We start from the raw sequence: 141,373 nt of genomic DNA on the forward strand, positions 1-141,373 counted from the left end.
TCCGTTACCGTCTGTCCCTCCCCATAAACTACCAACTGAAATCCACTTTCAATTTATTTGTTTGTTTGCTTGCTTCTTGATCATTTGTTTGCTCTCTTGTTATTGTGTTGGTGGCCCGACAGATGTAATTATTGCAAATTCTTTGCATCTTTAATTCGCTTTGTTTGACACGTTTCTTTGTTTATTTGCCATGATTTAAACCTACCGTAGGTCCATCTAAAACATCCAAACTGTCATATTTGCATTTCTTGCTGTGTTCCACGTCAAGAGATTTTATTTCCAGCTCAATAATTCTTGGCGCCTTGACTTGTATCACCCACACACATGTTACGTCAGTGGGATAGTGTCCCGGATAATCAGGTGACGTCACTGTTCCATTTGGACCTATCAGTTTCCTTCCGCAGGCTTTTGAAATAAAAAAATAATAACATAGCAAGAGAAGAGAGTGAACAATGCAATATCAGTTTGGTTTGTATAACAATTTCATAGCAACTGGATAGATGAACAACTAAGAGCTCGTTAGTTGGTTTGGCCGTATTCCAGCCTGTTTGCGGCAGTGTTAAAGTTTCCAAAAGTGCCATCGAGCATTTTTCTCCGTTACCAATTTTGTATTATTTGTCACCAATTTGTGTACAGCTTTGAATTTGTCATTCAGTTTTGTTCGCGATAAAAAATTTGGAATAATTTATTTTGGGAGATCAAAGCTTCCAGTAGCTATTAGGTTTTTTCTCGGATACACTTTGTTCTGACAGTAAAACTATTTCTAGACTGCTGTTTTGTAACGTTTGGCATTTTTAATTTTTTACCCAACTTTAGCAACCATTATCGAGTCCAATTAATTTTAGCCCAATTGAGTTGAATTTTTGGGAATCGATAATTCCAAGATGGCGGATACAGAGCGGCGGCTATAAAAATAATGACGTAACCATAACCATGTCACCTTTCGAGTACAATGCAATGGGCTATCTATTGATGTCAAAATGAGGTTAAATTACTGAACAAAAATAAGGGGGGGGGGGGGTGGCTCTGTCTACTCCCCCACTCCTTCCCCTTCTCCTTCCCCTTCCCCTTCCCCTTCCCATTCCCTCCTCTTCTTGTGGGACTACTGTTGTAGAAGTACGAGCTGACTTGTATGTCCGAGGGTTAAAGGTGTTAATATGTGTACGTCTGTGTGACTGACTGGTAAAATAAATCTTCATTTAAGCTTAAAACATGCCATCACATTTCTTCCATTGGCACATGCGAAGAGTTTGCTAAAGCTCAGTGACAGAGTACTCGAACTGGTTATGAGAAGGTCATATGTTCGACTCCAATTGAAAGAACTCTAATCTGATTTTTTTTCTAGTATGCCTGTGTCATCTTAGCCTGCGAACGCAGACGTATTCCCGGCTGTCGCTTCTCTCCGCCGAAAAATTTTCGGCGGAGAGAAGTGACAGCCGGAAATACGTCTGCGTTCGCAGGCTAGTGTCATCTCTCCTTGCTTGTTTTTGCCAGAATTAATTAACAACGTTCCGTATGCCTTACTATATAAAAGGCAAGTGGTTGCAGTTGAAAACGTTAATACAGCTGTAAACAACAAACGCCTAGGAAAGATTTTTATATAAACACCTGTCCGACCGTAATTACTTTTTATTTAAATCGTTCAAAAACTATAACCTGAAATTGAAACGAAATGTTTAATTTAAAAATTGTACCTGATTGTTTCTGCTTTGGTGCTCTCTGAGCTCTTTTTAGCTCTTCCTGTAGAAAAAAATAAAGACATCAAAAAGAGATTTAGTGAAGAAGTCAATCGTGCTCAAACATTTGTAACACATTTGCCTTTTTTTCCACTGAAAAGTACAGTGTCCTACCTGGCCTGTAAAACTCAGACACCTAAAGACCAGTGCCAAACACGACCAAAGCATATAAACGGCGAATGTAAGTAAGTAAGTAATTTTATTTAACCAGGGTAGCTCATTCAGCTACGAGGCTGGTATCCATGGGGGCCTTGGAAAATAAAGATATGTACAACTGATTAGCATTCGGAGGAGCTTCTTAACCTGGTCGTATAAAGCGAGCAGAGAAAAACGACAGAGATCTATCAATATTCGAAGTAAAGAAATTTGTTGGCAAAAGACGATAAATAAATGGTTACATAGGCTATATAGTCGGTGTATACATCCAAAAATTTTAGTTTATTGCTTTTGTATTGCACATATTCAGTCAACCTGAGGTTGCTCGCTGTCAGTATCCTTTGACGAATTCCACAAAACTGTGATTCAATTTACATGCTCCACGTGCTTCTCAATTTATTACTGCACAAATTATGTTTATCTAGATTGTTTGGATTTTAGAACATGTTGCGAGGATGAGGATCTTGAAAAGAGATCAATTAATTTTTCTTGTACACACTGAACAAAAACACAAAGAAAGCCTTGCTTTGTCGCAAAATATTTAAGCATGCATGGATCAAAACCATATTACTTATTCGAATTGCATGCCATCACTGCTCAGATTGGTTTGTCGAAACTTCGAATTTTCAATCGCAATATCCGAGTTTATTTTCGCACTGGATCTGAATCAGAGTGGAAACAAACAGGAAATTAATAGAAAAAGTTAATATCTTGTGGAAGGTACAATAATTAAGGAGCAAACAGATAATCTCTTGGTATCGGTTAGAGCGTCACGTTTCAAGAAGTGCACACACTGAAAAAGTGAAATGCTATTTGCTTTTTTTCTGGCAACGACGGGCATTCCATCAAAACGTCTGCAGCTGTAAACTCTTTTCTCATCATGATAAATACTTAAATGATGGAGAGTTTATTTAATACGGTGTTCTCAGCGCAGAAACATTATTTTCAACTTTGATACTGATTGATATTGTGGACAGAATTTTCGACTTTGCTTGTTCGTATTTGGTATCCTCAGTGGTGATGATATCTGTTTAGAACAAATTTTTAAAAAACTATACTACATACCTCAGTATCTTCCATAAGCGGTTTACCGTAAACTGTGACAAGGAAACACAAAAGAAATCGAAGCAACATAATCCGAGTTGATCTTCAATAGCGTTTCAGTGACGCGGCGCGCAGTAACTTAATTGCTTTGCTTTTTTAGTCCCTTTAGTTGGTGTCACAGACTATAATAGAATGGTGTAAGAACAACTCGATGAGCTGCAAAGCTTCCGAGGAGCTGTTGTTTCACCTGACCTTGTGAATAAACAAACCATATTGAATATTTCCATAAGTGATTAAAGTTTTTTCAGGCTATGGAAAATCTAAAAAATCGAGGATAGTAAAAGCTTTAGATGTTTTCTTTTTCGGATCGCTTGCATAACTTTTTAATTATATTCTTGTATTACCTATAACTGCGGTAGTTAATGAATGAGTGGCATATAACTTATAACTTGGAATGAGAAGCTTGCCCCAATATATCATGTTCACTGATTTGATTACTTTTCCTTGAAGTCGTTAACTGAAAAGCTTAGGAAGTAAAGTGCAATTCTGCAATACCAATTACTCGGTGGAAATGTTAAAGACAAACAAAATCAGGCAGAATTAGAGAGATTTCGAGTAATTATATTCTAGCGTTAATTTTCTCCAACATTCAGTGTGATTTAAGTGACACCCAACGAGAACGTTACAGAAAAATAGTTAAAATGTTGTTTACTGCATTCCCTCATCATACGCCCTTTTCAAGAATCATTAATAATTCATATGCCCATTGATCATAAAACATCACGTACAGTGGTTTTAAAACCCGAAAAAACCTCCTCCTTAGTATGCGGTGTTTAATGTTTTTCTCGTACGCTAATTTTCAACGTTCACAAAAGCGTATTAAAAGAGATTTGCTCAAGCATACAACAGCAAAAACGAACAAAAAAATCCGACGTTTCGAAGTTATTGTGACTCGATTTTCAAGGGACCTGTTACATAGTTCCCTTTAATGGATTCATGATCACTCCGAAACGTCGAATTTTATCGTTCGTTTTTGCTGTTATATGTTCACAAAAGCATCATTGTTGTGAACTCTCTTGACACACGCTTTTTCCAGGAATGTTTTTGAAGCCGTCCGAAAAACTCGCAGCACGTGTTTTATTAGGTCTAAAACCAATCGGCTGCGCCTCGTGGCTTTAAATCCCAATAAAACACTGCTGCTCGTGTTTTAAACATTACTTAATTATTAAAAAGAAAACTTTGTAAGCTAATTTGACCGAATTATCTGGTTGGACTCTTTAGTGGAAAATTTAAATTGTTGAAAATTTTAGGGAACGAAATCTTATTTCCCAAATTTTCGAGCTGTCCTTTCCGAAAATGCTAGCTGTCCTTGTTTTCGCACTAGTAACGACGTATATACCCTTCCAAAAACAAAAGAGATTCGGTAGCTTTTCAGCGCTACGAAAGTTTGGGTTGACTTTTCGTGAAAAAAAAAACCAAACCCTAATTTAATTTCTGAGGCGGGCAATGTCTTTTCCGAACATGCAGATATTCCACCAAAATGAGCCAGTTACTACACCTGTAATATTGAAATGATCGGGGCAGGACAAACTTCTTTTCTTCTAGTTAATGAGTCATTTGGGGTTCTAGTTACATTGTAATTCTTATGTGCGTAAAAGCTAGTTTCTTCATTTAGGAATTCATGCCCATAGTTGATTAATTAACGTTCGATAACGAACTGGTAAGCCAAACTTTTTGCCACAGCAACTCTGTAACGTTATGCTACTAAAAGTACCATGACGTTGTGTACAGAGTACTGGCTTACCAGTACGTTATCGAACGTTAATCACTCAACTATGATTATGAATTCTGTCCTTTACTAATCGTTTTTACAAACAAACGGAGATTTTTCAAACGGCAAGTTTTTCGTTCTCACGTGTGCGGTTTCCGATTCGTTTCGACATTGTTGTACAGCATTTGTTTTATAACCATGTTGGATGCGCGGCCAAACGCCATTTGATACCACTCTGACATTCATCCAACAAAAAAATATTGATCAAACATTGTGGTACTAAACGTTCCAACATTGCTGAACCAACAGATGTTGAAAATGTTACTTTCAAGAGACTTCTCAGGCCCGTAGTAGGGGGAGGGGCAGAGGAGGTTGAGTCCCCTCCCCCCCCCCCCCCCCCGCAACCCCAGAATATTTGGAAGTCAAAAACAATGTGCTAAAGAATATATAATTAAAACAACTTAATTTGCATCAATCAGTCTTGAATTCTGACGCTGCAACTACCTTTTCACAACCTTTTAAGCTTGTGGTAAAGAAAGCTTTGAGTCAAAACTGAAGGGCAAAAGTGTTTTGCGAAAATCTTTATTGCTTGGAAATTTAAAATCTGGAAACAAAATTCACATGCACTAATAGCCTGGGCCCAGGTGATAAGAAGAGTTAATTTCGTTAACTTTTAACTTTCGCTTTGCCGACATTTAGCGCTCGAAAATAAACGGTATCAAAGTAATGGGTAATACGATATTGGCAGTTTTAACCAGTGTTCAACCATTCCAATGATTGTTTCAATTCTGCATAATACGGGGCGACCTGCAGCGTTTGCAACGTCTTACATTATTGGTCAAGAGAACAAAAGAACAAATAACAGAACAATGTTCCGAGCCCTAAGAAACAATGCAGCTGCAGGTTATAAGGGTCTACTGAAAAATAGATCTTTTGAAAGGTGCAGGTCTCCTGCTATATAAAAGGACGAGAGAGAGTTCCGTCTATGATAGCCCCCTCCCTACCCATGTTCGTCCCATAAAAAAATGCCGTCCTCAACATGAGACGCGAAAGTGTTGCCCAGGGATTTTTCTTTGTAAATCTACAAGGGTAAAGCCCTGAGGACGAGGTTAGCTTAATATGTACAAACAATTTTTAGCTTTTGTTATTCTATTGTGTTGTTTTGTCTCGTATGGAAATTTGATCACTGAAATAGTTATTGATTACAAATTAGAACAAATCTGGCGTCGAGATAAACTTGTGATTGAATTAAAATATGATGCTGCTTAGAGAGGACTAACAATAAATGAAAGCATTGTTATTGAAGTCAGAAATGATAATCATGCGGTATACTTTGAGATCGTTTATCAGGATGTTGAGTTAACACGGTTCCTGGGCCATGAACACTTGTGTCCGCTATTCAAGCTGCGATAGACTGTTTTTGTGATCATAGTCCATGAAATCAGAAATAAATCATCTCCATTTGTCTGTACAGATTGCTGGGTCGGTGATAAAGCCCGTCTTATGAGTTGGAGCCGAGTATAAAAGTTTCCGAACTTTGCTGAACTCGTTGTACCACCTGATATAATTTTACTGTGAATAAATCCACACATCCGAGTCGACATTGTTAAGATCAGAAAAGTTAGGGACTCTATTGATGTCAGCTCCTTTCTCTTTCTGAACCTGCTCGTCTGTTAAATTTGTTTCACTGACTGCAAAGCGTTGTAGGACATCACGAGAAAACGATGAGTTAAAGCTGTTTAAACCGCGAGCTTTTTTCGTGAAAGGTGAAAGGTCTTGGGGATCATTGCTACCAGGATTTGACGTTTTTCTCGTTAATTTTGGTTTGTTAGGAACCTCAGATGCTTCGTCAGTGTCTGTACTCTTGTTGAAGCTTGCGTTTAAGTTGAACTTATCGTCTAAGTAAGAGCTAAAGCCCTGCGCCAAAAATTGCTGACTTGCGCGTAAAACTTCCTCGGACATCGAACCCTGAATTGGATGCCATGACCGACAATTTTCGTCGCTGGACTGCAAGCTATGCAAGCTTGAAGCCGATTCGTCCATGTACCGGAGAAGTAAGTGCTCTTTACCCGCTCTCAAGATAGCTGAAGCCAAAAGGAAAACGATTCCTTCGCCTTTTGCAACATCAATCGCGAGTTTGCCTTCAAGGGACATTGCCGTGACGTCAACGCAAGAATTAATCAAAAAGTTGACAACATCGACGTGCCCTCCGAACGCAGCGTAATGCAAACACGTCCAGCCGCGGTCGTCTCGCAACTCCAACTCGGCTCCGTTATCCACTAACAGTCGCACAATCTCCAGCTGTCCAGAGAAGCAGCTTTGATGCAAAATTGTTACTCCTTGTTCATCCTGCCCATTGACTTTCGCTCGATGATACTTCAAGGCAAACTTGAGTTGAGCCAAGTCATTTGTTTCGATCGCTTGTTTAAATAAATCCACAGCGCTTTTACGTCTTGTACGTTGAGCCATCTTGGAAGCAAGAGTTATGGATCTATTGGATCACTGCAGCTTTAGCGGGCCAAAGGGGTTATCACTTTCATCTCTTTCCCCCGGAAAGTTTTCGACACTTAAACAAAGATCTTTGTGACGCACAGGATTAATTTCGGCTTGTATCGCTCCAACGAATCTTTTATTATGGAAATCCATGAACGAGCTCGAAAATAATAGCTTTGAACTTATTATGGCATTGTCAAGAAAACACTTTTAAATGAGACGTGTGGTTAATTTGTTAGGACGTTCCACTTAAGAACAAAGCTTTTGTACTCATAATTCTTGTTGTTCATGACTTTTAAAAACTGCTTACTTAGCCACAAAATCGAAAGGGACATTTGAGTAGATTTGGTTAATCACGCTTTGCTAATTAACCAAATGAACTTTGATAGCTCCTTTCCGACTCGGAAGTTTTAAAAGTGTTTAAACTAAAGGATATGCAAATCACTATAACCGCCTTGATTACAGAAGTAATTAACGTTTTAGTAAATAAACGGCGGTTTAACATGACGTTTAACACCAGCATGGGACAAACCACAAATGAAATAATTCGCTTTTTAATGAAGTTACAACTCTGTCAAACAACACGCTAACCAACAGGGCTTATACCATTCCGATTTTGTTTTCTTTTTCTTGGTTGTACCAGTCTGTTACTCGGTGCCTGTTTTTCTCGTGCAGCCAAGTTTTTTTAGCAAATGATATAGGCCAAAGATTGTGTCGGTCTCTCTTGTTAAAATTCTACGAAGGCGCAATGAGGCTAATGAAGTCCGAAGTTACGAGATAATTTGTTTTTTCAAACTACATTGTTTGGTTGGGAAGGTATAGTCATGTTGATTAAAGACCATAAATAAACATCATCTCAAAGATTTACAGATTGGGTTTAACAATAACTAAAGACATCGATCAAACTCACACTTTTAAAAAGGTACTTAACTATTTCCACTGTTTCGTATGGCCTAAACAGTCCAACATCTGCAGCTAGTATTCATCTTTGTATCTCTATTGTGCTGTCAGGGCGCGGCACAGTTGGGGTCTCCATGTCGCCTTTGTTTAAGGTAGGGTCTTTGGCGTGGCTCGTTCCGAGAACCAATATTCTTGTCGTGCAGAAGATTTATTATTTGTTATCAGTTAAGGCTAGCTCAGTGGGAAGGATGCCATTCTGACGAACTAACACTACTGGCTTTCATTAAAAAAAACCGAGGTAGAAGCTGAGCGTTGCCTTTGCTATAAAATCACCGAAAGGTTATACCAGCTTGAAGTAGCTCGGGTGATCACTGCTCAAAGTTCCATTTGTCTCTCCAAATTATGGACGTAAAATAACTGAGCGGACGTAAACTAAGAAAAAAGATTTTGACCAACTCAGTTCAAAGTCAAAAACGTGGTCAGCCTTGTCGCGATGTCTCAAAAGGCTTCTGAGTGACTATAAAGAAGATCTGATCGTGTTCGCAAGTTGTTATTCAATACAGTGCAGCCTGAACCAAAACGTTTCAGTATTGCCAAGTATGTTAAGGCGTGGTTCATTCTTTGGCTAACACCCACTACGAAGTTAAAACTACCTATCTTTAAAAGCAATATTGATTAAAACCACAAGAAATGCTATAAATGTGCAAGGAAGTTATATTCTTAAGCTATCAAAGGCTTACTTATCATGGTCATGTGTTTTATAACGTCACAATCGTGTTCAGAAAGCGAGTTTTCCAATGAGTCGAGAATGGTTCATTCTAACTATGAACTAAACACCTCTGGTTGTACTCTCTATCACCAAATTAATGTGTCTTGAATGGAAAAGGTTTTTATTTTATTGAAAATTTATTAGGAAGTTGAACTAGTCAACCTTTCAAGACAGATTCATAGAAGGTATAAGCTATACAGTGACAGAAAGGTTGTATTTCAGAGATATGCAAATCTTTGTGGCCGTTCTGAATTTCTGCTCGCGCAAAGAAACAATCATAACAGGTCATAACAGGTCACGTGATAACGTGATATAAACTAACCGGAATTTAAGGAAAAAATGATTTCATTTCATCAAGTTTGAATTCTCTCCCATTGCGAAGTTCGGTGGTCTTTAATTTTGATGTCAAATCTTTCACAAATAATGATGACAAGTTCACGTATTGTACTGTGATCTGTGATGAAGCACGATGTTTTTAGCCAATCAGAGCGCGCGCAGTTAACTTGAAACTCAAACATGGAAACCATGGTTACTCGGAACTTAACCAACCACAAACGATCAACACGAAGGAATCCTGGGAAAGTAGCCGTGACCAAGAAGATAGAAGCACGGCAAAATGTATGTTTTCCCGTACATTTAGGAGTACGCCATAATATGAAGAAGTACTGTTCAAACTGCTGCCTTATAAATCGGCATTTTAAGTTGACCATCCAGAAACTGGTGATCATTCATTCACTCAATGTCATTCACTCAATGTCATTAACTCAATGTCACCACCTGCAAGTTCTTAAAGGGTAATGATAATCGGCCCATGAAAAACAAATATTTCAAAGTCGGAATGAGACGATATTAGTAACGTACAAACATAAAACGATAGTCTTCAACACACAATATAAAAGAGAATGTCGAATTAAAAGCAATATTTATTTGTCTAGTTTTTTAACAACCACTGGCAGTTAAAAAGAAAATTAAAGAGCGCCGACAAATTGCGCCTGATCTCAGGTCATGATTTGCATGATCTTTGACGATCAAAACTAGTTAGTGCTTGATTGCTGCAGGGGGCTGGGGTATAGCTTCTTATCAATAACTTTTTCTAGACTGTTTCGGAGATCAAACTTATCTTAGTTGCCAGGTTACGCTGTAAATAAATTATGAACGGCTAAATGATTGAAAAAAAATCGTACATCTCAAGTCTTGAATTATCTTACCCCAATTTTTGCACGACGAATAGGATTTGATTATGTAGCTGCTGTTCATATCCTTGAATGTTCAGTTCGGCAAAAACGGGAGCCGTTTTGGTTGACGTTCGATACAAGAAGCCTGTGTATGATTTTTTTTTTTGAGAATTCAAGAAGAAGCAATGTCCACTAAGGACTGCATCGATTGGTTATTTTCAAAATAATCACCACCTGGAAGATTTTGATCAGCTTTATAAGGCTGTGTTCGATTGACCTTATTCCGGAATAAGAATAAGCGGAATAGCTGTTAAATTTTTCTTTTTAAGTAATTTAAAAAACCATTTCTGCAAACTTTCGCTAACACATGATAATTTAAGCCATCTCGTGCTCCATTAACTCCTAAAACCTCTTTTCATTGTTGTATCTATTCTTATTCCGGGATAGGGTAAATCGAGCGCGCCCTCAGACTAAAAAGAAGGAAAGGACGATATCAGCTTCTTTGCAGCTGTTTCATGGCTTGTCTCGCTTCTCGGCGGGACTCCATGTAAAACACTTCCAGAATTACCAAGTACACCTAGTAAAATTTAATTGAACGGTGTACAAAATTTTGAGATTAAAAATATTGACAATTTGAGCAATTTGGAAATCGAGGACTAGGTAACCATAGCAACTGCGTGGCACTATTTGGCTTAATAATATACCATAATATAAACTATATGCTATAAATAACCAAGAGAGAATACCTGAAACAGTAAAAGTGTAGAATAACAGCTATTAAAACCTACTAACGTCTATTTCTGTCGTAAAAAAAGACTTAAAAAGAAACAAACATTCCGTTTTATAATCGATTTCTTCCGTTTTACCACTGCACTCGTCAGTGTAAAGTAATTTTCGGATTTTAGTACAATCGAACGCGTATGAGAACGCCCCTGGGACAATCCAAAGAATAGTGTTCGCTTATTTATTTATTTTCAGTTTTTTGTTGTTGTTGTTGTTTTTCCTTTTTCTGGATGAGTTAATAATGAATCCCCGGCTCACTGAAAACCTAGGAAGCATTACAGAGGAAAATGTGATATAGTTAGAATATCAGTAAAAATCATAGATCGGTCGACTCCTAAAGATACGCACGTACAAGCATTATTGAAGGAACATCGACATCATTTCAATTTTATAATGTTGATATGTGATGCCGGCTTTTATTTTTGCTTGGATTTTTCTCGAGAATTAATTTACCCAAACAGGAATTATATTACTCACTAACTTGTTGTAACGTAAATATATAAATACACCAAAAACCACAAGAAATAATGCGTATTGCGGTTAATGGAGCACTTGTGTTTTCGAGCCAGTTTAAATAATTATTGACGTTCCATGGATTAACAGTTGTTAACAGTAGAACGAAACCATAACAAACTTTATTTTGAGCTCTGAGAACTAATTAAAACGACCAGACGGAAATATTGAAGGCCCGGAAAAGATTCTATCCAACTCAGCTCAATATATCAAATGAAAGTAATGACACCCTATCCCCATTTAGGCGCCATATACGCCCTTCCCTAAGAAGATAAAAGGAGACTTGCATCGCTATCATAGAGTATAAAAATAGCCAAAATGGCCAGGTGTAATGAAAACAACGCAGGGGAGAGTGGCCCTCTTTTAGCAGTCTTACAAGGGCTCTCAAGCACCGCTTTGTCGGCCGTCCATGCCGCAAGGACGCCTCACCACACAAGGCACACTAAAATCGATCTATTTCCAGCTTTGTTGGTCTCTTAAGGTAGCCAAGACTCTCCAAGATATTATGGTCGCTTTGCAAGGATTTCAACATCATTACGTGAAGCGAATATAGCCGTGTTCACGGAGTGAATTGATTTGAATTATATGTATTTTAGTGTTTGTTGTGTATATTTTTATCGTAGATCCTAATATAATTTTTATTGCTACCTATTTTTCAGTATCTTATTCTAGGGGATTTTTTATGTTGCTTGTTTCAATCTCTATTTTAGAGGACCCCTTAAAAACCACTTTTTAGTGATGGAGGCCTCCTCTTAAAACTGATTTTATTTTATTATCATTTAGCATAATTTTAACTCTTCCTGGGCCCGGTTGTTCAAACCCCGATTAAACTAATCCTGGGCTTACGTGAACTATTTTCTTCAGTTTAATTGCTGACCAATAAAGTTTCTCCCAAAAAAATTTGGCCATTAGGTTTGAATTAGTCTTTTCTTTATTATTAGTTGGAAATTATATTTTAAAAAACATTTATAATGAGCGAGATGAAAATTTCGGTTGATTATTAATCAGGGTCGGATTAGCGTTAATCGGCTTTCGAACAACCTGGCCCTGGCTTAATAGCAATATCTCAGTGAGGCATTATAAAGGCCTGGCGATGCTGAGAATTTTCATAAATTTGTATTTGAAGGGGAAGCATTTGTCCAGTTTTCTCGAAACTTGGCAAGCAGTTCTTTATTGCTATCCTTACCTTATTGATCTGAGAAAAGTAATCCATTATAAGCTTTACTCACGTGACCTGAAAACGATTTATAACGGTTTTAATCTTCAGTCGGAAATGAGGAACGGAAAGCTACATTACATCAATCTTGGATTTTTCCGTGTTCAATGACACTTGGTAAGAGCTTCATTATTTCTCGACATAATGATGTCCACGTGCTAACGGTAACGGTCAATTAACGAAAAGAGGTCACTTGTTCCTCGTTTTAATGATGTCCAAGTGTTCACGGTGACGGTCAATTAAGGAAGAGAGGTCACTTGACAAACTAAATGTCAAAATATCTTAACGATAATTTAAGGGCACAACCCTAAAAGGCGGAACACAACATTGGCACTGTCCTACTTAACATTTTAATGGCGACAGTTTTCAAAATTAGCGAGTGCAAATGTTCACCGTTTTTAAAAAACACTTTCTGAGACGTCATCTTTCAAGGAATGTCACGTGACAGGAAAGTTCAAATCAGAGAATCATGAAAGACATAAAACACAACATCAACAACAGAAGAACTGTTTCTATTTTAAGATTTCAGTTTATTTTTCGTTCAGGATAAAAGCACAAACAGACGGAAATCGATCTGTCTTCACCAGACTCACTGTAATTAAGGAACAACTAACAGATTCTGTGAAAATGACCTTAGATTACGGACAGGTCATAAAGGGGCTGGTAAACACGGAGCAAAACGTATATGTAAAAGGGGGATAGATCATAGAGTACCTTATAATTTAAAACAATGAGCTGATTCACTGGTAGCCAATGAAGATCTTTTAGTATACCGGAGTATAGGGGTCATGTGGTCATTCCGTCACCCGTTTAACTCTGGCGAAGCAGCACCGCTGTGAACTCATTGAAATTTTCAGATCGATTCTTCAGCGTTTCATATTATAACGAGTTCCAATTATCCATTCTGCATGTAATAATATATGGAAAAGGGCTTTTACGTTCTCCACAGGAAGGAATCTTCGAATACCAGCATTATTTCAAATACAAAAGAACGACGATTTATCAACGGATGCTACCTGCATGTTTTCATCATTATCGTCATCATTATCATCATCGTCATTACTTTCATCAGTCATCATCATTATTAGCAGGTATGAAAATGGACGAGTAACCAGGATTATACATATTAAATGCTAAAAAACGTTCTCTGGTTATCAAAAATTATTAAAGAAATGAGCTTTCGGCTACCAGACTACAGCCTTTGACGAATGAAAAAAAGTGTGCGAATACATGAATATATAAACATGAGTAAGTGCCAAAAAAATAGCGGAAAATAAACTAATTACGAGTAGCCATTTTAAAAGAATCAAGTATTGCCAAGGTAAAGGCATGGAATTGCCATCTGCTTTATTAGTCATGGCAGTAGACCATAACTCAAGAGTTCGTCGCACTCGGTGGTCGCCTTTATCAATCACACTTGCGTTTTGAAAGTCAATTGAGTGACTGTTATTCCACGCATAATTAGAAATGTTGGATTTTTTCCGGTAGTTCTTAACATTTCTAATGTGTTCTTTTTGTTTAGGAGCAGTCTTTCAAGGGCGCGAATTAACTCAGGCCACCCAATCACCTTCAAACTTACTAATAGTTTACAAGATATCTTGTAAAGTATGCCGCCATTGGAATTACATCGCGGAAACTGGTAGACGCCTTCAAACTGAAGAAAAAGAACGTATTAAAAATAATAAGAACTGCCACAAAGAATCCAACATTTCTTACCATCCGTGGACAAACAATCACCCAATTGACTTTGAAAACGCAAGTGTGGTTGATAAAGGTGACCACCGACTGCGAAAAACTGTTGGACCATGGCACACTGCCACGACTAATGGAGTAGATAGCAATTCCATGCCGTTACCAAGGCAAAACTTGATTCTTTTAAAATAGCTACTCGTAATTAGTTTATTATCCCGCTATCTTTTGGCACTTACTTGTGCTTATATATTCATACATTCGCACGCTTTTCATCATTCGTCAAAGGCTGCAGTCTGGTAGCCGAAAGCTCATTTCTTTACTGAAAAATTTTTAAGTAGACAATGTCTTTTAGCTTTTAATATCATCATTAGCATTATCATCACTGTCTTCGTCACCGTCATCGCTCCGTCTTCCTCATCGTCATCATCATTACTTCATTGTCGTCGTCACGGGGAATCTTCATAGTCAATCGTTGTGGCTTCATTGTGTCGCCATGTTCGTGCCTTCGCAACCTAGTTGAGCCAAGCTGAAAAGACTAGAATAACTTTCAAAACAGAAAAAAGATGTTGGTATTAAGTTCAATTGTGTTTGAATTCTTACTCTTGAGAGTTAGAGAGGGTGGTTTTTAGGCTTCCTGTGCGTTTCTGTATCCGAGGAGAACAACGATTTTTAATTTCAAAGAAAGAACAACAATTGTTATGTATTGAAAGAAAAGGGGGGGCGGGGGAGCGGCGAATGAGGAGAGCAGCATCCGCGGCTTTACCCTTACAGCCAGTCGCATCCATACACAGCAAAGTTTGCAAAGACTTTCCCTCCAAGATCAGCGGACTGCTCACAGTCAACTGATGAAGAATTGGGCGCAGTCCACTGCCTTCAAAACAGGAAACAACACACACTGTACTCTTGCTGGCTATTCCGGGAAAAAAAATTGGGCTTGTTTTTGTTTTTTTATTGTTTCCCTCAATCCTCAGATAATTTGGTCGACTAAGTTAGTAATTTTTACTTCCCTCTGAACAAGTCATCAATTTTTCCGAGGTGCTTTTGGAAAATATGAAAGTATTCATAGTCATAGTACACCATCAGCGTCTATCAACAGGCGTCAGGTGTTTGCAGAAGACTACATTACGGTTAATTTTCTCTCGGATATCAAGGTGTAACTTACCTCAAATTTTACAACAAAATATCATACATCATTTCAAAGTTTTAATAAGTTACTGATTCGGAAATTTTTGGCTTTAGAAAGTAAGCAAATATATTCGAAAAATGCTACGTAAAATGAATGCTATCCAGATAGTAAGTTTTGTATATTGATTTATTTGAGTCACAGGTTGCAAGATAAACCATAAGATTCTAGAAAAGGAGGATCTTCGAAAAAGCTTTACATGCATACACAACTTGCCAAGATGTGCTACCATCTAAACAAATTTTACAAAGCCATTGCAAAACTGTGCTTCTTAAGTGGCAAATAAAGAATTCCTTATTCAAGGGTGTGTGTATGATTAGTTTCACATGTCTCTGTGTCAGCTGCTAACTTAATTTTCTTGCTGTTAAGGGAAAAAGGAAGGAAGGAAGTTGATAATTAATTATAAGAAGTTTCAATAAGAGGGAAGCGGCACATATGCATAGTTATGTGGAAGAGACCAAGTGTGTCTCACAGTATGGAATCCTTTTAAATCGAGTAAAGTGTTGAAATGTGTCACTCTGATATCTTCTAAAAAATTAATTTCTGCTGAAAATTGCAACAAAACTCTCTGACAATTAATAGCACAGGTTTTGAATCATACCAATAAGGTAAGGTCGTGTTTACAATTCTAATTCTTCTTTCGTCTTTTTTCGTCTTAAAGCTTTTAAATAATTAAAAGCATTCTTGCAATTATATACCAGAAGTTTCAGGTATTAGGACCTCTTAGAGAGGGTTTTTTTTTTTTGATCAATCAAAATAGAAATCTAACCCCCAAGAGTTCTATAGAATTTTTATAAACAATGGTTGTTTACAAGAATGCCATAAACTATTTAAACGTCGCGTGCTATTCAGTTTAAACTATAGAGTCATTAAAAGCTTTCGAATGGACTAACGTCAAGCTTTTTGTAAAATAACATTGAAAAGCCACAAAACATTTGCGTCAACAGAAACTAACTAATAACACTAATAGTCCTGTTTTGTTAAGAGTTACTTTAGAGGACTAAGAAGACGAAGAAGTAATTCACCTAATAAGCGAGCGTCTTGTTCCATTGTTTTAAACAACCATCAAATCTCCATGAATTAGCTCCGTTAATAAATTTAAAGAAGTAAATCCTGCCAGACCGAGTCATATTCATTTTTATTCACACGGGAATATTTGAACTTTACACCCTCGTACCACAAGATTAATTCCCGAAGAATGGCCCTTACCGAGTTTCCATTGTAAATTATAAGCTGGAGTCTCGCCAGTGAATTGCTTTAAGCTCTGGCAATTTTTCTGCATTTCGAGAATGGTGTATTGAAGCCACGGCTGAGACTAAACCCAAATAGGGCAATTGGATGGTGTTAGGCCAAATTTAGTCAGATCAAGGCTAAGTAAACATGCTGAAATCCGTTTTTTATTTGGTGATCCAGTTTTGCTTTAACTGTCTGTTTTACAATTCCCTGAATCTTAAGTTAAAATATTACTTGTACTCTAGATTCTTCCCTCATACCGACTAAGATTATGTTAAGATTTATATTGTGAGGTTTCATAAATCTTCTTGCGACTTGTCTGAAAACTGTTTACTTTTTTTTTTTTTTTTTTTTTTTTTTTGCATACCACTCTCTGGTTCCAGCGACGGATTGAAGTATAAGGCATGGTATTTTTGTTTCAAATTAACCAAACAAGATGTAATTTAAATGGTTTGTGGTTAGAAAATATATTGATGAGTGTTTCTTAGTTCATGGATTCAATACTTATTTCCACGGAGAACTGGATAATAAGTCAGTATCTCTCAATGGCGTCTACAAGTGTGACCGCAACGGATACTCATATTAACCGATTCAGATCGGCATGTTGTGCAAATTAAGGTGTCATTTTTCGAATGACCAAACTTGATATTCCCTTCACGGCAGCAAAGCCCTCTTCCCGTCGTATTTCTCGTTTTGCCCGAGTCATTATGCGTCGGTCAAGTTACTGCGAAGAAACGAATCTATTCTCGATAAAAATCAGTCTAAGCCATTCACCTCTAAACGCAAAGCGTATAACGTTATGTTTATTTGGTTACTGGGTTGATCTATAGTGGTTTACACAGTCTTTTTTTTTTTAGGCTCTAGTTACATTTGATGCGACAAAATGCGACGTGTGATCGTGCTTATCTCAGTATTTCACCAGACTAACCTTTGGAGAATCTCGCCTGTTACATAAGACTTTTGTAATCTAATTAGATCTTGTGAATGCACAGACACTGTCGTTGTTTTAATTTTCTCCATTGCCGAGTTTAATCACAAAACAATCTAGTAGCAAGATCACTTCTTGGATCAATAAACCAAATGAGGCAATTATTTTGAAAAAACAGTAGCACACTCTTATCTTTAAGGGAATATGGGTTTGGAAATGCTTGAAGCACATTCATTGATCCAGTAAAATATGCTCACTTTGGCAACAGACTTAGTATTTAGCAGGAAATATTGATTTTTTTTTTCGTAGCAAAGTCTATTATGAACATAATTAGCTAACAATCAAGTTTTACGTAATATGAATAAAATAGGCAGTGGGTTGTTCAAACTATTACCCCCATGAAAGCACAGTGGAGGCATCTTTTTTCCATTTTTCTATGTGCGAGAATGAAAAACCCTTGAAACTGTTAATCGATATAAAGCATAGATCATACAATACCAAGAATAGTCGACCGCGGTTTAGCCGGAAAGCAAATGCTACTGATATCCTGGGAATCATTCAACTACACTAAGTAACTTCCTTTCCGTGATTTTATCACTGTAATTAGCTGTTAACAAGCACGAAGAAGGTATTCGAACGTAATTGGCTCAGAAAAATCCATTAATTAGTTATGACACAACTCATTAAGTACCATTAAGGAAAATTGCATGTAACTGTTTTGTTCATTCTGAAGAATAGTAATTTTTGTCGGTTTTGAGGTAGCCCTTTCAGATGATCGAACAAAAATACCCATTTTTTTTCTCTTAATGGGCTGCTTCACGAATGATTGGAAATGTTGAAATAGACAAAGAAGGAAATGGTGGATCGTAATCAAAACAACTACAGAAGATTAATGGCACTTATAGGAACGTGGAAAAATATGTCGTTTTCTAAGGGATTAGTTTCCTATTGAGCCAGAACTCATTACACAGGAGGACTACAAACACATAACTTTAAAAATTAATGAAGAAACCTTTAAATAGACAGTTTATTTTTGTTCGTTCAGAATTCTTCGCATTTTAGGAAACATACCGGAAATTTCACTCTACTTAAAGTAGAGTATAAATAAAAGACTTTTATCTTTCCCACCTCGTTTCGCAAAGAACGTCGCCAGGAATTTTTCAAAACTGCTGTCGTCCGCCGCTTTCTGTTTCCCGCCATTTAAGCCGAGTTCCCTTGATGTTCCCGCCAAATTGAGTGAAATATCAAGAGGATGGAAGTTTGATGAAGCGATGAGTCGATATCTTCGCAAAGCTCAGATTATTTTAAGCTATAGCACTTAAATCGCTCTTTGAACATTTCCGAATACCCTACACCGCTTCGAATGCATCGTGAAGACATCTTTTTTCCTGTTCCACTTAGCGGAGTTCTATAAATTATCACGAACTGACCGCGTCCGGAGGTGGAGGCAATTGCTGAATATCTGAACACTTCGGTGGCTTTGTCACTTCCAGATCGTGGCTTCACAAGCTTCAATTTTTCAGTTGGTCACTTAGGATTGTCTCTCGTCCGTGCATCGGCAAGGTCAACAGGAATACGTCTAATATAGCTGAATTTGGTCACTAATAACTTTACACTTTGCCAAACGAAGCGAGTCAGTGAACTTGACCAAATCAAAGAGGTCACGCCGTCATCGGTGATTAGCCCTTTACGCCGAATCAAGTTCCTCAAAGCAACGCAAGCACAACAGAGGTGGATCTACTCTTTAATGAACGCCAACATGTCTAAAAAGCCGGCTATCAAAACAGGTGGCATGCACAATACGCTGTGGTATTAATTGCTCTGAGCTTTTATTAAACGCAGATTCGCGCTCCTAAGGCGGCGCTGCTTCCTTTATATTAAGTCTCAATAATATTAAATAAACAGTCATTTGCGCCTCTTCTATATAAGGTGACTCAGGTCCTCGGACAATATTACTCAAGCGCTTTATTTAAAGAGCACGTAGACTAAGATATCGTTTCTAGCTTACGAAGATTACGAAGATTTTCAGGGAGTCGTTGGACTTTAAATTATCGTTAGCACAAAAGATGAATCTGTTGGCGACTTGCAACGTGCTTTGGTTTTTTGGTGCCGCCTTTACCATCCTGAAAACGACCGCCAGCCCGACGTGCGAGCCGATTAAGATTCCACTCTGCAAACGACACCTACCCTACAATATGACAATGTTCCCAAATGCACTCGAGCAATTGTCACAGAAGCACGCCCGGCAGAAGATCGACCTTTTCCGCGCTATCGTTGCCATAAACTGCTCGCGGGAGGCAGGTTTTTTCCTGTGTTCGTACCACTTGCCTATCTGTGCTCCTGCTTTCAAAAAACGGCCGATCCGGCCGTGCAGGTCGGTTTGTGAGAAAGTCATGGCGGACTGCATGCCCACTATTCGCAAGTACAAAGCAAAGTGGCCCGAAGATGTGGCCTGCGAAGACCTTCCCTCGTACAACAGTGATGTGTGTGTGACACCAGAGTCTTTCGTTAACTCCGGTAAGCTCAAAATATGTGTACATTTCCTTTAATTTCTTAGCTTATTTTATGCGCAATTACCTACCATTTACAAGGATAAGGTATTTATGATATATACGTTTGATCGTGGAGATAAAGTCTCTTGAGATCAGCACGTTTACTTTTGGATTTAAAAACTAAGCTCGAGACGATTTGCATTTTTGTCAAGATAATGCCTTAGAAGGATCAAAACTTTTGAAAACATTCTTAATCACTCGTACTCGCGCTCTGATAATTAAAAAAAGGGCGAATATTTAGTTAAAAAACAAAAACACACACACGAAAGAAACAGAGAAATAGAAGCAAGTCGTGTAATTATTTGTCGTCGTTTGCGTGCCAAGAAGCGCTTGAAGTGCTAATTATGACTGTTAATGCCACTCTTTATTAATTTGGCTATACGTATTTTAAAAAATCAATCCTGACTGACAAGGTTTGCATCTTGATGATTTCATACTAACGACAATTTTCAAAGCTTTTAAGAAGGTTTCAGTGACTTAACTTTGCTAATTTCTCGGCACGTTCCAAAAACTCGAGGGGTAGCTAGTTATTGCTTTAAAAACTAGAGAATGTATTGCAGCGCTTATTTCATTCAATTTAAAGGAATGACCAAAAACCACCTTTAATTAATTCGCATCATACGCGTATAATCCTGTGTAAAGAGATCAAACTTCACAGGAAATTAAAATGAAGCGCACCTTTTCCTTTGGAATAGAGAGATGAATTTTGTGGTTTAGAAAGTGAAGAAATTGAGGTGGCTTTTATAATTATAATACTTACAAAGTCACGTGCTGGACCTTCACACAAAGCATTGATTTGACAATCATATATCGCGAAATTTCTAGATTTATTATTGATAGGAATTAAAACACAAAAAAGAAAACTACTACGTATACAGTCCTACCATTGAAAAGCATCCTTTGAGAGGTTGTTGTTAAAAGCCACACTGAGGCAGAGACCGATTTTGGGCTTAAAATTGGAATTTCATTTCCGTTAATTTAAGTGCTCAGAAGATTAAGGGCTTTTCTTGATCAGCAGTTGAATTCCTTTGCATTGTCTCGCGTAATGAGTTAGTCGCCCTCACACGAAAACCTTTTAGCAAATTTATAATCTTCTTTCGTCTCATAGGCCAAACTATTTTTCAATTCATTATAAATGGCTTGGATGGTATCGAGAAAATAAGCTAGTCCAGCGCTCGCTTGCCAGTTAACTATTAAATTTAAATATTAAATTTTCCGCGCATAAATGGCTAACTTTTCGCCTTACTATTCCCAGCCTACTCAATACAAAAAACCACGCGGCCATTTTGGATCTGGGTTTGTTGCTTTTATCCGTTTGGTATAGAACAAAATTCCGCAGTCAAAATATTACAGTGTGACGGCTTGAGGTGTGATTCTCAGTAATCCATCCGTTGAATACAAACATAACCTCGTGCATTTTGTGGATTTGTTTGTGTTCGAAATCAAACATCACCTTCGAATCATGACGCTGCTGGAAGCAAGCATGCCATTCATTTTAGATTGTTGCGAAGGGGGAGGGGTGGGGACATTAAGGGAAAGAGGGCTTGTGACTGGGGATTATGCCAAGATGGAGCCAAAACGATAAAAAGGCTTTTGTCTGCAGTGCCCGCAATTATGACTAAGTTGCCTGAAATTTATTGGAAACAATTTCATTCAGCCTTTTTTCTATTATTTTATATTCAGCTTTCACTTTGTCATCGCAAGTGTTTTCTGTTTCTATCATCGTGAGTCTTTTTCTGTCCCAGCTCTAGGTGACAGTCGTTTTCCGTTTGGTAAATTCAAACTTGATAGGGTAGAACACATGGTACTGTTTTCTACGCTCTTGGAATAATTCTTTGTTCTTGAAAACGTTTTTATTGTTCCTGACAAGGCCTGTTTCTAGCCACTGACGAAACGAAACAAACGGTTGAAACCGAAAAGCGCGTCAATTTTGCCGCCACTTTCGTCGCAGTTAATTTCCGCTCTCTTCGATTCGTTCTTTGCTATTATATTGAATTTTTTTTTTTTTTTTTTTTTTGCTCAGGTAAGTAAATGGAGCCCACTCGGCTATTAAAATGCAAAATTAAATATATTTTCATTAAAAAAAATAAAAAGCATTCCTAGCATTCCCATGTCGATTTTTGTTTTCATACCTCTCGAGATTGCCTGCATCAGTCGTGCACTTGTTAGCGGAGGGCTTTCAAAATGTTACAGTATAAAATTGCCAATTAATTCAATGTGGGGTGTGGTGTTGCTTTGAGGACGAGTGGGAAAATTGATCTAGTACTCTGACAGGTAGAAAGTCATGTAACCAAGTGAAAATACATCGCAGTGAAAAAATCTTCTACTGATTGCGTTTCTCAGCTTTCTTTAAGGTACTTTGACAACATAAAAGAAAGATTCTTTGAGTAAACAATAAATAACATTAAGATATTAACATACTTTCACACCTCGCGCTGATCCGAGTTTGTCACGCGATTTTTAGTTTCTCTAATATGTTATTGTTTGCTGCATTCTAAACTATAATGTGTTTCAGAGTTTAGGAGACACTTGTCTTAATTATAAGTAGTGGAATATTAGCACAGAGCAACGGTCGATTCACTCTATCACCAAAGCAAGTAGTGATTAAAATCTGGCGTGTTAAACCCTGGTCATAGGGTAGAAGGCAATCAGTCTTCTTGACAATACTTATCAAGCTTTTCTGTCGTAAGGTCTCAAAGTGCAGATTTTCCAGAATTCTTTAGTTTCCAGTTTCAAACAAAACTAATACTGAATAGTATTACAGGAAAGTACTGTTCATTAGCTTTGATTTCATATTATTTTTAATAAGGTTTCATTTGCAGCCTCAAAAGTTGGAACTACCTTGCAAAATAAACAGCAATACACGGAAAGTATCTCTCGATATATAGCTGGCTTTTATTTGAACGATCTCACTCACTGGCTCAAAAGTTGGAACCAAATCTTACAGTATAATAAAGAGCAACACGGCAAAGAAAATCTCAATCATTCAGTAGCATCTGAATGGCCAAACTTTAGGAAATTGTGCACAAAATCGAAAGGTACCCCATTACGTGACACAGCGTTGACTTTCAAAGTGAAGAGTTGATAGTAATCATTCTAATCCGATGGGACAACTACAAATATTTGTCAAGATTATCTTGGGTGGATATTAAGGGACTTACGAAATGAATTGTATTGTTTGTCGCGTGGATCGATCAACTACTTTTCTCGTGAAAACGTAGATTACCAAACATTTCAGAGCTCTTTCGTGAGTTCCGTCGAGTGAAACGTAGGAGCTGGGTAAGAAGGGAGGGTGTGAGCCATTTTTAACTGGATTGTCGTGATGGGAAAGTAATCTTGTAACCTCGAATCAGGATTATGACAGATATCTCATGAGCACTGTGTGTCAAAACTTGTCAAGTCAGACTCAGTATCGTCTGAACAAGATCTAGACACTATCAAACCAAATTTGAATTTATTTTACTTGGCACGTTTAGTTTTTTTTTTTTTTTTTTTTTTGCTTGAAAATCTTCATATTCTCTAGCCAAAGTAAACATTCCTCGATGGAATGAATTTTAAAGAAAACATGCAATCAGTTTGTATAGTTTTATTCACGGCTGAAGGTCAGTTGTACTTGGCTGAAAAACCACAGCATACAATGTACCCTTAGGTTTCAAAATAACTTTAGCTTGGCTTTACAGCTAAACTGACAAACTTTGATCACTTTTAATAATACCCAAACTTTCTTGGAGTTCCAATCCTAGTGCAAGGGTCATTTAGGGGAAACTAACCTAACAAAACAAAAACAGAAAGAAAAGAAAGAAAGGAAGGAAGGAAAATATAAAAAACAGAAAAAAAGGAGTAAAAACAGAACGAAATAACCAGTCCGCGTCATGAAAGTTCAAGTTCTAATTCTAGCTGACTAGGGTTTACGCTCTCTAGCCCAAGGATATGGGGTTTATATCATATCAAAGGGCTTCAGCTGGGATTTAGAACCACACGCAGCACGTCTCGATCTAACACTCCGGGACTTCACCCCTATCCCCCTAGTCACCCCGCTCCCCACATGTCCCCGTACCTCAAACAGGACGCAATCGATGCATAATTAACAATTACCCTGGGAAATCGCGCGGAATATCCCCTGATACTTAGCCGACAAGACCGTAGGAAGAGTTGACTGAAATCAGGTGATGTTCCGCAATATTGCGCAGGATAATTGTTTTATTATTCAACACACTGATAATAAAGCACAGTTTTTTTGCAGAAAAGCTGGATACGATCCTCCGAGGTCGTTACTCGTTTTAAGCGCTTTGCTAGTTTTCTCCTAGACACACGAAATAACGTATATCGCATAATAACTGTTGCATACGGACGCCGAATATTGAGTTCACCACTGAACCATAAATGGGCAGTTACAATAACAACACCTAACAACAAGTTTCAATGCGCAATTAGATTTTTATTGGTAATTGCGCAATAAAAATTAATAAAATTATTATTATTTTATTATTATTATTAAGTTTCATATAAGGATTTTTATTATTTTTAATTTGCAGGGTCATCAGCATCATCGTGTAAATGTACCAAGCCACGCCTGAATTTCCATTTCTATCAAAAGGCCTCTTACAGATTCGGTAAGATAGTACAACAGTAACATAAAGAACTGCTGTTCCTGAAGCTCAAAAGAAAAAAATTGAAGAATTTGTTCGAGAAAGTGAGAGCTCGTGAAAGTTACTAGTAAAGTCTGTGGACAAAATCAAATGGAAACAACTGAATGTTCTGAAGAGCTTCAAGATATGATACCCACAGCTCCAGTTAAAAGGAAGCGATTGTGGTGATCCGCGATGTTTGGTTTTATCAATCGAATCGATAAGGCAATTTGATCACTCTAAAGATCTAGATTCGAGTGCTGACGTTTTGTGCGTTAGCCGTTATCTTTACGGTCTTCAAATTACCTTATCAACTCTATTGATAAAACCAAACATTGGTTTCCACTCTGCCACCAATGCAGCACCTCAGTTTCTTTACAAACTAAGCCCCTTTTCTATTGTGTTAATCAGGCAGTTCATGAATTTGTGAAAGGCTCATAGAAACACAGCAAAGACCCTAGTTACTATGTGTATTGGAATTAGACAACCTATCTTTTCCATTTTTCCATTATAAAACACCCTCCCCCACCCCTCAACAAAAACAAACGGCTGAGAACATTTGTCGTTACAGTTTTTTTCCAAAGGAAATGGGGAGGGAGGGGTTGAGATATGGGAAACAAGAATGGCGCAGCCTTGGAGTAGGCAAGGCAAAACTAGGACAGTCAGACGAGGACCTCTTGGGCTTGCGTCCTCATAAATCACGAATACAGACTTCTCCTCCCTCATCAAAAAACAACAACAACAACAACAACCATTAAATGGCCATTACTATTCCCCCGACAAACGTTTTTGAAGATACAACTCATTCTTCACACAAGCAGCATCGCACTTTAATATTCATACACTCCATACAAATTAAGGCGAAAGCCAACATCAACGTCCTGCTAGACCGAAAGTTATCTTTTTTGACTTTATTTCGCTTTCATTCATGTATTCTCCATTTGTCTACAGTACTTAAAGTGCGCATTCAATCAATTGACAAGAGAGGCAATGAACGCATGCTCAACGGAAGGGTGCAGCGTATTCTAGAAAAGGGCCTAATGGACTTAAAGAAGGGAGACATCATCCGCGTGTACAGCAATACCACGTGCGATTGTCCAGAGGTTACCAAGCTGAACGTAGACTACCTGGTAGCGGGTCACGAGGACATGTGGCAGAGAAAGTTCTTTTTGTACCCTGGGACTGGTGTGGTGGAAACCTGGCAACGAGCTTGGGTTCCCAAGTTTAGAAAGTGGGAACGGCGCCTTGCGGCGAGGCTTCTAGGAAAGAGACCTAGCAGAAAGAACAGGAAAAGGCGAAGAAAAGGTGAATGACATATTACTTTTAGCGATCGATCCGGCACTGTATTGGCAAGCAGCGATTGAGCTGCCATGATTTTTAATAAAATTTAGTATAAGTATCTTCTATCGCACTACCTGAAATCGTAGGCAAAACTCGTCGTCCCTAAATTAACAAACAGACATACAAGCTTTGAATTCCTTTCTGCTTCTGCAAGCCAAATTTTCGACAAAAGTTTGGCAATTCATCAGTGCTTTTTTTTTTGCCGACCATAAATGAACGAAATGGCATAAGAGAGGGGAAGAGGAGAAATACCCTTGAGAATGTAAACGACCGGAAAGATGTGGAGGCTTGGTCGTTTATTCTTTTGGAAGTGTTATTGTGCTCGCGGACAAGAACTCTAGCGATCTTGCTGGTTTTTTTTTTTTTTTTATCCTTTTTCATATTTATTTTTAGAAACGTAGTTGCGATTTACTTCCCTTAGTTTTTCCTTTTTTCAAGTCATAGGGAAACTTAATTGTACTGATTCCCCAGCCATTTTTTCCCTTTTTTTTGTCATTTGTTTTTGTATGCTAGTCAAAACAATAAAATCAAGTAAAACAAAAACAACAAGAAAAACTAAATAAATTGGTATTTAGAGATTCTTCCGACCAAATTTATGATGATGATGATTATTTTATTTTATTTTATTTTATTTTATTTTTTCACCAGTTGCCCTTTCATTCTCCGATCCTGGTCAGTGATTTTTGGTCCATAGCGCCACAGAGGACCTAAACATCGTCTAGACGTTTATGGTCAAAGACTAATATTTCGACGTTTCATTATTTTAATGGATGAGACCACTAGAGAAAGGATTACGTTCAGCAAGCCAACAAACTGAGGAAAAGATAAAACAAGAAAAAAATTAACTGGAGAAAAATAATGGAACGATTATATTTTCAACTTTTATGAGAGAGCTTATATCGCCAATTGTGTGTACGTGTGAACAAAGATTAGAAAAACAACCTCAAGCGAGAGTAATATTGTAGATAGATTTAACTCGCGAGACGAACCATTGCGCAAGTAGTTTAGACCCTTACAGTTTAACAGTGAAATTAAATTATATTAATCATGTAGTATAAATTAAGTGTACTTCATGTAACTTGTACCATACTGACTACTCTAAGAGTTGCTGACAGATTAGTCTGGTAAATAGACGTAAGTTGCTATAAGCAACAGATGTGTCTCAGAGCAGAAACGCACCATCCCGTGTTCACATGTAACTTCAATGATGATTGAATTGTAGTCGAATTAAAAAGGGAAAAATAGGGTTTAAGCGTCTTCAAACGAAATCAAAGTAATTATCCTGGCCAATCATAACAAACGTACGCGTAACAAACCAATTGGAATACATGTAACCGGCGGCAAGCGCTGGAAAACTAGCCTGCTCTTCAGACGGACTATAACCCCCAGTAATAAGACAGTTATTACCGGGGCCTGTTATAGTCCGTCTGCGGCGCGATCCAGGGAAAACGCTCTGCTTTTGCTTCTCCGATTGGTTGAGAAAGTGGCGCCAACCAATCAAAAAGCGCAGTCAACCAAAACCAAAGCAAACGGGAAGTTACTTCCAACACTCAATTGAAAACCGCTCTTAAGACATATATTTTTCTAGTTAGTTAGACATATATCTTTCAATTTCCTTTCCCGCCCTGACTGCTTCTTGATATTTTTCATATCATGTATAGTCTTCCGACTGCTAGGATTATTAAATATCTGTGTATTGGATTGTCTTGTTACACAGTTTAGTTGTATTATATAGTTGTCCATCGGTAAGCTGAAGGGGCTGATAGGTACCGATCTACATCTTGCACGATTATATCATAATATGACGTAGGGGAAACTTAGAATTTTATTTTAACCATCGTTTTCACAAGTAGTTTGCACTTGGTGTATTGATCATACGTTACATTAAGCTGACGGACTCTACAAAACTGTCTAAAACCGCAGCTAAGCTTGCATAATCTGTAATTAAGTGCTAAAAATTAATTCCATTACTGAAAGACACTAGGATTTGTACTTGGAAATGTAAGTAAACAAAGTATGATTTATCTGAACAGTATTGTCTGATGCTCGATTTCCCAGGGTTTTTGTATTGTCAATATCGCGTATCTCTGTACTGATTCCCTTTAAGAACGATACCTACTAGGACAACCTAAGCTGTTTTGTGTAGTTTATGCATGACAGTGGGAACAGCAGATCTTACCAAGGGCTATTGGAATTAATGAAAAACAATAATTGGTGGTAAAAAATGCGTTTTCAGGGACAATAAAGAAACAAAAGTTCCAAAAAGCTTTAAAATGCATAACAATGCATGGGATTCTCTATTCTCAGTACCCAGTATATCTTTTTAATATCCTGTTTCCCGGTAGCATTTGCCCGTACGTGGCGCAATAAAGCCTCAATCCCAACAAACGCACACTAAATGTGCAACCAATTCCAAGCATGGTCGAAGGGAGTGCTTAAATCAAATTAGTGTTGGGTGTAAACGGCAGCGATTTTGAATATTTTCGCTATTGCGAGGTCTGAGAAAGAGAACTGCACGAAATTCCTTAGGGCGTCTGATAACACATCGAGAATAATAACATAAGCAGATCGCAAACCCATTGTGTTGAAAATAGGAAAGCACCTTATCTAATCAGTAAAATCACGATTTTGAATCAGTTTCCGGTGATCCTGTTTCATCGCTTGCTATTTTACATGTGTTCCATATTCTACGGATCGTCCAGATCCCCCTTCCCCCTTCCCCCCATTCAAAATGGCGGTATCCATTCCATACCTTGTCCTTACCAGACAAAATGGAGGGCTTGAAAAACAACGAATCGACAATTATTTCTACGATGAATTTCTTTGTTGGTCGAAGTTAAGGTGAGGGGCCTCTGTCCATGGAAAAATAATTAGCAGTTCGTTTGGGCGGTTAAGCCACCGGCTGGGAGAAATATGCTACTTGAACCTAGTTTAATGACTTACTTCCCACGAGTCTCCTGTAGCAGTCAGTGATGGAGCATCCGAACTAGTAATTGGAAGGTCAAAGGTTCCATCCCTGTTGGAAGAGATGGGATTTTCTTTTTCCGAGTATGTCTGCTTGATTGACTGAAAAACGGGCCGCAGCTGGCATAAAGTTTTGGGCCTATGAACCAAATACTCTGGTCCATAATTCGGACGAGTACTCAATCCCCCCCCGCCCCCTTTTTTTCTTGGGTGGTACATGGTATTTACGCTAGATGGATTAGCGTTAATCGGCTTTCGAGAAACCGCGATTTAAAGTTAAACGAGGTTTTCATCTCGCTCGTTGCAAATGTTTCCAAGAGCTAATTTTAAGCTAAAGTTAATTACAGGAAATTCAACGTCGAAACTAATACATTCTAGACTGAAGGCTTTATCGATTTGTAAGTAATCAGAAATAAAAGTTCACACTAACCCTAAGTTAGCTTAATCGTGCTTTGACCAACTGGGCTCAGGAAAAAGTTAACTCAACTATGAATACCGACGCCTCGCACGGACAAGGTAAAGAGTAAAATTTGTCAAGTTGGCCTTGGGTTCACAAACCTAAACCAGACATGTATACTAATCTTGATAAATTATCTCGATAAATTATCTCGATGTAAAAGACATTAATCTCGTGCAGGATAATGATTAAACACCTCAGATTAAATATAACAAGACCTTTCGTCTCGGTCTACGACTTTGATGGTTTGCCAGACTAAAAAAAGAGAAGTTTATTGACAAAGACAAATAGTTCTTCTTTTTTTTCTAAATATAAACGCGAATTATGTACGGCAGTTAATCATGATGGATAACCCAGTCTGCGGAAATGATTGGAATTTTTAACGTAAGCCAACAAGGAATCTTTTGGAATCACCGATAATAAACAAGAAGAAATTATACCCCGCGTTAAGGAAAGTTAGGTAAAAAATTTTGACAGAGGCACTGGGAAAAACCTTCGGAGATGCTTCCTCAGAATATGTTAAAACTAGAATTTCAATTTTCATTTTTTTTCATCACTGCAGAAAAAAATATTTCTTCGAATGAAGATAGAACCTGGGAAAGTTCCCCTCCACCACTCAGTTATGTAATGAATGGGATTGCTTGTTGGATAAATTCGGAGCCAATTTGTGTGGGGTACGTACATTTTCGTTGAAAAAATAAGCTTATTATTTCCATCTTGGAAACTTCAGTTTCACTTCAGCGACGATTCGTTCAGACAGAATTAACATGTGAGGATACTATTAAGAGGACATCAAAATTTTTCATACTTTACACTCTCCACTATGACACAATGTTCCATGTTTTTTTTTCTGGCAATTTCCGCTGAAGATTTGGTAACACTAATCCTGACCACTAATAGGCGTAAAGTAATCCCCATTGACCCAGAGGCCACGCTTGGACAACTAATACTGAACGGCAGCCGATATTACCACAATGCATCTGAGTGGATGATCACAAGTCAGAAGAATGGGAGCTCTTCTAATCTCTTTGCTCGTTTGCCTTGCTTTCATCTACAGCTATGGAAATCCAGTTAGCTTAGTTGCACCACATGGCTGCGAGGAAATCCAGATCGACCTCTGCAAATCTTTGCCTTATAACAGCACCCTGCTGCCGAACAGTTTTGAACAAGACAGGCAAACGACAGTGAATCGCACGTTATGGGATCTGGTGCAGCGAATGAACGCAGTTGTCTGCTCGGACGACTTGATTTTCTTCTTCTGCTCACTGTATCTTCCCATATGTGTCAAGAGCCAAGGAATAAGGAAGCCCATAAAACCCTGTCGTTCTGTTTGTGAAAAGGTGAAGGCAGACTGCCGAGCAACCTTGGATTCCCTACCCGAAGGACAGCCACATTCGCCCCTTCAATTGTTCCCGGAGTTTCAGTGTGATAGGCTCGAAGATTATGACAAAGGAGTATGTCTAAAGCCAGAAGCTTTCGTGGTATCAACAAGTAATTTAGGTACTTTGCTTTTTATCCAATCCCATCACTACCTTCTATGAGAGAAACTTCCATTGGTGTTTTTGTGTATGTGCGTTTCACATAGTTTTCTTTTAATCTTTTCTTTTGATTATCACAATGACGTGGAAGTCATTCATGTCCACCACTTTAAATTAATACAAAAGAGCTAGTTCCGGGAATCTTGTCAGGTACTTGAACGATATGTATTTGAATGACTGAAGTTCAAGTGAAGTGCTGCCTTAGTAGGATTCCAGCACGAGAAAAGAAAACAGTTCAACTGATGCTATGCGTATTTTCAAAAAAAGTGGAAAAGCAAGGATCCAAGAGCATCCAAAGAGATCTGTTCAAAATGAGCAAAACTCTTGAAAAGTTGCGTACTGTATTCTCCGGCAGAACGTTTTATGGCCTTGTTGAAGCCAAATTTGTGCAAGCCAACCCAGATTCTTTAGCCGAATGTGTAAATCGCAGAAACTCCCCGGATTTATTTTGGACTTTAAAGGACATATTTACCCCTCCAAAAACAAAAAAGGCTAGCTCAGTTTTTCACGACTGTTTCGAAAGCATGAGGTGACTGATTTCGTGTCCCAAAGAAAACCCTAGTATTTTTTCGCATTTCAAGCTACATTTCTGAGGCTTCCGAAAAGATACACAACCACCGAAGTACTGAACTGGTGGGTGTCTCCCTAGCTCTGACGATTTTTCTGCCATCATAGGATGATGGGACAATTGACAAATGATGGTGGACCGATGGACATTTTACTGGAACATTCAGATATTGTGGATTTGAATTTATCTGTGATTATGTGCCATCTTGGTTCACCTACATCCGATACCTCTAGAAACACCTTAGCCCTTAAGTAGTCGGTGGCTTGAATTATCGAGAAAAGACAGTTTGCTTTCAAAAATCTGACTATTTGGTTTGCTTAAACCTTGGCAATCATTTGACAACTTTCAGGTATAGAAATGTAGAAAATCGGTGATCAATTTGTAATAGAAGAATTTAATTAATCGAAAATCCGGTGTGGCTCTTAGTTGCTGGTTTATTCATATTCTCTCTCGATTTTTACCCGGTGCAAGATTTTATTCTGTCACTGATGAATTAATGTCCCTTTTCTCTCTTTTTACAGACGCTAACTCAACTGCAGCACCAGCCAACAGTGAGTAGACTCTCATGCTTAATGACTAAATTGGAACCATGCCGGCGCGTTATTCACCCCTCGAAATTCTCGGTGGGGAATTGACCCCTTTCAAGTTTCAAATCTGAAAAAGAAAAAAGGCAAAACTAATTTTCCAGTTTACGGGACACGGCCCGTGTTTTCATAAGCACAACGACAAACTGTTACTTGACAGCTTCCTCTTTAACAGGATCAGACGTAAGCCGGAGCAAACACGCCCATTACTGCTGTTTGTTCAGTTTGTTTTCATTTGTGGTGTTTATCTAGCTGAATATTTGATTAAATGACCGATAAAAATTTCAGCACTTTTCACCGCATGGAAAGATGACGAAAAGCGAGTGTTTCAAATGAGTCGCTCAAAATGAGGGCAGAAAGTGGAAAATGATGGATGACCTTACGTTTTTATATTTACCGACTTTGAAAAATCGAGACAAACCGCAATCTCAGGAACGTCTGATTTGACTAAACCGTTTTCATATATAAATAGATAGATAGCGGATAGTTTATTAAGTTAATCCCATTGCAGCCATAAGAATGAATTGTGCAAAAACCTAACAAGGTAAAATATAATCAGGACAAAAGGCAAAAATTATGTACAAACATGAAACACCTACAGAAAGGAATGAGAACTATTTACAGTTGCTATTTATAAAACTCTTGTTTAGTCTATTCTTCCCCAAATTTACATCGCATGAGTTAAAATCAGGTAGAAGATGGTAAAATTCATGACTACACACCGGTATGTATCAACGGCGGGTGAGAAAGTCCTTTCTTTAGATACACTTCACAAACGACTACCCTCAGTTCTAATCAGTTTGGTCATGATCAGTTGTGTCACACCTGAGATTGCTTGTTGAGTTGACCCAAATTGTCGCAGTGTGAACCGGTTTTTGCTGAACCATAATGAGCCTATCCTATGCCGCCTTGTTGGTCAGTAACTTTCGTTTTTCTTTAAAAACTCTTCGCACAAACATTAGAAAACTTTTCAATACTCGGTCAAAAGTACATCAAAATATTTCAATTTTCAGTTTTTAAAACACAGCCGGTAAGTACTGTAAAGCAATTAACGCATAAAAGATAGGCGGTTAAGCAATCGCTTTTCTTCAGTGGGTCGAGCAGAATCAAGCGTAAGAGGCAACATGCGTAGTTTAATAAACGTTACTTGTAAATATTCATTAGCTTTCATTTATGAAACAAATAAAACTCACGTATGTAAATATGAACTGCAGGCAAAACAATTAAAGATTAAGATATTTCTCCTTTCAATAACATCTTATGTAATCCATTATCAGGATTATCTCCAACTTCCTCCGTTGCCGCAATAACAGCTGCAAAGATCTCCACCTTTCACCGTATTAGGCTTTCATTCGAATAGTTACAATTTTTACGATGTTATCCACAGTCTGAGTAGAGACAACCGGCTTGTACAGCATAATTAGCCGCGTCACAGAAAATATAAGTATTCCATAGCTTTAATTTGAATTGCGTGTCGCATATGCTTTTTAAATTTTTATGCACCATAGGAATTGTTTCAAAGAGCTGAAAGATTCCAATTAATTAACACTACGTCTGACCTTAGTAGTGAATGAGTTAATTCATGAAGGACTCAAAAGTAACCACATGAGGCAAATAAAAAAAAATCTCTTGCCTTGGAGAGATTCGTGTGCGTGATCGGCGCCGTTAAGAATTGCTATCATTGCGGGCGTCATTATCACCTCTTTAAAATTCTACTCAATTTTTTACCTTCACACAAAGAAAGCCGAAGATAATTTTTTTTTACAAATATTCACCAAATATTTGAAAAACAGCCGGATAACAACTTTAAGTGAATATTTCTTCCGTCAAGCCTTGAGAGTTCAAATGCATCAAAACATGGTTTGGGTTGATTCCAGAGGGCCAAAGATCGAACTCTACAGAAAAGTGGTTTGTGGCTAAATGATCGGTTTGCTGGCAACAACTCCAAACCAACAAACTAAAAAATTACAAATTTTGACAGTTTAGGGCTATCAATAAAAATGCAATAGAAAAGAATATTTTCATCATTTTGACTCAGGACTCTTCTTCATCTTGTTGTTGTTCTTCCTCTTCTTCTCTATCAAAATCATCTTGTTGTGGTTAATTTTCTTCTTCATCATGTTGTTGTTGTTCTTCTTCTCCATCATCATCGTGTTGTTGTTGCTGTTCTTCTTCTTCTTCTTCTTATCCATTATCATCATCTTGTAGTTGTTGTTCTTTATCATGTTGTTGTCGTAGTTCTTCTTCATCATTACCATCATCATCATTATCATCATGTGGTTGTTGTTCTTCTTCTTCATCATCCTCTTGTTGTTGTTGTTGTTGTACTTCTTCATCATGTTGTTGTTGTTCTTCTTCATTATTCTTCATCTTGTTGTTGTTGTTGTTCTTCTTCTCTTCTCCTTTATCATCATCATCATCATCATCATCATCAGCTTGTTGTTGGTCTTCTTCTTTATCTTTTTATTGTTGTTGTTGTTGTTGTTGTTGTTGTTGTTGTTCTTCTTCTTCTTCTTCTTCTTCTTTATCTTCTTCATCTTTTTGTTGTTGTTCTTCATCATGCTGTTGTGTTCATCATCATCATCATCATCATCATCATCATTATTATCATCTTGTGGTTGTTGTTCTTCTTCTCCATCATCATCATCTTGTTGTTGTTCTTCTTCTTCTCTGTCATCATCATCTTGTTGTTGTTGTTGTTGTTCTTCATCATGTTCTTGTCTAAGTTCTTCTTCATCATCATCTTGTTGTTGGTGTTCTTCTCCATCATGTTGTTGTTGTTCTTCTTCTTCATTATGTTAAGAATATAATTCCTAATTAAGATATCTTGGAAGCAGTCATTTTTTTTACTAACTTGAAATGTTATCGGGGCTTCGGTTGGTCAATGGTGGTCATTGCCTTGGAAAATGTTACCCTGGAGCCGGTTATTGCAAAATTCGATTAAAGCTTATCTACTAATCTACTTTCAAAATGTTAACCGAGGTTTTCATTTCCCTCGTTAAAAATGTTTTAAAAGGCTAATTTTCAGCTAATGGTAAAGAAAAGTCTAAATCAACACTTTATCAAGAATTTCTATTGATTAGTATATAGACTCCAATCAATGTTCACGTTAACCCAGGATTAGCTTTATCAGGCTTTGAACAACGTTATAAATAAAGCTCTCTTCTTCTTCTTCTTCATCATCTTCTTCTTCTTCTTCTTCTTCTTCTTCTTCTTCTTCTTCTTCTTCTTCTTCTCTATCATTACTAAGGAACTCCATGTTCTTCATTTTTCGCATGGGTTGGACTTTCATCGGTGTCCTTAGCAGTTTTTTAATCTAAGTTTTATTCCCTTATTTGCAGCAAAACCGGAAATCAAGAAAGACGATTTCTTGAAAGCAAAGTTTGACTTTGGTACGTAAGTGCTCCTCCCCTCCCCCACACCTCCATTCTCGACCCCTTTGGCGCATGACTGACGGCGGGCAGGGCTCAGCCTTTATAATTTTCACAGTCAACCCAGAGGTTCTGGGATCGAGAATAACTCACCTCTCGGCTTTAGAGCACAGTTTCTATGACAATGAATTCGTTTGCGAAATTGCTCATGCGTGCATTACTATGTACCTAATGAAAATTTGTTCTCAAGTTGTTGGTTCTTTGCGGGTAATGATGGCCACTTCGATGATAAGATCAACAGTCTGACTCATCGTCTTGAACAGTGGGAACAAATCTAGAACAACGGGATGGCTAGCAGAGACAGAGCGTCGGGGAGAACAACTGTTTAGTCTTCCCATTTGAGCTAGTTATTCCATCTTCGAAAGGAAATGTTCATGTAGTCCTTTCATATACCTTCCAAAGAAATTAAATGGTATCCCTTTCACATACCTACCCCGTAGAAAAACTGCACCTCTTTTGGTTGGGTCTGTTCAAGATATTTTGAAAGGCCCTTTTATAAACTTAAATGACGGTTTTCCCTACCCTTTTCTATATTTTAGCTCGTGAAATCCCTGCCTTTTTATGTACTTCCACCCTTAAGGTAACACATTCTGGCGAAGCTTCCCCATATAGTCCATTATAGGGGGTACTCCCCCACCCCCCCCCCCCCCCTTCCAGGTCTACCGGCGAGGGATTACATCCTTTTCAGAGTCATTCTAAGGGATTTCAGCTGGTTGGACTGAGGGGATTTTAGGAGGAAGATTAATGAATTCTGTTCTATATTCTGACAGCGATCAAAGGGAAGATCTTGTCCATGAACCAATCGTCTAACGGTTATGATCTATGGTTCAACGTATCGCGGGTCATTATTAAAAATGGTTTCTCGTTCCGTGGAGGCCTGGCCCAGATTTGGTCGCAAACCAACAGCTCCTGTTACAGTGCTTACTCATGCACTTACCTCCAGGAAGGCAAGGAATACGTGATTCTTGGACATAGGAATGGAACAAATGAACTGACGCTTGGCTGGGCTTGGGCGTGGCCACGTGATAAGCATCTTTTGGACAAATTAAAGTTATGGAAAGCTGAATCAAGGAGAAAGAATTCCATAAATTAATGGATCTGGTAGACTTCACTTTGTTTCAAGGTAAAGTGACGAAATAATGAAACAACTCGTGAGTTACAATGTCTGGTTTCAATCCAGCTATTATGCGTACTCTAACGGAACAGGCCAACTGAGATCAAGCATTACTACGTAGATCACTGTATCGGAGAGGCAGGTACCTGAAACACCAAAGGGCTAACTCTAGCAATTGCATTGAGCTGGTTTCCTTTTTACTGTCAGTTGCGCCTGTCAGTAAACCGCGAACTCTCATAGCGTACGTTTATAAAAAAAAAAACAGTTTGACTTTCATTCTGGGGACGGGATGAGAACAGTGTTCGACGTACGTTGAAGGGACGAAATCCTTGAAAAGGTGAAAGCCATAAATCTCATGTAAAAGCTGGCAAGTTGACAAACAGACTTTAACAGTTATTTTCCACAGAATATGAAATATCATGTGGTAGTCAACGGCTTGCATTGAGCTTAAGGCTGGTAGAAAACAAATGCTCGCGTTATTGTCCTACAATACAAAACTAGACCTTTTCGAGCAAACAACAGATGCAAACGTAATTTAAGTTTTGGGCTTTTAGAGTCTGCAGTTCACGTGTTTTAGAAAGGGCCTGTAAAATAAAAAGGCCGCCAACCAGCCTATTAGTAACCAGGCTTTCATTTCACAATATATTATATATTTAAGCTATGGGAGGATATCATTTTCGGCGTGTTTCTATGTTTTACTAAGAAGAAGTTTAACTTTCAAATACATTTGACTATTAAAAAAAAAATGCGAAAATCACATTACTTAAATCAGATTAAGATTTAAAAAATGGCTAAAAACCGACGACGTTTCGACGTCATTATAAGTCGAAAAATGTTTACATGTTGAACTTTGAAAACACCAGAAAAAACAATACGTCATAAAAAAGTATCCAGACGGACTCCATACGTGCTAAACGTTTTGTTAAACTTTTGATTTTTTTTATGTTACAGCTTTTTGATGACCAATTGTTCTTTTTAGTATATACAGATTTCAACATATACTTTTTTTGACTTAATAATGACATTAAGCTAGCGTCGAAACCATCGGGGTTTTTTTTATTTTAGCCATTTTTCAAATCTTAACGGTAAGATTTGAAATAGTCTTAAGTAATGCTTTTTCGCATTGTTTTATAGTCAAATGTATTTCTATGTTTTCTTTCTACTTTTAATTTTTTGGTATCATTTTGTTTGCAGGAAGCCAAAAGTGACCAGCTTAGTGGGTACCATTAGCCAGGATAGAATACGATAAACTTCGCATTCACAAATAAAGTAGATTGTCATTATGCAACCTAATTAATTTTATTAGTTTATGGCTGGCCTTGATCTCACCGCCATGAAAATATTTGTGTTTAGACGGTTAGTTTAGTTTACAGCTAAATTGAACCTTTTTTTAAACAGTGACAGTCTTAGTGCCCTGCACATACATAGTTTTATTTGGTAAAGCAGGTTGGGGAATTGGCAAGACATTAAGTCCTGATTGTGGAATGGTGATCCATCATCGAATCGATCGGATCGATTCTCTAGGTTCTCAGTGGAGAAGAGATAACCAAGTGTATGGGTATACCCTGATATCCTGACAGGTTTTAGAGAGTATTTATAGATCAGGTTATTATGTAGATTATTTTGAGTGTAAAATTCATAGCATGTGTGTTCTGAACCACACTGTAATTCAGCTTTGGAGGCTAAAGTCGTGTAATAAACTAGTTCTGTTATTTCCGTCCATGTAGTTCAAACATCAAGTACATGAACGCTTTGTAAACAGTTCCTTGTTGCGTTATTTTGCTACTGTCAGGTTGAACAGTTCTTCAATCGTTTTGACAAGTGTTTGTCCAGACAGGAAAAAAAATATAAAACACCTAAAATTTGACGTTTCTTCCATTTCTGTCTTTTGATCGGGAAAAAATTATGGGGATTAATTGCGAGAAAGAGTTCTGGTTGAATCAGTTTCCTGGGGCTTTAACAAGAATGAGCCCGAGGGAAATAATTTACCTAATTTATACTCTGGCAAAAAACAAAAAAAACACCGTCAAACCTCTCAAGTCCCCCCCGGGGGGGGGGAATATTTGCTACCAGGCCCCATGAAGGGAAAGGGGGGCTTAAAGTTTCAAAAGGGGAGTTTAGAACGAGACGTAAATTAGCTTCTCACAGCTAACTGAAACATGGCACTATTGGATTGTGTATAGCAAATACAATGTCAATTTTACCTCAGCACAACGATGCTACTGCACATTGAAGTTGGAGCTTTCTTTAGACAAACTGGGTGATGTTTTGACCTTGGGTAACCCTTAACACGTTATTTATTGGGACGCAGAGAGGGTGGGAGAATTGATGAAAAAAAGTCTGATCTTCGAACGAGCTTGCTTAATGAAGTTTTCATTTGGGCTGTTTACTGGAGCATTCACCTATAAATTCACCCTGATGAGTATTTGTAGGAGACTTGAACCCAAATTGTTCTCAAAGCCGGTAATCGGCCGGTGTGTGTTCTGCCATTCCATTTCATACATTCATTTTACATGTCATAGGTTGGGTGGGTTATAATGAATAAAAAAAATTGAATGATGCCCGTTCTCCTCTCTCCTCAAAAACCAACTGCACTTCTAAATTACAATTCGATCTGAAAAGTGGCCCCAATACATGCTCTGTGCTAAATACATTGACACTTAATAAAGTGATTTATTTATTTTGTTTATTTCTATACAAAGTTTACTACGTTTGCAACATCAAAAAACATGATCATCACATAATCAAAAACAGTGTCAAGTCAAAACCATACATACGGCAAAGGTCGTTTTATAAACTGTTTTTACATTATAAAGTTATATGCCTTGTGTAGACGCAATCACCCATTTCTTTATCATTGATTTCTTGTGAACTTTGTCCTTGAGCATTGCCTTAACCACAGAGTCTTCGCTGGTTAATCTGCGCTCTAAAACTCGACATTTTTGCGCTAAGTCACTCTTACCCTTTAAATCAACCACTTTTGCGCGGGGATAATCTTTATCGAATGTTACAAACATTCTTTTACTTTTGTCGTGATCACTTAAATTTGGCAAGCTCTTGCTACACTCGTTGTGAACTGAAGGCAAAGTAAGCGAGTTCGTCTTTTCCTCATGCTCAAAGAAACCACTTGTGTTGGTTCGAAAGGACACTACGCTGTGTCTTCGTGGCATTAAATTTGGCGTGACACAGTTTGCCCGACTCGTGACTTCTTCGTGACTTTCACCAACGGTTTCTCTGAAAGCGCAGTTTAGTTGCGTGACCACTCTTGTGGCGAGGTATTCAGTGGAAGCGGCCCTTATTGCAAGGTGCTCTGACGAAAGCATAGGTGAATGCGATCCACTCAAATTAGGTGTTTCTCTTGCTGAGGAAGTTGTTAACTTTTGTACATGTTTGCCAGAGGGAATTTCTAAATAGCTCTTCAGTGGTTTTTGGTCACTTTTCTGTGCCGTTTTTTCTCTTTCCAAAACTTCCTTGTGAAGTTCATTATCTGAAGATTCGGAATCACTTTCGCTGAGTGGCGACGGAACTCCAGGGAAATTAGATGGAAGTTGAACTTTACATTGTCTTCCTGATAGGGAAGGAAATTCCGGAGGCGTTTTCGATGATAAAAACAAATAGTTTGAAGGCGAAACAGGCAACGAACCTCTTCTCGATTCACGAAATGCAGATAATGGCGGAAAACTTGCGTTTAGCAGGTCAGATGACGGCCGCCTCTTCGTGAGAAGCGAGCTATTGTTTGTTTTTTCATCCCAAACTTCAGCTGGAAATTCTGTAGTTAGAAGGAATTTATCGTTTAGCTCCCAAGCAGTTTTGACCTTCAATTTTGTCTTTCTTTCAGATTCATACGCGCTTCCTGGTTCCTCTTTATCTTGTATATTGAAATTTATCGACTCCAAATCCCTTTTCTCAAGTTTCTCGAAATTCTCATTGTTTGGTGCTTCAACTTGCGCAACTTGTAGCCTTGGCGACCCATTATCATCAGAAACTAAGTTTGAAGCTAGTCCACTCTGGTTAGCTTCTTCTGATGTTATTAATGTTTTCTCGTTCTCTTCTGTACTGAAGTCTTCCAAATTTTCAAATTCGTCGATGTTCCGCATGCTCCGCACTTCGTACGAATCCAATGTTGTGCATGATGAAGGTCGAGAATCAATCGACAGCATGCTGAGAGAGTCATCATCGGCACGTTCTCCGTGATGTATTTTCAGCATTTCAAAATCGTCACTGAAATCATAATCCACATCATTGGATATGCTTTCTTTTAGCTTTCCATTCAAAGATCTTCTCGTAGCTAAACCAGGTACGTCAGAATCGATTTTCTGCATGGTGGTTTTCACCTTTCTTTTTGCTGAATTTCTCAATTTACGTTTCTCTTTCTCCGTTCCTTCTGATACAGCAGATGCCTTCGAGTTTCTGCCTTCAAGCAATTTTCTTCTTCTTCTTTGCGCCGATCTTGGGCCAGATACTGCTTTCCTTGGCGGAGTTAGCTCTCTCTTCTTTTCCATCGACATCGCGCTAAGAGTTTGTTCCAGTCTTTCAAACCTGTTAAGATATCAATTACCACTATTTGAGCAAAGTGATGTTTACGTGCTTTGACGTATTCTGACATTAATATGTGCGCAAATAACGAGGTGTATGATGATTCAACGATCACAAATTACGAGTATAAACAGAAAAAAAAATTCGCCGATCCTCACTTCAATATTCTTTAATCATTAGGTGCACGCAATAATCGATGTTGATTCCGCTACCAGAAAAACTAATAAAATTCCTTTAAAAAAATGTCGTGCAAGCCAGTCACGTTGGGAAGTCATTTGACAAGTCGTGCAGGTGCTGCAATATTCCCAATTACGTGGTAAATTAAAATAGAAATGGTTGGGTTCCTTTTTGCAGCCAATGACAAAGATTATTTTTATTACTTTGGACGCCTATGAATCACCTATAGAGAAAATTCATATTCTGGTATTGTTATTCCAATGTTATTGATATCATTTAGTAGAAATCCAGCTATTAACCGATGCGATTTGGCGCAAATGCAAATTAAAGAATTTTCGAGTTTATTATCTAGTCGCAAATTATCTTCTTTTTTAATTATTCAAATATACAATTAACTTTGTAACAGCATGAGGTAAAAACAGAGCAGACACAAAACAATACAAGCAAAGGGAAAAAAGTAATTTGCTTGTGAAAAAGGGATATGAATTAGAAATTTCCTCAGCTTTTGTATAAAAATAAAAATAAATGACTTTTGTCGTAAAAATACCAGCCGTATTCAACAACTTTCTCTTGGATCAGTAGCGTTTTCTTTGCGCGCGGCACAAAGGCACCACTCTCTCATATTTGCATTCATGTTATGATAATTTGAATTTCATCCAAACTGTGGATTTTGCCAGACGTTTTGTTTTCTTCACCTTATCTCACCTCAACGTTAAAATTTTCCTCGAAAAGTTAACGTCAGAAGTGACTCTTCTGGCTAATTAAGAACGGTTCCTCTTTTTGTTACTGTGCATAAGTTCTGCGCATCTCGGGACAAGGATCTCAGAACGCTGGCTCTGGGAACGAGATTGATCTCGAGACTGGCCCGAGATACTCGGGTTTCCTATGGGTGGTACCTGCGCGGTTTATAACTACAGTCGACTCCCGATAACTCGAACCTTCTAGGGAAGTTGAAAAAAGTTCGAGTTATCGGGAGTTCCAGTTATCGAGGGTAAAATTATATAGAAAATGACCTGAAGGAAAAGGAAAATTGGTTCGAGTTGGCGAGAGTTCGAGTCATGATCGGGAGTCGACTGTATGCGGAGAAAGCAGATCTGTATTATGAAGCACTGCCCTTAAATGCTAGTGCAATAAACGGAATATTGAAGATTTCTATAAATAGATGATATTTTCCGAGCCCCCAGCATAGCACCTATTTCATAGCATTGGGTGGTTGGCTAGTTCACTATATTGAAGATTTCATTTTTTTTTTTCAGAACTCTTAGATAAGATTGCTTAGTGAAATAGTTCTATAAACAACAATTTTTATGAGGCCACCAGCGAGTAATTTTCCAAAGTTTCACTATCTATCATCGATTAGTAAAAATAGCAGAAAATGGTTCTTATTTATCCGGTATAATATATTTTGTTTCGTTGCTCGGTAACGGATGTTGTTCGCTATAGGCTTTCAGTGTTAAGTGTCTGAACTGAGTTATACGTACCTCTTTGGCGCCCGTTCCCTTTACCTTTATTGAGACCAAGACAAAGTCGCGATGGCAGACGTTTCGCCTCTTTCCTTCGATTAGGAAAGTGAATATAATGCCTTAATTTACACGCAGGCTAGTGTACTTCGAAATCTTGCAGGTCTGCATGTGTTGAACACAGGAGAGAACTCGGTGAATGTCTCATCCCACGCTTCCTCAGTACTTTGTTTGATACCTGCAGATGACACCAGTGGAGTGTATATAACAAAGACTTCGGCTTATGGTGTGCTGTTTCCATATTATTTACTCAGGCTTCGCACTATTTTTAGCAGTTGGACAACTGAAGCTCATGAACATTAATTAACTTGCAAAACACTTCCTACGCGGATATATAATTTGCTTCCTGTGAGGCATTATTCTTCTTTTGTCCGCATAATCCATCTTACAGATTGTCTGCGAAGGTTTATTTTGAAATACTATAAAAAGCAACAACGACTAAGACGTCCTATGGGAATGTTGTAAATTCAGAGAAACTTTGAAAATGAATGGGGAAAAAATAAATTCCAGTAGGTCTTAGCCTTCAACGCAGTCGTTTATAGGGAAGTCATATGTTTGTGGAGAAGAAGATAACATGACTTCCTTAAAAACGACTGCCTGGAGGCTAAATTGGTTATGCAAACGACACCCAGGAAAATCGTCTAGAGCACTTTATTTTTTTATTTTTTTTCCCATTTTATGCCGGCATGGTGTTCATCTCGCACAGCTCCGACGATTCATTCTTGTGGTCATAAATAAGGAATAGAACCCAACAAATAATTGATTTAATGCCCACAGGAAAACTGGTAATGATCGTCTCGGGGGTAGATTAAGTTCGGGATCTTTTATTTGTAGGCTGGAACGAAAAATGACGTTTATAATTATACATAATCGGCTTAAAATGCAATAACTATGTTAACTATGTTATTTCGACCGGGTACAAGATGGACAAATATAAATATCCGAACCCACAAGTGTGTAAATATTGCATTTTTAACACTATGTAAGCTTCCATAATGATAGACTTCACGGAAACTTCGTGATAAAAAACAATTGATATGAAGCGCAACCTCAGTCTAATCGTTTTCTGATTCTGTTAAGGTTTTCAGAAACTTTGTATCCTAAATGAAAGCATCCTAGAGAGAACAGCAACAACAATAATAGTTATAAGTACCCCTTTCAAAACTTATCTTTGACCATCTTTCGTAAGTTTTGGCGGAGTCGATCGAGGGATAACAGGGAAGAAAAGCTCAATTTTATATATTCATAAGTATCTATAACAAATGTCAAATTCAGGATTTATTCTCTACAATTAATCCTGCTAACTGGTTTGAGTTAGCTACCAATAGACTTTGAAGAAAGCTAATTTCATCAGTTGTAATAACTCGGTGTAGACGAATTTCTGAAATTCCGCATGTTTTGCCACTATGATTGCAGATAAATTCGATGAAAGCCGAATCATAGACTTGATTACAAGTCGAGCTCACTTTGCTTAGAAGCGCGAAGCGCGATTGTCGGAAGCGAGAGAGCGACTTTGAGAAAGTCTTGTCGAATCAGTGAGCACTACATTGATCCAAACTAGTGACCATAGTTTTTATTTTGTTATTACAGTTTTTGTTATTTTTTGTGACTCAGTGGCTCCTGTATGAGTACAAGAGTTTTGTATATTCAAGCCAAAGTTCTTTAATGGTAACTACTACTCAGACCTGCACGGCAAGATAAACTTATCATCATCATCATCATCATCATCATCATCATCATCATCATCATCATTTATTTGCTTTGATCTTTTTTTCCCAAGGAAATGACACAAAATCTACTTGTATCCAAATCCAAAAAGCGAAGGGTATTCTTCTGCCTTTGACTTTAGTTATCTTTGAGGTATACGAAAGAGGTGCAACTCCTTATGAAAGGGTAAATGACAGGGGGGACTACCCTTCTAAAACGTTCCAGCTGAGTAGTCTCTCCCCCACTCCCACCCATTGTTGCATTGTTGTAACAATATCACCATTCAAGAATATGCACCCTACTCCCACCCCCCAACACCACCACAACTAACAAAGTCTCCATTCCGGAGAGAACTTTGGTTGCAGTTTGTTCTTTGTAACAATATCACTATTCAAGAATATGCACCCAACTCCCACCCTCCAACACCACCACGACCAACAAAGTCTCCATTCCGGAGAGAAGTTTGATTGCAGTTTGTTCTCATGACAGAATGAAATAAAAGTCTCAGACCTAAAATTTCAGAAATTTCACTTGGGTGTCGGTCGCTCATCGATGTAATTTCATGTGTAATTTTGTTGTTGTGGCTGGAGCTCAGTAATCTTTTAACTCAGGAACCAAGGGCTTTTTGAAAGTCTATGATAGTTTTTCTTATTGTTGGGCCACGTTACCACTTCAAGCGGCTTAGGAAACGACGGGCCGAAAGGAATGAAAACAAGGATGATCGGTGATTGGACGAAAAAATAGTAACAGATGAATTTACACATCGCCCGGATCGTGTGGATCGCTATTTACTCAGAGTTTGATTCAGAGTTTTTTTGTTAATGCAGTAAAATGTGGGTGAATATACATTTCTGCGTAGGGAGTGTACTTGTGACCTCTCAACTGCCGGATAATCCGTGCAATCCCCAGGCGTAATAAAGTTTTTATGCGAGCAGCCTGGGGAGCCTGGGCCGAATTGAGCATTGGATACCAAGATGGCGGACAAAGCTGGGTAAAATTTGTACAGAAGCCGGTAAAATGTATTCTTTCTTAACCTCGAAGCTTTGCAGTCGTCCTCTGCATAGATATGCTTTTTCTGGATTTCCAAGAATTACTTCAATTGTGAGGTATGTATGAACGCGAGCCACTTTTATCATTCCTGTCCGTTCTTTTCAGTAGCGCCCGGCCCGTCTTCAACTAACTTCGCTACTAGCTTGGTTTGAGCCCGATATCCTCTTCTCTTGAAGTGGAAAATGGTATTTGACTTACTTTAGTTGGACTGATTCTTGAAAAGAAAACTCGATGATATGTTTTTGTTGACTTCGTGAATCTTGTAGCAAATCAAATGTTACTTTCGGTTTCTCGAACCAAGCTTTTATACAAGCTATTATTATACAGGACAAATGGCAATCACAGTACGTTTCTGACTTCTGTGATCTGAAGCTATCAGTGTGTAAGTGGGAAAAAGGAGATGGTCCAGGGTTGTTGTTTCTCAGTTATGGCCCCTTGGAAAACATTCGCTCACCTCGAGCTCTTAATCATGGGGGAGGGGCATTTCAGTTTAAGCCAGTACATTTGGCAAATTGCACAGCTTTGTGGTCTGCAGTCTGCAGAGGTCTGCAGAGAGAGTATGCAGAATTTGTGGTCTGCTGTCTGCAGAGTGCGATGACAGAACTCGACAAGATCTTCTTTGTGTAGGGGCAGTTTCTGAAAACTCACACGAGACCGGCCCTTGCCATGCTCTACAGACTGGCTTCAGGGTGGGAATGGGGTACTCCCTTACTCCCGCTATTAGGTATATATATGTGCCACCCCAAGTGGTGTGGTTTTGGAACTATTTTGGTTTGAAAAACAAAACATCAGCACCTTATCCCAGCAGTTGGCAGCATCCTATTGTCTTTCTGGCTGTAATTATACACAGTTATGGTGTCATTTGCACAGAAGCCTTTCAGAGAATCACACCAAGCCGACCAGTGAGGGTGATCTCAGCCAGGTTTCATTACATCCTCAGTGGTACTTTTACGTCAAAAAATTGGAGATGGGTAACGTAGCACCTTCTCCTCAGTTGTTTTTAAGATCCTGAGTGTTGGTCTGGCCAGGGCTTAAACATGTGACCTCCATCTCTGCAATCTGGTATTCTGCCAACTGAGCTAACTGGGTGGTGGTTGTAAATGGGTACATGTATAATTTATATTATAACTTTTAACCATTTTGGCATGAAATTCTAAAAACGAGTAGGGATTTTAGAGACCAGTACAGGTTTTGGAGATCACAGATAGGGTCAGGATTAATGGAGGATCAGTCAACATACCCCACCAAAAGTTCTGAGTACAATTTAAATATTTAATAATTATTTTTATTTTTGTATAGGAGTTACAGACCAGCCATTATTCTAAGGGAGAAGCAAAGTGTTAAAATCTTTGCAAAGAAGACAGTGGATGCGTTTGGAATAAGTCAGAGAGCTCTGCATATCTGGAGGATCTTCGAACGAAAACCAAATTATTTAGGGGGTCATTGGTCGTTTCTAAAATATGCAGGACTTTTAGCTGTGGGAGGGCTTGTGATACGTTCAAAGATTTCCCACGCACATTGTGGCTTAAAGTTAAGTCATAAATCCTCATCACACTTCTCAGAGAATAAACAAGAGAATGGGGAGAAACCACCGCCAAAATTTGACTTTAAAGAATTCTGGAAATTCCTGTGGCCTGATCTATGGCTTCTTTTTTTAGCCAGCTTAAGTGCTTTTGCTGTAGCCATGGTGAATATTGAATTACCACTGATGCTTGGAAAGTTAGTAAATGCCGTCTCAAGTTTAACCAGCGGTGATCACAGCACTGACTTTTTCCAAGTGTTAAGAGAACCTGCCATGAAACTGATTTCAATTTATGGAGCTCAGGCAGTCCTTACTTTTGCTTATATCTCATTTCTTTCTTGCCTTGGTGAGAGGTTGGCAGAGAGAATGCGTAATGCTTTGTTTGCATCACTCATACGACAAGACATTGCCTTCTTTGATAGTCATAAAACTGGCGAACTTGTAAACAGGTTAGTTACATTGTAAATGTGCATGCATGTATATTTTGTGGTTTAAATTTTGTTTTGGTTTAAAATTTTTCAAACCTGTTTTATTTTTATTTTACTCTATGCAGTATCCATTACCATAATCTGAGACAAAAGGAAATAAAAATAGAACTGGTTTGAAAATTTTTGAACCAAAAAAACTTTTAAGCACAAGATATACAAGGCCATAATATAATCAGAACATTTTGGTGTACTTTTGAGCCTAACTAGTTTTAGAAGATGCATCATTCATTTGAGAAGCATTTGCTTCATATGAGAGTCATTTTAATTTGCACCTTTTCATTATTGTACATAGAAATACCCAGACATTTACAGGAAAATTCATGAACCATGTTTAGTAGTTTATAGCATATAAAATGAAAGTGAGAAGTGATCATCGCAGTGAATTTTCCAATTTATGCAATTGGAAATTGGAAGCCTGAAGAATTTTTTTTCAGGCTTCCAATTTCCAATTGCATAAATTGGAAAATTCACTGCGATGATCACTTCTCACTTTCATCTATATCCGCAGTTCATATATGAATTATTTCATATACTTTACATCGTTTCACTCCTCTCACGGGAAAATGTGAACCTACAATTGACCTTGCTCCCAATGTGTGGCTTCATAGCTCAGTTGGTAGAGCATCGCACCGGTAACGCGGAGGTCACGGGTTCGAATCCCGTGGAAGCCTGAATTTTTTTTTCAGGCTTCCAATTTCCAATTGCATAAATTGGAAAATTCACTGCGATGATCACTTCTCACTTTCATCTATATCCGCAGTTCATATATGAATTATTTCATATACTTTACATCGTTTCACTCCTCTCACGGGAAAATGTGAACCTACAATTGACCTTGCTCCCAATGTGTGGCTTCATAGCTCAGTTGGTAGAGCATCGCACCAGTAACGCGGAGGTCACGGGTTCGAATCCCGTTGAAGCCTGAATTTTTTTTTCAGGCTTCCAATTTCCAATTGCATAAATTGGAAAGTTCACTGTGATGATCACTTCTCACTTTCATCTATATCCGCAGTTCATATATGAATTATTTCATATACTTTACATCGTTTCACTCCTCTCACGGGAAAATGTGAACCTACAATTGACCTTGCTCCCAATGTGTGGCTTCATAGCTCAGTTGGTAGAGCATCGCACCGGTAACGCGGAGGTCACGGGTTCGAATCCCGTTGAAGCCTGAATTTTTTTTCAGGCTTCCAATTTCCAATTGCATAAATTGGAAAATTCACTGCGATGATCACTTCTCACTTTCATCTATATCCGCAGTTCATATATGAATTATTTCATATACTTTACATCGTTTCACTCCTCTCACGGGAAAATGTGAACCTACAATTGACCTTGCTCCCAATGTGTGGCTTCATAGCTCAGTTGGTAGAGCATCGCACCGGTAACGCGGAGGTCACGGGTTCGAATCCCGTTGAAGCCTGAATTTTTTTTCAGGCTTCCAATTTCCAATTGCATAAATTGGAAAATTCACTGCGATGATCACTTCTCACTTTCATCTATATCCGCAGTTCATATATGAATTATTTCATATACTTTACATCGTTTCACTCCTCTCACGGGAAAATGTGAACCTACAATTGACCTTGCTCCCAATGTGTGGCTTCATAGCTCAGTTGGTAGAGCATCGCACCGGTAACGCGGAGGTCACGGGTTCGAATCCCGTGGAAGCCTGAATTTTTTTTTCAGGCTTCCAATTTCCAATTGCATAAATTGGAAAATTCACTGCGATGATCACTTCTCACTTTCATCTATATCCGCAGTTCATATATGAATTATTTCATATACTTTACATCGTTTCACTCCTCTCACGGGAAAATGTGAACCTACAATTGACCTTGCTCCCAATGTGTGGCTTCATAGCTCAGTTGGTAGAGCATCGCACCGGTAACGCGGAGGTCACGGGTTCGAATCCCGTTGAAGCCTGAATTTTTTTTTCAGGCTTCCAATTTCCAATTGCATAAATTGGAAAGTTCACTGCGATGATCACTTCTCACTTTCATCTATATCCGCAGTTCATATATGAATTATTTCATATACTTTACATCGTTTCACTCCTCTCACGGGAAAATGTGAACCTACAATTGACCTTGCTCCCAATGTGTGGCTTCATAGCTCAGTTGGTAGAGCATCGCACCGGTAACGCGGAGGTCACGGGTTCGAATCCCGTTGAAGCCTGAATTTTTTTTCAGGCTTCCAATTTCCAATTACATAAATTGGAAAATTCACTGCGATGATCACTTCTCACTTTCATCTATATCCGCAGTTCATATATGAATTATTTCATATACTTTACATCATTTCACTCCTCTCACGGGAAAATGTGAACCTACAATTGACCTTGCTCCCAATGTGTGGCTTCATAGCTCAGTTGGTAGAGCATCGCACCGGTAACGCGGAGGTCACGGGTTCGAATCCCGTTGAAGCCTGAATTTTTTTTCAGGCTTCCAATTTCCAATTGCATAAATTGGAAAATTCACTGCAATGATCACTTCTCACTTTCATCTATATCCGCAGTTCATATATGAATTATTTCATATACTTTACATCTTTCACTCCTCTCACGGGAAAATGTGAACCTACAATTGACCTTGCTCCCAAATGAATGTGTGGCTTCATAGCTCTGTTGGTAGAGCATAGCACCGGTAATGCGGAGGTCACAGGTTCGAATCCCGTTGAAGCCTGAATTTTTTTTTCAGGCTTCCAATTTCCAATTGCATAAATTGGAAAATTCACTGCGATGATCACTTCTCACTTTCATCTATATCCGCAGTTCATATATGAATTATTTCATATACTTTACATAGCATATAAAATGTTATGCAATCAAGTAGTACCCTATGCATTATACCTGTAAATAGGTTAAAATGTCCCAAGTTCTTGCCTGATGGTTATTTTCAACAATGATTAGCTTGCTGCAGCTATCAGCAATGTCAAATGTCAGTATCACTAAATAGGGAGCTCAAGCAGTGACAATGACAACACCAACAACAACATCACTTGAAAGTATATGTATTACTTTATTTCATTTGTGCTACTTCGCTATTATTTCAACTTGTTCATCTTCTTAAGAAATGGGTGGCAAACTACTCAGAAACCAAATTGGTAGGAGTGGTGTTCAAGTTAAGAAAGAAAATTAAAAATTCACTGTCGTGTGTTAATTCTTGTTCTCGACAAAACCTTGAATTTGGTCATTTCATGTTGTTGTTTGACAGAGGATGGCAAAGAAATGTACCAATTGAAAATTTAAAACACACGTGCAGATTGATTGATTTTCCCATTAAACCTATATTGTTTTGTGGTGTTGTCATTGCGTCATCATGGTTGTTGCTTAAGCTCCCTAATGCTGCTGATTTTAAAACAGCAGTCTTCATGGTAGTGTCTATTTATACCAGACAATTCAGCAAGTTTGCCTATATCACATAGCAAAGAAATTCACAAGCTTGGTATTATTATTAAATTCAACAGTGATTTGTTAGTGATTAAATCTGTGATGAAATGTGTAAATCCAACTACATTGTACAGAAGCAGTGTCTTACTCAGAGTTCTTAATTTGACCCCTCCATTGTGACAATCATGTAACTGTGGTTAGTTCATCCCCACAGACTGACAGCTGATATCCAGGATTTCAAGAGTGCTTTCAAGCAGATTATTTCACAAGGTCTTCGTAGCACAACACAAACAATTGGGTGTGTGCTGTCGCTTTATGTGATTTCACCTAAACTGACAGTTGTAATGCTGGCAGTTTTACCAGTTGTTATCATTGGGGGCACTTTATTTGGCTCTTTGTTAAGGAGGCTTTCAAGAGCAGCTCAAGCCCAGGTTGCCAAGGCAACAGCCGTGGCTGACGAGGCACTGGGAAATGTGCGAACAGTTCGTGCTTTTGCTATGGAGGACAAGGAAACAAAGTAAGTTAGAATTATTGAAGTATACACACCTTTTAACATGCTTGCTTTGCGTGTACGCCCACCATTGTGCCACCCCTGCTTCCCATTGCATCCTGGATCAAGTAGTCTGTGTTTAAGGCCTTGCTGGGGTCATATTCTTGGTCAAGCGACTTTAATGTCACTTTTCTTCTGTCTGCCCAGGCATATAAATGAAGGAAGGGGGTACCAGCAAACTGTCAGTATCTAACTCAGTGCTGGGCTGATCTGTAATGGACTGGCATCCCATCCAGGGGGAGTAGCAAATTATTCTCCTAGGTGCTTAATGCTACAGAAACCAAGATACATGTAATAAAAATTAACATGAACCAGTTTATATGCATAATCTAAGCAAATGTAGCTTTGTGACAGATTGTATCATGATGAAGTGTCTCGATCGAAGACAATGAATGAGCTCTTGGGGATTGGTATTGGAGCTTTCCAAGGAATGGCCAACCTTGCTATTAATGGCCTAGCACTGGTTGTGTTGTACTATGGAGGATCACTTCTTGCCAATAGAGAAATGGAACCTGGGGATCTGATGAGTTTCCTTGTGGCTACACAGACCATACAAAGGTACATGTATGTTTACCTGCCAGCTTAACAATATCAATTAGCATATTGTCCTTACTGTCTCTCTCCCCTGTACCCCCTGCCGGGTGAGGGGAAGAGATGGCTGACATAATTTCCAGCCTATTGTGATAGTTGTAAGGAGAAAATAGATTCTAGTCACTTTTGGGGCTTAAAATGTTGACCAAAGCTCTCCGCTGTGTTCCACTGATGCCTCACCCATTTTTCTCTTAAACAGGTGCCTAGAATTAATGACTTAGCAATAATTATTAATTAGTAAAAATCCCCCTTTGTAATTTAATACATGCTCCAATAAAGTTCTTATAATACTATAAATCATTGCCCAAGGGAAAAAGAAAAATTAGAATGTTAGGACATGGCATGTGTTCGTTAATTGACCAGAATATGTCCAGAATGAAAGGCTGCGCACTTCTAAAAATTGATAGTTTTAAGTTTGTTTCCATTGTGATCAACAATAAATCAAGGGTTTCAATGTTTAAGGCCAGCTGGTCAGTTTCATGTTGGTGATATCATATTTTTTTGCAGGGTCTTTCAAGATCAAGCTAGAATTTATAACACAGCATTATTTGTTTGTCTCAGATCACTGGGTAGCATGTCCCTCCTATTTGGTCAAGTTGTGCGCGGCATGAGCGCAGGAGCCAGGGTGTTTGAATACCTTGTTATAAAACCCACTATACCGGTGACTGGAGGTATGCAAATGCCACTTGAGGCCATTCATGGACAAGTTAATTTCGAGAACGTTACATTTTGCTATCCAACACGGCCCACACAGACTGTGCTTAAAGACTTCTCCTTGACAATGCCCGCGGGTAAGATGGTTGCACTGTGTGGTAGTAGTGGTGCTGGAAAGTCTACAGTGGCCTCGCTGTTGGAACGTTTTTATGATGTGGATAGTGGAAAGATTTTTCTTGATGGCCATGACATCACTGCTCTGGATCCAACTTGGCTGAGAGGACATGTAATTGGGTTTATTCACCAGGTATAATATTTTTTGTTTTAATTACGTCCAGTTTTGTCTGTGGCATCCTTTGTAGCAATATTGTATATCCTGCAAGTGCTCTGTTAAATATTCAGATATAGCTAAATGTAATTTAGGCTGTTAGACTTGAGCCAATGTTGGTCTGCTGGATTTGGGGCGGTCATGTGCTTTTAGCGTCTCATACAGGGTTTTGCAGGGCTGATCCAGCTGTGTGAGGATCGACGTGCAGTTGCTTTGAGCGTCAAATCTGCTTGTGGCATGTTTTTGCTCATTCTCTTATCTCCCCCTTCTGCTGGTCATGCTAATGGGTGGGTTGGTAAGTACATGTATCTCCACTGATTCTATCAGTGCGACAATGCCTGGGTGATTGCTGATGTCAGGGTAAGGGTGCTATGGATACCTGTGTGCTCTGCTCATTGCTAGTGTCTCCCCTGGTGCCACCTTCTCTTACTCACCATTCCCAAGCTCTTCAGTTGGCGATCAGTTTAAAGTAAGATAAATCTGTTCCATGGTTATCAAAACTTAAAGACATGAATAACTTCTTACTGTTTTTATCCCGTCCTAGGAACCTGTGCTGTTTGCTACGTCAGTACTGGAGAACATAAGATATGGTCGACCAGATGCTACTGATGAAGAGGTAATAATTGCTAAATCTTACATTATTTCAGTCTGTATTCAAGTTTCAAAAAAATAATTCTCTTCATTATTTAACAGTCCATTTGGTATGAAACTTTTAAAACATTAAAGACACTAGAATGTTTATTGTAATGCATTAACATATCAAATGGGACCTTAAGTTATTATTAACAGTCAGTAAAGAAAAAAAAAACAAGAGGTAGGAGACCAGTTGGCATGCACTGAGACTCAATCACAGGACCAGTGATCAATGAAAAACAGATCCACTCAGTGGTCAGAGAGGAGGCATTTTGAAACTGCAGGGACCTCAGAGTTAACCGTAATGTCATAGGGATCTGCCTCCTGTGGCAGAAACCTCGCTGTAATTCTTATAGCATAATATAAACAGCATGATCATCGGAATTTTCTGCATGGTCACTGACTTTAATATGACTTACTGTGGTGTGCAACAGTCTCAAGGATTAGAATCATGTCCCTAGGTTATATTAACCAGTAATATTAAATACTTCTTTATTGTTGATCTCTGATGTTAGGTACTGGCCGCAGCAAAACAGGCAAATGCTGATGACTTTATTAGAGGTTTCCCAGAGGTACATGTGTTCTATGTAATTTTGAGTTACAGTTGAAAATGATTAAAACTTAATTTCTCATTTGAAATAAAAAAGTCAGAGTTGAACACAGTAATTAATACAATCTGATTAACATTCACTTCTGGATAACTTTTTTTAAGGGCTACAGCACTGTTTTAGGAGAGAGAGGGGTTACAGTGTCTGGAGGACAAAAACAAAGGTAATTAACCCTTTCCTGACCAAGAGTGCCATATGGCACAAGACGCAATTATGAGCTCAGTATTTGGTCAATTTGTGTGAAATTTGCACAACCAAAAGATCTTTGAAAGATCTATAAATTGAAGGCATAAAATCATGCCCCCTTCCTATATGAGACTTAATTTACCACCCCTCAAACTTTTGGATTTTTTTTCCTTTGTACGTGAAGGGTCCAGTTGATATCTTACAACAAGCAATGCACTGAGAGCTGTACATTAAGCTATAGTTTAGGGGGATACCCAGTATGTACAACGAATAAGAAAATTTTCAAAGTTTTCCTTCGTTCGTTTTGGACTTTTCTCACTCTCATATGTGACCTCCTCCATCTCTGTTGGTGTGATATATAGCACACTCCAGAAAATACTTTTTAAATGGTATATCACATGTAGTCTCCCAGCTCATAGTTAGCGATTTAGAAAAATTCGCCATTTCCCTTGGACGGGAAAGGGTTAAGCCATAAGAGCTGCCAAACTTGCAACATGTGGCCATTCCTGCCTATATGTTATAGACCCTATGCAATGCAATATGTAATACCCTATGTCTGCCATTTTGATATTCTTTTGTGTGCATTCAAATTACCCTCACTAGCCTTATTCAAGGTGAAGTATTCTTTTGTTTTTTGGACTCAAGAATGAGGCTAGTAAGGCTGCAAAGAAAAGAATATTAGAACATTGGCCATTTTTGCATATTAGGTCTATTGGGGTCAACTGTAGAACTCATACTAGCAGTCCTGATAATGGTAGACAAGTGGTATTGTAAGTGGTTAAGATGGTGGTAGGGTCACTGGTGGTAGCAGTGCTGGTACTAAGGGGTGTTGGTAGCAGTGGCAGTAGAGGTGTCAGTATGGTAGCAGTGGTGATAGAGGTGGCAGTACCGTTGGTGGTAGGGGTGGCAGTAGCAGTGGATGTAGTGGTGTTGGTAGCAGTGGCAGTAGAGGTGTTCAATATTTATTTATTTATTTGTTATTTATTTATTTTTGCAGAATTGCAATTGCTAGAGCATTGCTTAAAAACCCAGCCATTCTCATCCTAGATGAAGCAACTAGGTATCATTGCATTCAACATAGAAAAAATGCACTCCTACATGTAATACAGATTGGAGTCGAGATTGTATAGGAGAGGCGATCAACGAAAGGAATGGATCTTGGTGACATCAAACACACTCTCTGATCTTTGATAGGCTCTCTCTCCTTTTGCCAAGTTGGCGATGATGTCATTCACCCCTGCAAAATCTACGGGGGATGTCAGATACGCATCCCAAGATCCATTCATTAAATCAACGCTGTCCCATACAATCTTGACTGCAATCTGTATTAGGAGTACTAGTGCTTTCTTTCTACGTCGAATGAAAAAACTCTGGGTTGTTGTTGTTAATTGTTGCAATGTTGTTTGTTGTTGTTGCAAGTTTTTTCCAAGTATTACTATGTAATATGTGGTCTGTATTTTTGCAGTGTTTATTTTCTTATCAATACTCACCATTTCATCAAATTATTTTATTATAATCTTATGGCAGTTCATTTTCAGAAAAAAATTTATGTAGAACTTAATTGACCTGGCAGCTCAAGCAGAGAAATAATGTTATTGTTTTTGTTAATTTCTATTGTTATTTAAATGGCAAACAATAATATTATTGAAAATGAAAAAATTGGAAATCTTTTCAAAATTATAATACAATGTGTTTTCAATTGATGGTTTGCATGTGATATCATGGCGACCATGCTGGTGCACAGGAACAAAGAAATTTTTCTGCGCTGGGAGTTAACTTTCATTTTTACGCAAACTATGTGTCTGAACAAATTTCCTTTTGTTTTGTACACCAACACAGCAGCAATGCAAACCACCTGTAGACCATTTCCGAGTTGTTTTGAACCTAATTTTGAAATTTCCATTCATAATTATGCAAACAAAACTAATTTTCATATGAAAAGTTTTCACTTAGCCTCACTTTCATAGTGAGGTTCACAACAACTCGGAAATAGCCCATTGGCAAAACATTAAAACAGTCAGCATGTATGCCTAAATTTGTTTTCAACAAATTTTTCAAGAAACTAACAACAATTTTTATTGTTATTTTTTGGATGTTGCACCATGGGCAACAAAAATGAGTCCACGTAGATGACTTTTAATAAAATGTTTGACTTATCATTTTGTGTGCAGTGCTTTAGATGCTGAGTCTGAACGCGTTGTACAGGATGCTCTGGACAAAGTAACAAAAGGTGAGAATTGTCTCAACTCCCATGATTTTAGCTAGTTTCTTCTTGAAAGGAATGTGATTTTAAAGCCTACCACAGCACATAATTTATTTCCAGATAAAAAGGTATTCACAAATGTGAATTCAAAATAGACTGCAGGGGACATCCTCCTTCCTCTTCCCTGGCCAGCTGACATGCATTTTATTTTTGTACTCGCTTTTTAGCTGTTCTCTGAATTTACCATTAGAGAACCAGTAACAGGCCAGCCAGTCAGTGCTAATCACTCTTACTTTGGTCAGTACAATTGATGAGTACACCTTTTGCAACTAGAAAGTACTGAGAGTGATGGAAAACCTTTTTTGCATGGAGAGTAAACCCTTGCAATTGATTTATTTGTTGCTTTTTTGTTTTCCTGTCAGGTCGCACTGTTATAGTCATTGCTCACAGACTCAGTACAATACAGAATGCTGGTTAGTTTCTGGAACATTATTCTTGTTTTTTGGCTGCACAAAGGTTGTTCAAAGCTGTTCAAGTCTTTTTAGTTCAATAGTTTTTCATTGATAAGTAATTCTTGTTTTGTTAGTACTTTGTTGAATTAATTTTTGTCTTTTTCAGACATGATTGTGGTTCTTTCTCATGGCAACATAAAGGAGGTAAATGTTATAATATTTTGGTTTTAAATTAGTGGTAATTAATACTAAACAAATTATTTAAATTTATGTACTCAAAATTTCATACAAGTATCAAAGGCAAAAACAATGTGACTTACTGCAAGATAAATTTACAGACCCTGTGAGACTCAAATGACAGCTTCCGCCATAAATCATAGTACTTTTTGAGCTGGTAAACCGACATTTTAGAGACTAAGCGGGCACCGTTACTCTCCTTCAGTGAAGATTTCCAGCACGCATACATGTAGGGTGCGCTTATTGGAGGATTTACAGTATTTTAAATTCCTCCTTGCTGTTCCAATTAGGATTTGCACCTGTGGCCTGCTTCCACTAGGCAGTCTGAACCAACTTGACAGGACAGACTTAAGAACCTCATGAATATGATCAATGTTATTGAATTTTGTAAGGTGGGAACACATCAAGAATTGATGGCAAGAAATGGACTGTATGCAGACCTTGTGCGCCGGCAAATGCAAGACCAAGATTAATCTTCCAGATGGCACATGTTCAAACGTACAATCACATATTTGTAAGCTGCTTCAAGACCTTTTAAGCTGATGGGGTTTTTCAAATTCAATTTTTATTCTTCATTTGCCTTTCATTTATACTCACTTTATACTTTGTGAGGAATGTTGAAATTAAACTTGGTCAGCTGTTATGATCACCATTAAACAAATAACATGATTTGCAGCTTTAACAAAGCTTTCAAACCACAACCTCATTCCTGGCCACTAACTTGAATTACCCAGGAAATGTCATCCACGTGAATGCAGGTCACAAAAATAAAACAATGGAATTTTGTCAAATTATGTTGGGTACAGTATCTTGATACATTTGGAACTCCTCTCAAGCAATACTCTAAAAACTAGTGATATGTACACTATAAAGTAGAATTTGCATGCATTTATGTAACGGTGTGAGGGTTTACAGTGCGACTACTATTACTGGGGTCTGACTTAAAACTGGCTAATCAGATCACAGTATTACATGAACAGTGAATAATTCCAAAATTTGGGTTTTAACTGTTGTTTTCCATCCACTCGTGATTGCTTCAATCGGCTTTGGTTGAAATTTATTGTCTTGTGACTGGCCAGTTTTGTTTAAGTGACCCCAGTAACAGTAGTCGCATTATAAGACTGTAACGTGATTATGAAAGTACTGTGAATAAACAAAATTTTCAGCAAACCAGTTATCAGTTTTATTTTATTCACTGTGTTTTTACAGGTTGTGCACTTCTAGTGTGATTATAGAAAATCATTTAACCTTAACCCACATAATTCTATTTAGTAAAAGGAACATGTAAAAGCACTTCAAAAACACTAAATACAAGGAGATTTTATATGCTCATCACAGTGATGGCTGTCAATTTCTAAAAACAGGAAAGATATTAACACAAGCCTGAAATGTGTCTGCATAAAAATTGGCAAGGTACATGTATCAGACAATTAAAATAATTGCCTAGCAATTAGCACCATTTCCCTAATTCTTATAATTTCAATTAATGTTAATGGATAATAGGCATTTCATATTACATGTACCATGTTCACACCAGAAACGTATAACATCAACATAAAGTGTGTTTTTTTTTTTTTACGTTTCTGTGACGATGCCATTATATGTTGCCACAGCAAACCAGACCTTACATGTACCTGTATCTACAAATCAAACTATGGCAACACGTAGTGACCAAAAGATTTTACAAAACATTAATGATTGCCAAACCTACTGTAATATTCATCATGACACCTCGGGTTAACCAGATATGCTTAACCCAAAGTGCTAAGATGAATTCTTATCGTAATTCTTACTGCACACTAGTGCTCAAAGTCAGAATTTAATCAACAATCCTAACATTCACTGATTTCAAATTATAGGAAAAATAGTGTGACAACTGGTTTCAAAATAATTGTAATTATTCCTTTTGTTGTGACATGCTTGTCTGAAGATAGTGTATTTCAACATATAATTAATTTTTCTATTGAGCACAGAAGACCATGGAATTGCTCCAAGGGATGACCTCAATAAAATATTTTCCCCTTCTAGGGCACCAACACAATCCATCCAGATTCATATGAAGCCTACATGTACACAGGAATGTGCCGCCCAACGGGGTATGATTTTTCAAGGCAAATTCAAAAATGCAAGTTTTTGACTTGACACTGGCATAGGCAGGCCTTGTAGATAGGATAATTATATTATTTGTAAGGAACTATTTTCCTGATTTTCCCAGAAAATATGGCTGACTTGGAGATTAAGACAACAAATTAGCTATGCCTTTTAAGCCATGTTCTGCTTTGTCAAAACACAGCTTTTCCTAAAGCTGGGGCACTGTTGTCAAATAGCCTCTCACCTAATTGTCAGACACCAAGTACATTTGAGTTAAAAAAATGAGCTCAGTTGTCTTAAATGTCCTTGTTGTCACCCCTCACAACAAATACATAAATCAGCTTTTCAGCTTTTTGTCTTCTAAATGTGACAAACAAAACAGTAAATAATCATATACATTTCCTGGAGTCTAACCTTGAACCTTGCATTGAATGGCAATGTTGTTAATTTGCTTGTCAATTCAAGTCAAACAGAGTAGGGGAAGTATCAATGAATTTTTTCATAAACAGGGTCAGAGTTTGCCTACCTGGGCAGCACACCCCTAATCAAAATACAGTTCAGTGTCCAGCCCAACCACCAACCCCCCCCCCCCCCCCCTTCCCCTGGCTCTCATCAGTCTTTGCTTTTACAACTTTAGGGGTGATCAAGCACATACCCGGGCCAGCTAGTGACTCTGGAACCAATATCAGGTGGCTGTGTTTACAGACTACTTAGAAAACATATTAAATATTAAAAGCAAATTTAGGTCACACTGTAATTAAACAGAAGAAATTGAATCCATTATACTGCTTTACACCTTTCCAATTTGACTCCAGGCCAACATCAGAATGTCTCGTTTCTCTTTTGGAAATCTGAGCTCACGCCCACTAAGTCGGCACTGTTCTAATTCATTGCATGCCTTGTCCAGTTCCCTCTTGATCAAACCTTGTTGTTCTTGTTCACGAGAAATCCAATCCAGTGCCATTTGACTTCTCATCTCGTCATCAATAGTTCTATCAGAATAATGCTCCAAAACCTCCTGTCGTGAACAATTTCTGTCTCTCATTGCCTTCAAACTTCCATTCCAGTGTAACAGCTGGAATATTGTCATGAGATCTTGAAACTCTAACATACTTTTGCCCTTGTTTGATTCCAGCATAAACCTGAATGCTCCAACACCAGTGTTAGGATCTCTGGAGCTATCTACTGTCAGATTAATTGTCTTTCTCTTCAAAGCAACTTGGGTCTCTGTTGACTCGGCTTCTTTCACAGCTGACTCCACAAACTCATCCGTAATTTTTCTGCAGGAAAACAATATGACAAGATCAATAATTATGCGGTAATTTAAGACAAATGGTTATCCAAAATCACTCAATTTTTAGAAATATTTATATCCTGAAATTAAGTCTCCAATATATACACTGTATGGCCCACAGAAAATTGACTATTAATCCTGTTCCCAGTTTAAAAAGTTCTTGAATGTTATTGAGAGCTCTCAGAATGCTGTTGAATACGGACATCCTCACGAGCCCTTGAATTCCTTCACATGATGGCCAATAAAAGGTCTTTGAATTAATTAACAATAGGTTGCCCATAAACACCTTAAAATAATAAGTTAAATGTTAAACTAATCTTGGAAAGTTCTTAACACTCATCTCTTTTAATTGATAAAATATATTTAATAAAAGTTTGACATATTACATGTACATTAATAATTTAATACTGTAGTTATCTAGTACCTATGATGGTTAGTAGGCCTGTAATTATAATGATTCATACATGTATCCCTACCCCTCCAGTCAAGTTGGTGATATGAAAACCCAAGCTAACCTACATGTATACTGTTTCACACTTTTATCATGGATATGAAGCTGTGCTTGTCATGGCAATGTTCACAAACATAGCCTATGTTCACAGCTTGACATATTTACCTTGAGGGATGTTCGTTAAACACAGAATTCATAAGTGCAATTTTTGCAGCACTTCTCTTAGCTTCAGCCTTTGTGGGGCATGGTTGAAAACTCCCAAAGCAACTTCCTCCAGGAAGACTGACATAGCAAACATATGGTGGCTTCTCAGATGCCTCTGGTTCATACATGATGGTAGACCCACCCTTTAAGGGAGATCCACGTGATTCTTTCATTTGCCAAAACTCTTGCAATGCTTCAATTACATTAACTGAAAAAAATAAAATTAACAATCATTTCACCTGTTTTTTTAGTAACTATAATCTAATGACAACAAATATAATTTAACTACCATAATTTGACAGGACTTCCTCTCAGAGTGTGACTCAACTGGCAATTTTGCCACCACCAGTCAATTATATGGATAACGGGTAATCAAGTTTTGCAATGTTTTAAATTTTTTCTTAATGAAGAAACAATGATCTCCCATAAATCACAATTCATGAAATAACAACCCCCACCACTCTAACCAAATTCTGATATACTGAGACTGATCGCTACTATCCCTTATATATTTGCAAGCCAAGATTGCCACCAATATTAAGATTAAGATTAAGGGCATTAGCAGTGCTTTCAATAAGACTCGGCAGCTCTTTTAAGCTCCAGAAGGGTTTTCTGACGTCAGAGCAATATTCTATTATGTTGGTTAACTCTTTCAAGTAAGTGAAACGAAACTTTGACTTGCTTGACAGAGCAACATGTTGATAACAGTAATTTATTATAATATTCTAAGCTTTGCTGTTCTTACAGATTCTTCTCCAAGAGGGATGACACTTGCAGCCTCATAATTTGTGTAGTTGCACAAATACCCCCCCCCCCCCCCCCAACAGAAAGTTTTTGTTTTACACCCCTCATCCCCCAGGAAATTCCAGTTTAGCTTCATATTTTGCTCCTAAAATTTTGAATTTCTGATGACCTTCCATGGGGTGGGTATGGATTTTTTCTGAAAGTTGCACAATTACCCTCTGACAGGGACTATAGAATAGCAGCCACCTACTTACATAAATCTTATTGGAAGCCCTGTATTAGATGTCTGAGTGGATACTAGCACTAAGAAATCACTGTGGACATCCTTTTGGGAGGGAAGAATGAAAAATGAAAGGATAAGGGTAGATCACATCTTAGTAACTTGTCAAATTACTGTAACAAGAATCCAAAAGAAACTACCATGTTGCTTTAGGTTAGTAAAAATTTAAAGTTAACCAAGTTCATGTTGTTGAGTATATCCAAGGTTGCTTACTACCTTACAAGAGCCAGGTAGCCTGGGGCCCCTCAAGAAAATGCTCGGAGCGTCCAAATTTTGGCAGCTGGGCTCCTAACTTAAGTCAGCTCTTGGCCTTAAGCTTGTGGGCTCCTTGAAATATTCCTTAGGCAATGACCTTGACAACTATCCTGCATACTTTTATTTTACAGACTCTTAAACTCACTAAAAACTACTCTGAGATAAAGGAGATGAATTGTAAGTTAGTTTTTTGGGTTTAAGATTAACTGAAGTATGTCACAAAAGCATGCCACGCTGGAAAGCGAAATATCAACCACAAACCCGGGAAGATTCCGAATTCCAGCAAAATCAAACTATAAATTAGTAATCAAGAATGTTCTGTATAAATATCCTTCTCTATTGCATCAGCAATTTAATGCACCATTGAATATGATTGATATGATAATTACACAGCAACAAGGTGACAGAGCAGTATAGCTTCAAAGGAACAAAACAACAAGAAGCTGAAAACTTTACGAGGCTAAAATGGATGATCTTGATAATCATTTTGAAAGGCATGGAACATTTGAAACCAACTTAACAAAGTGAAGGTAAACCACTTACGGGTAAACCTCAACAAAAGGACGTTTGGCAAATTTACAACTTAGTTACAACAAATAAAACGCTGCTGTCACTTGGGAGCCAACATGTAAATTCCATAATGAAAAAAGCCATCAGTCAATATATTTAAGATTTAGATCGCTTTGGAAGGCCTTTACGACAAGCACTAATATTAAACTAAGAAATGTTTGCCAATCATTCTCGACAGCTTCTTGATTCCACAAAGGCCTAACTCTATGAAATATCTTCGATGATGGCGGTCCTTTTGACTAGAAGAGTGTGCGTCGAAAGATTGACGCGTCTTCATTGTAATTCACGTTCAATACAACTAGCTCAGTTGGTGAGTATCATGCAAATTTTGGGCAAGATATTCGACACATTTCGGATCAAATTTATCGATGACGCGAAATTCACTCTTAGGGACTAAAATAACAGTTTCGCGGGGCACTCACAGTTCGTTTTTGTTATAAGGCCACTGTTTATAAACTGAAGATGTAATGAAACAAAAGCGTACAATTTAACCTATAAAACCTTTCTTGCGTGTAGGTTTAAGCTTACATTCTGTTTTGAAGAGTCATGCACGATTAAATTCTAAACATGAAGAGAAAAGCTTACAGCTACACGAACATTAAATATTGTCTTTTGAACACCAAAAATAACTATAATGTGAACAACAAACAGCGCAGTAACTTTAATCGTACGAGGAAACTGTAACTCATAAACGAGAGCAAACCAAAACTGGCAAGCATATGAATTTAGCGACGTTGGAAATGTTAGCAAATTAAGACAACCTATCGCTTACCTCTACCATATCCATGAGTATGCTTAGCAAACGAGTTCAGAACAGCGTCAACAGCTTCTTTTAGCACTGACTTCGCAGGATGAGCTCCATCCGAACCGCTCGGTAGACCTGTTATCGGTTGTTCCCGAGTAGTCGCCATGTTGACCAGCAAGAAACGAAACGAACAAATAAAATTGTGAAGCTCCTTGCTTCCCTTCGCGTAAAAAAACGAACTTCCTGCTTTCACTCCGCTGTCATAAATATAGTGTACCGTTTAAATACCTGCTGGATGTAAACGAACTGTGATGACAGGTAAAGACGGGCGTTGAAACGCCTAACCTACATTTCTTCCTGTGTTCCAAAACGACGAAGTGCTACTATGAGGAAAAAATTTTCAGAGGGGAGCGGTGGGGGTAGAGCTTCGTCTCTCACATGAAAATGTTGACGAGTCAAGGCCTGGGGCCAAGACTTTTCCTGCCACGAATAGCAACGAATGCCATTGCAAAATTGAAGTAAATCAACTTTCAAAGAAAGTAGCAAGTCAGGAAGTACACTGTATATCTGGTTCTTGAATGTTTATAGCTTTTAACGCCATACGCATGAATTCAGTGCCAAGGCAGAGCCGGTCACGGTTCCTGATTTACTCGGGGAAGGAAGGGGGGGGGGGGGGGGGGTGGGGGGGGGTACTCCCAAAAAAATTGGGTAGGGGTGTGCGGCCCGCTTCCCAAAACCCCTACCCTATTTATGATCAAAATCTACGATTTCCCTACCCTATTTATGACCTGAAGTAGCCTCTTCTAAAAAAGTCAAACCCAGGACTAGAGTGCAAAAATCTATACCCTGTTTACTACCAAAATGGCGGCAAAATGGCTAAAAGCGATACCCTATTTATGACCAAAACAGCCGAAAAACCATACCCTTTGGCGCCGCACATACCTATATAGCCCATATAAGGGAGTACCCCCCCCCCCCCCCCCCCTTTGCTGATTTACCTCGATTTACTTGACTGGAACCAGGTTTATGGGCACCCCCACCAAACCCATATTTTCGCGAAAACCGCTGGGCTCTGAAATCTGATTTATGTCCTCGTTATCTAAGGCCTTCCGGCAATAGGCCCGTTATCACGGTTTTCGACGCCATTTTGACGAGTAGGCAAACACGTCTTGAAATAACAGTGTTTGTATGGAAATTCGATGTCAAATAATTTTCATAAAACATCGCTTCTGAAAAACTCACTAGGAAAAGGATTTTAGGAAAAAAAATTGGAGGGATCGATGTCACGTCCAGTCGTGTTTTGAACTTTCCATACATTTCTCTGTATTTTTTTCCCGCGAACTATTTTTAGTAGCAGTTTACGGCTGGTTCGCTATACAGACAAATGTATGGAAAGTTCAAAACATGACTGGACGCTTTCTAGTACAGTCACATCCCTCCAATTTTCTTCTTAAAATCTTTTTCCTAGTGCCAAACGTTTCCAATTCATGAATTTTTCAGAAGCGATGTTTTATGAAAATATTTGACATCAGATTTCCATTCAAATACTGTTATTTCAAGACGTGTTTGCCTACTCATCAAAATGGCGTCGAAAACTGCGATAAGGCCTTTTGACCTTTCGACTGTGTCCTGCGATGCCTCCTTTTCGCCTTTTTTGTTTCGTAAGTGGCAAAAAATCTCAGCATTAATTATATTTTAGATTATGCTAATCAATGCTGAACTGAAACACGCATCAATGCAGAGATATTTCCTTACACAATGGTTATTCATGATTTGATGAGAGACAAACTGTATCCTCAAAAATTTATTCACCTATGCGCACCTAGGCTCAAATAGTTAATACTCTTAACGGCCATTTCGTCGTTTGTTTTTCTACGAACTGAAACAACTGAAATTGGTCTCTAAAAACTTGTCAGGCCGTGTACAAGTCTTCCAAGAGTTTGCCAGGATTTAAAACGCAAAGTTTTGAAGATTTATGGAAGTGTTTGAGCTATTTAACAATTAGATTATGAGCTCGAGATTTCTATCGCGTGATAGCTGATGAGGGCGCAGCCCAAATCAGCTATCATGCATAGAAATCGAGAGCGAATAATCTAATTGTTTTAGTATAAATCTACTAGTCGTTCAAAACTAAACAGGTAAATTATCTATATCCTCATCGCAGGCACTTCGAAAACGCGACGAAGCGGCCGCCATTTTGTTGAAAACCGCTACTCACCATCTATCACAGAATAGATAGCGAGTAGCGTAGCCAATCAGAGAACGGCATTCGTGATAGAACACTAGTAGATTTATACTAAAAAGTTATAGTCGGAAGGTCTCGTGTAAGTGTGCGTCCAAGAGTTGTGTAGTTGACACTGGCCTGAGATCGTGGCAGTGAATATCTAACGAGGAAAAAGGCTCCTATTTGGACTGACCTGTCAAGCCGATGAGGCGGGTAAGTGATGTCCAATTAAGCTCAATTAACAGTTGAATTGCAAAGTTAAACTGGTCCACTTGAAAATGAAACACTCATTTGCTGTCCGAAACTCGTTTTACTATCATGCTCTTTACTGCGCCACTGAATTTTCTTTGCCCTTCTACTATATCAGTTACACAGTAATATTCACCGAATCTGATAGCTTTACTAGGTAAAATCAAAAGAGATTCATGAACACAGGAAGTCGGCCATTCAGTAAACGAATTTAAAACTTGTTCATAGATAGTAAATTTATTTTGAAAGCCCCGGATTATGGGGAAAATTAATTAACAACACTGTGTTCACCCATTGTCGGTATTAGCTTGCTATTTGTCAACTATCTTAATTAAAGATCAAAGATTGAAACTTCCCATTTTCTGGGGCTTATATAAAGTTACAGTTGGTTGTCAACACAAAGAAATGATAAGGATTATCAATTCTTCATGTTTCTCATCGTTGTTTGTTTACTCTTTGCTTTAGATAATATGCTGCTGTAAATCGACTCAAACAATACGTAGAAATACCTGAAGAGAACAGATTGAGTGTGGTAAGTAAGTACATTAAACATTATTTGTTTAGTTATTTATTGAATAAGTCTTACTTAGTGATTGGATCACCCCATAACTCCATCAGGTCGGATTGTTTAAACTTTGCACACGACAACGTTCTTCAATCGAGTGTAAATGCATTAAAAAATAACATCTAGACTGCCGTTTAACTAATCCGAGGGAATGTGGGCATCCATCTTAAGCCGAAAAGTTGCATTACGGAAAAATGACATTTTCGCGGCTTATCAAAACAACGCTGCGCGTATGTAAATGTTTACCGTGATGACCTGGTAACCAGCTGTTTTGGCGGGAAAAAGTAGCGCACCCGTTCGCGTTTCAAAGAGTTTGAACGTTTGAAGGCATGCGGAGAAATGCGAACAAGACCAAATGGCTGCAAATTGTCTTTTGAGCAAACGGAAACGATGTGTTTAAACTGTTAGGTGATGCAAAAACATCTACATGGGTAAGTTTTTTTTACGAATGTATGACGGTCAACCATTTAAACGAGTACTATCTGTTGTTGTGGTATAAATGGCACATTTTGGTATACTTTCAAGCTTAGCTTCATTTCTCTCGCATTAATGATCCGAATGAATGTTTCCTAGATGGCCCGCTAAGATGGCAGCAAAAAGGACTCATATATTAAAGTAGATCATGCAATCGAATGAAACGGGACTGAGCTCGAAAAATCGAAAATTCATGGCGTTCCAGTTTTCTCATTCACAAACTATCTCAAAATTTTGAATTGTGTGAAATTAATACCCGAATGGAAATAAAAATGAAATGAAAGAGTCGCTTATCTTCCACACTGCAAAGTGTTTCTTTAATAGGCTCTTAGGTTACAATTTGCCTAAGTCGCGAGCAATAGATGTCATTTGTAGCCTGTTTTTTTCCTGAATGAGTCTCTGGTAGTAAATTGGTTAAAAAAACTTCAAGTTTGTTTAAGGAGGGCTCTTGGTAAGGCATATTTTGGAGAGAGAAGCGGTTGCACTGTGAGTTTGAATGTGCACAAGAATTGAATCTTAGGTTTGTTTGTTAACTTACTGAGATGTGTGTTTCCCAAAAAGGTAGAATTTGAAGCAGATTTATCAAATTTTCAGGTTCATTGGGTAGGCCGGGAAATTGTCTAAGCAACGGAATCTCCCTCACAGGGAAAAAGTAATTGTCTTACGAGCGCCGCCCAGTTATCAGGGATTATTCTGAAAAGGCTATTAAGGGTGCGCAGACGTTCTATTTATTTTACAAACATATTTTATTGTCGAAGTTTGCCCTAAAAGAAAAAAAAAACTCATCGAGAGGGCTCACTTCGAAATAACATTGAATTGAAAATTGACATTAAATAATAATTAGTCAAAGCGACAGCAAAACAAACAAAAAGCAGCATTAAACAATGCTAACAGGTGGAAATTACTCATCTAGGTACTAGGTACCTATTTTGAAATCGGGACTAAGCCATAAATTTTAATTACTTATTTACTTCATTTTTCTTTAGCTGTATATAGTAATGCAGAACTAAACATTCAGTCAAACCGAACAAAGGATTCCAGGTCGAGCCAAACTAAAAGTCGACAGACATTGGGAAATGGATATCAAAAATAAAATGTCAGAAGTTCTTTTGCCTTTCTTTCTTCTTTCAGTGTTTGCTAAACTGTTTATCGTAAGTTTTTATCCACTGCCTAAACCAGTGATAAAGCTCCATACATAACTGAATACAACAGTAGAACAAAAATATTCCCAAGATCTTTATTAACCAAAAGTATCTTTAACCTTTCTAGACAGCTTATTGACCGTCCCAAAGACGCTACTTACTACAGCAATTGCAAGGTAAATATCACATAAAGTTATATAAAAAGTATTAGCGCATAAAAACCTCAAAATCACCACATCTAAGTCAAGAACGAGATATCCTATTGATTTCCTTCAGATTTCTCTGTAGAGAAGGAATGACCTACGGGCTGTCTTAAAAAACCCGGCATAGCTGGACCAAACACAAAACTAATGGCGGGAATACATACACTTAGCACGCCAGCGCCCAATCCTTGCTTTCATATTCAACAAAGTACGTTCCTTTAAGGCTGCAACATCTCTTTCGACGGAACCAAACTCTAAACTATGAGTAATAAATAGCATCTTATACGGAAAGGTGGCCGATAGTTGCCAATCACATGACCCCAAGCTGAGTGGAGGGTTTCGCGCGCTCCACTTGGTGCTTGTCTTACTTTCGCGCTCCCGAGGCCCGTATAGTCGTGGCAGTCAACCTATCCCGGTCTGCCGGTATGCACTCAAAAGGCATTGCACACTGGTACAGTCGTCAACTCTGTTGAATACAGGCCGGGTTACTTTATACCGGTAGTTAACTGTACCGTGACCTGTTAGGGTGACAGGCAATATACTGGGTCGCTGTGTGAAGTTCATGGCTGGTTCCAGAGGACCGTCTGTATTCAAGCGGGGGTCACACTTTGTTTCAATTTTCCTGAATACAAAAATCCCAACATAAGTTTTAACTTCAGTTTGAAGTTTCTGAGAAGGGGTTGTTGCTATGCAATAATTAAAAAAAAAAACCAAGCATTATTCATAGACGAGAAAAAATTATATTATAAATTAATTCTACTGATCTACTGGAAAATTTGATGCAGTTTTAGTAGCTTCATTCAAAGGCACGACGAAAAATATTTAACTTAAAGGAGATTTACAAAAAAATTGTGATGCAATTCTAGTAGTGACTAGCCACTAGGTTAACTTAAACGATATTTGAACTCTTGCGTTTCGTTATGCCGTCACGTAGAAGCTGTCTTTGATTGGGCTATCAAGCCCCACGTTTTACTAACAGACTGTTTTAAGATTGTAGAGTGATATGTAACGCTTAAAAATAATCTACCTAACGACAAGAACTGCTCAAATTCATTGCGGTAAGTGTCTAAATCAATATTTGGTGTTTTTTCACAAGCTCGCTGAGTGTATTCAGTTTACATGTAATCATGTGGTTAAATCGATTGTGAAATGCAAATCACGTTATCTCCAGAGTATAAAATTGAAATCAGAGAAATTGGTCTTTTACGGGGAAGGAACAAAAACTGGAAAAATCGATCTTGATGTAGATGTTGTTATTTCTTAACTTGATTGTTGTAATTACTGCTGACCCATGTAAGAATCTTCTGTATAGAAGGAGACATTTATATGGAAAGAAAGAAAGGGGAAAAAAAGAAGTAAGTAAGGAAGGAACACTCGAAGGTTTCTAAGAACACCCTTGATCGTCTTACGGTGAAGCAATCATAGTTAATCGAAAGCGGCTGTATAATTGTATTTTTATTTTATTAATTTACATTTATAAACATATTTTAATCAATTACATTTTTGTTTCTTTTTCTTTAGGGCGTTTTCTATGATTGAACAGTGTCACGAGGTTTTAAAGCTGGAGTTTAGTAAGAATGAAAATAGAACAACAAGATTCCTCAAGCGTTCACTCCAAAAATTGGTTAAGAAATTAGCACCCAACTTCTTTAAATAAATCTAGGAAAAAATGATACAGTCAACTTTAATATGTCGTTATCACATTCTCCTCACTATCAAGTAACAATGCGTGAAGACTTACTGTTGAGGAGAATATCTCAATCGATATCATGCCAAACTGGTGTGGATTACGACTGCCATGAGTAAATTGGAGGTGATGAAGGGATTTTTCCAGTTTGAAAATGAGGCAACTTTAGTTACTTTACGATACAGTAGCTTTTTAGGAGGTGAAACTTTCGGTTGTACTTAACACCCCGTGAGTGGCCTTGAGAACAGTCTACCTCGATCATTCAGCATGGAATCGCGAATTCATGAACGAATTCGTGTCAAAATTTTATACGGCGTGCAGGGAGGGCCCTTGTACTGCTCATTTTCCTCTTTTTTGTATCTTCTTGTACTGATGTAGGATTTAAAGTTAACCAAGGTCAATAGTTTCGTATCAGTGTGTTTTCACCACTAGATTTAATTAAGTGTTAGGCTACCAAGAGCTTGCGATTGAGGCGATTCACAGCAAATAATGAAAGGCAAGAAAACGTTTACAGGAATCTTCATCATTAAAGTTAAACACTGAATTTTAAACGGTTTAAAATTAAATAAACACCAAACTAAAACTAAAAATGAAAGTAGACTTGTAAAAACAATAATTTAACCTCAAATAGTTCGTCTTAGGACTACACTCACCGGATGACCTGATGATCATAATTTATCTACTTATCAGAGTTATGTGGATTCCTGTGAAATAAGGTTGTCCTGTGTCTTGCTGATTTTGCCAACTTGTTAAATACTTGATCAGTTTAGAAAGAAACCAGAGACCTTGGTTAACTTGTAAACCATAGCAAAAGTGCTAGCGATTTTCGATGAAATTAGTTAATTCGTGAAGGCGTAGATTTTTATGGGGATATTTCAAAGATTTTATATTGTTGTTACTCAAGAGAAACTATGTAGAGTTATACAACTGGAACTGAATTATGCACTTTTTGACCTTGGTGAAATTATTCAGTGTAACATATTCAGTGTATTATATTTCAGGAGAATGATTTCAAAATAAATGAAACGTTTTTGTCCACCAGTGACTTGAATAGCAGTCATTTCCGGGAGCAAAGAGACGTAATAAAATATGCCATTCCCTATCAGATAACTTGCAGCTATTATTACTAAATCTCTCCAGAGGAACAAATTTGCCTGTGGCAATATTTTAGGCAACAACGTTAGAATTCTTCGTATGACAGTTTTGACTTCAAATAATCCATACGCCCTAAATTGTTTCTACTCGCTCTTCGTGTTCCCTGAAATGACTGCTATGCAGGTTACTGATCAGCCTCGTCTTATGTTGTGAAGTCTATTATTTAACCGTATCTAGACCGCCCCACCCCCTCCATAACTTCGCAACTATAAAAGCTATGACAATGAGACTGGGAGGATAGATAGTACGTCCAGGGATGTTTCGTTTGACGTCCGCGACGGGAAGTGATGACGTCATCTGACTTGGTAACTGGCGTCATTAATGCCAAATGGCGACCATCTTTGAGCCGCCCTCTTGGATTTCTGGATTTCCCCCCAAACTTCAGGAAAGCACCGAAATTGAGCGAAAAGTAATCAAACCATTAAAGTAATCTAACCATTAAAGAAACACTTATTTGACCTAAAAACAGAAAAGTAAGGGATTTTTCATTTTCTGAAAAAGCTGCCTGTCAAAAATTGTATGCCGTGGCAACATGAAAGTCAATGAACACTTAACGACCACATATAATTTTTCCCTGTTAAATTTCTCAAAAAGTCCTGAAGTTTTATGGCGTTTGCGCAAATATTAAAAAAATGTTTTCAGGTTTAAAGTCGCCGCGGGAAAAATCGCCCCCGGCCTCCCCGCCCAGGTATAGAAAGACAATAAACTGCAAGTTTGTTTAAGGAGGCTGGAGGCAGCGACGAGTTGAAATCCATACAGAAAACTGATATCAGTTTTTTTTATAGAAAGACAATAAACTGCAAGTTTGTTTAAGGAGGTAGGAGGCAGCAATGAGTTGCTAAAAATTCCACGGGTTTTGAACAAATAGGCGCAACTAGAACAGATATGAGGATGAAGTTGAGTTTGATCTGAGCCCTCGCCGGTGCGTTCCAGTCGAGCGAAATTTACCTCTGAGTCAATTATGCAGGAGCACCCGAAATAACATCTAAGCAAAATACTTCAAATGTTGTCATCTGTGTCCCCACATCGTTTTCTGCCCTTTTCGGGGCAAATTTGTGTAAGATAATACAGTCTGATCTGCTGGGATACTTGATTAGCTGTAAACTTATTTTGCGTTAATTTTTTTGAAAACTTGGCATGCGAAAATCGCAGTAAATAAAGCTTAAACACAACCGACTATAGCTAACAACAAGAAAGCCACTGAAAAATGAATGGCCTAAGTTTCTCAAGGCTCCACTTGTGACTTGTTCAAAAACTTGAATTAAATATTCATTTGAAGTTCTAAACGTCGGCGTGTGCGGCTAATCTGCTAGAGTAAAATATATGGGTATCACAAAGTGATTCGCACAGATTAACGCATTGGTTCCTCATACACGGGGCAAAACCGGCCTTCAGGGGAACTTTGTACCAATTGTGATGTCATCATTTTCGCCGCCAGAAACCCACCAATGAAAATAGGAAAGGGGAAAAACTCCTACAACGCATGATCTGAAAATGAAGCGGGTCAGATCTCTGAAAATGAAGCGGGTCAGGTCTAGAAATAGGTGTAAAGCAGGAATAAAACGAAGTAGTTGCTTCGTGTTATACATGTACATGTATACATCTGGACCTAGTTGTTCAAAGCCCGATTATGCTAATCCTGGATTAACGTGAACTTTGATTCGAGTATATTTACTAATCCGTCAGGATTCGTCCAAAAGATTTTTTTCCCTTAGTTTTGCCTTAGACTTTTCTTTTCCATTAGCTAAAAATAAGCCTTTAAAATCATTTTTAATGAGCGAGATGAAAACCTCCGTTAACTTTTAATCGTGGATTAGCGTTAATCGGATTTCGAACAATCCGGCCCAGAAAGAAGAATCCGGCCACCACCAAAGAAGCAGTAAAATGCCATCCTACTCAGCATTGCGTCATACGACCACTAATGTGGTGCCGTGGTTAATGCAATCGTCCTCAAACGTCGATTGTATAACGAAATAAAACGTTAAAAATTTAAATGTACCTGACACAAAGGCATGCATTCTCGTCCCCAGAGCCCCAACGTTTTTTTTTTTTAATTAATGAACGAGTGGCTCTGGGTCCATCTAAAAATATTTTTTTTTTTTCATTGGCTGTCGAAAACCTGATGTCAAAAATGCTACGCTTCTGCGCATTTGTCTTTACTTCCTAATACTGAGGAGTACTGAGCAATGACAATACTGAGCAAGCGCAATGGTAATTTATCACACTGAGCGTGCGCTACCGGATGCCGTGAAATTCACGACATCCGGTAACGGCTCTTACCAGGGCCTACGATCCAACCGCTGACCAAAAGATCGTACGCTCTGGGAACGAGGATGAAAGGCATGCTTCTATTTGTCTTTGTGCGCGTGTCCCAACAAAATGTCGAAAAACCTGCCTCTGTAGAAAATATCACTTTCTATGTTGCGAACCGACGACATTTATGATGATTTAACGGATGCAAATTCTGCCAGGATAATGGTCAGAAAAACGGCATCGCTGGCTCGAGATTGTTGTCTTGTTTTTCTTTTCTTGTTGTATTTTAGGGGCGGGGATCTGGGCCTTGGGACCGTACCATTTTTAAAAGGGGGGGAGGGTGTTATGCAGGTTATTTTTTTGGCCCGATTTGTTTTTCGCGTCATATGTTTATGAATTTTGTGCAAACGCTTTGCAGGAATTTTTCTGTTATTTGTTCAGCCCCCTTTTCCCTCAAAATATCTGGTCCGTTATGAAAAAGGTTTAGATGTCAAGTTGAAAGAAAGGCAGTTCACGTCATATTTAATAAAGAATGTGTTTGCTCTAAATAACAGATACTAACAAAAGAGTTTCACTTTTATCGTTCTGGTGTGTCAGTACTTGCTATAGTCAGTTATAGTCGACAATGTTTCAAATATACTGTCTCAAAACGTTGGAGGAAGAATACGGTTCACATCGCTTCGTGATCCCTTGGCGCTCTTTGCGACCATATGGAAACACAGCTTTTGTTTTCGTTTGCGATGGAAAGAGTGAACATGTCCTCCGATCCGGTCTGCCAGACATGAAACTATAAGAGTTTGTTATGTCTTAAACTAATATCGGTGAACTATTTCTCTAAATCACCACCTAAAGACAACTCGGACAAGCAACTAGGTGAGCGGTTGCTTTCGCGGTTTCTAGGTAAATCACATCATCAATGGCGTAACAGTCTATATTAGAACACGATTTGCCGCGACAAAAAGTGTCAAAACATCGATGAAATCATCTTCCACCAAAAAGCCAGCGTTGGTCGTTTCCTTCGCCGATTTGCCTTGATTACGCTTGGATTTATTGTCTAAAATAGATTGGAATCTTCACCGACAGTTGGTTATAAACAAGCGTGAAAATTCAGGTTGCCGATTTGGCTGTCATGTTTGCCAAGGGGGCGGTGGTCGTGGCTCTTTTCTTCGCTGTAAATGGCTATGTTATTGGAAGCGTTTTACCTGGGAAGAAGTCGGATTTTTCCATGTATGACAACCAGTTTTGTAAGTGAGTTTTAACCTATTATGTTGACGTTTTGAATGCGCATCTACAGAGGACAGAACGTAGCGGACTGTTGCTTCGAAATCAAAACAGAACGAATCAACCATAACCTGTCTTAGAAATAACTTATTGGGCTACATTTATAAATGCACGGAAACCACATAAACGCCGCAAGGCGGATTTAGAGTCGCAAGTTAGCATATATTCTCGCACAAGTTCCCTCAGCTTTCCCTTTAATTGGCTAAAGTTGCTCTTAAAGGAAGAATTAATGGCCCGGTAACGCGCGGTAATTAATTCGTTTAACACTGGCGAAGGCGGAGCCAAACATTTATACCTTATACGGGGTTTTAACTTTGCGTCTTTGGATGTGTTCGATAGCAAAAAAAAGTAAGTGACCAATACATTCTTTTGGTTTTGGTTACCCGCATGTATTTCAAATAAAATTTTCAGACCATTTTAAGTGGTTTTTCTCTCCGAGTTCACTTTCTCATTTAGTCAATTCCATTATGTTGCAGATCACGTCGGAGACACAGAACTAGATGATGAAGTTACCGACTGCGCACTTGTTGAGCATCAGTTTAAGAAAGGATTTATCAGACTAAGGGAATACCTGGAAAGAAGAAGAGGTTGTGGAAGGCAAGGTAACTTTGTAATTCGTAAACGCGTAGACGATGGCTTAACCAGCGGGAAGGTTTGCCAAAATGGGTGGGTGGCAATGTTTTGGTACCCGTAACAGGTGAATCAGTAGGGATTAAACGAAACTTTGGTCTCTTTGCAAATTTGTTTTTGTTTGGATCATTTATTTTGACAAATTTCATTTGCTGTTAATTTCAGTTATCATTAGCCTGATTTAGGACTACGTTTACGGCAAACGGCATAAATGACCACGTGACCATATTTACCTCATATTTGCCGCTCGCTGTTTTCAGTTTCTCAGTAAAATCGAGTAGTTTTGTGTTGGCATCAAAAGCCAGAATTATTTTGCACTAGTCTCGTCTATGCACCAACGTTTTCAAAACAACATAAACGCGAATCTTGCGTTTGCCGTAAACGCGATTCAGAATTTCTGTAATAACCAATAGGATAATCTCAGCGCCTTGGACGTTTTTGGTCAGCGGCCAAAACTTTTAATTTACTGATAAAACGGTCGAAGGTTCAGGCAAGAATGTGAGCAAATTTGTGCGCATACCCAGACATAGATTGATTTGATATCAACTGAGAGGATTAGGTAAATTGTCCACCATCATCGTCATTTCTTTCATTCGGCTGCTGGTAGAGCAGGCGATCGTAAAGCTGTTCCTAAGATACTCGTTTTAAGGCAAGAGCAGAAATATGAAAACTGTGAGATTTGACTACGAGAATGACTTTTCAAATCCAGTTTGCGTGCTTTAGATTACTACTTGTCACACGAATCTTGTTTATAGAATCTCCTTATCTGCTAGTAAACAACAGGGAAGAGCGAGAGAGTTCCGAGACGTGACTGGTTGGAAATTTGAAAGTCGTACTCGTACTCAATTTTGTACTCGTACTAAGGTGACCATGTTGTCTGTGTCTCCAAGCTTCTGAATGTAGGCCGCTAATATAAGTCTTCTTTGGGTCACCTGGGCCCCTTTTCCTGTGGGGTTGTAAATACAGGGTGTATCTCTGACAAGAGGTACAGTGCCTGTTATGGAACAGATCATGGTGTTGGTGACAAGGTCAATGCGTTTGATATTTAACATTATGCCTTAGCGCGATTAAGCGAAAGCCGTTGAAGTTTCGAGCACTAATCCTTCGTCAGAGCAAATTCGCTCCTCCACTGTCGAAGCAACGCAGTTTCTTTTATTAGAAAGGCATTTCTGTGCTCATGCCCAAATTTAGATTACATGCAGACCAAGGTAGGACAAAACGACACACTTCCTCTAAATTTCACACGCAAGTTGATAAACTGACAAACCAAGGGCTTGGTGTTTCTCGCTAACACGCAAAGTCGCTTAACGATACATTTTCAAACACTAGTTAATCATTTAGGGCTAAACTTTCCATCGTTTTGTAGCTTTTCCTTCGCAGATTGCATGCACTTTTAAGCTTTAAATTATTACTGTTTCTATCTCACAACTTTATCCACCTCTTTATTTGCAGGAAAATTAAGCAATATTGCAGGCATTGCAAAGTCAACAGAAGATGACGTCAACCAAGACAATATCGCTGAGATCGCCAAGTCTACGACCGAAGATTATCATTATACAGCGCCGGTGTCTGTACCAGTCGTGAAGAAAGCTCCCAAGCCTAAAACCATTCCACAAGGTACGTAAATAGGGAATTCCCGAGTTGCTTTGAACCTCATTGCCAAAGCGAAGCTTCCTGCATAGTTTTTTGTTTTTGATTTTTTGTTTTGGTTGTTTGTTTACAATAAACTGCATATGAACTGCTTTGGACGAAGCCTGGGCTAGATTACCAGTCGCTGTTCGGGAAATGAGCCCGTGCTCACCCCCGAAGAGTCTCTTTTCCTACACGAGCCTCACTTTCATAATGAGTTTCAAAGCTAGTTGGAAATGGCCTGTTGACGACGGTAACGGTAAAATTAACGTAAATAAATAAATAAATAAATATATAAATAAATAAATAAATAAATAAATAAATAAATAGGTAAATAAGCGATAAAAAGGGTTTAATTTTTGCGTATTTCTTTCCCGTTCAACAAAACAATACTAACTTACCTTTGCTTATTTATTGGAACTTGTAGTTTAAAAGTGCTCTGCAATGATAATTGCTCATGTTTTTTCATTATTTAGTTATCAACACGTACCAGTCCCATAAGATGGCTTATGTACCTCATCGTTATCCTGTGCCAGGTAGGTGTACTGTTGTTCACTCTAAATCTAGCCATAAAAGTGATAGCTTTTTACTTCATGCTAGGGACAGAATTAAACGCTTCCTGTCAGACCCATGTGTTTTCTTAATCACCCCTCTCTTTTCTCCGTAGCAGCATCGGCAGTACAACAGCCCGCGATTCAAGTGGCATTTCCAAGAAACCAAGCGGCCAGACCAAGCTTAAATGACTATCAACACAAATCCCAAACTCTGGCACTTTCATTTAAGAGTAACCCACAATATACCTCAGCGGAACCGACTTCCTTGGATCATAACGACTACAAGAGCCAAAACACACAGCCACAGCTAGCGAGTGCGTACAACAGCAATGATCAATACACACGGCTAGCTTCAAATAATGATCACTACGAGGCGCAAAAACCACAGCACGACTTGCTGCAGACATTTTACCCTGATACACTTCATCCCCGCTTCTATGCTCCTCCTACCGTCGCTGTTGGAAAACCTCTGTTCATATATCCGTCGCACGCAAAACCTCAGCCTTTTAAGAGTACGCAAAATTCGCCAAACAAGGTTTCACTCCTTCTTAAAAATGCGATGAATAACTTTGCCAAAGCTCCTGTGAATAAGCCATCAATCATGAACACATTGATCGCAGCTCAAACCAAACCGCAGATTGGCAATAAACCGGCTATTATTGGTAATAAACCGGCTATTAAACCTGCCAGTCTTGATGGGAAGAGTAGCCAGGAAGAAAATATGGATGATGCTCATGCTGACATGCGCGATCCAGACAAAGATGCAGATGACAACACCAGTGACTCGATCGATCAAACACCCGCACCGGAGCCTGGGATCGACGATCAAGCCACTGACCAAGCAACCAACATACCGAAGGTGAATCCACTAGGGCAGCGGCCTGGTGACGAGCTAAGACCTATTAAAACAGATTCAAACAGGTTAAACGGGTTCCGAAAACCGGTGCAGGTTTCTATTACTAAAGGTAACCCAACTTTTGTAAAGCGCCCACAGATTACCAAAGGACAAGTGGCTCCAGCCTTTGACAACATTAATCTTCGTCAGCCCTCAATCAATTTCGATGACCTCAAAGACAAAATTATGCACAGTACAAATGCAACATTCCTACGACGCATGCTCACACTCATCCAAAAAATTACTCACCACAAAGATTACCAGAAACTTCAAGGTCCCGCACGGAGCTTCGTGGCACAAGCGAACACCGCTGTCCAGGCGCTAAATAAAGCCTACAACGAACGAATCTCATCTTCTCCAGTGAGCATGGAAACCGGTAACCAGATCTATGTAAACGACTATGGGCTAAGAAAGAAGTCCAATGTCCAAACGCCAAATACAGTGTACAATGCCAGAGTGGCGCCGGGTAACCTGGAAACTGGTAATCTGTATGGAAATAACTATGCGCTGAGAAAGAAGACCGCTGTCCAAACGCTGAATAGAGCGTATAACGGCGGAGTAGCGATATCGCCTGTTAACCGGCCGGGGACTGGTAATCAGCTCTATGGAAATGACTATAGGCTGGCCAAGAAGTTTCTTATTGCAAGTAATCCGTATTACCCAAGATATTATCAATACAGACAGCCTTACTCTAGTAACATACAGAGCATGCGATATGGTTTGTATAACGGTAATATACCATGAACTCTGGTGAATGCTCCAAGCCATTATCAAAACCTTCTTTCTAGTTTCTACTTTATAACGGGTAGAACTGGGTGGCCCAGATACGGAAACGAACTAAAGGAACCTGCTCCAGGAAAAACTTTTGATAAAGAAACAAATTATCCTGGCATGCATAATGTTTGCCAAAAATATATGATCATTTGTGAAGACAATTTTGATGCAAAATGAATGCAAAAGTCAACCACCTGCAGGTCATGGACAAATCTTCTCAGTATTTATCAATCTTTTCCCCAGCGTTTCATGTGTCAGGTGCCTGTCTTTGCTCTTTTAGGCCATACGAGTCAATCAGTGCGGAAAGATTCCGACAGTTTACTGTTAGAATCCACATGACCACATAGTAATTCAAGTCTCCATGGTAATGCACATATTGGTAGCTGCGGTTAACACTGATGATGTCAAATTCGATTTTTATGATTTATTTCTCAAATGAAAGGGGGGGGGGGGGGGGGGTTATTCCCTTTTAAGTACACACTGAATCCGCAAGGGTCATAAATTCGACACTCCAGTGTTCCAGGATAGGGGTGGAGAGGTAGTTCAAACGCTCAACTTTTAGCAAAGAATCTCAAGGGAACCTATACCTATTTCTAAATAAAAGTTTTAACCCTGTGGTTATTTGGGCTTAAGGGGCACCATTCTTTTCTAGTTGTTAACTGAAACATTAAACAACGACCCACTGCTTTACACAGTAACCGTAGTTATCTCACTCAGTAACTGAACACACAGATTTTGGATTTAGTTCCAGAGTATATGAAACAGATTGTAGTGTTGAAATGTTTTGTGGTAGGGTGAGGTAGCACTAGAGAACTGATGATTAAGTACTGATGGCGAACAACGGAAAGAGAAGAATCGAACGTTTTTAACCGACTTATCATGACTAAATTCTCATGTGATAAAAATAAATCACATGTCCGTATTATCTTGCATTGGGCATTGGCATCATTTGCTCTCCTTGTTATATTCTGACACGAGCAAAAAACACATTAAAACATTAACGAACGGAAAAGATTTGCACAGCACTTATTCCACATATCCATAGTCTAAATAATGAAATAAGTGGTGCGGAAGCGACTGCCAATACCGGGGTGTCAGCTGACGAACGAAAGCTAACACATGCGAACAAAAAAAAATGAAGGTGATACTAACATCGAAATATAGTTTAATCCCTTCCTTATTTTAACACACTTGTGCAACAAAACTGATCTGTATGCTGATTTTATTCATATGCCAAAAAATTGTCCCATTTTCCCCGCTATTTGTTGCTGCGCATGCGCCTTTCAATAACATACGAACTCTGAAGTTCAACACTCAACCAACTGTAGCGTTTTTCACCGGACCTCTTAGAAAACAAAGACGTTTGGCTAAACGGAGTCGAAAGGCCCGATGTCGGCCTCTTTTGCGGTCTATCGGCTGTCACCGTAATTAAGATTGACAGGCGCAGTAAAGGAAAAGGACCCCTTTAACAACTTGCAAAAGCTGACCTTTTTGTAAACATATCAAACACGAGAAGGCTTGTTTCATCATGCAGATATCCAAACACTGAGAAGTAGGCTAAAAAAAAAAGAGGCGCAGCAGAATTTTTTTACGACTTCGAGGTGTTTGGATATCTGATGAAACACACTTTCGAGTGTTTGATATGGTTTCTCAAATCATCAATAATTCTTGGAGAAATTCAAGGCTAAAGTTGGCAAAATTGTTTGGTAATTAGCAACACATATCCAGTCTCTTGGTGAATTATTAATGATTTTGAGAAATATCTTTCGATTCGGAAGACGATTCCCTTTCCTTTGCACTGGTTGTGGAAACGTCAGTCAATGCCATTAAAAACGGACCCCTCATGTTAGGGGAAGTCAATGCTAATTTGTCAGGATGAATTCTGAATTATGACGTTTAATTGCTGCTATGAAAATCGCTGTATTGTAAGGCTTTATAGAAAAATTAAATGTTTATTTTAACACCTCAGTTGTCATGTTGCGGTTTTTCAGTTGTTAATTGTTATTTTTTGTCAGCCTTAGACTAGGATTAAGATAAGCATTGGGGAGTTGGGTTTAGAAGAAATGGTTACGATTCATTATCTACTTAATTATTTTTTCTACCTTTTTTGTTTATTTTCCTTTAGTTTTTCTTGTAACTCGCGAAATAGAACTTTAGGGCTAACTTTAGAGTTAGCATTATTTAGGTCAAGGAGTCAGTGAAATAATTATCACGTCATTAGGCCCTTTAATTTCGTATAAATGATCGCGGCTTTCTCACCCTCAAAAAATACATCCCACAATACTCCTTGACAAGCCGATAGTCTGCTTGCATGTTATTCTAACGTTTGAGTCCGTGCACTAAAATCAGTGTTGATTTTTCCATGAAAGTTATTCATCAATGCCTCCTGCACGTGGTGTTGTTTCAGTTTATCGATTTTTTTTGAAGAAATTTTGCTCTTGGAAGTTAAAAAACCAGGAGGGTTGTTACCTTGATAAGACTGGGACCTTGGAGGGGCGGAGTCTATATGGAGGTGAATCAAAAGTTACTAGGAGTTTTAAAATACCTGTCACCGGGATGCAGCGGAGATGCTTGTGCACGCGTTTATCACGAGCAGGGTTGATTATTGTAATAGCTTAATGTACGGACTCCCTGCGCACCAAATAGGTAAAGAACAACGCGTCCAGAATGCTGCTGCTAGGCTAGTTGCGTACGAGTCTAAATATTGTCGGATGACGCCACTGCTCAAGAGGCTGCACTGGCTGCCAGTCAGATTGAGAATCCAATTTAAGTTGCTGCTCATCACATTTAGAGCTATTCATAGTATTGCACCCGACTACATCAAGGACCTTATCAGGTTGTGAGGACACCATCTAAGTATGGCTTAAGATCCAATGACAGTTTATTGTTACGCCATCCAAGTTTTAAATCATGTAAGACATTAGGGGATCGTTCTTTTCCAATGGCCGCACCTAGCCTGTGGAACGATTTACCAGAACATTTACGAGACTGCGCAACATCACCCAATTTAAGGCGCTACTTAAGACACCTTTTTACGATGGCATTCACTCCTGATTGATTTTTTGATTTTTCTTTTTTAAGTAGTTTTATGTACATTTTTTGTTTTTACATTTTATATTATATATTTTTACTTTTAATCACAACTTATTATAATCGAAGTAATACACCTACTGTTAAACACATAGACATAAAATGACTTATATCGTAAATATAGTAGATAGGTAGATATAGAATATATAGAGGATTCGTCATTTCAATACTGCTGTCACACGTAATATATATATATATACATACATATTGTACTTTTGTGATTATTGTAATGCGCATTTGATCATCTTGTCATGGAAAATGCGCAATATAAGCGAATAAATTATTTTTTATCTTATTTTATTGAACATAATTATATAGTTTCTTGTACTTTCTTTTACATCCGCACAATTTTAATAGTAAACGCATAGGTAGTGGACATGTCTCTTATTATGTATCAAATAAATGCATTCATTTTTTTGTGGGGCGCATGAACGCTTACACACCCAGAGTTAACTGTAAAATTAAACTGTTATTATTACTTTTGTTTTTGACGGCAAAGAAAAGGTCTAAGCTGCATGCGCGCTTGGGAAAGAAAACATCAATTACCCTTTTGTAATTACATACACCAATGAGTTTTGCCAACCACCTCTTTTTACATTTTAAACCCTTGAACTACACTGAACTCGAAGGAAGGAGCCGGGGGAAGGGGTGATGTACCATTTGTGGTGTTTTGCACAGAAAAAAAATGCGTTCTTTGCAAGCAACTGCTGTAACAAGAAAAGAGGTTAGAATGCAATTAAGGCATGAACGAGTGGTATCTATCGATAGGAGAGGAAAACGAGGAGCGAAGATGCCGGAGAAGAAATAGAGGAGGGGAAAGGATAAAAGGTCGAACAAACCAATTAGAGGGAGGGGGAGGAGATGGAAAGGAGAGGTGAGCAGAGGAGAGGAGAGGAGAGGAGAGGAGAGGAGAGGAGAGGAGAGGAGAGGAGAGGAGAGGAGAGGAGAGGAGAGAAGAGGGGAGGAGAGGGGAGGGGAGGGAAAGGGGAAGGGAAGAAGAGGAGAGGAGATATAGATATTCCAACCGGTAGCCAATAGTTTCTCGGAGAACTTCGAACAAAGCTAAGTAGCCAGGCATAAAGTCCCCAGTCTGTCATGGTTACAAAGAAGTATCTGTATTTGATTGACCCAATAGTCTTAGAATGATCTTCATTTTTATTTATTCTAATTTTTAAATTCACATTACAGCACCAATTTTAGGTAGATGAAAACTTTGAAATACAGACAGCATAAATTCTTCAAGACCTGTTTTGAAAATCTTTGTTTACCTTCATTCAAAACTGGGCACCCGCTTAGTTGATATAAATCCAAAATCTCAACCAATTAAATGGCGACTTGACCTGGAAAGGTGTGCGACTTATGAACATGTTATCTCCCTTTCGCAGATCTAATTGGCTTTTCTTAACCACTTTATAACGTAATACCAAAACGCTGGGTGAGATATGACTCCAGCAACGCAACTGCCAAATTTGGCGACTTATCGCATGGTTGATATAAAATATCTGCCAGGTTTGATTGAATTTTTTTGAAGCTTTTTCTAAGGGCCTAACCAAGCGCAACTTTAACAACACGGTCTCGCCTCAAACAATGAATCGTTTCACAGTCGGCTGGGTTCTGTTTGTATTTTGTGTGGGTCTTGTGTTAGGTAAACCGACTAAGCACAAATCAACCGCGAAAAAGATCGTCAAAAGATGGGACCTTCTGGTCAACCAAGACCGTAAGTTTATTTTTATTAATAAGATTATTTAAGGTTTAATGTTAATAATGCTGATAATTTTTAGAGCAAAAATGGATCAATCAGATATAGCAACTGTCTCTGAGCTTCTAGTTTATTGTGATTTTATGTGGGCTTTTTTAATGTCGGGTAACTCATGCGAGGCACCTGTTTACTTTAGTCAGCATGCCGTGTAGTAAACCTTGCTCAGAGACGTTGAGCGTCCGTTAACCCTTACAATTTCAAGAGCGCCTCTTAAATTAACTGCACAAAATTTCATTATTTGTGGTAAAGAACTACAGTCGAGTGAGTAGCTGTACTGACAGGAAATTGCTGTTTAAAATCTTTCTTTGGAACGGTCAAATGTAAGGCTGGGCCTCGTCCTCAGATTCAGAAGAAAAATGCACCTTGTACAGCACATATCTAGTAACAAACCGCATCTCAGGAAAATACTGCTGAAGATCTTTAATCATGTGAGTGGTTGCACCTAATTGACGAGGATTTTATTTTCATACGAAGAAGTTATGAATACCTTGTGTAGCATGATAAACAGTACCACAGGAAAGTACCGCCTGATAACTTTGATTTTCATTATCACGGTCAAGGCTTTCATCCACATATCGGCGCATAACTGTATAGACGCCCAGCATGTGTGATGCTGGCGCTGAAATGAAAAGTTAACTAATTAGGCTTGCTTGAGAATTAAAAAAGACTAGGAGCCATCCAGGTAAACGTGATAGTAAATTGTTCTTTGCACCTCTGTAGAGTTGGAATCAGCCATACAAAGTCGAAACGTTAAAAAGGATTTGCTGTGATAAGATTCCTTGATAACTTTGAGTTAGAAGAATCCCATACCTGTTAGTCTCATTAGAGATCGAATTATCCCAGAGATTTCAACAACACGTGGGTGCAAAGTAAACTTGTTGGCAATGTCTAGAAATCAGTAGAAGCTAGCGAACGTCTCATTTAAAAATCTCCAAGGTTACGGTACATGGAATATACGTGAGTTGCTGATATAAAGCTCATCGCTAACTCATAAATATCGTTATATATCGAACTGAATTGATTAATTGATCAATGCTCAACTGTTTTCACATTTAATTGCATTATGACCATTCAAATGAAAGCTATCCTGCAGCATTGTTCAGTAATTGTGCTACAGAAAAGGGCGGTGATACAGTCGACTCCCGATAACTCGAACCTTCAAGGGAAATTAAAAAAGGTTCGAGTTATCGGGAGTTCGAGTTTTCGAGGGTAAAATTAAACACTTTAAATGAAATCTGGAAGTGGCCGTTCTTGTTGTGTTGCACATATCTGTTATTTTGTTCAAGCTCTTGGATGAAATATCCAAAGCATGCCGTGGTGTGATGTTATTTATTATGCAGTACAATTTGGAGCTAAAGACGTGTGACCACACAAATGAAAGCTAGTTATTGAACCGTGCTGCATGCATTGGTTCTGGCTTAAGTTCTGAGTATAAAATTCTAAAGTCTGACCATACGAATCAAGGCAAAATTAGCAGTACATCTGTTTTAGAGCGTAAAATATTTTGCTCTAGTCGTTACATGCATATTTACGACTCTGTTGTGGACAAATTCTCGAGTGTGACCGTTCCGGTAAAGATGCAATCCCTCGGGATCAAACGTTGAGGGGTCGGGTAGGGTGAAAAGCCCTGTGATTTTCACTTGAGTTCTGATTTGTGACTTCCAGATATAAAGGCTTGCCGATATACAGAGGTTGATATTGTTCGTTTCGTTAGGCAAACAAAAAAAAAATAGTGTTTTACCGCTGTTATCCGGCTGAACGCCATAAAAGGAGAGAAAGACCTGTTCCTCCTAAACGGTCGTATTAAAGTTAGCAGGTATTTCATGTCTTGGTTGGAAATTTTGACAAGCAAAATTCATGCATAATTCATAAGATTGCCAGATTATTGTTGTAACGTAAGGAAGTTGCTGCGAACGCGCTCGCGCCTGGCGGGTTTGTGAACCGTAAGAGAGAAATCCTAGGCATCTATCCTAACGTTCGCCTTATTTCTTGGACACTGAAGCTGACAAAATGAGGCTAAGTGTTTTGTTGATCCTTCTTGTGCTTATTGCAATTTGTGCGGCTAAATCATCGAAGAGCAAGTCGCAAAAAGCCACTGCCAAAAGCATAACAAGCAAGGTGATCGAAACGAAAAACCACAAAGACGCTAAACACAAGGATGCTGGTAAGAAACACAAGACTAGCAGCAAAAAACACGACTCGAAGAAGAAGGACAAAGCTCATAAGAACGCTGATAAGACCGGTGCCAAAACCGTTGCTGACAAGGGCGTGAATAAAACCGATGACAAGCTTGCCAACAAGACTGCTAGTGTAGAAAAGAACGAAAATAGCACCAAAGGTAAACCTTGCAATATTTTAAGAATCGAGTTTGGATTGTTGATGATCAGGGTGAGTCGTTTGTTATGACAGGTACCAGATAGCTTTACAAATAAATTGAGGACCATTTGTTGGGAAGATAATTCTGTTATTCAACGTGAAATAGGCCATGTTCCCGAAGTGACAGAACGATATCGAGATTACGACGAAGTGTTAAGGAATTTGAGCGTTTTCAATTTAGCTCACGGCAACAGAGCCCGAGACGGTCTCTCAAAGGACACTCACACACAAAGCGAACACAGTTTTCCTCACAGAATGTTTCTATTTTGTCTAATTAAAGAAATAAGGAAATGGACACACACATACATTAATACGTATGTTTACTTATATTGAAGTTTTCAGCTTTTATCTGAAGTCTCTAAGTTAGAATAAATTCATGTTAGCTGAAAGTCGGCCAAACACCGTTAATAATGCGCTCTTAACGTGGTGGCTATTCAATCACAATATTTAATTAACTCGTTGTCTTAAATCTTCTGAACTTAATACGTTTATCGTTGAGTGAATCATCAAGACGTTAACATCTGAAGTAATTTCTGTATTTATCTCTAAAGTTAAGGACCAAAAGGTCAAGACGAGAAGTCCACCAGACATGCATTATTCATGAGATAGTTCGAAAAATTTCCCTTATTAGCTTCGGCAAAAGTTTCTTCTAAAATTTTGTCTTTTCGAAACAGCTGGGCTTGATATTAACTCCGAAGTCTAAGTATATGGTTAGTTACTATTTTCAAAAATGTTATCATATTTTTTTCGTATTTATAAAGTATTTACACATTCCGGTGTAGTCTAAATTACGTTGCCATAGAAACTGTTTGTTCAATGCTAGATATCAAGCATTTCGCTGATTTGAGACTAAAAGTTGTCAGTTAAATTAAGAGTTAAGTTTTTATTGCCTTGTTTTAATTACACATTTCATTGTTCTTTATTTAGTACGGAGGTACTCTATCTCCTGCTCTTCTTGTGTTAAAAATTGGTACCTGCAGGTTGCAAGATAAGGGGCGATAATCTAGGGGGTCGCAATGCTCCAAGTCACTTCATGCTACAGATTGGGGCTAACCGTTGTTTCATGGGAGTTACTTCAAATAAACCTTCTTGAGTCTTTCAAAAAGACCAACATAACGCCGAAAAGATATATTTAATATGTAATGTAAACAATTCCACATAAATTAGCATATTACACCGATACTTTTGGCCCTACACTGGCTCCCAGTGCGCTTCTCACTTATAAGGCTCTAAATGGACTGGCACCGAGCTACATCAGAGATCTATTGAGATACAAGAACTCGGGCCGTGCATGCTTAAAGATCTTCAAACAACCGGTTGCTTGGTGAGCCTGCGGGCCTAGCTTAAAACATATGATGATAGGGCATACGGTAGCAGGACTGCAACTATGGAATAAATTACCATTACATGTTAGGCAATCATCATCGGTAGCAGTATTTAAAACTAAGCTTAAGAATTATCTGTTTAAGGATGCAGTTGATTTATAATTTTTATAATTTTATTCTGTGTAAATTTTTTTAAAAGTATTGTTGTAAAGCACTATGGACAGCTAGTGGATTATGGCGCTCAAGAAATGTATTCTAATTTTTAATTTAATTTTAATTATGAGTGATATAATTCGAAGTCTAATAGACCTTTATCACTCGGCGTCCATGTTGAGTCTCAGGAGAATAAAAAGCTTTGCTTTTGCACACGGCAAGCCTCGCTCTGAATTCGCGTCTGGGCGAGGCTGTGGTGCAAAAACAAAGCTTTTATTCTCCTGAGACTCAACATGGCCGCCGAGTGATAAAGGTCTGTTTCACCGTGCAACATCAGCACAGAGTGAGCCTGAATTACTAATCTTTATTGGATGAGCTTGAAACGTGCATGCAATCTGATTGGTTGAGGTACAGACTGTTAAGTGAGTGGATAGAATCCTCAAGTGTAGTGAGGAAATTTCAAATTTTGTGTGATGCTGTTTGTTAGTTTTTCTACTTAGTAGATAAAGCAGCATCAAACTTTAATTTTCTTTCTTCATTATTACTATTATTAGTTTTGGATTTTAATTAAATTGTGATTTTGTGCGCTCTTAGCATTGAAAGAGTTCAAAAGGTGCAATGTAGAATAGACCAGTCTTTCATAGGTAGTGATGGCCGCGTAAAATCAACCTCACCTCACTGTCAATCGTTTTGGTCATAAAATATCATAATATTAAATTGGTTGAGGTTGATTGGAATACAGTCTAAACACCTTTGCTTATGAGATGATCTGTTTAATCAAAATGACAGAAACCCTTTGGTTTTTGTTCTTGCTTCCTACAGCAACTTTGTTGAAGAACCCACCAGCCGACTGTCAGAAAATCATCGATGAATACTCCAACGGAAAGATTCTCATGTATGAATACAAAATTCAAATGGGGCGCTGTTTGAAAAAAGCTAAGGAAGGAGGTAATATCTGTTGACATCTCTCGGGTATCAATGATTGACAGTTCCTTGATTGACAGATATCATAACTTACTAACCCACTAACCATTAACCACTAACCAACGTAACACGTTAATAACAGATAGCGCAGCCGATGCGGACGTGAAATCAGCGTTGTTACGTCCCGACGACAGCCCGAAAGAAGATTCAGATCAGGCAGTTAATGTCAGGCCGTTCAACGAACAGGAGAAAGAGAAACACTACGATGATGACTATGATACTAACCTTGACGAATCTCGTGAGAATGATAACAATAATGATAATGATTACAGTGATGACGAAGACGATGACGAAGAACCTGACGAACAAGCAGGTGTGACTGGATAAACCGGTTATGAAAAATATAATTGATTATCAAGTGTAACCACGAACCATGAACGGCGGAGGGAAGGGAGTGGGAGGGGGGGGGGGGTGGAATTCGAGGGTAGGGCAGGGTAGGATAAAAAAAGACTTGTTTATAAATGTCATCAAAAGAATATGATAATCTCTTGATTTTGTAAATCTTAGGAGACTTTTAAACCACGGTACTGTTTTGGTTGACATGGATCAAGGTTCAAGGGGTAGATTTTTTTGTAAAAAAAAAAATGTCTAACTGGTATAGTGTTTTTGTGATGCTGATAACACTATATTTGCTGTATCGAAATAGCAAAATCACAAGTCACTCATTATGGATGAAGAAAATACGAGCATGAACTGAATTAACAGTTTTTTTTGTGGGATCAATGAGTCCCTACCATGGGTAGCAGAGGTTTCTCTCATGTCCTTTCCTGGAACAACAATCAGATCGCCCGCACGAGACATGGCCGCTTTAGCTCTAAGGGTAGACAGCTCCTTTGTGTTGTGAATGTTTTTTCGTTCAATTCCACCAAAAGGCAATTCCTTTTTTTACGATATTTACTGATAAAACAAAACAAAAAGAAAACAAAACTGCTCTTAAATTTATACCAAGGGTGATTAAAAAAGCTTTGCATCCGTTATGAAATTTTTGCTGATTCCATGAATGCCAGTTGCTGGTCAAGTATTTATTCTCCATCTGTCTTTGTTAATCATTTGCTAGATAAAAAGATGTTGGTTCCTGGCCCGCTCGGTTACCAGGCACCTAACGTACCCATGACAGCTAACATCATGCCAGCTCAACAGCAGCAAGAAATGCCGGGACAGCAAGCCGCCTCCTTTTACCCCAATATGGGTAAGGAAAAATAATATGGTATAATTATGTCCTAACAATTACAGTTGAACCCCTATTAAGTGGCCAACCTCGGGGAAATCCCTTCGGGGAAATGGCAAGTGGCCGCTTAATACGAGTTCGTCAGAAATCACCAAAAGGCGTGACAGAAACGTCAATTTATTTGAATACAAACACGCTTGGAGGCTTGTGACAAGTGTTTCAAGATCATTATAAGAATTTTGTGCCGACACAAGAACCACAACCGGGCCTTTTGTTAACACATTTTTGGACATTCCGTGTGCTGCAGTATTGTTGCACCACTCTGGTCTTGTATGAAAGTGGAAAACTTTGAAACTGCTAGGTTTTTGTATCAATCCAATCGTAAAATGAATGAGCAGATTACCGGACAGACACACCATACAATTTACCAATTTCCGTAGCCCGGCCGGTAGGGACCCCTTTTAATGTGAACAAATAAGTGCTTTGTTTTTTGTTTTGGTGTTTCTTTCCTATTTCATTACAAATATTGATCTTGTATAGTATAACAAAGACTCCATATCCTTCATATGTTCAAAATACGCTTGCATGGCCATGCTATTGAGACACCTGAAGAAGACCATTCACTCTCAATCGTACCACCCAAGGCCGTGACTCCCGCAACTTCCAGTACTACAGCAGCGCCCAGTGGACTGAACTAACACAAAAAGTACAGGTCAAACAATTCTGTTAAACAACCGATCTACCTGTAACTGCAACCTTGTTGTGATTTCTGATTCTAGGACAAACTCAATACAACACTGCCCCTGCACCGATACCACAGCAGAGCCAGGCAGCATTCGCTGCCAGTCCTATGAACCAATACCCGGCCAATCCCGTGCCTCTTCAACAAGCTGACCCAAACATGGCCATAAATCCTGTAGCTAAGAGTGACATTCCAGAGAGCGCACAGGTGAGAGGTGACTGTTTAATTAGTGCAACTTATTAGTTCTAATTTACACGTTGCAAGGTCAGTGTTGATCTCAGAGTTCCAGTCACATGAATAGGCCAATTCCGAGCTGCTTTGAATCTCATCATGAATGTGAGGTTTCGTGCATAGTTTTTATCTTGAAAACAGTTTTCATTCAGACGCAAACAAAACACATGGAAGCTTTGCACTTAGCCTCGCTCTCGTAATGAGCTTCAAAGCAACTCGGACTAATGGCCTATTACTGGACCCCAAGTTGTAACTTAACCATGTATGACATCAATGACAGTGTTGAAAATAGCCTTCAGTAATCAAGCTTTAACTGATTGTCTGCCCTCCTCATCGCACTGGAGGAATTTTGGCAAGCTCAAGGCATCCTCATAAGTCGACGCTGAAAAATAGTGCACATTGCCCTTTTATATGCCATCATTCAAGACGTCTGAAAGCTATTATTTAAATCTCTTAATCATTGAATTTGTACAGCCACAAGTTCCCGCATCCCAAGCAAATGCAGTTTTCGACCAATGGCGAGCTAGTAGTTTTGGCGCGGCAACAGCGGAGAAAAAAGACCAAACACCTGGCGCACCCGCGGTTCCCGCCAATGACCAGTTTGCCGAATTTATGAAGATGCAGTCCGCCAGTAGCAACAGCATGGAGGCAGCACCTGCGAGCCAGCAGACAGCTGTGCCAGCAGCCACACAGCAAAGAAGTGACATTCCACAGCTGCCAAATATGTTCCCTATGCAGCCCCAGGCCCCCAACACGGTTCCAGGCCAAGGCCAGGCTTTTTACATGCAACCAGAGGAGAACGGAGATTTTCCTGAAAGTCCATGAGAATAAAGTGAACTGTGCATTTTGACAGTGCTTATATGTAAAATTTGTTCATTTCGAGGGTGAGAACTCGAGGAGAAAATTCACCATGTGGAGTACGCCGTGATGTCTGCCAGAATTTTTCTCGTTATGAGAAGTTAGCACTTTATTACTCATTTGTCTACTTCCTTTTACGGTGAACTCTCTCCGAACAGTAAACAGAAACACCAGCGCTTGAATAAATATCTTATTTAGTTTCTAACTGTTTTGCAGCCCACTTACTTCAATAATTTATAAAGGTCAAGTGAACTCCCGACTGAGTCAGAAGTTTGGAGTGTTTACTTAGCGAGCCGTTTTGCCATTCCCTTTAATTATATTCCTTTTTTAAGAACCTCGATGCAATACTACTCACAGACATGAAGCTCAACGGTATCACGAAATCATGAAAGCAAATATACCGAGGAGGGTGGGGAGGGGGATGATGAATTCTTTCCCAGATCGGCACCCGCTGTCATAGAGGACGCTGTTGAAATCATCTCCGAGACCGAGACACACTGTATCGTCCATACCAAATAACACGTACAGATACTAGATCTTCGACGGGTATCATGTAAACGTAAACAGATCCACTAAAAGGAACCCACAGGACTACTTAATAGGTCACACTAAAATTGCCCTAAGCCACTGCAAGCAGTTTCGACACAACATAACGGTTACTTGGACATGAAAAAACTAGTGCCAAGACTAGAAAGCATTCTTGAACAGTTGTTTCGCTCTTATCGGGGCTCGGCTTGTCAGAAAGGCGAAGCTCGCACAGCGAGTCAGTGATACTTCACCCATTTCATACATGCTGCTAGTCATTCTGGAACAGAGCAAATTAAGAGCGGAGACTGGTTACCAGTGATGCCAAACGTTACCTCAAACCAGTCTGATCTCAAGAGGGTATAACTGGGGTTTACTAATAGCCGAGAATTAGCCAAAATTTTAATTGTCAGCTCAGCTGAAATGGCCCTTTTTTCATGGCTAGGAAACTTAAGAAAACTGTTAGCTGAGAAAGGTTAACTTCGCCTGAGTATAGTGTGAATTTTACTTGCAAATGACTTCTCCATAACTGTGTAGTTAATGACTGGAGAATAAGTTGTTACCGAAGATGGCTCGGAGTTCCTCATAAGTCGCGTGTTCGTCAAAAAATGACAAGCAGTGTTCTTAAAGTCTTGAAAGCGGTTGGCATCAGTCAAAATTTCTTTGGAAATGTTCGGATAATACTCGACACTATTCGGCTAATGAGAGAAACACCATTTTATTTCTACCATTTGATACAATAAAAAAACGCCAAAACACGCGAACTGAGATCTGGCGTAGCAGGGAAATAGTTTAAATTTTTAACTGATAGCTGAGAATCCAGCAAACCCATGCAGACTCTCAACTGATACTGCTGAAACGTAAAAAAAAAAAAAAAAAAAAAAAGAAAAAGAAAAAGAAAAAGAAAAAGAAAAAGAAAATGGGGTAGGCGGGTAGGGGAGGTCACAGTCAAACCAGCTTCTTTTAAAAAAAAAAGCAGTCTTAATTTGTCTCCATCTCTTTCAACACAGCACTAGTTACCTTGGCCAGCTTTGACGTGATTAGGACAGTGTTGCTGGGTTGTTGTCGTGGGAAGTCCTCGAGCTTGTAATCTGTACTTCCCGGGATCGACTTCCAGAGGGGGCATTTTCTGTGTTCATTTCTTTTTTTCTCTGCTTTTCCTCCAGACGGAGGTAATATTTTACCACTTTTACCGTCCTTAAAGCAACATTTACCCTAATGTAGCATTCTCATTCCAGTATTTGAAAATCGATGCGAAGTCCGCACTTCGGTCATCCTCGGAGACCGACTTCCGTTTAATCAGCGTTCGAGAGTTTCTACAGTTCATCGAATTAAGTGATATCATCACTCTTTTTACGGCGGTCGAGTGTTCTTCAGGTTAACTCCAAAAACATGTATTTTAATTGAAGGAGGAGAGAAACTTTAGCGAGCCGTGAGGGTATATCCTCTATGTGCTGAAGCGTATAGTTCGGCGCGTCGAAGTCGAACTCTTGGAAAATATCTGGCCTGAAAAGGAAAGTTGTGCCTTAGTTTCGGTAAATGGAAGGTTTTAACAGACATCTCTACTAACCGTTCTCTTTCTGGAATAATTTATTCGCTTTTTGTGTTGTTATTTTTTTTTTCGCCTAATGGCGGCTGATGGTAAATGCATTATACGTAGACTAATGAATGTTTTTGATTAAATTTCCGATTTATTTGATAAAAAGTTTACAGCCAATCGAGCGAGTGATTGACGGTGATTTTACCCCAACTGCTACTACTCGTCCATTGCGCTACGCAGTGGGGAAAAAAAAGAGGGAGGGTTGTAAGTAAGCGCAAGGCCTTATATTACCGCGGTTGCCAATAACACGCGACCTACCGCCTTCAAAAGAGTGGTTCCCCCTCATCACACACACCACCCACTCGAGTCAAATTTAGCAACAAATTTTCCATGGGAGTTACACATGGCCCCTTGAACGGATACTACATCCTCAGGCATCTTTTCATCCAACCTGGGATTTAAACCCAGACCACGAGCGCGACAGTGTCACACATGCCGTGTACATTGTTGGATTTTACGTCAAGGATGTTCTCTGCCCTCAAGGCCATGGCCACACCAAACACTCCCGGGAAAAAATAAAAACTGAAAAAAAAAAAAAAAATAGGGCCGCCTTTCATGCTTCAGGCGTAACCAAACGTAATTCTTTTCAACTGACACTCTATGGAGGTCATCGATCAAATTTCACCCCTCTCGAACATTCACTTTTGGTTTCTCAAAATGCTTGACCGCCAACAACCAACTTCCGAGAAGAAAATCTCATTTGAAATATATGAAACTTTCTGCATACATTACAAACGTTACTTTCTTATTGTTTTATTATTTGCTTGTTATGTTTGTTACTTATATTGTTTGTTATTATCATCATTTATTTCTGTTTCTTTAGCTGTTTAGCTATTTCTTGTCCGGCTTGCTTCTTGTTGACCGTGATGTTTTCTAAAATTAGTGTAAACAACGTTAGCTCTCGCGATGAGCACTTTTTTTGCTCTTAGAGTAAACGCCGAAACAATATATTAAAAAAAAAAAAAAACTGCCCGAGATGTCTTTTACAAAACGAGTACGTGGTATAAGCATTCATCCTAACTATTACAAATTTAAAACACGTTCTGTTGAAACTCGCATGTTCTACGGCGTAGCCCATATTCCTCAAATTTTCCGCTTCGCGGAAAAATTCTTGAGGAGAATGCTCAAGGACGAGACTGAAAAATGCGTACGACTTTGCCTCCAAACTAAATTGCCTTCCCAAACCTACTGGCTCATTGCACGGCTTCTTGTGCCACAGTCAAAACATTAGCAGGCCGAGCCTAGCCAATTACAAGGAGCACGCTTCTCACTTTCCACTACAAAAAAAACAAAAACTAAACAAAAAAACAAAACACACACACATAAAACAAAAACAAAAAAAGCCTCGATCGAGTTTATATCGATACGCTCGCGAAATAGAAAGGGAGAGAGGGCCAGCCATGAAAGAACGTGATCTTCAAGTTCCAGGTACAGGTTTATCAAGCAAAACCACACCGGCAACAACTCTAGCCGTCTTCTTTCTAATAAATCAACAGGAACCTCATTTCATGAAAGGTTATTAAATTTCCTATCAGGCGCGTAGCTAAGGTTTCGATAGGGGTGTTTGTCGAGCCCCAAATCTTGCTGAGCGCCGGAGGCGCTCTTACTTGGGGGGTCCCGTGGCATGCTCCCCCGGAAATTTTTGAAAATCTAGGTTCCCAGAAACCTCATTTCCTGCATTTTGAGACCCATTTTAGGCAAATCACAACTTTGTTTTACAGCAGCTTTTAAAGCTATATAAATCATTTCGACGCCATAATTGTTTCCACTTAAACAAGGAAGTTCAATGTACATTCCGCGCCCTGTCAAGTTCTGATAGCTATTCGATCTGTTGATAGTCATACACCAAGCTGGTAAACTGCATCATTCTCGGGTGTAGGCCTTCCAACAAATTGACTATCTCGTCAAGATTGACAGCCATATCATATTTGATATGCATTAGAGCCAGGGCGGACAGCCAACTCTCCCATGGTACACCTCATGTAGCTGTTCAACCTCCACATTGCGCTTACGGGACGTTCACATTCACAAGTGAATGTTCTCAGGCGAACTTGTACGTAATAGCGCGTAACTCAACAAGGCTTGAACTATCAAGTTTGAAGTGAATCGCATTCAGAGAACAAACCGTATCGCAAAGCATGCTTTTCTATGGCTTTTTCGGGCGGATGCGGGTTTACCGCAAAAATGAAACGTCATTAAAATTAATCTCCAAGGGTTCTTGACAATTTTTATTTTTACTGAGGATAAGACACAAGGCCTAAAGAACGGGTTTATATCTCTTTTTCTTTGGTTGATGTATTTCAACCACAGGAACTTTATTTAAAAGTTTTTCTTCCGCCATTATTGATCTTCAAAGGGGAACCCCTCGAACTGCCCCTCCTACGCGCCTGCCTATACTAAGTAGGGCACTACTTTACCTGCGAACGCAGACATATTTCCGGCTGTCGCTTCTCTCCTCTCTCAGCCGGAAGTACGTCTGCGTTCCAAGGCTAGGCCTGCACTACTGTACTGTCAATACAAACAGCACAGAAACCGTGCGACCGAGGCTCGACCGTTGCCATCGATCGAGACCCTTCTATTTCTTGTTTACTTCCTATCTACGTGCACCGTCAGGCACAACCTCTAGCGCCATACAGTATAGACCTTCGACTCACTGCAAAATTTTGTATTTTTATACGAAAAACTGTTTTAAAATAAGACCCAATAACTATCAAAATTCGCACTCGCTGATTGGCATCTTGTTTGTACAGACAATAAAAAATTACGTCCGATGTAACGCACGCGCTTTCTCAACGGAAAATAAAGCCAATTTCGTTCAACCTTTTCCCATGTCAATAATGGTATTTGAACTGAGTGGAGTACAATTTGGTCTGAAATCATACGCGTGATTTCAAAATCGAACGAGCGCGCAGCGCGAGTTTGATTTGAAATCACAAGTATGATTTAAGACCAAAATTGCACGACACAAAGTTCAATTACCACTTTATTACACCTATTTTGAAATCACAGAGTATCATTATCAATATTAATACTCTATTTTGTTACTTCATTTCCATTTTGATGGGCTAAAGAAAGGATGCGATTTAGAGCAAAAAATGATGCAATTTGGGAATAAATCGCACTGTTGAGAGCCAATCAGATTGCAAGGATCACCAGTGATTTCAAAATGGGTGTAATAATTATAAAAACCAAATTGGCGGCAATTTTCTATGGTCTATAATCTTTCAGACCATAAATTGACGCTATAAAATGTTCAAAACTTGGCTGTGAAAGCAGTCGCCTGTGGCTCGTGGTTCCACTTGAATTTTGAACATTTTATGACGTCACTTGACGGTCTATTTAACAATTGACCATAAAAAACTGCCGTCGATTTGTTAAATGCACATCTGACGAGGAAGTCCACACGAAAGCATGTGAAATTGTGACAAATTACTACCTGCACAACTTATTGACGGCGTCCACTTCAGCTGGCCGGCCATTCAGAATATGGAGAATCGTTGGAGCTGGGGTTGTTGACAAACGGAAATGAAATTGAAAACCCGACTTTGTTTGGCCAATCGGCTTGGAAATCAGCAGACAGTTGTCAGGCAGGTGCATGCCAAAAACTTTGTTAAAGGCACCATACTTCTGGTTAGAGCATTATCCTGTAAGGGCCCAATTAGGGCTGGCTGTACATTTTACCACAATACCTTGCGAAACTAACACAGCCAATAGGCACTTAGAAAGCCACATTTTTAGCGAAATTCGTCCCTATATTAGAACTTTCCTGTGCGTTTGTAAGGTTTTCGTACGCTAAGAATTATGGGTAAATATACCATTTTGTACGATTGCCATCTTTTCCGGTACGGTGGGTTGAAATTGCGAGGGAGAAATTAGAAGCGTTTTCATAAAACACAATGATTTTGCATCATTTGATGAAGCCCCGAACAAAGTATTTGCTCAGGACTGCGAGATTACTTCTCGAGCTCTTATTGGACCATCCCAAAAGAAAGATGCTCACAACATTGGGAGCAAGATCATTCTCAGCAGCAGCTCCGAAACTCTGGACTGAGCTACCTTTGGAGCTTCGTCAAGCAACATCACTTACCAGTTTTAAATCTCGACTTAAAACCTATCTTTTTTAAAAAGTATTTTTATAGTTGGTAACTTAGTTTATTTTATTCTCACGGTAATGTATTTTCGTTTTCTTTTAAACATATGATTGGAAAGCGCTATTGATCAGCACATGTAAATACGCGCTATATAAATTGGTAAATTATTATTATCATTATTAAAAATTTTGTTCTTTTGGTTTTTCATCGATTTCTATCCCCCCTTGACAGGCAAAAACACCAAGCCCTTCCAGTGACACAGTTAAAGTATGCCGTAAGAAGGTCCCATCTCTCGATAAGATCGTTCAAACGAAAGTTATTGAACAGTTAACTTTCCTGTGGTGCTGTACCAGGCGATTCTAACTCTATATGATCTTGACAATCACACGAAAGGGGCAGTGTTAAGGGCGTTTGATACCACTGAAGAAACAAAACAAAACCAAAAACAAAAAAAACAAAAAATAACAACAACAACAACACACACACACACACACACAAAAAAAACAACACAAAAAAGCGGAAACATTTTACTATAACAGAAACCTAAAAATTACGGTCCAGTTTCGTTATAAATTACCACCACAGGGTACCAAAACTGTGAATGAGTGTGTCTGCCATAGACGGATTAGGTCGATCTGGATTGCAAAAAAGATTACCTTTTCCAAGTTCTCTCATTTTCTTTTCATACACATAATCATGAGTTGTTCTTTTCAAAAATCAGTCGATTTCTTTCTCTCGGTTTTCAAGAAAAAATATTTTATTGTTATTATTACCTTATTGCTGCACCACTTTAATCAAAAACCAAAACATTCCAAAAGAAAGCTGCCGAGTTTAGTTCTTTTCTTTAACATTGTTTATTACGCTGTTCAAGGTGGTTCTAACTACCACGTCTGTGGATAAAATCCTGTAGAGTTAGCACTCAAATGAACAGTACATCCCGGTTATGCAAAGTAATTCTGATTCTTAAGTCTGAGAGCCAGTGTTGAGTGTTTGTTAACACTTGACGCTTAATAAGACTCGTTACTACACGTGATTTGGTCAACTGTCTTAAATAGGCTTTAGATACATGTAGCACGCAAATGGCCAATAAACAGGCTTTTAGATGAATGTACTTCAATGTAGCATTCATGGATCCCGGCTTCAAGCAAAACGTTAGATGTTGATGGAAAAGGATGCAATAATATGTTACACTATTGATACCCAAATGAACTGTTTTCAAGGATTCTCGAGGCAATATATCACACATGCTCAAAGACATCGACAGAATGACTTCATCTGCTAGGCTTGGTGACTTAATTGTAGTCTACACTACAAGTAAGCATCTTGATTTTCGTAGATTTTCTTCTCACGTTGATGGTTATTTTGCCTCGCTTGCATGCAGGAGAATCAGTCTCTAAGGACAATTCCCAAACTAACCGAAATGAAAGGCAACTATTGCAACAGCAAGTCTGTGAATTTGACAGATCAGATGTCCTTTTGAACATGACCGTCTTTCCACAACATAACGACCCACTGTTGCTTAAATGTACCAGGTTTCATCACTTGCAACGGACACAGCAAAACGTTTTCTTTTAATGGAGTACTGCAGTTGACCATAAACTGCATTGAATAAACAAACAATCTAAACAACGAGCTTGGAGTTATATTATAAACAACAAAAAGTATAAATGAACTGCTGGACTTTCTATGGCGAGCCATTTCTGCGTAACACATGGATCAATGGAACAGCAGTCTAGAGCCGAACATCGCAAGGTGACTTTTTCAGAGCACATGGATCAACGTAACAGGAAACATCAGAGCACCGAACATCATAAGCTGAGGTTTTTCATTCATCACGTTTCAGGTCAGCACACTGAATATTTTTCTCTTGCTACAATCACCTCAGCTGGTCAATATATATGTTACAAACTTGCAGGAACACAGTCGAATCATGGAGCAGTACAGAGCATTACCAGTCACGGCCTTTTGTGAGAATGGACAAACAGAACAAATTGAATTGTTAGGAGACAGCGAAACAACATATTAAAACGAATTCTCTAACTTATGAGATAGTTGCCATTTCACCATCACAATTAAATTACTTGGAGTTTCGCTTCTCTGCACAGATAATGCATTGCTCTTTAGGATATTACATTAACCGCAATTTAATGATGAAGGAGTGCATGACAATGCAAGGAAAATAGGGCAGGTGAGCAGTACAAGATGCAAAAGGAGATGCATGATGCAAAACCTCCTCGCCAGAATACAGAGTCTCAGAAACAACCCTTATAAATGAACTCTGAACTTGACTGCTACTCGAACTCTTACCAAGTGCGTAAATCACTCTCAGGCATATTGTATCCTAGAGAGTGTTTGAAGGTTAGATAGCTTCACATCATGAAAACTGGTTCAAAGACTTCAAACCACTCTGGCATGTTTGTTACATCACATAATTTTGTAGCGACCGCATTCCATTCATAAGCAGTGAAAATGAGTGACGAGAAAAATTACCTAAACTCTACCAATTGAGGCAGAAGCAAACCACACATACCAGATACAGTAAATATCACATCTCGGAATGTCCCATTACTGACTACAGTATATTACCTTTCCTGTTTCCTCCATAGTCGCCATATCCTCCACCTCCACCTCCACTGTAGCTGTTGTAGCTTCCTCCCCCACCATAGCTACCACCACCTCCACCATATGACCTTCCACCACCACCGTAACCTCCTCCCCCTCCTCCATAGCTTCTGCCTGCTGTAAAAAAGATGAAATTGGTTTGCATTGACACTACACAATAGGCTCTGTGGAGAAATTATTGATTGCTTTCTCCTAAATGAAGGAATGACCCCTCAATTAAGTGCCTGGTTGGAAGCAAGAAGATGCCCAAGTTACCCTACTTTTTCTAGACTGCTCACAGTCCCCCTATTTTTCCGTGGGAAAGTCCAGACTGACTGGTACGCTTCATGGGAGCTGTCGCCATCTTGGTTTGTAAAAGCAAGAACGATCTGGGAAGAGTTACTGAATTACTGAGGGGAGTGGAGCAGGGGATAGTTAAGTGTGGGAGGGAGGGAAATAAGGAGACTGTAACAGCTTCTCACTGTCTCGCGTTCAAAAGCCAGCAACAGCAACACCTCATTGGTCAATTAGACAATAGTATTTCTGAAGTGTTGACAGCATGATTGACGTATCTGACAAGGTATCATTCTCTGCCAGTTTTAATCAAAGGCTCCTGCAAGCCAACTTGTGAATGCAGAAATCAACAGTGGTAACCAAAAAGCAGTACTCGCATCAAACTATGCTACAAGGATTCATGGATGCCATGCCCCATTGCCAGAATGCACGATGTTATACAATTAAATAATTAAATTACATGTGCATTCTGATTCCTTCCGATAAGCAAAGTAATGCAAAGGTGGACAAGTGCGTTCTTTTGGTGGTTCTGCGTGGATGCCAATCGACAAAAAAGCATCCAGTTTTTCTGGAACCTTGAAAACATCTTTCCAGTTTCCATCTTTCCGGCTAGCACTCTTCCCCCGATTCACTGTTTCCTTCAATTTGTAATTTTGCCAAAACCTCTTTAGTACAGTCTGGCATCAAACTTTCCATTTGTAGGCTCCCTGTAGTTAGATTGAAGCAGACCTATGTATCTTGACGGTATTTCCTTATTCTTTGTGACAAGTGCCCTCAGCTCAGCATTGATAAAAAAATAAAATACTGACAGAATCGTGCAGTTTAGTACACGTTTGCTCTATTTTTTCTTGTAATCGGGAAAATAAATACCTGCGAAAGTTGGCTCCCGAATTTTCGCCAAATTAAGTTCATGTGAAAATTAGTAAAAAGGTAGTTTTCATTTTCTTTCCGCAACTTAAGGGCGTTTAACTTAAAATTGACTGCACCAAGGTTTATTATTAAAAAAAAAATGGTTGCCAGGGAAACAGGTTAAGTGGAACCTCCATACCTTCACTGTATCTTCCTCCTCCTCCTCCACCTCCGTACCCACCGCTTCGAAATCCACCTCCACGGCCTCTGAAGCCTCCTCGTCTACCTCCTCCACCACCACCGCCACCACCACGGGAGTTTGCTTTGGCTACCCTGATGGTGCGCCCATCTAATTCCTTCACAATCAATATTGAATAGGAAAGAACACAATGTGTTAGTGTGGGGTTATATTTGGGCTGTGAATACAGCTGCCTATCACTGCACCCAGTTGTTAGGGACATTTGAATGAGGGAAGCTTGATCAAAATGCCCCTACACGTACCTCCTGGAAATGACAAGAAACTGTTGTATTTGAGGGTCAAGGATTTGTATACATTCTAGATCTCTAACAAAATCTGCATGGACACCAACGGACCATTCACCAAAAGTAACAAAGTGAAATCCTGTTTTGATTTCAAATACAGTTTGGATCCAGGCCAAAATCTCATATTGGGTACCACGTAAACATAACCTCACATTTAAACAATTTTTCAGGATCTTTCCCTCTAGTCAGTTCAAAAGATCATTTTTCAACTGAGAATCAAAAGGATTTGCATGTTTGCTTAGATTTTGCTCTACTGCACTGTGACTTGCTGACTCAACCCAACGATTAGAAGTAAAAACAAAACCAATGGTTACCCGCTCACACGTTTCTCAGTTCTGGTGCCTTTCTCATGTATTTACTTGAGTACTAATTGGCTAATAGTGCTACAGTACCGCTCAAAAGTAAGTTACCACCCTCTCGTGAGACGAGACACTTGTCTCACAATAGGGTGAAAATGAGCTTGCTTTGTTAAGCGATTTACTGACTGATTGAGTGCTTTGTGTTTGTATATACAGTGGAATCCCAATTTCTCGAACCTCCAGGGAAAACACAAATTGGTTCAAGAAATTGGGAGTTTGAGACATCGAAGGTGGCTTCAAATTATGCTTAATTGACCAGGTGTGGTTTGATAATGATTAAGTGTTCAAATTTTAACAAAAATCCATCTTTTTTAATGTAGATCTTGACCTTTATTTACAAACAAAACGTACTTAAAAAGACAAAATCGGAACACGTCGTGTAGAGTCTGTATGTAGCGCTCACTTAATAGGGCTATAGTGAAAGGCAAAGCCTTTCACCTTGGGGATGGCGAAGGCATGCAAGTACAGTACCGCTCAAAAGTAAGTTACCACCCTGTCGCGAGACGCGATCCTCGTCTCGCGAGACGTCTCGAGAGATGAGACTCTCGTCTCGCGAGAGGGTGAAAAAACTGTAAGTACAATTACTAAGGCTTGACTTTCTCGCCAGAGTTTCGCGACAATATCAAGTTGAGTGTCAGTGTAAGGGAACGACGGCTGCGAAGAAGGCTAGCGAACCTGTTGATCAATCTTGTCATTGCGCATTTATTCGGAAGTGGCACGTTGGGTTATCTGAGCTAATGGCTAATAAAAAGCGTCTTCGTGTAAATGTAAATAAAAGGAAAATGTAATAAGCATGATAAGGTCGATCTTTTATAGCTTTTTTTATGAAGCCATTTTGTGTACTTTCTTGAACACATATTTGAGGATGTCTTACGTTTCACTTGAAAGTTCGCGTTGATTTGGCTTTCAAGTACAAATTGTTTTGTTGGTGATTTACACATACAAGTTCATTGCGTTTGAAGGCGAAATCGCAATGCTTGCAAATGAAACTTTCTGATCAAAATCTCCGGTTTTGAAGGTTGAGATGTATAAAGCACGGCGCGGTAACCTTTGACATCTTCGCATTGCTGATATGCAAATTCGGTGCACAATGAACTGAAATCAATTCTGAACCAGAACTACACAGTTTACGCCAGCTCTTCAACAATGTTAGCGTTTTCGATTTTCTTTATTTGTAACTTTTCTTTTTCTTGGTAGAAATCGCATTTGCTTGCAACCACAAAGATTGAAAGAAGTTCGATTCCGTAGCGCTAATTAGCAAAGCACGATACGTGACACGTATGCAAATTTGAACCGCGGTGAACTTGAAAAACATTGTAAGTTTCAGGGTTTTCAAAAATTGTTTTACAGATACAGGCACAGAACTTGATTTTAAAAAGGCTGGTTATTTAATGTAGGAATTGTGTGTGTGTGTGTGTGCGGGAAAGTTTCAGTCGCAATTTGATTTGCCGGCGAATTCACTTTAAGCGCATCGCTTTACAAACTCGTCGCTATTACCTGTACATGTAAAACGAAACCTTCAAAGTGACTGAAGACATGAGCTTGCTTTACGCATTGCTTTGCAAACTTGTCACTAAACGAAACCTTTGAGGTGACTGAAGACACGATTTTTGAAAAATAAATAATCTCTTACATTGTGCACGAATTGAAACTTTTGAACTGGATGAAGACAAAATTGTTTTGAATCAGATAAGCTCTTACAATGCGAACATACTTGTCGACAGAATCATCCACTGTGAGCACGCATTTTAATAATGGCACGGATAAACGCATCACAAGACAAGTGCGCGAGAAACTCGGTAATATTCCAAAATTTCCGCTTCAGTGATTCTCGCGAGACAAGATTCTTGTATCGAGAGATGAGTCGCATATCTCGTTTCGCGAGAAACGAGACGAGACTGATAACTTACTTTTGCGCGGTACTGTACCATACACTTTTCATTTCAAGGGTACAACAAAATTTGTCAATGTGTTGCGACAACAGCCCCAGAAAAACAATTAAATAAGGCAACTTTTGTTGTGTAATCTGAAGCAGTCATTGTACCTTTCAGACTGATGACAGATTTGTGGCTGGCTTGTTGTGTGATTTAAAAGATGCAAGAAAACAGCTTATCCAGAAGTGTCAATTTGTTTAAAGTGCCTATGAAGTAAAAAAAATTTTGTCATGGTTTGTTAGTTTATGAATTTCTCGGTCTGAATATGTGGGTTTTACTGAACAAAGCCTTCTCAATCCGCAATTATGATCCCTGAAAGATTTGAATTTAGTGCCAGAAAGTGTCTCCATGTTGGGCGCGGCCAAAACAATCGTATTACAAGGTTGTGACGTAGAAAATACTTTGGAACACACGAGTGTCATGGCGGGGAAGGGAGTTTCTTCGATCTCGGCGACTTATTATGCAGCTGGTAACCCCAATATGACAAACTGCGAAAAAAAACTGGCATGCTGGGAATAAGTATACATTACTTCCCGAGAGACAAAACTTTACGGCAGAAGTAGATTCGGTTTGCCTGAATTCACAGCAAAGATTCAAGCCATAGCTCTCGAAAGCGATAGACAACGATGATAAGATGTGTGTGGATATATTACACTCTCGTATCCGTGATATACAAACATCCTGCCATCTTACTGCGGTTAAATAGCATAAGCATGAAATCACGGGTAGAGAAATCCACGGATCCTCAGTCTTGGCAGATAACATTTATTTAGCGCTCCCAGAAATCTTGCTTACTTCAAGCCGACAAACCTAAACAAATGCCACAGAGCTATGATTGTACCCGGGAATTGTAGCATACGCATTGTCATCATGCATATTGAAAACTAATCCTAACGAACAGTAAGAAAACCTCCATTCAGTATATAGATTTCCCCTCATGATCACGAGCGGTCACACCACATTTTTATCAACAGGGAAGAATCTCTTATACAAGAAAGCAAAACTACAAAGGTTTTTATCAACACAACAGACACACAGCGGGAGTCACTTAGCAGGGTCTGTTAACCCTTTCCCGACCAAAAGTGCCATATGGCACAAGACGCAATTATCAGCTCAGTATTTGGTCAATTTGTGTGAAATTTGCACAACCAAAAGATCTTTGAAAGATCTATAAATTGAAGGCATATAATTATGATCCCCTCCTATATGAGACTTGATTTACCACCCCTCAAAATTTGGGATTTTTTTCCTTTGTACGTGAAGGGTCCATTTGATATCTTACAACAAGCAATGCACTGAGAGCTGTACATTAAGCTATAGTTTAGGGGGATACCCAGAATGTGCCACGAATAAGAAAATTTTCAATGTTTTTCTTCTTTCGTTTTGGACTTTTCTCACTCTCATATGTGACCTCCTCCATCTCTGTTGGTGTGATTAATAGCACACCCCAGAAAATACCTTTTAAATGGTATATCACATGTGGTCTCCCAGTTCATAGTTAGCGATTTAGAAAAATTCGCCATTTCCCTCGGACGGGAAAGGGTTAAGGATTTCCCCTCATGATCACGAGCGGTCACACCACATTTTGACCAAACGGGAAGAATCTCTTATACAAGAAAGCAAAACTACAAAGGTTTTCATTAACACAACAGACACACAGCGGGAGTCACTTAGCAGGGTCTGTCAACCTCAATTAAGATCTCGCGTAAAGGACCATCCTGTTGGTCATCACAGAAAATTCATCATGCTTTGTGAGTTAACGCGCTCAATCTGACTTTTAATAACTATTACTTCCATCAAAAGTGAGTTTTAAGGGCCTGTGCCTGTGCAATTTCCACTTACTTTTGAATAATGGGTTGGGGCTTTCGAGAAACAATGCAAGTGTCAATCGAGGGACGAACTTGCCAGTAATTGCTGATTGCGAATACGTATAAATTTATAACATAAACATAAAAGGGCAATCAACATAACAAATCTAACAAAAAAGCTTCTTTCCCTGAGGGCAAATCTAGTAATAAACATTTCCAAAGCCACTTTGTGTTAGAAAGAATGTTCCTTGGTGGGCTTCGCTAAATCATGCGACATGTAGCAAACTCCACTATCGATAAACAACACACCTCGGCACCAGGATGTTAAATTTGATTGCAATGCTTTCCGGTTTTGAAAGTTGAGCTGTAAGCGCAACATTTTCCCACCATTGGCATCTTCACGTTGCCAATATGTAAATTCGGGATTGAGGGCACAATGAACTGGAATCAATTCTGAACTAGCCAATTTGAACAGCAGTGAACTTGAAAAACATTGTAAGTTTCACAATAATTATTATTTAAAAAAAACTGCTTTATAGATACAGGCACACAACTTGACTTTAACAAGGCTAGTTTTCTATGTAGGAATTGTGTGTGTGCGGGAAAGTTTCAATTGCAAATTGATTGGCTGGCGAGTTCGCTTAATGCATCGCTTTGCAAACTCGTCGCTAAATGAAACCTTTGAAGTGAAGAAAAACACCAGTTTGCTTAGCGCATTACTTTGCAAACTCGTCACTAATCGAAACCTTTGAAGTGACTGAAGACAGGATTTTTGTAAAATAAATCATCTCTTACATTGGGCACGAATCAAACCCTTTGACGTCTCGCGAGAGGGTGGTAACTTACTTTTGAGCAGTACTGTACATTGAAAAAAATAAAAGTCGATGCACTTGAGTAAATTTATAAGATTACCGAGTCATTCAGCTGGTTGACTGCATCTGTGACATGCTTCGGGTCATAAAAGGTCACAAAACCAAATCCTCTTGATCGTGATTCATCTTCTCGTTCTTTAACAATGGTGGCTGCACATAAGGAGGGAAGAGATGCAGAACTAATAAATAAACCTGCACCAGCATTAACTCAAATGATGTATTAACAATGGCATGATATTTTCTATAACTGAATTGGTAAAACAGTTGAACTTCTGCTAATAGACTCCTACAGTGCTAATGGACACCTCCCTTAGGCAGACACCTTTCGTAAGCCGACCAACTTGGTCACGTTCTCAGCTACATACACACACTACATTTCTAACCTCTCATACGCTGACACTTTTTCTGGTCCTGAAGGTGCCCGCTTACAGGAAGTTCAACTATGGTGGTATTATTATCCTGAAATTTCTGCAACTAACATTAATACCCATTGATCTCCTTGCTGGCCAAAACCAGCCGTTATTTTGCGCATGTTTGCATTAAGAGGGCTTTTTTGTCCCTCACTGTTCTTATTATCTTCAGAACAGACTGGCCAATCCTGTCTAAGCATATTTTTATAGGTCTTAGGGTGCCTAAAAAGGAATGCTTTTGTCCTACGCAAAAAAAAAGTTTTGCACAATTCTTGAAACATGTGCACTGCACAGGTCAATAATTTCAATTCAAAATGGACTTGCAGTTCCTTCAAATCGTTTGCATGATTGTCACCTCTATATATAAAAATTGTATGTTTGCTTCTTAGCCATAAACAAAGACTTGTCTGAATAATTTGTTTCATTTGGGAATGCTTTTTGTCTGTTTGCCTTTCTTTTTCATTGATAAAATGTGGCAACGAAGTAATCTAGCGTAAACAAACACGTCCTTGCAAACAGGTCAAATTTGCTCAGGTGATGCGAGGACCAAATTTCATCAATATTTTAAAATTTCTATCGCCAAGTTTGTTTGTTTGTTTTTTTTTTGAAAATTTTTATTTTGCAACTAGCGTAGTTTGTTTGATAATTGAAAATTTGTTTCTTTTTTTTACCCTGTATTTTTACTGCACATGGGGTTGTTTGCAAATTTTGCGAATGTCTGGAAAACCTCTGGTAAAGGTTGGTGATCAAAGCATTAAATACATTCCTCCCTCAATTGCCACCAACTCATATTAAATAATTTCTGTTTTGGTGTGAGTCGCACTTGGTTAACGTTAGCAGCTTTGTGGAGTAAAAAAAAAAACACAAAAATGCAAAACCGCGACTGGAAAGCAAAAACTTGCGTCAAACTATTAGGGTCACACTGGTTGGAAATGTCAGTGATTACACTTTGCACAACTGAAGAAGACAGATACAAATCTCATTCATTGTTTACGCGATGTCGTCCCACGCTTCTCCGGTATTCTTGCTTTAAAGGCTGTCAAAATTTTCAGCCCATGACCTTATGTGTGATGGCTATTGTTCAGCCTGAGTTTTCTAAAATCTGCCCGCCCCACGGCGTCTTTGATGGTTTGGCCAATTTTTCAAAGTTTTTGCAAAGCAGAAAAGCTAGGGTCACATTAGGCAATGTGCCCCGATGACAGATTTTTTCCACCAAAGTGACCAAATTCACACCAAACTTTGCCAAGTGCAACTCATGCCTTAGTTTGATTTCTGAGCAATTCTGTGCATCATTCAACTACACTGTAAAAACTGAAAGACTTGACAAGACTCCAACTTATATAATATGCATGTATGTTTTGTCTGAAGCTCGGTATGAGCCTGATGGTTGGTAATTCGCCTGGTTCACACCATCAACATTATGACATATAAAAAGATCAGTTTTTTCTTTACGTAGTTATGTCATTATGTTATGCTGTTTACATTTGGGACATAAAACGTCGGCATGAATTTATATTTTGCATTTGCTTAACTTCGCCCTTTATTATAAGCTTATGTCGTAAACGTCGCTGGTGTGATCCACGCTTTAGTACGAGAAAAGTCGAACGCTGTACGGAAATCGTTTTCCCAGTTGTCAATTGAAAATCAAAGTCACAGATCTAAAACAGTACTACGTTGTGACTCAGTTTGCCCCACAAAGATTTCGATTTTACAGTACGATCATGCCAGGTTTGCACTCAACTCAACAACGCAGCATTTCTTTCATACAGCTTTTCAACAGCTTGAGTAATAAATCATTATTTTGGGCTCTAGAGGTTTGAAGAGAACTTCGAGTTACTTTTCGTCACTGATGACCGAAACTAACCCTTACAGTACAAGCTTGACTTTCAAATAGTGCAAAAACTAAAGCATAAAGCTGCTGTTCTACTGTGTTCTAAAAGCTACGTACAATCGCCCACTCTTCTTACCTTCTTCAACTTCTCCAATTGATTCAAAGAAACTTCTCAAGGTATCATCTTTTGTACCGTAGCTCAAATTTCCAACATACACTTTTTTATCATCCTCGTCTCCCATTACGGTATGATTTTCCTTTGCTGTCCTTTGACAACTTCAACAAAAGCTTCCTTCGTTCGTTCAACAACGGCCAACCTCGTGTTCTTCGAGGTTAGAAAACCCACGAATCCAGACAAACAGGTTTTCTTTCCTCCAAAGAACTGGGAACGAGGCTGGCAATCTGGTTTGCTGGAATCCCGCGGGAACGGGAAATTAAAACTTTTGCAAGCGACGACCGGAAATACGTCTGCTGTTCGCAGGCTAGCTAAATTGGGCCCTAATCACTGCCCGCTGCAGTTGGTTATGAAATTCTAAAGATTGCCCAATCAAAGTGAAGGCCACTCGCGTTTATATGACAAGAAGGGTATTTTCATGAATCGGTCATCCTTGAAGTCTTTGATCCTTTTGTTTACTTTTGGTCAGTAAACCCCAAGAATAAGGTGAACTCATATAGGGCTGTGCGTTGAAAGTAATTCTGAAATCTAACAAGTAGTGATAGTTTGTTTAAAAAACCTCTTTTTTTTTCCCGCAAAAGTGAAATGTTTGTTTCATTAAAACCCTAAAATGTGAAACGATCGTCTTATTTTCCGTGAAACTGGACAGACAGCCTGAAGACCATTCGGTTTCAGTCAAAGTAACGTGATTTTTTCCAATAGAATTGAATGAAATTTCGTTTTTGTCCGGGATTCTAACGCATTGTGGTTACATTTTAAATCGACAGTTTTAGTTCGGAGTCGTTACTTAAGGACGACTGTTGCTCTGGGGAATTACAAACAACGTTCAATACTCGTCGCTGTTCCATGCTCTTTTTGACGGAAGGGGAAAGGGCGGTTGCAAGGGAAAACTCCTTCAGCTTCTCAAAAATATGGCTGTATTTAAAAAGAAAAAATGTCCAGCCGCCATCTATACCTGTATCTTGTGAAGGAACAACTCGTATTTTTTTTTTTTTAATAATTTACACGATTTTAAGTGTAACAAAACATAGGTCCCCAAGCTCATTACGACGGGTGTTGTCGATTTACAAACTTAGTATTCTCAAAAAGCTAAAATATAGCCACGAATGTGGGTACACAGGCATTCACCTCAAACTGGAGTTGCCTTTGTGTAATTGACCGTTGCAAAGTTCATAAAGGGACTGGGCCTTGCATTGGTTTACATATTGTTCAAATTGCGTCATATAAAATGAATCCCATCGCCAGAAAGTTCGCATAAAACAATAGAGCAAGTTCATGAAGTATGATTGTTTCATTGGGTAGCAATAAGACTATGAACTGTGTCGCCCAAATTACATACAAATGTCTCTTAATTCTGAGATGGCGTCCCCAAATCCATAAAGTCTCTAAATTTCTACATGGTTACAAATCCAACCACAGAACCTCAAACTTGGTAAACTAATTTAACTCATCCCCAGTGACCATTTGAACTCCGGAACGGGAAATTTAAGCGCAACTTTGTGGTCTGAGGGGAAACAACCCTGAACCAAAAAAAGCCAGAAACCGCACCCAAATTACACTTGAAGCCTCACGCTGGGATGGGAGAAGTTTATTTCCACATTCATGGCTATATTTTAGCAATTCTACTCCGCTAGCTAGCACAGTCGCTTCGATCTTTCCTAGATCAAAGCGACTCTGCTAGCAGGGTAAGCAATACAAAAACTGAAGTGAATTTCCCATGTGGTGTCAGGAAAGAATCGAATCAAGGCAAATCCCAGAGGACGGGTTGATTTAAAACTAAACGCGCGCGAGTTCTAGGTAGGAGATTGGGACAAAGTCTATACATCTGTGAACTGACAATGGAAGGGATCGTACGAGTCCTTCTTGCCTTGAAACCGAAAGTGCTCCAGAAGAGCCCTATTTTGGTACAGAGATAGGTAATTGTGTAAGAAACTTAGTTGCCTATATAGTTTTTGAACAAAATGCCAAATAAACCAGAAATAGCTTATCATTTTCTTTGAAACGGAAGCGACCTACACTAAAGAGATGCCGAACGTTGACTGTTTTAATTTTTTTTTTTCACAACCAGAAATGCTTCGCTTGACTTGCTTTAGTCTCGTACACAAATTTCTTCTTTTGTGTAGGTCGCTTGCATTTTAGTGATACAACCTGCCTTTGGTGGATACACGACAAGGCAAGACAATTCATGGAGAGACATCAGTCGCTGAAAGTACGAACTAGAGAGGGAAAAGAGTGCTAAAAGCATGGCTCTTCCCCAGAGTCATTTTTCATTTTCTTGCTCGCTCGACGGGTCAACCCTAACCTTCTTTTTTTTTCTTTTTTCGCAGTCTACTTAGTGGATCCTTATTTTCTCCAATGGCAGACGTTAGGGAGGGACCTTGTCAGAATGACAATTTCAACAAGACTGGACAAAAGGAAGAGAGAAAAATTAAAAATTTAAAACAACCAAAAGGAAACGAAAAAGAAAGAAAAAAAGAAAGAAAGAAAGAAAGAAAGAAAAGGAAAAGAAAAGAAAGAAAAAAAGTAAGGAAGGTGGGGGGGGGAGTGGGAAAGAAAGGAGGGAGTGAGGGGGAACGGAAAAAAGGGAGAAGGGGGAGGGGGGAGGAGGTAAGGAGGGAGGGGAGGAAGGGAGGAAAGAGAGAGAAAACAAGAGAAAGAAGAAAACAAAGAAAAAATAACAGGCAGCTGGGTTACAACCTTTGGATGGAAAAATTAGCTCACCAGAAAATGTAGATAAAAATAAATTGCATCGTTTCTACTGACAACTGAAGTATATGAAATAGGTGTAACTTAGGTAATCAGTCAGATGTTCACTACTTTCCTTTGACACAACAAAAAGTTATCTTTAATCGATTTCCAACTAAGTTGGGCAAACAAACAATCGAACTTAAAAAAAAAAAAAAAAATGAAGAAGCAGACTATAAAAATAATGTCTGGAGTACACTAATCAATGATAAAATTAATAAACTGCTGGACTTTCTATGGGAGCCATTTCTGCATAACACATGGATCAATGGAGCAGCAGTCTAGAGCCGAACAGCGTAAGCTGAGGTTTTCAGGAAACAGGAAACATCAGAGCACCGAACATCATAAGCTGAGGTTTTTCATTCATCACATTTCAGGTCAGCACACTGAATATTTTTCTCTTGTTACAATCACCTCAGCTCGTCAATATATATGTTACAAACTTGCAGGAACAGGGTTGAATCATGGAGTAGTACTGATCATTACCAGTCATAGCCTTTTGTGAGAATGGACAAACAGAACAAATTGAATTGTTAGGAGACAGCAGAACAAACTCCAACCCTTCCCTGGAAACTGGATGGGACAGCATCCATTTTCCAGTTTACAACAATACCAAGTACAATAAGTACTGGGTATTACTAAATATGGCAATACCATTACTGGCACTGAAATTTAATTTAAGTGTTTGAATAGACTTCTGAGTTGTTTACCCAAGAAAGGAGATGACGAGTTCAGATCCCACCAGGACAAAGAATTTTACTTTGTTCCCAGTTAACTGAATTTCATTTCCAGGGCTTGAGGCCCGGTGGGGGAAAAAATGTTCAATTCGGGGTTGTGTCACTCTAGTTAACATTAATACAGTTAACAAAGTTTCCACTACTAAATTACATGGATGCTACTTGCTTGTGCCTAACACTTGAAAACACCTGTAAAACATATCCATGAAGGTAGTTGATGCGGTCTATCCCAAAAGGTCATTACTCAGAGATTCAAGCACAAAATTAATGAGTAACTAAAATAACATACATGTATTGAACAATAGCTGGTTTGAAAAGCTGGTTTACACTAGAGATGGAGCCAGAAGCAAAGTTTGAATCAGGAGCATTCATGGATGTAAGCAGAATCTTGAGCATAACAGAACCAGAATGGGAAAGATCAAAACATTTCCTTTCTCTTCTGATGGCGCTTTTAAAGAATGAAGGTGAATGGAAGAGAAGCACAAGCAGCAGAATAAGCCAATCACAACTTCAGTTCAATTCCAATCTCCAAAGCACAGATTTAGAGCAAATAAACATGGCTTCCTGAGCCCAAGGTTGTTTTTCAAGATGGAATTGAAAGGAGCTAGGTCACGTTGCGTACATGTACACGAGCAGTGCAAACCAACAATCATCGAGCCGCTGTTTTTCAAGTTCTCTGTGAATGCTGTCAATCCGGGGAGAATCCATTAATTTCTGTGAGGGTCCATGAGCCATAAAGCCTAAGATTTGCAACACCACTCAAGAATCTGTTTGTGTCAACTGTTGTTGTTGATAATTGCCAAGAATCATATGGGTTTTATTTCTCAACATGTTCAACAAGAAGGGGAAGTCCGCGAGGACATGGCAGACATTTGATCAATAATACTGCCTCACAGTACTGTCACTCTAGGGTGTCATCTTTAAAAACATTGGGACTATTTTGCAGTTTTTTTTTTTTGGATTCAGAAATCATATCAGTTTGCAGCACTGTAGTGTTTTCATATATTTGGGCACTAAAAGTTCAAACCATTGAGTGAATGACATTCCAAAAGGTCTGGGATTAATTGGGATCTTCAACCTAACTTAAGAAAAAAAACAAACAAAAAAAACAATGTACTTTTACTCATGGACTTGAAAATATCACACCCGACGTTATTTTGCAGACACTGTAGAGGCACTGGAATATTTTCAGTGTCGTAGAAGCAGCCCAAATAGTGACTTTCATATTTCATATACATGTACATGTAAAGATCTTGAGATAATTTTCTTCTTCAATTTTGAAATCACTTTCCTACTTCTGGTGCAAATATCAGGTGGCAAGTTCTTAGAAATTGTGCTGTTAAGGCAGGTTTTCATCGGTGTTGACAAAAAGTAGTGCTTTCTCTTTATTACTGAAAAACCAAAAGAAGTGTTGACAATTTATTTCCCGTTTAGGAAAAAAAGCACTAAAATCTGGTGATTTTGTTTAAAACAATCCACAAGCTAAAAAGCACCAATTGGTTTCCGTTGTAATCACAACAAGTGCCATATTCAAACACACAAGTGCTGTTCACCCCATGTAGCTTTTGCATGATCATGCCCACTGTTCGAGTGTTTTGTATATATCAGTTAAAGTGAAGAACAACAGCATTTTGGCAGATTTCCTTGCACCCAATAAGGAGGCTTACGCATGACCTAGCTCCTTTAAGAAGTTGCTGAAGTGGCAAAATACATTGCTTTTATAAGTGGAACATGTTTTGCACAAAAAAGAATTACGATTAGCAGTATAAACATCATGTTATTTCCAACACCTTCTGCCATTGCTAAATCTTTATGGCACTAAAGCAATCCTCCCGTTTCTGCTTCAATCATGCTGAATTTTATTACATCAGAACCTTCCTATACAATAATATAATTCAACTTCCATTTATATACTGTAGCCTGGCCCCAGCTGTTCAAAGAGCGAATAACTTTATAAAATGGATAAGTTGCTATCCAGTGGATAAATACATTATTATTCAACACACTGTAACACTGCCCAGGTATGGTCATGATGCACTAAAAATCGTTGTCTGTAGTTACCTGTAGATATCCTGCAATAATATATGCAATTTTGTGTGTTCGGCAGAAAAATGGAATTTAAAATAAACATCATCTCCAGCTTTCTTGCTGGAGACGATGCTGTTGTTGAATAATAAAACAATAAATTTATTTTCCTGCTCAATCTTGCAGAATACCCCCTGATTTTAGCCCACTCAGCCTCTGGTCTCATCAGCTAAGCATCAGGTGATATTCCGCGTGATTTCGCAGGATAACTGTTAATTGTCTGGAGTGAGTTTTATCTACTGCATAAAGTTATCTGCTCTTTGAACTGAGGCAAGGTTTTTAGCCAGAAATTTATAATTGAGCATCCAGGAGGCATGTTTCCTGTTAATGTTTTGGAGGATAACGTGAATTTTAAATGGATTTTTCCAAAAAGGAGGATGCCTGGACATGCTTCTGGCTAAACCCTTCAAGCAAGCCCCTGGTAAACTTACCTTCAGTAATTATAGTTACCGCCGCCGCCATAAGCTCCTCCACTACCTCCAGTGTAGCCCCAATCGCCCCCGCCATAGCCGGCACCACCACCACCATAACCACCATAGCTGCCTCCTGAAAAAATAAGGCCTTTATTAAGAGATTTAGAAGTACATTTAAGGCAGTGCCTACTGTTGTTACTGCGCATACGTTCTGCGCATCTCAAGATACTTGGGTTTCCTATGGGTGGTGCCTGCTAATACAGGAAAAATTTTTGCGCGGTTTAAAACTCTATGGAGAAAACAGAACGTAGGATGTGCTCTTGGTATCCCAAAAGAAAATTGGGGATAATCATGCATTTTCAGAGATAATTAAGCTTCAATTTAGAAAAAAAAATTAATTATCTCTGAAAAATACGTGGTTACCCCCAATTTTCTTTTTGGACTCCAATAGGCCTTGCTAAGATCTGCTTTTCCCGCATAATCATAAACCGCACAAAAATATTTCTTTATTATAAGGCACCGTCCTTAAGACAAATGTGGGATTCACCTTGATGCTTTCTTGCAATCAAAGGCTCCTGTGAGCCAACTCGTGAATGCAGATGACACATAGTAACTGAAATTTAGACGGCTACGGAAACTTCCTTGAAAGCTAAAAGAAACTATATCTTTGCCCGATTATGTAACGAAAAATAACCATTATTGTACTCTTGTATTCTGATGCGCCGATTAAAAAAAAATCACGTGTTTTTTCTGATTCAAAGTTCATAGAAGCACGCCATGTGCAGCTACGTCATGCAAATTCGTGTCCCCGATAGTCCAGGGTTACTGGATTTTGCGATCGGGCTAGTGGATTCTAACCATCACTTGCCCATCGGGCAAGTGAAGTTTTTTTGGGAATTTAAATTACAAAATTACTGTAGGGCAAGCCGATCTCACAAAGGGAAATCTGTTCAACAAAGTATCGCATTACATTTCATGCCCGACATAAATGCGTGAAATTTTTCCTTTGGAGTTCAGTCCACGTAATCATCAAGTAAAAATAATGAACTATGACAAGCTCTTGCTAAATAAGAATTATTTATCGACCGCGTCCGTTTGCTTTCCCATAAATTACCAGTTGTAATTCGAAAATGAAACATTTTTTTCCCTTTGAAACCTCTATGAAAGCTGACAAGATCTTAAGGTATTCCTGGAGGCTAAATCGAATGTTTCGGATCATGACCTTTTTTTAACATACGCAAGATAACTTAAAATGGGACATGTACGCCAAATTTCAGAGATCAGGACTGAAGCGTTTGCGAGTAATAAGCAAGGGAAGTTTGGTTTCTACGGGGTCTTTCGCGGGGAAAACACGGACTGCCTACTGCGAAAATCCTTGCGTCGTCTTCGTGTACAATTCCCCAAAGAGTATGATGTTGACAGATCTGTCAATAGTGCTCTCTTTTACGTGAAAGATGAGACTGTTCTGGATCTCTAGATGGATGAAATAAAATTTGTCTTCGTTTAAAACATCATCTTTTGCGATCAAGTCAGTGACGACAATATTGGAAATGAAAGCGTGGATGCTATTGATGCCAAGAATTTCTTCAAAACCGGTAATTTGAACATCTCAGCAGTCTATTACGTGATTAATATTGTTTGTTGTAATATCGCAATTCGCTTCTTGGTGCGATAATTTTACGAATAAACGCTATTTCTTATTTCACCACTTAGCCAACTACCTAAAAGCACACACCATTCCAATACATATATTTTTTCAGGTTTGCTGGAACGCCGAACGGGTCCTAGTTGCGTCGCGTAATCCAACAAACGGTGAATTAGACTAAAATTATGCGGCTTCGCCGCCCGCTAGATCGATCCATCGTGCGCTAGATGCGCGCTCCAAAAATTAGGAGAAGAAAAGGCTGCTCGCAGTCTAACAGCGATCTTGAAGCCAGGAGAAAACAGGAGAGAAATGCGTGATTCTCCAGCCAGCTTCCCGCAACTTATCAAAATCTGGCCCTATCCTCGACTGTGATCCTGAACTACAAGCTTCGTTACCCTTTTCGGACTTCCCCTTCATCGTGTGTAACCGCTTTTTCGGCGGCGTCACTTCGACTTTTCCCTTTTTTAAACCTATACATTTCCTTTAAAATCAAAGGCTCCTGTGAGCCAACTCGTGAATGCAGATGACACATAGTAATTGAAATTTAGACGGCTAGGGAAACTTCCTTGAAAGCTTAAAGAAACTATATCTTTGCCCGATTATGTAACGAAAAATAACCATTATTGTACTCTTGTATTCTGATGCGCGATTAAAAAAAAATCACGTGTTTTTTCTGATTCAAAGTTCATAGAAGCACGCCATGTGCAGCTACATCATGCAAATTCGTGTCCCCGATAGTCCGGGGCTACTGGATTTTGCGATCGGGCTAGTGGATTCTAACCATCACTTGCCCGATGGGCAAGTGAAGTTTTTTTGGGAATTTAAATTACAAAATTACTGTAGGGCAAGCCGATCTCACAAAGGGAAATCTGTTCAACAAAGTATCGCATTACATTTCATGCCCGACATAAATGCGTGAAATTTTTCCTTTGGAGTTCAGTCCACGTAATCATCAAGTAAAAATAATGAACTATGACAAGCTCTTGCTAAATAAGAATTATTTATCGACCGCGTTCGTTTGCTTTCCCATAAATTACCAGTTGTAAATTTCGAAAATGAAACATTTTTTCCCTTTGAAACCTCTATGAAAGCTGACAAGATCTTAAAGTGTTCATTTCACCAGAAATTTGCATAATTTTGTTTACGACGTCAATGATGCGTGACATGGCACGTTCCGCTTTCGTGTGAAAACTGACAAATTAAATTATTTTTTAATTAAATTATTTCTAAATTAAATTATTTTTAATTCTTAAAAGAAACCGCACTTTGTAGAAAAAACGAAAAAAACGTATAACTTTGCTCAGATTCAACGAAAAATCTCCATTCTTACACTAAAATGATTGCCAAATTATTCTCTACAGAATGAATGAGAGAATTCTGACGCGACGTGAAAAAAATTTTCACTTTTTTTTTTTTTCCACTAATTGAGTTTACGACCCCGGACTTTCTGAAAAACTAAAAAAACTTGTAACTTTGCTCAGATTGAACGAAAAAGCTCCATTCTTGCACTGAACGATCGTCAAATTATTCTCTACATATTGAATAAGAATTTCCTGATGCGCCGTGAACAATAAATGTTCGCGTGTTTTTTCCACTAATTGAATTTAAAACTCATTCACTGCGCACGCCCGAAAGTTAACGACAAAACCGACCGACCGACCGACCGACCGACCAAGTCAACAGTCAGCTATTGCTATAACTCGTTCATTGCGCTACGCGCATTCACGAGTTAACTAGCTTCTTCGATCAAATGTGTTTGTCTGTTTGATTCAACGCCGTCACGCTGTTGGGGTTCTGTTGCGGGTGCCGTTGCTATGCAGAGGTGTCATTGTTTATAATCGCTTCTCCTGATTGGTTTCGCGGGAAAAATAGCACCCCAAAAAAGGAAAGAAAGGGCCTAGAAAGGACCGTTTTTGATGATTTACCGCTGTAAACTGTTATTACAGGCGTAAAAAACATGGCTGCCATTGAATCCAAGCCGACGGAAGCTTTCAAGCCGATTTTTTGACGATTCCTTAGCAATTTTTGAGAAAAAAATGCATGTTGATTGAAAGGTGGGAGCGTGTTCATTTAAAATTATTTCCCAAGGCTTATCAGAAGGGCTTGAAACTTGGCAGCCATAAAATACGTACTTGAACGAACATTTTTGTGCGAGTACGTCAAATGTCTTCAAATACAAGACTCGTAGTAGCGTCACATTTTTTATGAGATTGCATAATTACATTTGTAGACATATTTTTTTTCCGTTTGAGTTTTCTCTGACGTACTCCCACACGATTCTAGGTCTTAACATTACACATCATTTGGCCAACGCTTTTTGAAATGCAGGACATTCTCTTTTAGTTTTATAGAGATATGCCAAATGACAAGATTTTGACCACGCCCATAAACAGATCAAATTTCACGAATTCCTTTCATTCTTTCGGAATAAAAATATTTTTTGAAAAAACAACATGCAATAAGAAGTTAAATGTGAAAATTTCATGAAGTTTAAGTGATTTTTTCAACAGCTTTTATGCATGTAGATATGTGTTGAAAATGTGCAAATTAGCCTCCAGGAACACCTTAAAGTGTTCATTTCACCAGAAATTTGCATAATTTTGTTTACGACGTCAATGATGCGTGACATGGGACGTTCCGCTTTTGGTGAAAACTGACAAATTAAATTATTTTTTAATTAAATTATTTCTAAATTAAATTATTTTTAATTCTTAAAAGAAACCGCACTTTGTAGAAAAAACGAAAAAAACCTATAACTTTGCTCAGATTCAACGAAAAATCTCCATTCTTACACTAAAATGATTGTCAAATTATTCTCTACAGAATGAATGAGAGAATTCTGACGCGTCGTGAAAAAGATTTTCACGTTTTTTTTTTTCACTAATTGAGTTTACGACCCCGGACTTTCTGAAAAACTAAAAAAACTTGTAACTTTGCTCAGATTGAACGAAAAATCTCCATTCTTGCACTGAACGATCGTCAAATTATTCTCTACATATTGAATAAGAATTTCCTGATGCGCCGTGAACAATAAATGTTCGCGTGTTTTTTCCACTAATTGAATTTAAAACTCATTCACTGCGCACGCCCGAAAGTTAACGACAAAACCGACCGACCGACCGACCGACCAAGTCAACAGTCAGCTATTGCTATAACTCGTTCATTGCGCTACGCGCATTCACGAGTTAAAAATGAGTACATGCAAGAGAATAGTGCAAAATAATTTTGGCCTCTGATGCCAACACAAACTACATGTACAGTGTACTCAATTCTACTGAGAAACTGAAAACAGCAAGCGGCTAATGTAGGATAAACATGGTCATGTGGTCATTTCTGTTGTTCGCACTGGACATAATTTAAAAATTCTCTATTATCTTGGAGTTTTTTTTTTTGGTACTAATCTTCAATAACACGCAAATTGTCAAGTTCAAAACTGCAATAAAAATGAAAAGTGTGCACAGAAAAAGGCCCGAGTTTTGAGCTACATGTAGGCAACATCATTTAAAATCTCAGCCTCCCAGCAATTTCACACAGTTCTAATCATTTCCAAGGAAAGGTGACTACTTTAAAGAATATTATTAAATAATAACCTAAAATAATATTTATTATAATCAGAAACTAAACTCAATCCTCACTCAAGAAATTGACCCAACAATAATAATTTATATTTATTTGTTGAAAAGTGGCATATCCCACCATGTTGAATGTTTCAAATAGGTTCTAACCAGCTGTCAACTACAGTACCGCTCGAAACTATGGGACCATTTGCATGCAGTAAAACCTCGTCTTTGCCAAACGTGATTGCCGCGAATTCACCGCGGTGGGACGAAAACCGCAACCGCGGCAAAGACGAAAGCAACTGAAAGCCGCGGTGAATTAGACGCGGCAGTGCCTCGGTAAAAATACAATAATGACTAATTACTATTGTCAGGGTATTGTCAAACATTATCTCACCTTTCATCCTAAAGAAGCCCTCAAATAAAAGAATTTGTAAAGGCTCACCGAGTCGGAAACCGAATGACCGATAACAATTCATTTGGCAGTCACTGACGAAAGTTTCTTTTCTGCATTTGGGGCATGTTCAGTTTTTGTCACGCTACAGGCAATAATCACAGAGCAAAAGACATATTTTCAGTTTAATTCTTGCTGTTTACGCCACACAGTCAAGAAAGATATTCTATTAGTTTGATAAACCTCCTGATAACCCTTCCTACTGATGTAAAGTGCGCAACAAAGTTCAATCGAAATTAAGAGACGCTGAATTCAAAATATGCAATCGGATTTCAGTACGGACGCGGAGAAAAGCAAAGTGAAAATCCCTCCAAATGTATTGCCAATGTAATCCGGATTCGAAAAACTAAAACTTCATAATAGATTTGATTCGGTATGTGTGAGCGATAAGATCGATTCACCTGGAGCAAACACAAACGCGGAAAATTACCGCAACGCTTAACGTATTTCTATTAATATTTACTTTGGATAAAACGAAAACAGCAACTTTAGCAAAAGCCCCTTCCGATGTTTTAAGGTATCAGCCACCCTTCAGGACCGTCCGCGCGCGGATCGCTGTAGCGTTAGTTGTTTTTATAAAAACCCCTATAAACCATATATTTTTCGAAAGCTTAATAATTCCAGATTATGGATTTGAACTAGCAAAAGCTTTTTACTTAAATGTGTTTCGAAATTGGAACGCTTTGTGTAAAAGTACACGTCTCTATAAATCATGTTCCACTCCCGCCGGAAATAAACGGAAGAAAACAATTAACACCGCATTCGCTTCTCAACACGTTCCACTAAAAAACCGTGTCTCAGATTTTTGACAAGTGCGTTTGTTTCTCTTTTATTAGCAAATGAAGTTGGGGGAGGCAATTAGTCAACACTCCCTGTGGAAAAAAAGCTCTAGCTTTAAAATCAAAAGGAGTATTAAAATTCGCAGACACGGTTTTGTAGAAGAGATATATGGCATCACTCTGGCCAAATTTTAGCGATATTGATTGAATGGCTGCCGACTTGGAGTTCAAAATGTACAAGCCGATCGGCAAAATTTGCGTTCGGAGATAAAATGGAAAATACATTTTTGGCGGCATCCTACGTGGAATGAGATTATAACACCTAAATGTTTATTCTGATTGATATCAGAGAGGGATCAATTTTCTCTAACAATAGGACTTTGACAGGTAACATGTAACAGGAACAAACTTTTGCGGAAGGCAGCGGGAAATATAAATTATTTTGCTTCCAGTCAGTTCAATTAAGGTAAGTGAACGTACATGCATAGTAATCGTTTAATTTACAAACAACAATACGGTTTTCATGTAGCAATAAAAATATATTGTGTTTATTTCTTGAAATGTTGGCTAGGTTGGTGAAGATGCCGAAAACCAGTGCGAAATCAACACAAACGAAAGCGAAGCCGCCGATTGCTCGAAGGCCAAGAACTGAGGCCCGGTCTATTTTAAACGCTCTGCTCTTCTCGGAAGAATTAAAAACAGAATTTGTCTTGTGCGACGGACAGCTTTTATTCTCGCACTGGATTCTCTAGGTAGAACCAAGTCCATGCTTAGTCGCTGCATCTTCCATGACTTGGACTCTTCCCTGGCAAAATCGACAAGATACAGACTCGTCCAGTTTCTCAAGCAGCTTTTCACTCGATGCGATAGCTCGACCGCTTATTGTTTTCCACGTTCCATCAGCAGATAAGGTCGTTGAGCTTAATTGGCTTTCTTCTTCTGGCTCTTCTAGCTGGATTTTGGAGCGGCTTGCACTCGCAGCAACTGTAGCATTTTTTGCTTTTCTGAATATCAAACTCCTCAAGCCACTTCTCTTGCCGATAAACCGAGCCTTTGTCGCTCTCTGCAAATTCTTCTTTCGTCGACTAGCATTCGAGCTTTCACTGACCTTTGCAGTTTGCGTTGCTTCGCGTATCAAAAGGAATTGTGCGAGTGAAGTTTAATGAATTGTTTTGCACGTTAAGCAAATAATTTTTTGCACAATCCGAAATATTATTACATTTACCACTTCAATTCACAAGTTCGCTCACAGAGCGCTTTGACTATTTCCCTTGAGAGCAAGTGCGCTTCCTTGAAATTTATCACACCTAAAACCCGACAATTCGCTTATTGTCCTCGAAGAAGATGAAAACAAAGTGAACAATAGCCTATTTAAACCCAATGGCATCCTGCCTTTCACCGCGGCTTAAGTCAACCGAAAAAAACCTAGGTGAAACCGAGGTTTTTATTGCGGTTAGACGAGGTTTTGCCTAGGTGAAACTGCAGATCAAAACCGCGAATCGACCAAGGCAAATTCGTGGCAAATGGTCCCATAGTTTCGAGCGGTACTGTACTTTACCTGACTTGCACAGACTCATGCAGAAATTAGTGTGATATTCAATGGAAGCCAATGGGATTTTATTACATAGTACATTTTTGTGCTAGCAGAAAGCTTGTTTACATTTTCAAGCAGTTAACAAGCACTTGACCCAAAAATAGGCAGTCTAAGACTGCGTGTGGCTACTGATATAGCGTATGGCTTGCCTAAGTATCTCCTACAAAAGCTTCAGTATGTTCAAAACGCCGCTGCGCGCCTTATTACTGGTATACGGAAACACGACCATATAACCCCTATCCTGATGGATCTGCACTGGCTCCTCGTTAATTAACGCATTCAATTCAAGATTCTTCTTTTGACATTTACATCTCTAAACGGCCTTGCCCCTGTCTACATTGATGAAATGATCCAACGTTATGTACCAAATAGAAAGCTTCGTTCGTCTTCTGCATTTCTTTTAAAACAAAACAAATGGAACCTTAAGTCTTATGGTTTTAGAACTTTTACAGTAGCTGCTCCCTTTTTATGGAACTCCTTACCTTTAGAAGTCAAGTCTTCGCCCAGTTTAAATATTTTTAAATCTAAACTGAAAACACACCTTTTTAAATGCGCTTTTAATCTAAATTAGTTTACTTAATCTTTTGTTTTTATATTTCTAAGTCATACTGTAATACAATGGATGTAAAGCGCTTAGAACACATGCGGATAAGCGCTATATAAGTGTTATTATTAATACAATAATTATTTTTATAGCATTAAAGGACCTTTTTGAAAACCATGTTATGTAAAAAGAAATGGATGTTATATAACAACACTAGATGGTAGCATTGCAGAAGATTTATACATATGCACACACAAAATCGAAAACTTGCCACATCACACATATTTATGAATACCCTGCAGCGTAATTTGATCGTGTTGTCGTAGAGGCGAATTAGGTATGTGCTGAAGGATATCGGTTTATTTACTTACACAATGACAGATAGATCCCACAGTTTACATAAGATTGCGTGGTGAAGAAATCCTGTGAATGATCACATGACACACAGACAACTGGACAATATTGAGCTTTGAAAAAAAATTATTCAGACAGACCTGAAAAGCAAATTCATCCAATTTTCGCCTCAAGTAAAGCTACGTGAAGGCGACCGATGCAAGTGAACTGCAAGTCCAAAAGCACAATTTCACTAAAGCTTTTTGAATATGACAAATCGACCAACTTACAGAAAGCAGGGTAAAATTCACATTCAAAGTCCTGTAATAATTTGTAAAGTGGATTCCCAGGAGCACACAAAAATTTCTGAGAAAGTCTTTGACAGCTCATGTGATGATTTGCAGATCTTGTCTTTGCAATGATGTGTGATCGCACATGTTTCACTTTGACACAATCTTGAACAGGAATTTCTTTGCTATGGACTCACCGATTTCTTTTGTTTAAGCAGCCGAGTGTTCCTCAGAAGTAATATTGTTCTTTTGATACCTGTGTTTTCGTCCAAGAACCACAAACTGGCACCTTGAAAATTCACACGTGAAAGACCCAGCAGCCATTTTGAATAAAGCCGACTGAGATCTCGTCAACCGCTGGTGGTGAACATTGGGTCAAGATCGGGTGAACTTCGGCATTCTATTGTTACACTCACTCACTCACCACGATGACATAGTGCCTTCGCCTCCATATATAGGAGGCAGTAGCCACAAAAATTTCATTATTTAAATGGTAAAAGTTGCTGTTGGGGTTTTTGATACATCTACCTTAAGTGCGAATAAGTTTGTGAGTTTTGTTCGCATTTTGTGTGAGAACTTTCTTTGAAAACTTTCGAGGCAGAGTTGTTGATATTGATGTACCAAAATGCAGAACTGGATGTGATGATTCACATGATGAAAAGGAAAGCAAACAGATGTTTGCCGAGGGTTTTTATTCACCTGCTGATACACAGAGCAAAGAAGGAACCTCTGCTAACAGGGAAAAATAATTCATAATTATTTAATTTTTAGAACCTACCTCCACTACTATATCCCCTTCCTCCGCCACGGCCTCCAAAACCTCCTCCTCCTCTTCTTCCTCCTCTTTGGAACCCACCACCTCGACCACCACCGCGAGAGTTTGCTTTGGAAACTTTGATATTCCGGCCATCTAAATCCTTAAAAGTCAATGCAAAACAAGGCATTAATTTTGGTCTCGTTTCTTGATTACAAGTTGGAAGTTGGTGGCAGTCAAGTCTACACAATGTAGCAGCCTGTCTCTTGAAAGTCTCTTGTGTAATGCACATGCCCAAAAAACATTATTTAAAATTGTCCTAAAAAAACATCCAATTTTCATTGATTTTGACAAGCTGTCTTTAAATGTTTAAGTCTTAACCCTATCTAGACCTGTCTTTTTTCTTTCATTTCGTCTTCTGGGTAAGGGGAGACCTGTGAGAAGTCTGCCCCTCCACCATAACTCTGCGACTCTTACAGCTATGACAATGACACTTGGAGTACTATATAAACAATAGGGCAAAACATGTTTGCTTTGAGGTCCACAACTAGAAGTGATGATGTCATATCACGTGGTAATTATGTCATAATTACCGAAATGGCAGCCATCTTGCATCCGCCATCTTCGATTTCAGGAAAGTGCCAGAATTGAATGAAAAGTAATCAAAACCACCAACAAGAAGACTAATATGAGCGAAACAGTTACTGTACAAAAAGTAATTTAGTAATTTGTCTTAATTTAAGGGGTCAGGAGCCTTTTTTCCATGAAATTTTCAAAATTTCAGTCTTTCACGTAGTAATGAAGGTTAATTGGCTGGTGCAAGAGGTTTTTCAGTGTTTGGGCACTCAAATACAAGCTGATACATTACAAGTTGCATTGGTCCCAAGTTGTTTGCTGGCATTACCAAACTTACAATGTATTTTTTCCACAAAGGCCATTGGGAATTGCAAGCGGGGAGGAGTCTCACGTGATCAAAAGTTTTGAACACAAAGTATGAAGAAAAATTGAAATTTTCAAAGGGGGCTGGGGGTGGGGAAAGGCAATAAAAACCTTCTGTGGGGGAGAGGCACGGATATTAGTTCCTGAAACAGCGCCATGACTTTCAAATGTCAACAACTGGTTGGTACTTTAAGGATTTTACATGCAGGTTTGACTGTACATGACAGACATTTATTTATTTTTTCAACTTTACCGAGTTGTCGAGCTCCCTAATAGCTTTATCCACAGAATCTTGAACTTCAAACGTGACAAAACCAAAGCCTCTTGATCTTCCGGTATCTCGTTCCATTACGACTTTGGCTGAAGAAAAAGAAGTGTTGGCAAATCTCACTATAACCACATGCATATTAGGCCAAAACACTGGGAACAAGCAGAGATATGCAGCACTTCTGTTCTTTTTGTGATAATGGTTCCCACAAGTGAAATAAGCTCAAGGCTGACAAGCAATACACATTGTAAAAAACTGGATCCTTGTATAATGCAATTGCAGGGATTTGATTGGCTTACCCGCTATGGCATAATTATATGAGCCATTATACAATAACTGAGAAATAGCAACCATTGAATTGTCTTCTAGTTGTTCTTGCAAAGCGAAATCAGCAAGTTCTAGCATTTTTTTTGCACTTGTGGAAATAATGGCCGTAGCAATAGCAGTATCACATGCACATACTATGCACCTACATGTAAATCTGCTATATATATTGTATGCACTTTACATGCAAATTATATGCAAGTTACTCATGAGTGAACAAGATGACTATACTGGCATTTATGCGTGATGCTGTAGCTGTGTGCATCGCAGGCTACCATGAAAAAAAACCCCCCGATGATGAAGATATCGAGGGCGCAATCCATTCAACCAAAATTTCCGGACATTTCGGTCCAAAACTGAATGGATTGGTTCCGTCCAACCAGAAAAGTTTCGAAAAAACTGGTCCACCTTCCTCGGTTGGACCGGTCCGCCTGAAAATTTACCATTCCATTTGGCTATTACCAAAACTTTCTCAATTCCCAGTACCTCGTTTTTCGCTATTTCTGTTCAACATGGAGGAAAGTGTGGAAAGCACTACTTGCACTTCTAATTATCAATGCAGCCTTTGCAGATGGTTGTCAACGGATTTGTCGGAGCTACTTGTTCACCTGTGCACAGTTGCAACAGGTATGCAGTTGCTTTGCAAGGTAAGACTTCTACTTCAGTTCCCGATGATGTTCAATTTCAGCCAACCCTTGGACGATGGGAAGACAGACACGTCCGGTTGCTAATCGAAAGGTATCTTAAATTCAAAGGCCTAGTTGGACAGGGAAATAACATGGACCACGTGATCCCTTCGACTTTAAGAAATTTTCGAACCTCGGCCCGGAAATTTTGGTTCAATGGATCGCGCCCTGAGCCAATTTTAAGACACGTGCTGCCCTCAGCGCATCACGTGTAATAAAATACATGCAAAGTGTCATGTGCTGAAATTACTACATGTAAAATCTAACACACAACAAAAAAATACACCTATTACAGCTGTACAGTTGTAGGTCATGTGTATTTTTGCTTTACCTTGCAAGGACTACATACATGTATACAACCAAATCGAAACCTGAAAAGTTCAGGCCGAGTTTTTCTAATTGAAGTGACAATAATTTCAAAATGGCGTCAACTAGTGGCAGCGGCCATGGTGGAAAACAGAGAAACTCAGCGAGAAAAAGGTGATTTAGAGAGGAGATCGAGCTAGGACGAGCTGAGGCTGGGAACAATGTCATTAGACATTATTTAGGAACGAAAGTATATTCAGTCGTGCTTTGAGATATAACACTTCTCACAAGACACTGATTTGCGGGAATTTGTGAGCAACGATCAACAGCTGCTTGTGCAGTTTGTGACAACATGTACACTGCGTGTAGGCAGTAAATGGGGCCATTCTCCTCATCTTTCCTCTTCACGATTCCTCCCTGACCGGCTTTAAGTGAATCACTGTGGTAAACGAAACAGTTCTGGGAAACAAAATTAATTGAGACTCAAAGGTTACCACTGTTTTTTAATCAGAATACTTGAGAACCGCACTTCAAACCAGTAGTAACTGAGTGGAATAAGGCAAACAATTTCGGTCAATTTGAAGGCTCTTGACCTGCAAATTGTCATTTGCAGGTACATGTACTGAAGGGTATGTTCTGTTCGTGTTGCCAACAATCAGGTAAATCCAATCCTTTCACCAGTGGTTGCATAAAATATAGGACTTCAACACAAGTTCGCCATATTGAAAGTCAAGACCACCGAAATGCTCTTCAAGAGATCTAAATGGCCGAATCTTTTCAAGAAGCTGTAATGCATTCTGTTTCATCCCAGGAGCAAGCTGTAGTATTAAAGTGGAATGAGAACTGTTTACTGGCTTGCTACGGAATATATTGCTACTGAGAAATAAAACTCTTTGACGAATCTTTTAAAACTGCAAGGATGCAAAGACATTGAAAATCTTAATGTAGTGAAAAATGCGTCATACAATACAGAGCTGTCCTCTTATGGAAAAGAAAAAAGGAAAGGAGAATTTTCAAGAAATGAGTTGTCACTGCAAGGGTAGCAGCCCATCTACCCTGAGCCCTTTTGAAGCCATAAAGCAATTTTTCTCTTCTATTGAAGCAATAAAACTGTTAAGCTGTGCTTTGACTTCATCCAAATTAAAACCAATACAACTTTTGGCTGTTCTTGTCTGGAAAAGAATACAAAAATTCTGTTTCATCTGGTTTCTGTTCAGTGTTGAGATAGTTTAACTCAAGGCTGGGTATATACTGGAAATCCACAGATACTGATGCAGTACTTGTTCCCCGTCTTTTAAACAAAAGCTTTAAACTTTCTTTTAATGTTCAAAGAGTGGAAGAATGCTGTAACACATCATAGAAGAACAGACAACACACAATAATTGTTTGTTATAATATTACTTTGTATTCCATTTCTAAGATGAAAATTGAAAAAAGATCTGTTGAAGCAAGGAAAATACATTTGTAAATGAATAAACTTGCTCTTCTCTTGTTCTCTTCTCTAGATTTGTTTTTCATATTAAATAGAATACAAATTTAGTGTCCCTTAAAAAACTGAAATGTCCCCCTCGATGGAAATCCTAGATCAGACACTGTTAGTAAGGGCTCAAAATCGATTCCGGTCGCATTACAATGAAGCCGGCAAATGGTGAGTGAAACAGCATAAGTTTTAGCCTATTTAATGCCACCTTTGCCCTCCTAATCATTGCATAGAAACTACATTCTGTTAGCTTACAAATTACTTACTAAGCTAAGCAAAATGCGGAGATATATAAGGAAAAAGTAATTCATTTGAGTCTTATTCATGATGTGATAGGTTCAAGCAAATCAATTGTGTCAATACCAACATTGTGAGTACCAATGCTGGATTGTGTTACATTACCCAACGGTGACGTGAAGCAGCCCAGAAACTATTCTGTGTGACACGCTGGAGACATGCTTTTCATAGTTTTGATCCCTTTTTTGCAGTGAAAAGTTGGATCACATCAACATGTACTTGGTGCTGCAGGTGGTACAGCTGGGATTGGCTAACTATCCCTTTAGTGTCCAACCCTTATGGTCCTAGGACAGATCCTTGTAATAGTTTATTATTGTGGGACTCTGCAAGGTGTATTTTTTGGCATAAGAAAGGTGTTAGAGCCAAAACAGAATGAGAAAACAACCATTCACAATTCCTCTTATGGCATACTTATTATTAATAGTGTAACTTTTGCAGGGCAGTGCTAGCTGATGAGTTCTTGTGCTTATTTCACACTGGACCACAAAAGAAAACTAAGCAAGTGGTGGATCCAGACCGTCAGGTGAGTGACATGGGTGTCCTGCTCTTGAATAATTTGAATGCTTGACTTGCTTCTCTTCATCAAATGAAATATCTTCCACCTCAGCCATACAGGCCTTGGCTTGGCTTGTTTTACATTTGCAGGGAGTTCAACAGTTTGGTATTTAAAAAGGTAAAGGTTGCGGTGGGGTGCTAAGGGTTGACACCTTCAATGTGTGAATATGTTTGAGATGTTTGTTTGCTTTGAAACTTTTGACCTGATGTCCTAAAATGCAGGACTGGAAGTGATGATTCACAGGACATACTATTGTGGCGTACATTGCGCATGCACGATAAGAAATTGGACGGATGTTTGCAAGGATTTCTTATTCGCCCGCCAGCACATTGGGCAATCAAGGAACCCATGCTCACAGGGTAAATAGCCATGAGGAACTGAAGAGGAGTTTTTGGGTAAAAATGTTGCGACTTTGCAGTTTGGGGGTATTCTTGGATATTACAAAAGACATGGTGATGTTTTATCAGTCATTTTTTGAGGTTGATATACGAATTGACTACAAAGAACACAGCATGTCAGGTTCGGGTTGTAGAAAGCACTTTCTTACGTCTAGTTCGAGATAATATACTGTAGGTTAAAGGAGAAATGAAATTAAGCTCAGATTCAACATGCTCCTGGCGCTTACTTATCAGAAAAACTCACCGTCAACCACTTCTCCGATTTGTTTAAAATGCTCGGAAAGACCTTCATCGCTTGTCTGATAACTCAAGGAGCCGACGTATATCTTACAATCATCGCCCATTGTATCTATGGTCCGCCTCGCTAGCTAGTACAAACGCACAAGAAAAGGAATCGGTGCTCGTTTCAAAGAATGACCTCGTGTTTTTCATTCAGCCCGCGACCCAAAGCAAAACCAGCTAAACCGGTTTCAGTAAAAAGATTGCGTGACCTGCCTCACGCCTCGTCTCGAGGTTTGATTGGAGGACTTTGAGGAAACGAAATGCTAAACCTTACCAAACCGGTTTAACAGGAATGTTTTTTCTGTCGGTCTTTTTGATTCGCTGTTCCTTGACTAATCACAACACCCCTTATAATTCGTGTTAACCACGTGTTCGCTTGTATGAAGCGGCTTGTGGTTGATCGATTTTGAGGTTCGGTCAGTTTCAGAGCGTTTTTAAAGGCAAAATTGTTATTCTATTGCAATTAACTCGACATGACAGGTGGTTTTGCTGGACGGAAGCTGTTTGTAGGAGGCCTTCCTCCAAAGGTGGACGAAAAGGCTTTGAAAGATGTATTTTCCCGTTTCTGGCACATTGAAGAAGGTAAAGGCCTCGCCGTCAGCTTGTGACTGACGTTTTGCCAATTGCAAAGCCTAGTTTTCATATGTTAGGAAAATCCCAGGCGATCGGGAATTTCACTGTTTCCCGTCCGTCCCAGATTTTGTCGAGATATCGGGAAATCGCTAGTCGTCTGTCCCAGCTTTGAGGTATTCATCGGTGACAGACGCCATTTTTATTTGTTGAGGGGAACAAGGGAACGTAAACTGGAGCGAAGCAATCTAGAGGATTGGTAACGAGCTAAAACTGTCGCCAATGTCCCCTACAGCTCGACAGTTTTCATATGTTTGGAATGGTCACCGACCATCACAGAAATCTGGGACGTGTTGGGAAAGTAGAAACACTCCCAATTTTCCTGATTTCTCTGTGACAATCCCATGCGATTGGGGATGTCTACAGTACCGCTCAAAGGTAAGTTACCAGTCTCGCCTTGTTTTCCGCGAGACGACAGTCGCGTCTCTTTCTCTAATCTCTTGATACGAGAATCTCGTCTTGCGAGAATCACTGAAGCAGAAATTTTGGAATATTACGGAGTTTGTTGTGAGAAGAAAACAACCGACTTTCTCGCGCACTTGTCTTGTGGTGCGTTTATCCATGCCATTTTTAAAACGCGTGCCAACAGTGGATGCAACAGTAAGTTCTGAAGTCTATCCCTGACTGCGATTTTAGTATTTTTAGTTTAAGGGGTTAACCTGTTGACAACCAACGGTCGTTGCCAGAGGTTTTCCAAACATTCACCAAATTTGCAACGTGGTAACAAAACCCCATGTGCAGTAAAAATACACAACTTACAGGGTAAAAAAGCAAACACCCCTTTGGTCTGAAATAATTAAAATTACTGATTATCGAATAAAATACACTGGTTGCCAATTAAAAAATTTCCAAAAAACAAACTTAAAAGTAAAAATTTCGATCAAATTTGATCTTTGTTCATGTGAGCAAATTTGATCCGCTTGCAAGGAAATGTGTTTGTTTACAGAAGATTACACAGTTGTCACATTTCATCAATGAAAATAGAAAGAAAAACAGACAAAAAGCTTTCCCAAATGAACAATTTATTCAGATAAGTCTTTGTTTAAGCTTAAGAAAGATACGTGTACAATTCTTAATGCGAAACAAGAGATGTGCAAGCAATATGAAGGAACTACATTTCGAAGTGAAGTTATCAACTTGTGCGGGGCACTTTAGTCAAAAATTTCGCTAAAACTGTTCGAAATACAAAGAATCAGTCAAGTAGAATAGTATTTCAGTACAAATTCACAATCAAACCTGTAATTTTTTGTCAATTGAATTCACAGAAGTACTTGAAAATCATGCAGAAAGTCTGTTCGTAAGCTGGTCAGCTGGATAAAAGACAATTTGTTCTTGTAACACAATTTCTTTGCCATTATTTCTCAGATTTCTGCTGTTGAAAACGTTGAGAAAAAGAAAAATATTGTTGGCACTCGGCCATACAAATGTTCAAACCAGATAAAAGAAAACAAACAAAAGAAAACTTACTTCTTTAACTTCTCCACAGTTAACGCATACATGTAAACTGTTCCAACAATTCTTAACTGGTTAGCTCAATAATACAAACGTTGCTTTATCAACAGGTTAGCTCTATAATACAAATGTTGCTTTGTCAGCAGGTTAGCCTTGTAACTGTTTCAACTTGTTTCAAAACTCATTTTGCGACCCTCTAATTGCGCTATCATTACACAACGTTAATTCATATACAATGCGCGCAACAGCATGCACGGAGATAAAAGGTTCATGCTGTAAACGTTCATCAAGCAACAAGAAGGTGAGTTTGCTCACCATGCTTGTCTGGCTTGTCCAACAAGAATTTAACGTAAGATAAAAGTTTCCATGTCAAAGGGGATAAGAGAAACCATTTGCAACGGCTGAAGAAAAGGCCCCCAAAATTACCTGGGACCTTTTGTAGATGTTGTAGCAGTAGCGTACAGTACTGCCCATGGGAATAAGAGCACCTAAATGTGCGTAAAATGCATGCAATATGGCAGATTTGTGTGCAAAATATGCTTGCATAAATATTTACACAAACTATTACAGGCGCCTTGAATTTCATGCAATCCATACTATGCACCTCATTGACTATCTATCATTTCATATCCAACGTGGCCTGTCGAATGATTATTGTTAATTATACACTTTATAGTTGTTACAATAACAGAGTTCTTCCAATGTAATGAACCAATTTAATTTTTTTGCAGCAATAATTGTTACAGATCGTGAGACACATAAGAGTCGTGGTTTTGGGTACGTGACATTTACTAACGCAGATAACGCTAAGGAGGCTATGGAATCTATGGCAGGGGAGCGTGGCAAGGTATTTATTAGTAATAGACCATAATGCAAATTATTCTTCTGTACATATTAAAAATAGCCTCACTAACTTCACTTGGGACAATACTTTATTTTTCTCTCAAAAAGACGGTTAGTGAGGCTATTTTGAATACAGACAAAAGAATAATTTTAAGATCGCCATTTTTGCATAGGGTCTGTGTGTAGTCTAATACCTACCTATGTAATGTAGATCAGGTTAGTTTAGAAGTACAGTACCGCTTGAAACTATGGGACCATTTGCACGCGGTAAAACCTCGACTTTGCCGAACGTGATTGCCGCGAATTCACCGCGGTGGGACGAAAACCGCAACCGCGGCAAAGACGAAAGCAACCGAAAGCCGCGGGGAATAAGACGCGGCAATGCCTCGGTAAAAATACAATAATGACTAATTACTATTGTCAGGGTATTGTCAAACATTATCTCACCTTTCATCCTAAAGAAGCCCTCAAACAAAAGAATTTGTCAAGACTCACCGAGTCGGAAACCGAACGACCGATAACAATTCGTTTGGCAGTCACTGACGAAAGTTTCTTTTCTGCATTTGGGGCATGTTCAGTTTTTGTCACGCTACAGGCAATAATCACAGAGCAAAAGACATAGTTTCAGTTTAATTATTGCTGTTTACGCCACACAGTCAAGAAAGATATTCTATTCGTTTGATAAACCTCCTGATAACCCTTCCTACTGATGTAAAGTGCGCAACAAAGTTCAATCGAGATAGCGACGCTGAATTCAAAATATGCAATCGGATTTCAGTACGGACGCGGAGAAAAGCAAAGCGAAAATCCCTCCAAATGTATTGCCAATGTGATCCGGATTCGAAAAACTAATACTTCGTAATAGATTTGATTCGGTATCGAGTGTGAGCGATAAGATCGATTCACTTGGAGCAAACACAAACGCGGAAAATTACCGCAACGCTTAACGTATTTCCATTAATTTTTACTTTGGATAAAACGAAAACAGCAACTTTAGCAAAAGTGAAAAGCCCCTTCCGATGTTTTAAAACGTTGAGAGAAGCCCTCGTTTGGACGTAGAAGAAAGGACCGTGCCATGATGAAAACACCGGGAAGGTTTCAGTCACGTGCTAGGCAACCAAATTCCTTCACGTGTATAAAGTTTCATTCCACAACAACGCAACGCGGAAAAAAAATTATAGTAAGTTAATTTACGGCGATTCTTGGTAGGAAACCTGGACTCTTGCAGTTTGTTATTCAGCCACAACAGGAGTAGTAGTGCCTTTTCACTTATGCCCAACTAGTTCCATTGTAATTCCTTCAAAAAGACCTGGAAGCGCTCTCTTCTTTCGTCGACTAGCATTCGAGCTTTCACTGACCTTTGCAGTTTGCGTTGCTTCGCGTATCGAAAGGAATTGTGCGAGTGAAGTTTAATGAATTGTTTTGCACGTTAAGCAAATAATTTTTGGCATAATCCGAAATATTATTACATTTACCAGTTCAATTCACGAGTTCGCTGACAGAGCGCTTTGATTATTTCCCTTGAGAGCGAGTGCGCTTCCGTGAAATTTATCACACCTAAAACCCGACAATTCGCTTCTTGTCCTCGAAGAACATGAAAACAAAGCGAACAATAGCCTATTCAAACCCAACCGCGTCTTGCCTTTCACCGCGGCTTAAGTCAACCGAAAAAAACCTAGGTGAAACCGAGGTTTTTATTGCGGATAGACGAGGTTTTGCCTAGGTGATACCGCAGATCAAAACCGCGAATCGACCGAGGCAAATTCGCGGCAAATGGTTCCATAGTTTCGAGCGGTACTGTAAACACATGACCCCACAAGCTGACAGCTTTAAATATCATTGTGTTTAAATAAAGATTATGTGTGTATGTATGTCGCTTTTCAGATTGGATTATTTTGTGCTTCATTTTGCGATAAAAACGAAAATCTTGCTGATAATCATAGACAGAAACACCACTTGCTTTGTACCGTCTACAACCTATTCACATATCGGATCACTTTCTGTTGCTTTAGCTCAGATTCACCCGTCGAGTTTTTGCATGTGGCCTTGAATTCCTTCATGAAACATTGCTCCAATGTTTTACCCATTGCTATGCGCTTCATTTGCAATAAGACTCCAGGATTGTGGGCAATACTTTTGTTTTTATTACAAAACGAAGTGCAAAGGAGCTGATAAAACATTGGAGCAATGTTTCCTGGAGGAGTAAAAAGCCATATACAAAAACTCTGGTGAATCCTGAGCTAAAACGACAAAGAACTATCTGAAAAGTCATTTGGGTTGGTTATGCTCTCAGCCCCTCATTTGAGACCAAACTTAACAGATTGCAATCTATATCAGAATTTTCCTGAAGTTTTCAATGCTGTCTCCATTGTGGAAATGGCTTCTGGAAGATCCAGCGCCATTTCAGATGCCTCAGATGAAGCACCAGAAATTTTTTACAATCAAAGAAGTTGCTCAAATCTGAGAAGATCGCCATGCATAAAGAGAACAACAAACCTTGCAGAATGTGGATGAAGAACTCAAATCATTGATCTCCAACCACAAGAAAATGACAATTCTTTAGATGTAGAGTTGTTTGCCATTGAAGATGAAGAAGAAAATGAAGAAGGCAACGATGAAGAAACTCCTGAGCACTGAAAATTCAGCTGACTTGCAAGCCGTAAACCATGATTCAGTGGTTGTCCGCACTTCAAGAAATAAACATGGGGCAGTTTACTGCTCGCCGTGATGCAAGTAGAAATCTTGGAGACAGTGCTACAGGGAAGGATTTTTTCAACCTTTCATTGTCAACACTTACCTTGATGAAATTGAAATTGTGAATTATACTCACACACATGTAATTTCAATTGAAGCAGCCGTTTTTTCAGAATTTCAGCAGGTGGTCTGGGCTCAGATTCCTGTAACTTATTGGGTTAAAAGGGATAATATGCTATGTTGGTAAGACCACAGTGAGTATCCACTTAGGACAAGTGTTTGTTTACACTTTATAATTGGTAAATTCTTAACATAAGGGTTAGGAATTTTAGTTAAATAGGCATTTTGTAGTCTCAAAAAGATAGCAAGGTAGTATGAACTTGATGATACAAATAAGAATGAAATGAATGAATATGAGACGTGAAAATATGATACTTTCCAATGTGTTTTTTCTTGTGTGATGGTTGTTCCCTTGTTATTGTCTAGAAATTCTTCAACCATGAAATGACCTTGGAGTATGCCAAGGACAAAGATTCCACTGCGCCAAGGGGAGGAGGGAGAGGTGGAAGAGGTGGGTTCAGGGGTGGCTTCTCAGACAGAGGTCGTGGCCCTCCTCCACGTGGCCCACCATTCAGGGGACCACCTCCAGGACCTCAGCGTGGACCTCCAAGCAGGTTTGTTTAACCCTGTTACTGGCAAGTTGAGGGCTTGGCTGAAAACCTTAGCAAGTGGAAATGTGACCTCAAAACTCCAATTGCTCCAGATTAGTCCTAACTGACTTTAGCATGTAGTATAGCTTGGTTATCATGGAAGAGACACACATCCTTTGTTTTGATCCTTAAAGGACCCTAGTCAGCCACACCTTTGTTTTTATTTATATGCGAGAGTTTGGCTATTATATTTTATTCGGAGCATGTTGAAATGAACGAAATCACTGTGAAACTTCTAAAGATAATGAAACATACTTTCAGGAACACAACTTACAGTGAAGCAATAAGATTTCGTTTCACTATGCAATATCAATAATTTCGATGGCATCGAAAATGGCAGAGGCTGATGAGGGTCCTTTAAGGTTAAACATGTTATTCCAAAGATTTGCTTGTGGGAGCAGCTGAAAATGAAACTTAGAGGACCCAGTGCTTACCTGATTCCTTTTGTCTCACTAATTTTGTGGGGGGGGGAAGATCTTGGGGTAATTCTCAAGATAAAATGCAGAACTTTGTTTTTACATAATAACAAGTCTTTGTACCAAATTAGAGCTAACTGGGAGCAATTTTGATTTCCCAACCACTTTCTTACCCTATAAAGCTACATTATGTCGGGTAACATTGTAAAACTCATCAACAATAGATGAGCTTGGGAGCTGGTGCCTAGAAGGTTGGTGGAGCCAGGCAGCAATCAGGCACGGGAAAGGAGGTATCCATGGCAACCCTGCGAGCGGCCACCACCAACGGCACCGTCACACTGAACCCAATCAGTGGAATACTTACCAGACCCGATACTTACCAAACAGAGGGTGGAGACGGGGGGGAGCTTGACAATACAGCAGGCAAAAATGACCTATCTCGCAGGCCAGCAAGAAAGCAAATGCGATGCGAACCATGGGGCGCCCCCCCCCCAACAGAGATTACAAAGGTCGCCCCTGAGCCGTGACGAGGCGACCGCTGACCGGCATTGAGCTGACTTTAACCTTGCCTAAATAGGCCTTATCACTGTTTTCGACGCCATTTTGACGAGTAGGCAAACATGTCTGAAATAACAGTGTTTGTATGGAAATCCGATGTCGAATAATTTTCAAAAAACATCACATCTGAAAAATTCCTGAATTGGAAACTTTTGGCACTAGGAAAACGATTTTAAGTAAAAAATTTGAGGGATGTAGCTGTGCCAGAAAGCGTCCAGTCGTGTTTTGAACTTTCCATACATTTGTCTGTATAGCGACCAGCCGTGAACTGCTACTAAAAATAGCTCGCGGGAAAAAAATACAGGGAAATGTATGGAAAGTTCAAAACACACCTGGACGCTTTCTGGCACAGCTAGATCCCTCCAATTTTTTTCTTAAAATTCTTTCCCTAGTTCCAAAAGTTTCCAATTCACGAATTTTTCAGAAGCGATGTTTTATGAAAATTATTTGACATCGGATTCCCATACAAACACTGTAATTTCAGACGTGTTTGCCTACCCGTCAAAATGGCGTCGAAAACTGTGATAAGGCCTATTACATTTAGCCACATGAAATTATGAAATGAATAATTCTCAGTTTTGCTCAAAATGTTGAAAGCAGTAACAAGAAAAGTGACGTTTGAATCTCATTGCCTTTTTTTTCTTTTTTATTGCTGGGTAGAGGGGTGGTTATAAATAAATTAAAGACACCATATTTTTAGACTGAGAAAGGGGGGGGGGGGGGGGCAATTTTAAACATCTCTTCCCTAAGAGGGATGGGGCCTGCAACCCCTTACAGTGTATATTATCCTCTGGTGAGTACTGTACTAGAGTAACAACCAACTTGTTATTTCTCGGATTTCCGCTGTCGAAACTGTTGAGTATTCCTTAGAAGTTCTTCTTTCAATTTACCATTTCAAGAAGGTGTGTTTTCCTTCGGAAAACGCGAAAATCGGCGAACAAAAATTTAACCGCGCGGCCCACGAGGCAAAAAAATTGAAATTCGACTCCGTGTCCTTTACACAAAAAAGCGCTTTTGTCTAGGTCCCCCAAAGACCTAAAAATATATGCACAGTAAGTGGATTATGATTGGTCAGTCCTTTCTGAAGACAATGAGAACAATAGGGGACAAAAAATCTCTTCTAGGGAGGGGTAAGACCCGAACGCGGACCGAGCGCGAGGATGCCCGAAATTCCGGCCGGTTTTGGCCGGCACAGTGGGTTATGGGTCAAATCATATTGAAATCCCTGTGTTCATGGGCAAGGGGGCCTCTATATTTTCACAACATTTCTGTCAAAATACCTGCATGCAACATGTTGCCCTTAACTTAGAAAGGATCAGTTCATTTGGCTTAACCTGAGTAGCTTCAGTTTCACTTTGCGGCTTACTGTGTAAAATATCATGTTATTTATTACAGGCCAAGAGATGGTCCCCCACCTTACCGCGGCAGGGATACGATGCCTCCCCCCAGCCGAGGACCACCCCGGGGTCCTCCTGCAGAGCCACGAAGAGGACCTCCTCCACCTGACAGGTAATGTGTTATGAATAGATAAGGAAGTTACAGCTGTAGTTGCTAAAGAAACTGTGGCTGGGTATCAGCGGCATTTGGCTGCATGTGGACATGACTTTGCCCGGCTGCTTTTGACATCTTGACCAACTTTTTCCACAATTGAAAATAGCCAACTTAATTTATTTACAGTACCATGTAAATGTAAGTTGACAGTCTCGACTCGATCCTCAATCCTTGATCCTCAAAGTTATCCAGATCGAGTATTGTGTATGCTTCAGTAAGTTGTCACAACAGGCATGTTAATGAGCGAAAGTTGGTTACTGTAAAACAAAGTGAAACTGTGGACTTTCCAACAAGATGTGTGAAAAACTAATCACGTGAAAAGTTCTTTGTTTTCTTGTCTGGAAACTTGAAGCAATCGACTCGTTACTGGATGCACTCAACTTGAACCTCTTTCGCGTATTAAAGTGCCCATAACGGAATTTTTTTTATTTTCTCATCTGAATCTTTACATTACGCGAAGAACGTCCGTGAAAAAATTTTTCGATTTGCATGAAACGCGAATTTTTTATGAATTTTACAAA

The 141,373-nt window shown here is 38.9% G+C and overlaps 12 protein-coding genes, 1 long non-coding RNA gene and 1 other non-coding gene across 24 annotated transcripts in view; 7 read left to right on the forward strand and 7 right to left on the reverse strand.

Annotated features, from left to right (window-relative positions):
- Window positions 1-3,064, reverse strand: part of LOC146484988 (ovochymase-like) — an 8,881-nt gene extending 5,817 nt beyond the window's left edge. The window contains exons 1-3 of the mRNA XM_085103871.1: window positions 2,958-3,064; window positions 1,695-1,740; window positions 206-405 (exon numbers count right to left, since the gene is read on the reverse strand). Coding sequence (XP_084959997.1) covers window positions 206-405; window positions 1,695-1,740; window positions 2,958-3,026 — 315 coding nt within the window. The 5' untranslated portion in view covers window positions 3,027-3,064. The remainder of the gene's footprint in view (window positions 1-205; window positions 406-1,694; window positions 1,741-2,957) is intronic.
- Window positions 3,065-5,260: 2,196 nt separating this feature from the next.
- On the reverse strand, window positions 5,261-7,559 carry LOC146484989 (uncharacterized). Its single transcript, XM_085103735.1, has one exon. It carries the CDS (start codon window positions 7,174-7,176, stop codon window positions 6,277-6,279), a length of 900 nt encoding a protein of 299 aa, XP_084959861.1. The 5' UTR covers window positions 7,177-7,559; the 3' UTR covers window positions 5,261-6,276.
- Window positions 7,560-17,092: 9,533 nt separating this feature from the next.
- LOC146484990 (secreted frizzled-related protein 3-like) lies at window positions 17,093-28,143 on the forward strand. Its single transcript, XM_085103881.1, has 4 exons — window positions 17,093-20,109; window positions 24,680-24,757; window positions 25,724-26,077; window positions 26,762-28,143. Exons 1-4 carry the CDS (start codon window positions 19,659-19,661, stop codon window positions 26,791-26,793), a joined length of 915 nt encoding a protein of 304 aa, XP_084960007.1. The 5' UTR covers window positions 17,093-19,658; the 3' UTR covers window positions 26,794-28,143.
- Window positions 28,144-30,496: 2,353 nt separating this feature from the next.
- Window positions 30,497-38,636, forward strand: LOC146484991 (secreted frizzled-related protein 3-like). Of its 2 annotated transcripts, none has more exons than XM_085103882.1 (5): window positions 30,497-31,034; window positions 32,162-32,191; window positions 35,566-35,616; window positions 36,426-36,778; window positions 37,964-38,636. In XM_085103882.1, the coding sequence occupies exons 1-4, from the start codon at window positions 30,542-30,544 to the stop codon at window positions 36,746-36,748; spliced, it is 897 nt and encodes a 298-aa protein (XP_084960008.1). In that variant the 5' UTR covers window positions 30,497-30,541; the 3' UTR covers window positions 36,749-36,778; window positions 37,964-38,636. The 2 variants fall into 2 exon arrangements, with proteins under 2 accessions (XP_084960008.1, XP_084960009.1); XM_085103883.1 differs by having other exon boundaries at window positions 30,497-31,025.
- A 797-nt stretch (window positions 38,637-39,433) lies between these two features.
- LOC146484992 (uncharacterized) lies at window positions 39,434-43,516 on the reverse strand. Of its 3 annotated transcripts, none has more exons than XM_085103737.1 (2): window positions 42,964-43,516; window positions 39,434-41,308 (listed from the first exon to the last, which is right to left on the reverse strand). In XM_085103737.1, the coding sequence occupies exon 2, from the start codon at window positions 41,275-41,277 to the stop codon at window positions 39,586-39,588; it is 1,692 nt and encodes a 563-aa protein (XP_084959863.1). In that variant the 5' UTR covers window positions 41,278-41,308; window positions 42,964-43,516; the 3' UTR covers window positions 39,434-39,585. The 3 variants fall into 3 exon arrangements, with proteins under 3 accessions (XP_084959863.1, XP_084959865.1, XP_084959864.1); XM_085103739.1 differs by lacking the exon at window positions 42,964-43,516 and adding an exon at window positions 42,188-42,270; XM_085103738.1 differs by lacking the exon at window positions 42,964-43,516 and adding an exon at window positions 41,464-41,651.
- A 2,148-nt stretch (window positions 43,517-45,664) lies between these two features.
- Window positions 45,665-58,368, forward strand: LOC146484993 (mitochondrial potassium channel ATP-binding subunit-like). Its single transcript, XM_085103885.1, has 13 exons — window positions 45,665-45,815; window positions 47,059-47,730; window positions 51,378-51,680; window positions 52,068-52,271; window positions 52,866-53,265; window positions 53,831-53,902; window positions 54,435-54,491; window positions 54,632-54,690; window positions 55,711-55,773; window positions 56,885-56,943; window positions 57,339-57,389; window positions 57,535-57,572; window positions 57,998-58,368. Exons 1-13 carry the CDS (start codon window positions 45,727-45,729, stop codon window positions 58,076-58,078), a joined length of 2,148 nt encoding a protein of 715 aa, XP_084960011.1. The 5' UTR covers window positions 45,665-45,726; the 3' UTR covers window positions 58,079-58,368.
- Window positions 48,620-48,692, forward strand: Trnat-agu (transfer RNA threonine (anticodon AGU)). The gene has a single exon. It is a non-coding gene; the product is annotated as a tRNA-Thr (tRNA).
- A 1,971-nt stretch (window positions 58,369-60,339) lies between the features above and the next one.
- Window positions 60,340-64,544, reverse strand: LOC146484995 (LIX1-like protein). The gene is made up of 3 exons (XM_085103886.1): window positions 64,267-64,544; window positions 61,607-61,853; window positions 60,340-60,976 (listed from the first exon to the last, which is right to left on the reverse strand). Exons 1-3 carry the CDS (start codon window positions 64,403-64,405, stop codon window positions 60,487-60,489), a joined length of 876 nt encoding a protein of 291 aa, XP_084960012.1. The 5' UTR covers window positions 64,406-64,544; the 3' UTR covers window positions 60,340-60,486.
- A 10,627-nt stretch (window positions 64,545-75,171) lies between these two features.
- Window positions 75,172-80,145, forward strand: LOC146484996 (uncharacterized). Of its 2 annotated transcripts, none has more exons than XM_085103888.1 (5): window positions 75,172-75,435; window positions 75,949-76,074; window positions 77,555-77,719; window positions 78,208-78,267; window positions 78,402-80,145. In XM_085103888.1, the coding sequence occupies exons 1-5, from the start codon at window positions 75,321-75,323 to the stop codon at window positions 79,922-79,924; spliced, it is 1,989 nt and encodes a 662-aa protein (XP_084960014.1). In that variant the 5' UTR covers window positions 75,172-75,320; the 3' UTR covers window positions 79,925-80,145. The 2 variants fall into 2 exon arrangements, with proteins under 2 accessions (XP_084960014.1, XP_084960013.1); XM_085103887.1 differs by having other exon boundaries at window positions 78,399-80,071.
- Window positions 80,146-84,493: 4,348 nt separating this feature from the next.
- On the forward strand, window positions 84,494-92,845 carry LOC146484997 (uncharacterized). 3 transcript variants are annotated; one of them, XM_085103741.1, is made up of 6 exons: window positions 84,494-84,761; window positions 89,480-89,605; window positions 89,724-89,954; window positions 90,699-90,830; window positions 91,589-91,758; window positions 92,257-92,845. In XM_085103741.1, exons 1-6 carry the CDS (start codon window positions 84,632-84,634, stop codon window positions 92,605-92,607), a joined length of 1,140 nt encoding a protein of 379 aa, XP_084959867.1. In that variant the 5' UTR covers window positions 84,494-84,631; the 3' UTR covers window positions 92,608-92,845. The 3 variants fall into 3 exon arrangements, with proteins under 3 accessions (XP_084959867.1, XP_084959866.1, XP_084959868.1); XM_085103740.1 differs by lacking the exon at window positions 84,494-84,761 and adding an exon at window positions 86,680-87,141; XM_085103742.1 differs by lacking the exons at window positions 84,494-84,761; window positions 89,724-89,954 and adding an exon at window positions 86,680-87,141.
- A 7,563-nt stretch (window positions 92,846-100,408) lies between these two features.
- On the reverse strand, window positions 100,409-112,951 carry LOC146484998 (cold-inducible RNA-binding protein B-like). Of its 2 annotated transcripts, none has more exons than XM_085103958.1 (5): window positions 110,494-112,951; window positions 108,157-108,266; window positions 102,800-102,956; window positions 101,443-101,592; window positions 100,409-100,818 (listed from the first exon to the last, which is right to left on the reverse strand). In XM_085103958.1, the coding sequence occupies exons 1-5, from the start codon at window positions 110,597-110,599 to the stop codon at window positions 100,805-100,807; spliced, it is 537 nt and encodes a 178-aa protein (XP_084960084.1). In that variant the 5' UTR covers window positions 110,600-112,951; the 3' UTR covers window positions 100,409-100,804. The 2 variants fall into 2 exon arrangements, with proteins under 2 accessions (XP_084960084.1, XP_084960083.1); XM_085103957.1 differs by having other exon boundaries at window positions 101,443-101,595.
- Window positions 112,952-113,349: 398 nt separating this feature from the next.
- Window positions 113,350-132,168, reverse strand: LOC146484999 (uncharacterized). 3 transcript variants are annotated; one of them, XM_085103961.1, is made up of 5 exons: window positions 131,961-132,168; window positions 127,655-127,761; window positions 126,493-126,625; window positions 116,531-116,645; window positions 113,350-113,773 (listed from the first exon to the last, which is right to left on the reverse strand). In XM_085103961.1, the coding sequence occupies exons 1-4, from the start codon at window positions 132,058-132,060 to the stop codon at window positions 116,533-116,535; spliced, it is 453 nt and encodes a 150-aa protein (XP_084960087.1). In that variant the 5' UTR covers window positions 132,061-132,168; the 3' UTR covers window positions 113,350-113,773; window positions 116,531-116,532. The 3 variants fall into 3 exon arrangements, with proteins under 3 accessions (XP_084960087.1, XP_084960086.1, XP_084960085.1); XM_085103960.1 differs by having other exon boundaries at window positions 126,487-126,625; XM_085103959.1 differs by having other exon boundaries at window positions 116,531-116,660; window positions 126,487-126,625.
- LOC146485000 (uncharacterized) lies at window positions 116,675-126,480 on the reverse strand. The gene is made up of 3 exons (XR_014863487.1): window positions 125,221-126,480; window positions 121,340-124,685; window positions 116,675-117,070 (listed from the first exon to the last, which is right to left on the reverse strand). It is a non-coding gene; the product is annotated as an uncharacterized LOC146485000 (long non-coding RNA).
- Window positions 132,169-132,384: 216 nt separating the features above from the next.
- Window positions 132,385-141,373, forward strand: part of LOC146485001 (RNA-binding motif protein, X chromosome-like) — a 15,915-nt gene continuing 6,926 nt past the window's right edge. The window contains exons 1-4 of one of the 2 annotated variants that reach the window (XM_085103953.1): window positions 132,385-132,580; window positions 134,812-134,927; window positions 138,104-138,291; window positions 140,697-140,810. In XM_085103953.1, coding sequence (XP_084960079.1) covers window positions 132,472-132,580; window positions 134,812-134,927; window positions 138,104-138,291; window positions 140,697-140,810 — 527 coding nt within the window. In that variant the 5' untranslated portion in view covers window positions 132,385-132,471. Of the gene's footprint in view, window positions 132,581-132,869; window positions 133,007-134,811; window positions 134,928-138,103; window positions 138,292-140,696; window positions 140,811-141,373 lie in introns of those variants that run through there. The other variant, XM_085103955.1, reaches the window with a different exon arrangement.

This window comes from Pavona decussata, unplaced genomic scaffold (genome assembly GCF_977016875.1).
Source record: "Pavona decussata unplaced genomic scaffold, jaPavDecu1.1 SCAFFOLD_28, whole genome shotgun sequence".
NCBI lineage: Eukaryota > Metazoa > Cnidaria > Anthozoa > Scleractinia > Agariciidae > Pavona > Pavona decussata.

Bases quoted from the DNA above. Each gene is read 5' to 3' on its own strand.
- LOC146484993 (XM_085103885.1), top strand. From the start codon at position 45,727: ATGTATTCTTTCTTAACCTCGAAGCTTTGCAGTCGTCCTCTGCATAGA. The intron at 54,492-54,631 runs GTACATGTGTTC...ACTTTTTTTAAG, and splicing joins TTATTAGAGGTTTCCCAGAG to GGCTACAGCACTGTTTTAGG. The intron at 54,691-55,710 runs GTAATTAACCCT...TTATTTTTGCAG, and splicing joins TCTGGAGGACAAAAACAAAG to AATTGCAATTGCTAGAGCAT.
- LOC146484999 (XM_085103959.1), bottom strand. From the start codon at position 132,060: ATGGGCGATGATTGTAAGATATACGTCGGCTCCTTGAGTTATCAGACA. The intron at 126,626-127,654 runs GTAAAGTTGAAA...TTGACTTTTAAG, and splicing joins TTAGGGAGCTCGACAACTCG to GATTTAGATGGCCGGAATAT. The intron at 116,661-126,486 runs GTAGGTTCTAAA...CTCTTAATAAAG, and splicing joins AAGGGGATATAGTAGTGGAG to GCCTTATTTTTTCAGGAGGC.
- LOC146484995 (XM_085103886.1), bottom strand. From the start codon at position 64,405: ATGGCGACTACTCGGGAACAACCGATAACAGGTCTACCGAGCGGTTCG. The intron at 61,854-64,266 runs GTAAGCGATAGG...TATTTTTTTCAG, and splicing joins TACTCATGGATATGGTAGAG to TTAATGTAATTGAAGCATTG. The intron at 60,977-61,606 runs GTAAATATGTCA...GTTTTCCTGCAG, and splicing joins TTTAACGAACATCCCTCAAG to AAAAATTACGGATGAGTTTG.
- LOC146484996 (XM_085103887.1), top strand. From the start codon at position 75,321: ATGTTTGCCAAGGGGGCGGTGGTCGTGGCTCTTTTCTTCGCTGTAAAT. The intron at 76,075-77,554 runs GTAACTTTGTAA...CTTTATTTGCAG, and splicing joins AAGAGGTTGTGGAAGGCAAG to GAAAATTAAGCAATATTGCA. The intron at 78,268-78,398 runs GTAGGTGTACTG...TTTTCTCCGTAG, and splicing joins TCATCGTTATCCTGTGCCAG to CAGCATCGGCAGTACAACAG.
- LOC146484992 (XM_085103737.1), bottom strand. From the start codon at position 41,277: ATGTCGATGGAAAAGAAGAGAGAGCTAACTCCGCCAAGGAAAGCAGTA.
- LOC146484991 (XM_085103882.1), top strand. From the start codon at position 30,542: ATGGGAGCTCTTCTAATCTCTTTGCTCGTTTGCCTTGCTTTCATCTAC. The intron at 32,192-35,565 runs GTGAGTAGACTC...CCTTATTTGCAG, and splicing joins AACTGCAGCACCAGCCAACA to CAAAACCGGAAATCAAGAAA. The intron at 35,617-36,425 runs GTACGTAAGTGC...ATATTCTGACAG, and splicing joins GAAAGCAAAGTTTGACTTTG to CGATCAAAGGGAAGATCTTG.
- LOC146484990 (XM_085103881.1), top strand. From the start codon at position 19,659: ATGAATCTGTTGGCGACTTGCAACGTGCTTTGGTTTTTTGGTGCCGCC. The intron at 20,110-24,679 runs GTAAGCTCAAAA...TTTAATTTGCAG, and splicing joins AGAGTCTTTCGTTAACTCCG to GGTCATCAGCATCATCGTGT. The intron at 24,758-25,723 runs GTAAGATAGTAC...ATTTGTCTACAG, and splicing joins AAAGGCCTCTTACAGATTCG to TACTTAAAGTGCGCATTCAA.
- LOC146484989 (XM_085103735.1), bottom strand. From the start codon at position 7,176: ATGGCTCAACGTACAAGACGTAAAAGCGCTGTGGATTTATTTAAACAA.
- LOC146484998 (XM_085103957.1), bottom strand. From the start codon at position 110,599: ATGGGAGACGAGGATGATAAAAAAGTGTATGTTGGAAATTTGAGCTAC. The intron at 108,267-110,493 runs GTAAGAAGAGTG...CCTTATGTGCAG, and splicing joins AATTGGAGAAGTTGAAGAAG to CCACCATTGTTAAAGAACGA. The intron at 102,957-108,156 runs GTAATCTTATAA...TTGATTGTGAAG, and splicing joins TCAACCAGCTGAATGACTCG to GAATTAGATGGGCGCACCAT.
- LOC146484997 (XM_085103740.1), top strand. From the start codon at position 86,814: ATGAGGCTAAGTGTTTTGTTGATCCTTCTTGTGCTTATTGCAATTTGT. The intron at 87,142-89,479 runs GTAAACCTTGCA...TGCTTCCTACAG, and splicing joins GAACGAAAATAGCACCAAAG to CAACTTTGTTGAAGAACCCA. The intron at 91,759-92,256 runs GTGAGAGGTGAC...GAATTTGTACAG, and splicing joins ACATTCCAGAGAGCGCACAG to CCACAAGTTCCCGCATCCCA.